This window comes from Melopsittacus undulatus, chromosome Z (assembly GCF_012275295.1).
Source record: "Melopsittacus undulatus isolate bMelUnd1 chromosome Z, bMelUnd1.mat.Z, whole genome shotgun sequence".
Classification (NCBI taxonomy): domain Eukaryota; kingdom Metazoa; phylum Chordata; class Aves; order Psittaciformes; family Psittaculidae; genus Melopsittacus; species Melopsittacus undulatus.
The window spans coordinates 61,217,224-61,361,402 of NC_047557.1; the positions used below are offsets into that span (position 1 = coordinate 61,217,224).

Below are 144,179 nucleotides of genomic sequence, written 5' to 3' on the forward strand. Positions count from 1 at the left end.
GTTTGACCAACCTTATAGCCTTCTATGAGGAAGTGACTAGGTGGAGGGATGATGGTAGAGTGGTAGATGTGGTTTTTCTTGATTTCAGTAAGGCATTTGATACTGTCTCCCACAGCATCCTCATAGATAAGCTAAGGAAGTGTGGGCTTGACAATCAGGTAGTGAGGTGGATCAAGAACTGGTTGAAAGGAAGAAGGCAGAGAGTTATGGTCAATGGGGCAGAATCTAGCTGGAGGTCTGTGACTAGTGGAGTCCCTCAGGGGTCGGTGCTGGGACCAGTGCTGTTTAATATTTTCATCAATGACCTGGATGAGGGAACTGAGTGTACCCTCAGCAAGTTCGCTGATGACACTAAACTGGGAGGAGTGGCTGACACACCAGAAGGCTGTGTTGCCATTCAGCGAGACCTGGACAGGCTGGAGAGTTGGGCAGGGAGAAACTTGATGAAATTCAACAAGGGCAAGTGTAGAGTCTTGCATCTGGGGAAGAACAACCCCATGTACCAGTACAGGTTGGGGGTTGACCTGCTGGAAAGGAATGAAGGGGAAAGGGACCTGGGGGTGCTGGTGGACAGGAGGAACCAGCAATGTGTCCTTGTGGCCAAGAAGGCCAATGGCATCCTAGGGTGCATTAGAAAGGGTGTGGTTAGTAGGGCAAGAGAGGTTCTCCTCCCCCTCTACTCTGCCTTGGTGAGGCCGCATCTGGAATATTGAGTCCAGTTCTGGGCCCCTCAGTTCAAGAAGGACAGGGAATTGCTTGAAAGAGTCCAGCACAGAGCCACAAAGATGATGAAGGGAGTGGAACATCTCCCTTATGAGGAGAGGCTGAGGGAGCTGGGTCTCTTTAGCTTGGAGGAGACTGAGGGGTGACCTCATCAGTGTTTACATATATGTAAAGGGTGGGTGTCAGGATGATGGAGCTAGGCTTTTTTCAGTGATATCCAGTGGTAGGACAAGGGGCAGTGGGTGTAAACTGGAGCATAGGAGGTTCCATGTTAACATCAGAAGAACTTCTTTACTGTAAGAGTGACAGAGCACTGGAACAGGTTGCCCAGGGGGGTTGTGGAGTCTCCTATGTTGGAGATATTCAAGGCCCACCTGGACAAGTTCCTGTGTGATGTACTCTAGGTTACCCTGCTCTTGCAGGGGGGATGGACTAGATGATCTTTCAAGGTCCCTTCCAACCCTTGGGATTCTGTGATTCTTACCTGACACATACATACAGTTAAACTGACAGTGTTTATTTTATAGGAAATGCTGACAAAATATCTCTATTACTTGAAGATAGTGAGAATCAAGTATCTGCCTGCAACATAAGCCAGCAAAAACTGTTGCAAAATGAAAACAGGAAGTCTACAGACTCTGTACTTTTTTGATGAATTCTTAAGCTTTTAATAGGCTGAAAAAGTCTGTCATTCTCTTTCGGTTCCTTTGCTTCTGCTGCATCAGAAACCCATATTAACATTCCTTGTAATTTTGAGCATTTATTCTTTGGAATTCCTGATAATATTCATTTCAAGTTTAACTTTATTGATTTTATGTTCCTTTCTATTGTCCTAACCTGCATTAAATTTTCTTTTCTGGAAGAGAAGTTTTTAGGTTCTAGGTGCATATGAGAAGTTGCCATATGCTGAGCCGCATGCTGTTTATATCCCTACAATGGGACATCAGTGTCTTCTGTGCATCAAATGCCTCGTTGTTTCAGCTTAAAAGTCATAAGCACAGCTTTAAGCATATAAAACCCTTAAAACATGTAAAAAATGCTCTTCACAAATCAGAGCCATAGTTACTGGTGGAAGAGACTGAAACATTTCAATCTCTCCCACTGAAGCTGCTCCACTTTGTGAAGACAGTGTGGGAACCTAAGCCCTGCCTCCTTTCCTAACCGTACCTTTCCTTGAAGAACCAAAGGTGTTAGCCCCATTGTCATTGAACCTGGGGACAGAGAGAGAGCTACTGGAGAATATGCCGTTGCCCAGTGGTCAGAGTATTCATCTGGGAAACGAGAGTTGTGCTCAAACCCACTGAAGAAAAGGGGGAGACGAAGGTTAATGAACAGAACATCTCCAACTGCATCACATCACACTTTTCTGTGAAGTTACAACTTTAGTAATGATGGTGTGATAACTCCTATCACAGACAAGAAGAACAGAAATGCATAGCTTATTCCAGGAGGGTTCAGGCGCAGCTGACACATCTGGATCTATCGTGTGTTTTAAGATACACATTGTTCCAATAATGTACCTGAAGAGCTTCAGAAATGAAAATGAAAAAGAGAGGACCAAGGTCCTGTAAACAGTCACTAAGCAAAGATCTCCAGAACATAAATTTGGCAGTTAAATAACCATGCCATCTTACTGTGGTCATTTCCAAATGACACCCAGCTGGTGGGCAACACAGAAACAGGAACACTCTAGGATCTGTCAGAACGACCTACATCTCCCTCCAGCATGTGTGTCCCTGCTTAAGGAACTCTCATAGTGTTTTCAGATTCACAGAACTGCAGTTTTCACCAGTCGCAGAAGACTAATGACCAGCCTGCAACAGCTGGACTTCAATCAGCAACTGGTGGACTTTGTTTTATTATTATTTAATTGCTATCTCCTTTTATGGCAAAAGCAAGCAGAATGATGTAAGTAACAATGACCAAGCCCTACACTCTAAGCTGTTTGAAAATTTCTTTTTGTTCTATTCAAGCTACCTTTTCAGACACATAGAAATGTGCCAATGGCATTTAAAAAAACTAATAAATAAAATAGACACAGAAACTGAAGTGTAGACCCTGTGACACCCTGAAAATTATGCATTAGCAGATGGTTGATAAAATCTTTAAGTGGGGAAATGTAAGCTGGGCCTGTAATCTTAGGTCTGTGTTAGTCTCCACCGCAGTTCACAGCAACTGGAGGTCTGTGCATTATTCTGCATGACACAGCCACTTATACTTTGTCCATGAGCACAGCCTTTACATTATTAACTCACCATCATGAGTAATTTTTCTTGGCATGTATATACAGCAAAGATTATCATTCAGGACAAGATTGTCACAGTATTTACTCAGCTGTGATTGCAAGCCCAGCTGCCAACAGAGACAAGAAGAGGTACTAATTCCCATCTCTTTGGTGTGGGTACAGGAGCCAGTAAGGGAGACAAAGCTGCAAAGAAAAAGTAGTGCCTGTCTCTCCAGAGCAACCCAAAGGGAGAATAAGGTGTTGCTAGCCCGATGTTGTCATCTGCTCACCTACTGATGCAGGTTCTGACAATCCTGACTGCACTATAGGTGTATCTTAAATGGGTGGAAAAGATGAGGTTGAAGTTAGACTGGAAGATTTTCATAGTGGTGAACCAAAGTGGTTTCTCTGGAAAGAAGAGCCAAAACTTCTTATTCCAGATCATCTTTTAGGACTGATTGGATTATAATCTGGTTTCTAGTTTTTGAAGTTACTTCCTTCGAGCTGTACCACCAAATGTCCCAATCTCCTGAGTACTCACACAACCTGATTTTGAAGGAGGCCTGAGTGTATATACAGTTGAGCAAAGAATGAGGAAACACAGTAGGATACAACCAGAGAGAAGACAACACCCCATGCTATGCGATCACTTGACAAAAAGGGAGCTCCCAAATCTAGAGGTGAAACCTCCCACACAGTTTTGTGATATATAGTATTTGACCTCAACAGCTTTCACACTAAAGACATTTTTTTATAAGAATATCAGCACATGTGGTGGTAGCTCCAGGCACTGAGAAAAAAAAAAATACCAAATTCAGCTCTCCCGTGCCAAATCACATCACTGTTACTGCCCTAAATTTAAAAGGTGTTTGTTACGGATTCCAGCTCCCCTGCTGTCAAATCCTTTGCTCCTCCTGCATCTGAATCCCACCAAGAGCTAAATCCACGAATGACTGCTGAATAAAACCATTTTGTGCAGACATACAATGACCATTTTGTTCAAGCCATGTAAGACATATTTTACAACAAATCTTTTCATTATCAGAAGCATTTTAAAAATCTTTCGCCTTTAGTCACAGTTTACAGATTCAGTGTGCACAGTATTAAGTTTGGTATTTGATGCACAACGCATTCTTTTTTCTTTTTTTTTTAATTCCTAATCATTTTAAAACCACTCCATGTTGCTAGAGAAGGCCAACCAGGGGTAAGTAAACTTTTTTGCCCATATCATTCTTTTCCATATTTAACCTTATTTCAGTATGCAAGTTTCTTTCTCAGAATAGAAAGCCAGGTGATAATATCTATATGGGTACAACTGCTTTATAACATTGGTTTCATTATGATGTTTCCGTGTGAGGTTTTTAAAGGTCAGTCATTGTGCTCTTATAAACAATTTTCATTAACACATATTCAACTAAAATAATCTTGTATTTTTGACATGGGCACAGACCTATAGCTGATCGTAGCACCAATCTTGTGAAAAATATTTCCTGCACAGTGTTTTATTTTTCACAGCCATACAGTGTTCCACTCATCCTGCAGAAGCAAGACTGGCTTGCTGGAATCAACTATCTCTTAGACTTCAAAACAAGTGTAATGTCAGTTTACATCTCTGCTGAGCTTTGTCTCTCTTGCTACTGCAAATCGCCATAAGAACAAACTGCAAACTCAGCTCCCAGTGGGTACCTCCTCTAGGCTGCAAAATTCCATGCTTCCCCCAGGAGTCTGCTTGGAACTAATGAAATGGACTGACCCCTACCAAAGCTAGGTCGTCTTTAGGAAGATCTAGTATCAAAGTGGCTCAATTCAACACTGCCTGCTGATGAAGATCCATGATAGGTTAGTAGAAGAACCACATTTCCTTGTCTGGGAAGGAAATGTGTGCTAAAAAGAGAAAGGACACACACACATGCACCCATCTGATTTTTCATGTTAAATCTGACTCACGAAATGCATCAGACCCAAAAATGCTGGGAACAAACAGAAGGTTATAATCATTCCTCATCTGCTTATGACTCTTACTGATGAAGTGAATTTATCTTCTCTTCACCTCTAAGAAGTGAATTTACCACCTTGTCACACTGGGGCGGGCTATATTTTTCTATTTCTCTTCAGTGGGAAGCTGAACATTACCTCTCTTCTACACACAACACAAAAAGCTAATGAGTTTCATTACACAGCATACTGTCTGCTTCATAGCGGGAGGCAACAGGGAGGCATCACATAGGTGTGTACATGCTCTCAGACCTGGTTTAAATGGTTTTTAGCTAATGTGGATACAGGAAATAATGTATTTGCAGCAGCATAACACTGAGTACTTAATGACTGAAAGTACTTTTACCCTGACTTCAATAACCAGGCCAGGTAGCTCAGAGGTAGTGCAAGTATGCCTGTGTCTGTCCTCCAATGCTGTGCAGAGATATCCTGAAATGTACAGTACTGCCATGAGGTTTTGCAAGCACAACTGCCCAGCAACCTCTGTACAGCATCCCAGATACAGATCCTTTTGCACAGGTGATACTGATCAGCCATGGACCTGGCCAACCTCAGTGAACAGCAACCTCAGTAGTACAGAGTAAAGGAGCGGCTGAGGTTGCCTGTTCCTCTTCCACATACAGTGAAGCTTCAGTTAGACACTATCATGGAGGAGAAAAGCTGCAAGCTGTCACTTGAGCTGTGTTTGCACCTTCCTCAGCTTTTGCCATGAGCAGGTGCCTAAAGGGTAAAGTACTTCCACTTGTGCTTGCCCATTAGTTTGTCATTTCAGTAAATACTGGGAGAACCCATGGTGTCTAACAGTTAACGGATGCTATAGAGTCTCCTTGTGAGGCCATTGTGTGCAAGGCTGATGTCATCAAATGAGGTCCCTGTAAAAAGCCAGTGGCCGTGGTTAGTCACCCCCTAATATTAGTAATTTATCAGAGAAGTCAAGAAAGGTTCCAAAATGTGGACAGACTGTGCTGTTTATCAACTGTTATTACAAATTATTTTGTAAGCAATATGACAATAACCTTTGGGGGAAATTTTTTGTTCTTTAAAGCGACTGAGTCATTTATTGTGGAAGATGGATGCAGCTTAGTCTCCACCATGAGCAGCAGTTGGGACTTCATACAGATGGTTGGACACAGGCCTTGGGAGAGAGAAAAATAAAGGAACCAGGAAAAAAGACAAGGAACTGGCTCTGAGCGAAAATGGAATGTGTAGACGGTGTGCCTGCAATAATGTGATCACAAGACTAACATGAAGTAAGCTTGTGGAAGGAACAAAGGATAATGTCATAATCTTGTGATTAATATTTTATATAGAAATAAGGGAATGGAAAATTGCTGTGCTGCTCTTTGTGGGGCTGGGGTTATAAAACTTGAGCTGCATCACAATAAAGGGTCTTCACGTCATGAGAGGAGTTCGTGTCATCTGTCGTCACAATTTATAGCCTCTATTTAGAAATTTTCAAATGAGGCTTCAACATCTTTCACTACAATGAAATCAAGGGAAAGTTAGCAAATGTGACAAGTTGGTATTACATCACTGTCTGTACATTTTGCAGCAGCAGTCACGGGGTATTTCACTGTGCTTCAGATTGTATGTGTCTGCAAGGAGCAAGTATTTGGTGGAGTTCTAATTAACAAGACCTATCTTTCCCTCCGTTCATTCAACTTGAATCTGTGGCCCAAGGATAAGAGAGTTTTGTTTAACTAGGTCAGTTCACAAAGATCCAGCTGAAATGAGATGAAATGAGCTGAAACCAGGAAACTGACCTTGTCAAGCCATGACTGGTGCATTGAAAGCCTGCTTTGAGGTCCCAGCAGTGCTTGAAGATTCATGCCTGTGAAGAGCTGAGAGTATCTTACCCACAAGAAATTTTGTGCACACGACTGCATAAAGAATCATCTCCTTGCAGGCATAGGTCATACTTGAACAAGTATTTAGGACATGGGTTGTTCAGCCACACTTGGGGCTCTATATTTATGCAAAATAGAGTTTAGTCATCCCCCAAAATCTGAGTACTGGAACTACAGTGAATGGAAAGGATCCAAGTCCGGGACAGAGATTTTCTGCTTCATTGCAAGATCTGGGAAAGAGGGAATGAGTTTATGAGGCTCTAACTCTTGCTCCCAAGTTGCTAACACTCTCACAACAACTATGTCTTCAAATTAGACAGCTTTAGCAGGTGTTACTGCATTCCCAACTTCACAAAGGGACAGGCATGGTAGAAATGAGCATTGCACACCGATATTTGAGAGGACACATTAAATGTGCTCACTGAAATCAGTCCTGTTCAGAAGTCAGTTGTTCGTGAACAAGGTTCTGTTATGCAAGCCGGGATTTATGTAAAAGGAGATCATCTGGATGCCTGCAATCCTGTTCCAGCAGTTGTTTTCTGTCTCAATAAAATAAGACACAGTATAAGGAGCTACATGAACAACACCCATCATACCTGCTGTATTGAAAAGGACCAGTGGTGCCACAGGAATAAAAGGTAACCATACCTGCCTTGTGAATGTCTTTGACTTCGCTGCCCTTTTTCTAGCATTTGCTAGTTTGTAAGTATAGTTCCCATTCTTCCCTTTTCATTCTGTTTTCCCTTCCACTACCTTAAATTTCCCATTCCTCACAGCAATTACCCTCATTTCCATGTGCTACTCCTTGTGTGGCCTCGTTCTGAAGTTTTCCTGAACTTTCTGTCAGCTGATCTAAAGCTGATACATGCCAGAAGCATCAGATCATACAAGATTCAAAAAACAAAGAGACACAAATTAAAACTGAAGGTTCCAGCAAGAGGGAAGGTTGAATTCTGTTTTTGCCAGGTCAGAGTGGTTTCTTTCTGCCTCTTAGGAGCTAGGCAGCTCTAACAGATATCAGGACTACTAAAATATGCAACGGCATTATCTCTTTTACTGGAATAGAAGAGCACAGCACTCTTAGCTTCTTTTCCAGGGGTATACAAAAGCTTTGCAAACACTAGGGGGACAGCACACCATTTGCTGGTATTTCCTACAGGAATTCAGTAATTGCAGATCCCCCTTAGGCATCAAACTTCAGGCCAACATTTCAGGTTGCTCTGTGTGTGTGTCTGTCTGCATCTCTAGATCCAAACGTCAGCGCTTCCTCTAGGTGGCACACATACCTCTCCTAAAATTCCCTCTGAGGCGGACACTAGCCTCCAACACCGCATTTGGCAGCTCTTCTATGGGCTATCGCAATGCAAATTTAAACACACACAGAGAAATACCGAAAGGACACTCCTGCAGGGAGCGGGGCTGCGGGTGGCAGGTGGGAGATGGGGCATTGTGTTTGCCATCCCCGATGAAAGCAATGAGGACAAAGAGTAAAGTTCATCATCAAGCAGAATGCTCTTGAAAAAATGCTGGTGGCTTTGAACCCTGTGGTACCGAATGGAAACTGTGGGAACTGTTAAATAAATGAAGTCAGACTTACAAAAGGGGGGCATTTTAGAGTATATAGCAACTGTGTGGAGAGTACAGAAAAGCCTAACTCTGCCCCAGAGCAGCCTACCATCTCCCATAGACATGGAGGGGTGTACCATCAATCCTGAAAGCAAGAGTCATGTCTGCTGGGCTGGAGTGTACCAAACACCTTCATGTATGCTGCCCCGGACTGGTCTATTTGATACAGCCTATGCAGTCAGGGATTACATCTGTCACAGGTATGACCTCAATCTATCTGCTACTCGTATTAAAAGTGACATCTCATTGCTTGCAGACATTACTCACAGATGAATGCCATATTCAGTACCCATCCCATTTCTCCACTACAGTGAGCTGCTGTCTTGCAGTAGTCTTGTTAACCTCTTCCTCTGTGTTTGGAGGTCCTAGTTCTTACTCCTGACACATGAATACAAGCTGTTAAAAATATTATTTTTGTGGGAAGGGAAAACAAATAAGAAAAAAAGCTTATTTGTTATTAAGGGCCTTATTCATACAGCAGTCACAGTAGTGGTGCTCTGCTTTGCTGTCACCTGTAAGCAGCACCACAGATTTAACTGATAACATATAAACCTAGGATGGCCACAGGTTGTGACCCAACATGCCATGCAGATACACACACAAGCAGAAAATGCAAAAGGACGAAGTTAAGATGATAAAGAGCAATTCTACAAGATTCTTCAGTTTCTAAGTGCTGATCATTAAGCAACCATTTTCTGACCTTCTAAAATTCGCTTTCAAAAACTGCATAAAATTTTGCTAGGCAGAAGCCCTCCCCATTCAACTGAATAGAGGGAGAAGCTACATCCAGCACATGTGGATGAAATCACATGCTGTAGACATGTGAAAATGTCACCAACCAACACTAACCTGCTCTTTGGAAGCCAGCACTCCCCCAGCTGCAACAGCTGACACATTACTGTACCTAGGTTTTTTTGTCTCTCTCTTTGGTATAACCACTGCTTTGGAGTCCAGCCAGGAGGGCTACTGCAAACCTGACAAAAGAAGACATGACAAGCAGGCATAGGTTGTGATATTAATGGGCTGCCTCTGCAAAACAGGCTGTGCTGCCTGACACTTCTCAGTGAGATACACTCACTGAGCCACAGTCACCCTGCCACACTCGGTCAGACAGGAACCTGCACCTCACATAACAAAATGTCACTGTGGGAATAACAGAACTGGGCCCCTGAGCTGTAAAATGTTAGACTTTAAAGGGGGCAGCCAGCATGTGAGGTATGATCAAGTGGATTGGCTGCATTAATATGTTAAGGATCATAAGTTATATGGTTTGGTTGATATGCTGGGAGAAGGGATGGGATTCAGAGGAACCTTGATACACTTGAGAGGTGGCCAATGCCAGCCTCGTGAATTTTAACCATGCCAAAAGAAAGGTTCTACACCTGGGTCAGAGCAATCCCAGGCACAGCTACAGGTTGGGCAGGGAAGAGATGCAGTGCAGCCCTCAAGAGAAGGACATGGGGGTGTTGGTTGATGAGAAAATGAACATGAGCCAGCTTCAGTGTGGGCTCACAGCCCAGAAAGCCAACCGTATTCTGGGCTGCATCAAAAGGAGCATGATCCTGCCCCTCTACTCTGCTCTTGTGAGACCTCACTTGGACTATTGTGTGCAGTTCTGGTGTCCTCAACATAAAAAGGACATGGAACTGTTGGAACAAGTCCAGAGGAGGGCCACGAGGATGATCAGGGGACTGGAGCACCTTCTGTATGAAGACAGGCTGAGAAAGTCGGTGCTGTTCAGCCTGGAGAAGAGAAGGCTGCGTGGAAACCCCATAGCAGCCTTCCAGTATCTGAAGGGAGGCTTATAACGGTGCTGGAGAAGGAACTCTTCATTAGGAACTGTAGTGAGAGGACAAAGGGTAATGGGTTTAAACTTAAACGGAAAGCTCAGGTTAGATATAAGGAAGAAGTTCTTTACTGTGGAGGTGGTGAGGCACTAGTATGGGTTTACAAAAGAAGTGGTAAATGCTCCATTCCTGGCAACATTCAAGGCCAGGCCTGGTGGAGTCTTGGATAGCATAGTCTAGTGTGAGATGTGCCTGCCCATGGCAGGGGGGGTGGAACTGGATGATCTTAAGGTTCTTTCCAACCCTAACTATTCTATGATTCTACAACTGATTGCAAGATTGCACGCAGTCTGAGAGATGTATTGGGCACAGCAGCAATCAACAACTGAAGTTAAAAAAAAATTAAAAAAAAAGAAAAAAGAAAGGAACAAAGCAATTCAGCTTTCTCTTATTGTAAATAAAGTTTTGGGTTGGTTTGTTTTTTTTTTCAGTAGAAGCAAGTATTTCCAATCACTTTCCACTCCTAAATAAAACCTGGATATCAATACATAGAGCTTTATAGAGGACTGCATAGTGGTTACAGGTACCTGAGACTACAGGAATGTTACGTAATGCGCATATGTGCTATGACAGGTGGGCACAGTGCCATTCCAGAGGCAACAGAAAGCAGGACACCTGTGTTTCCTAGAAAATCGCCTCATTTGTGAATATATAACTTGAAAACAAACACAAGTCCAGATGTGCTTGATAGCCATAAAAAAGAAAAAACAAACTGAAACAGAACAGTGTGTGACAAAGTGCTGCAGCACAGGCAGCAGAGTGCACTGCAGCATCAGCAGGCACAAAAAAAGCAGCCCTTCGCTGTATCCTCCCACCATGACCAGCAGCTGCTTCTGTGGACTACTCAACCCCTGCAAGAAAACAATGATGGAACCAGAATCTACCCCTGCCCTGAAACAAGAATCACAGAATCGCAGAATGGTTTGGGTTGGAAAGAACCTTAAGATCATCTAGATCCAACCCCCCTGCCATGGGCAGGGACACCTCACACTAAACCATGTCACCCAAGGCTCTATCCTTGAACACAACCAGGGATGGAGTATTCACAACCTCCCAGGGAAACCCATTCCAGTACCTCACCACCCTAACAGTAAAGAATTTCTTCCTTACATCCAAGTTAAACCTCCCCTGTTTAAGTTTCAACCCGTTACCCCTTGTCCTGTCACTACAGTCCCTAATGAATAGTCCCTCTTCAGCATCCCTATAGCCCCCCTTCAGATACTGGAAGGCTGCTATGAGGTCTCCACGCAGCCTTCTCTTCTCCAGGCTGAACAGCTCCAACTTTCTCAGCCTGTCTTCATACAGGAGGTGCTCCAGTCCCCTGATCATCCTTGTGGCCCTCCTCTGGACTTGTTCCAACAGTTCCATGTCCTTTTTATGTTGAGGACACCAGAACTGAACACAATACTCCAAGTGAGGTCTCATGAGAGCAGAGTAGAGGGGCAGGATCACCTCATTTGACCTGCTGGTCATGCTTCTTTTGATGCAGCCCAGGATACAGTTGGCTTTCTGGGCTGTGAGTGCACACTGAAGCCGGCTCATGTTCATTTTCTCATCAACCAACACCCCCAAGTCCTCTGCAGGACTACCATGAATTTCCTTTTTGCCCAACCTGTAGCTGTGCCTGGGATTGCTCCGATCCAAGTGTAGGACCTTGCACCTAGCATGGTTAAACTTCCTGAGGTTGGCATCAGCCCACCTCACAAGTGTGTCAAGGTCCCTCTGGATGGCATTCCTTCCCTCCAGCATATCAACAGAACCACACAGCTTGGTGTCATCGGCAAACTTGCTGAGGGCACACTCAATCCCACTGTCCATGTCAGCGACAAAGATGTTGAACAAGACCGGTCCCAACACCGATCCCTGAGGGACACCACTCGTTACTGGTCTCCAGACGGACACTGAGCCATTGACCACATCTCTTTTCGTGCAACCATCCAACCAGTTCTTTATCCACCGAATGGTCCACCTATCAAATTGATGTCTCTCCAATTTAGAGACAAGGATGTCATGTGGGACAGTGTCAAATGCTTTGCACAAGTCCAGGTAGATGACATCGACTGCTCCATCCCTGTCCATCACTTTTGTAGCCCCGTCATAGAAGGCCACCAAATTGGTCAGGCAGGATTTCCCCCTACTAAAGCCATGCTGGCTGTCACCAAGCACCTTGTTGTTTTTCATGTGCCCTAGCATGCCCTCCAGGAGAATCTGCTCCAAGATTTTGCCAGGCACAGAGGTGAGACTGACTGGTCTGTAATTCCCCAGGTCATCCATTTTCCCTTTCTTGAAAATGGGGGTTACATTTCCCTTTTTCCAGTCATCAGGAACTTCACCTGTCTGCCATGATTTTTCAAATACGATGGCCAGTGGCTTTGCAACTTCATTCACCAGCTCCTTCAGGACCCGCGGATGGATTTCATCAGGTCCCATGGACTTGTGTATGTTCCAGTTCTTAAGATGGCCTCAAAACCAGATCCTCTCTTACAGTGGGCCCAAGGTCTTCATTCTCACAGTCCCTGCATCTGCCTTCCAAGACTTGGGTGGTGTGGTCAGAGCCTTTGCCAGTGAAGACCGTGGCAAAGAAGGCATTCAGAACCTCAGCCTTCTCCAAGTCCTGTGTAGCCAGTTCTCCTGTTTCCTTCCAGAGGGGGCCTACATTGTCCTTAGTCTGTTTTTTAGCCACTACATACCTATAAAATCCTCTTCCTCTTATCTTCAACAACCCTAGCCAAGTTTAATTCTAACTGGCCCTTAGCTTTCCTAACCTGGTCCCTAGATTCCCTGACAACATCCCTGTATTAATGCCAGGCCACCTGTCCTTCCTTCCACATTTTATAAGCCTCTTTTTTCCTTTAAATTTTTCTCAGCAGCTCCTTATCCATCCAAGGAGGTCTCCTGGCCCTCCTGCTGCACTTCCTTCTAGTTGGGATGCAACACTCCTGAGCTTGTAGCAGGTGATCCTAGAATCTTAACCAAGAGTCTTGGGCCCCCTTACCCTCTAGGGCTATATCCCATGGAACCTTGCTAAGCAGCTCCCTGAAGAGGCCAAAGTCTGCTCTCTTGAAGTCCAGGGCAGTGAGCTTACTGCACGCTCTTCTCACTGTCCTGAGGACCTCGAATTCGACCATCTCGTGATCACTGCACCCAAGACTTCCCTGGAGAGTCACATTTCCAACGAGCCCTTCCCTGTTGGTGAGCACGAGGTCAAGCAGGGCACCTCTCCTCGTCGGCTCCATTATTGCTTGCAGAAGGAAGTTGTCTTCCACACAATCAAGAAACCTCCTGGATTGCTTGTGCCGGGCCGTACCGTTGCCCCAACAGATGTCAGGGTGGTTGAAGGCCCCCACGAGAACAAGGGCCTGTGAGCATGAGGCTTTTCCTATTTGTCTGTAGAGTTCTTCATCCACAGTTTCCTCTTGATCAGGTGGTCTGTAACATATCCCCACAGTAATGTGTCCCGTCACCGATTTCCCCTTAACCCTGACCCACAAACTTTCTGTTAACTGATCACCTGTCCCCAGACAGAGTTCCATACTCTCCAGCCTATCCCTAACATAAATAGCAACTCCCCCTCCCCTCCTACCGGGCCTGTCTTTTCTAAAAAGCCTGTAACCTTCCATTCCAACACTCCAGTCAAAGGAGCCATCCCACCATGTTTCTGTGATGCCTATTATATCATAGCCCTGTAGATGTGCCCACATCTCTAATTCCTCTTGTTTGTTCCCCATGCTACGGGCATTTGTATAGAGGCATCTGATCCGAGCTCCAAATGAAGCCAGCTCAGTGGCTGGAGCGGCTAGAATATTACTAGATTGCTCAGAGTATTTATTATAGGTGCTGGCAACTGACTGGTGTGTTGGGATGGAATGATGCTCCCCTCCCCCAATACAACTAGTTTAAAGCATCCTTGACAAGCCTGGCAAGCCTCCCAGCAAAGCCACTCTTCCCTTTCTTTATCAGAGCAGTTCCACCAGCCCCCAGTAGGCCTGGCCTACAAATGTGGGCCCCATCTTCAAGACACCCAAACCCTTGACTATGACACCACCCTTTTAACCATTTATTAACCTGTCCAATCCTCCTTGCCTTTGGAAGGTCCTCCCCTGTGTCTTGGAGAATTGTCGAAAAGACTATCTGAGCTCCAGAGCCCTTGACCACCTCTCCAAGGGCTCTGTAGTCCTTCTTTATACTCCCCAGGCTACTACTATCTATAAGCCACTAATCAGTTACTCAGCATCACAGATCATCCTGAGCTGCCTTTCTGCACCGAAAAAAAAATGCACACCTATGAGGAGCACCAAACCTATTGTCTTTTTTCCCACCTCTGTGGCTGGTTTTGCTTTGGCAGAATTAATTTTACACAAGGCAGCAGTCCTATAGGGTAATGTACCTAACCGAGCTAAATGGAAATATGAAGAAGCATATTGTAATACAGCAGCATAAGAAACAAGGCTAGTCAGACAACTCTTTTTAAGAGAGTATCTTAAGGTGGCAATCAGTGAGGAATCTGCTATTATCCTGAAAATAGTATTTCCAGTCTCAGTGCCTCTTCCACCATGACAAGACTATACTTGTTGGTAAAGATGTCTCAACCCATGTTTATAAACAGGATTGTTCTTTGACAAGTAGCCTTACCAAAGATTTTTTAGAAACACTGAATATGTAAGAATTTTAAAATGTTACGTGACACAAGTTTAACATACTTTACCACACCAGGCCTTGAGCAACTTAGCCTAGGGGAAGCTGTCCCTGCCCATGGCAGGGGGGTTGGAACTGAGTAATCTTAAGGACCATTTCAATCCAAACCATTCTTTGATTCTGAGAAAAGAAAAAAAAAAAAGGATAAATCAGATAGCAGAGATCTCTTCAGGTAGAAAGAGTTTCATTTAAAATCATACCATAACATGCTCTCTTTATTGCTTAAAAACACCTAATAGCATACATGTATTACAAAATATCCCATTCTATTTGATGAGGTTGTATACACATTTTTTTAAATCACAAGAATGCAAGCATTGCCAAATTATAAATTTTAAGTTATTTTAAAACATTTTGTGTCAAGACAGTGATTTTGCTGAGCTTACCTAAAAATATTTGATACTAAACCACATGCAGAGTTCCATCCACTCACATTTGACTGACGCTTTGATAAATTATAATGCAAATCTCTTTCATTATTCAATTTACAGAAAGTATCTGTGTTCGCACGCTAAATACAAACCTGCTACAACTTAAGACCAAGGTCATGGGCTTTTAGAAACTAACAGAGTATGAAGGCAGGCCTTTCCTGACCTCATGGTGTCTCCTTGATTATCAGTAATTATGACATCCAAGAACAATGAAAGTGGTTTAATAACTGGATTTTGGATTTAGAGATTCTTATGCAGAAAACTTTGTCACTGAGGATTAAAATATTTGTGCACATGCAACACCAGATTTGATTGCCTGATTAGTATAATTTTACTGTGGGAGATGTTAACTTTCACCATCAGCTGCAACTACACAGCTAACCATAACACAAGCATCCCCTGAAACTACTTAAATAGAAAAGACCAATAAACCAGGGCATTTAACTGTGTCCAAAACTGTAGAAAGGGTATACTTCTGGTCCCAAAACATGAGCCAGAAAAAACAGCAAATGCAAAGTGGAGCACAGAAAGCGACTAAATAACTTCTTACAGATGTAGGGAAGAATTAACAATACCTGATTAACCAAGCATAAGCATTTCAGCAGCAAGTATGAACTCTACAAAGCACATGTTGCATGGACATATGCTGCACAGGTAGTGAATGCTCAACATTTTACTGAAGCTTATAGTTGTGTAAACACTCTGTACACAAGTTAACTCAATAATGGGTCTTGCCAGATGTGTTACTGTATGTAAAAACTGCATGATAGTAAAGGAACCCAAACACCAAGCACCATCCCATCCCTGCACAAGAAGCATATACTTCTGCCTGCCTAAAGTGGGGTTTAACCAAAGCTTCAGATATCATCTGCATCATCTGCATCTCCATGTTTCTGCCATACAGACGTTGCAAAAGGGCTTTGAATGATAAATAGCAAAAGACAAAGCAAGTGGGCACACTTATTTCTGATGTTTAAAAGACACCAGGTAAAGTCAGAAACAAAGTTATTTTCCAATGAATTTTCAAAGCACACATCTACTTCATTTTGGAAAGCTGTATAAGTCTGCAGAATGGGTTAAATCATGATATGCAAAGAGGCAAGGAAATGAAAGTTCAACATCTAGAAAGAAAATGCATGAGCAACTGAAAATATTACTCTATTTTCAGCTAAATATTTCTAGCATCTCATGAATGCTCTGGAAAAAAATGCTGTAGCTAGAGTCAAACCACTGCTCCACCATGCTGATGGATTTTTAAGTTCTCTGGTGTGGCCAGCCTGCGGAGTAACATTATCCTGTTTCCTACTTTTTTAATAGTCCCCGTTCCTGGGCTTATGAGATTAGGTAAAATCTTAGCTTTTTGCAGTAGATTTGAAAATACAGCCCTAGGAACTGATATAATTAATAGATGAGCAAAAGATCACCAAAATATTTGGGGTTTATAGTGTGACAATTTTGTGGGTTACATGGTGTCCCATGGCTTGGGATTTGCAATAGCTGAACTAACAGTATACAGACTCCTTGTATGCTCAGCGGTCTGCCAGCCAGCTTGGGAAGGTATTGGTATTCCTAACAACTGATTTTGAAGATGATGTACAGAGAAAAGTGGGCTAGATGGAAAGAAAACTCTTAATGCTTTTCTTTTTCTTAAAACCTCATGGGCTTTACAAAAGTATGACAAAAAGCAATTAATACAATCATTTGGAGATCAGCTTTCTGAAACTGTCTTGACTTCCTCCCTGTGTTCTGTGCTCAAAGGTAGGACAGGCATAGCTGCCAAGTAAAAGACTCAGAAATAATCACTAAACTCTTTCTAGTGGAACAAAACTAAATCTCAAATAACAAAATCAGGGGTAGCTTCCAGAGGAGATAGTCTGCTAGCACCTGCTTGTGTTTTGGTATCTTGCAGCCAAAACAGCTTTCTGTTCTGGTAGCATTCTCTGACATAATAAAGTAATTGAATTTGTTAATTTTTTTTTTTTTTTTTTTTTTTTTTAGTTTGAGTGATTTCTCTGCCACTGATTCAGCTATTTTGGGAGAATGCTTTGTCAAAGAGCTCCGGTGAAGCAAACGTGATCTTCAGCACAATAACAAAACCTGGAACCAAGTTTCAAGGTCTCCCTCACTGAACCTGTAATGCTTGCACCTTCAATAAGAGTAACAGTGCACACAGAGATCTCATTGCAAACACAGCTTTGCAAATAGCCATAAAACTGCCAGATGCATGTCTGTGCAGTGTTTTGTAGTGCTTTGTCTACACTGTTTGAAAGAATACATGAAGAACAACCAAATAAAATAAGAGAAAATCTACTCTGAAAATAGTTTCAATACTGTTAAAAATAGAGACAACTAAATTGGAGTTAGTGCTTATATCTCCACTTGAAAGAAATCCAAAATCATCATATTTTTCTGTTCTGATTAATTTGCGTATTCATTTTGATCTGAACAAGGAAAGCTAAGTCAACACTGCTTTCTATCTTCCTCCCTCCCAAAGAAAAAGACCTAGCTGTGGAAATAACAGAACCTATTATTTCAGATGTAACTCCTTGATAGGTGTCAGATGGAAGAAAATGTACCTGTGACAAACCTGCCAATAGCATTTTTTTCTGCCCATTGATAACTAGACCAATTTCTTGACAGACTGAGCAGAAGAAATCAGGAAGAAACAGACTTTTCCACAAATCCAGATTCTCCACTGCTAAGGTTAAGTCTCCCTGATAAAGGCAATTAGTACTGGAATAGAACACCAAATGGCATTCTACTAGTTCTATGCAGACTGCCAAAGCCAGCATGTAACTATACCATGAGGTGCAGTCAGTAGGAATGGCCTGTGAACAGCTGGTGTTTCTGGACACTGGAAGCCTGCTGCTCTTGTAGTCATATTATCATCCCAGCTTGAGGATTTTAAAACCTTTCTGTCTGTTTTGTTTGTTGTGTATGATTTTGTTTTGTTTTCAAATTCTTACCACTGTATCTCCAAATATTGCTGTTATCCTATGATACCCCGTTCTCCTTGGCAGACATCGCTGGGGATTTCCTAAAGGAATCAATTACATCTATTCTCCCCAGTGAAAACAGTAACATAACTAATGATGGGGGTTTTTACTAACACCTGCACCTACCTTATCAGAGCATGGTACATTTAGATTATTCTCCAGAAAGAAATAAATATTGACAGGTTTTTCAAAATCCAAAGCTCGTTAGTGTACACTAAATTGCATTTCATTGTGATACTGAGTTATTTGTTCTAGTTGTAAAATAATGTTTTGGAAGAACTTCAGTTTCTCTAGAGTGAAATCAGTGAAAACTGATAAAATCTGCTGCAAGTAATGCTTTCCTTTGTGGTAAGCAGCTTTTGAGTAATACTGAGCCGATTACACATTATGCGTACTAACAGTTATCTTCCTGAATCTCTCAACATTTCTCTTTTTTCCTTTTGACTGTAGAAATCAGTATCATTGCAGTGTTTGCAAGGTCTACCTGTTTGCTGAGAGGGTTTATTAATCTGGCATTTTGTCAATGACCATATCCATATTTAATATGCCTGCAGCACACATTTTTTATACAATTACAAAAGACATGATGCTGCATTAAATGTCCATCACTGGATAGTGAAAATGTCCTTCCTCCAGCAACTGCACATGCAGGGTAAAAGGAAGACACTGCCTGAGATTCCAGCTCCAAAACAAGCAGTTTTCAACTAAAAACTTTCTTTTCTCCAATGGGTGCATTTTCAGTTCATGGACAGGAGAAAAAGCAACAAATCTGCAAAACCAGCCCTTTTGAGGACAGCCTTCTTTTTCCTTCTTTATCTCCTCACAGTGTGGGGTTTATGAACTGCAGGAAGGACTCCTTCCCTTGTCAGTCATGTTTGACAGTGTTACATCTTGAGGTCTGTAAGAAATGGCAGCCTCTTCTGAAAGCAATGTGAAGGAATATTTCGGCGTTTGGTTATCTTTTTTACCTCACAGCCCAGTAGTAATAAGAGAATTAAACAAGTTAGTAAAAAGTGTTTTCCTTTAGACATGATTTTCATGCTTTTTTGTGTGTTAAAATAACATGTCCTGCTTAAACTTTCACACAGTTAAAGTAGACATGAACTGTTTGTTGTTTTTTTTTACTTTATGGATGTATCATTAGCACCAAAGCCCTGTCAGAATTCTTTTTATACCACAGGCTGTCCTGTAGTTGAGAATAAGTCTCAATCTAGTATCTATACTGAACTGATTCTGCAATATCATTATTTACTCCAGCTGCTGTCAAAATTAGCTTGCAGTCCTTTTAAGGCTTAAGTATAGCATCCATTGCTTGGGTATTTCTGCTGTACAGTGCACATGCAGGGATATATGGATTTAACTCTTCCTTTTGTTTCTTGTAAATTTTTAATTATAGAGGTGTGAAGTATCTTTATTTTCTCGTTTTTATGGTACTCAGTGCTTGAATAACAAATTTATTAAAAAACAAAGAGAAAAAAAACAAATAAAATAAAAAATCCCAGAACTCTAGGAAATTAACTCACTGTATATAAATGCTCAATTATTTAACCATAATAATGGTTAAATCAAGAAGCTCTTTACCATGATTTAAAGTGCATTAATTAATTAATTAATTAATTACTTTCAATTTATCTGAGCATAGAAATAGTAGCAAGTGTGAGTGAAAAAGAATAATTTGACAGTAGGGTGGCTGATTCAATTACAGGAATATGCCATGTGTGGTAAATAAAACCACAAGCTTAACCTTTTCATAGACAATCTTTCCTGGCCAAGCCAGTTAGCATTCTTCTGTTCGCTGCTGGTGGAAATTGCCTGCACTGTTCAGCACTGAAAACAGAGAGCTTTCTTGGTAGTATGGCTGAGTCGTTCACAAGTGTTAGACCAAGAAAGTAATTTCATTGTTTTGATAACATGTGTTAATTGTTTCAGGTGAGATGTGGATAAACAAGTGAGCAGCACGATTGTCAAAGAATTTGAAAGTAGACAATGGTAATATGGCATGGAATTATGGTTACAGACTTCCCAAGAGACCGATCTTAGAGATCACGTGTATCTGACCAAGGAAGGTACCTGTGCTAAGATGAGGAAATAGGTCGCTTTCATGCTTCACTGTGAAAGACGCAAGGGCACTTATAAAACTCAACGAGAAACACTGTGAAACACACCTGAATGAAGTGAGGAGCTCTTACTTCCTCTGAGTCTTTGCACAAGACAGTGCACACTAACACCCGGGGAAGTTCTTGTGCCTCCCATCGCAGCACAAGCACTCTGCTTACTAATAGTGGGAGTCGCAAAGAAATGGGTGTTTTTTGGTCGGCCAGAGGCAGGCGGTGCGGCGCCGGAGCTGTCCGTGGTGCTGCCACCGCCCCTCTCACACCGCCTAGCCCCGCCCCGCCGCATCCTTCTCCTCTTCTCTCCATCCCGCCTCGCCGCCCGCCGCCGTATCCCGCTGCTTCTAGCCTCTTGCCCCGGGCTAGGTCCCTGCTGGGCGGCGTGCGCGGAATCGGATAAATACACTGCCGCACCGGAGAAGCGTTTGCCCGTCCCCTGCGGCGTTTGTTTGGAGGAAGAGTTCAAAGTCTCGACTTGTTACATATCATTGTAATAATGATAATAGTAATAATAATTATAATAATAATCATCATAACAAAATTTAAACAGATGGAGGATGGAGAAGTCGCAGTTGTGGCTTGTATCCCTTTGCAGACTCTTTGCGCTCCTGCCTATTTACTGGTATCTGTACCAACTAAGAATGCCCGGAAGAGCCCGTAGTTCACCCTCGGAGACGGGGAAAGGAGGGTCACGGCCACCCCCTGCGCTTCGGTACTGGCAGGTGTCAGGAGAGGGCAGGAGGGAGGATCAGCCCCAGGAGGAGCGCTCCCGCCGGCCGATCCCCGCCTTAAAACCCCACTCTCGTTAAGTAAAGCTTTTTGCTCCTTACTTCTTTTTCTCATACCCTTTCCCCAGGTCTCCTCCCCTCTCAGGGCAGCCTGGCACGGAATCAGACGCTGCTGCCCTCAAGAGAAGGACGGGGGAAATTAAAAATAAATTAAAAAAAAAAAGAAAGAACAAACAAACTGGAGAGGCCGCCGCGCCACCGGAGCCCGGCCCTCGGAGGGCAGCGCGGGGTGCTCCGCCCCACAGGGGCGAGGCCGGGGCCAGCGGCTGCCGTTGCGCTCCGCAGTGGTGACGGTGACATCGGCGCTCGTGTGAGGCGGGGCCGGTCCGGGGAGGAGCGGAGCCAGGCGGCACCAGCTGTGCGCAGAAAACAAGCGGCGGGCTGCTCCGCCGAGTCCTCGCAGGTGGAGGCCCTTCTGCCGACGGCACTGAGTAGACATCTCCGGGCAGAGGCCAGGCCGCGCTACCCGGGCTGCCGCTGGGCGCCGGAGGGGCGGAGAGGGGAGGTGAGTCCTGGCAATCCCATGGGCAGGGCGCCCTCCGCGGGCCAGGATCACCTTCGGGCAGCAGGGAGCGAACAGCGCTGAGCGGCGGGAAGATGGAGCGACGAAGGGACAGCACGATGGCGGACGAGTTGGCCAACGCCGCAGCCCGCGGCGATCTGCAGCGCATACGGGAGCTGCTGGACTGCGCGGCAGACCCCAACGCCGTCAACTCCTACGGCCGGACCCCCATTCAGGTAGGAAGGCCGGAGGACACGGCGGTTGCGGGAGGCGGGCAGGGGACAGAGGCCCCTACGTGCCCGTGGAGCGGCGGGCCTGAGTAGCCTCCCGGTTTGGCCGCCTCCCGACACCTATATTTGACTGCTGTTGAAGCGTCGCAGCTGTTCCCCTCGCCTTTGTGGAAAGGTGAAAGTCTGTGACGGCCGCAACAGAGAGGTTTTAATCTTAGCAATCCTCGACTTTATTTTAACCAATTGAGATAGGATGACTCAAAACCAAGAACTTCAATGCTCATCTCTCAATACACGTTGCAATAAAAAGTAACGAGCCAGCTTTCCAGAAAGAATTACCCTCTCGTCATACCTAGACTTCTGCTTTAAACACCTATTAGTATTCTATCTCATCTCTCGTGAGAAAAAAAAAAAAAAAGGTATATTAACCGACTCTCACTAGATATTCACTGACCCTTACAAGCAGAATTATCCGAGTGCGATAATCTCGCCCTGAAACACAGGTAAAGAGCCAGCACTCCCTCTCTGTGGGGGACAGCCCGCATTTTACAGCCGGGTCAACGTGTAGATAGGTGTAATGCTCGGAGAAGAAGTACACACTAGATTCATGAAGCTGAGTTGATTTCCTAACTAGCTCTACTACCCAGCTTCTTAAATTTTCAAAATACAACGAAACTGGTATAACCTGCGCAGCTATATTTAAGTTTTACGGCGAGTGCTTGCGAAACTCTCTGCTACAAAATGTCGGTGCAGCACATCACTCGAAACAGGTACCCGATGCCGTCCTCTGGCATTTTTTTTTCCTGCACCTAGGCGCAGTAGGGATTTAGCTCCTGCGCTGGATTCTATGCCAGGTGCACTGCAGGAGACTCAGTTTTAGAGAACGGCGAGCCCGGGGGGGAAGGGCTCCAGGACATTTTGGTGCAGCACTGGACAGGAGGCTCAGGCTAAGGGTGCGGTCTGGGGCTCTCTTGAGGGTGAGGGCAGCGTGGGTGCAGCCCCTCGGAGGGGAGAGGTTCCCCCCACAAGTGTGTCCCCTTGCCGAACACCTCCTGGAATGGCTTCCTGGGCAAGGGCGGGAAGGCGGCAACCCCCGGGAGCCGCTCCACCGGGATCGTTCTGCGGCTGCCTTTGCAGAGCAGCTCGGCACTAGCCCTCGGTTCCCGCGGGGGCCGCCGGCAGAAGGACGGTCCCTTTGCCCCGCGCTTGCCGCTCCCCCCGCAGGCGCTTGTCGCAGAGCAGCCCCGGTACAGGTCCGCACGCCCCGGCCTCAATGAGGCTCCCGCGTAACTGCCTCACCTATCCTCCTGCTAGGGAAAGGAGTGTTTCTGCCGACTGCGCAACGCTCCCTCCCGGTCCGTGCTCACCGCCGGAGATGATATGTAGGCCTCATCTGCGAATTTCCCGCTCCTGTCCGTGGGCGATCCCGGCTCCTGGGGGACTGAAGCAGAGAGCGTGAGCAGGGCTGAGCGGGACGCTAACTCTGTCTCTCCCCGCAGGTGATGATGCTGGGCAGCCCGAGGGTGGCGGAGCTGCTGCTGCAGCGCGGTGCCGACCCCAACCGCCCCGACCCTCGCACCGGCTGCCTCCCGGCGCACGACGCGGCCCGCGCCGGCTTCCTGGAGACGCTGACAGCTCTGCACAGCGCTGGGGCGCGCCTCGACCTGCCCGATGGCAGCGGCCGCCTTCCTCTAGACGTGGCGGCGGGGGGCCCGCACGGACCCGTGGCCAGGTTCCTCCGCCACCTGCCGCCGCGAGCCTAGCCGCCTCCTTTGCCGCCCCTTACCCTAATTTATGGCTCGTGTCCTCCTCGGGAGATAGAGTCTTGTAGCAGCCACTTGCTGTAAATAACGCCGACACTGCACTTCCCCACTCATGAAAGACCCGCGGGACATGTCGTGTTTCGTACACTACATTTTGCACTTTTCTGCAGTGTTATCCTGCACTTAAAACTCCACTGCCCTCCACGCCCCTCTTTTCTCACACTAGAGTCCCAACACTGTGAAGAGAACTAAATATGAAGGAACCCCACCTCACAGAGGTGTCACAATAAACTCTTCAACTCTTCCTGTTTTGACAGGACCGTGTCTGTTTTTTTCTGTTTACCCTCCTTGCTCGGGGTTCCCTGCTTTAACGACCCAGCCCTCTGTTTGAAGGGAACAGGAGAGGCTCCGGGAGCAAGCCGACAGCTCCCCTTTTGATTTCAGTCTTCAGTTATATCGGACTCAAGGGGCGCTGAAGCCAATCTCTGCCTCAGCCTAGCAAAACCGGCCGGGACAGTGGGGAATTAAGGCTTCCTGGCGCGATTGAGGCTTTGGCAAATACCTTCTTAAAATCACGTAAGATGCTCTGCGTGTCTGTACATGGGCCCGTGGTGCATCCATGGCTTTTCCCATTAAGGTTGTAAACATCTGACCTGGAAGGAGAAAATAGAATTGTGTCTCTGCAAGCTCGATGCCGCCCTCGCTCGAATAAATAGGTGTTTTACCAACTTGCAGGAGATTTTCCCCGAGATACTGTAAGTTTCACAGTATTTTGAAGAAATCACAACGGTTGCAAAACGAAAGCAGTGTGGAACGAAAAACTAAAACTCGTATGTCCGAGCTCGGCCTCAGGGTTTCCCAAGTTGCTCGAAGGTGGCACCTTAGGTAAAGAAACAAAAACCCCGTTGTAATAAGTGGTCCCGCTGGAGGAGGAAGGGGTGCGGCAATAAGAATTGACCTGTGTCTTTACGGACTGTCCCGGCACGGGGAATCTGGACTTGAGCACCTCACGGCACAGCAGCTGCGCAGCTCAGCCTCTGCCACACGGACACTCGCTTCGCTGAGGCGGGTCCCAACCCCACCGCTGTGCTGCAATAAAAACCCCGGCAGCAGTGGGCACGTCTGGGAGACCCTGCCAGCCTGACGCCGCTCTCCCGGAGCTGCGCTTACCCGTCCTGCATCTCAGGGACTGAGCTGCGGAGGAAGCAAAGCGGGGCAGCGGGACAGCTTCGGTCTCGTTCTCCAGTGCAAATCCCGGGCACTGTACAGATCTACCTGCAGAGAGCTGAATGATGTTAAAAGTAATATGTACACTTTTTATAATGTATTAGAACCTGTTATTTATTACAGCAATTTCACACTTGGTTTATGTTTAGTTTATATAGTGCTTTAGAATTGCTTTATAATTACTTCGTATAAGTTAACATACTATTTATACGTATGCCATTTATTTATGTAATTCGCCTATGTAATACCTAAATAAAAATACACATAATATGCATATATACAACACACTTTCTTATTACGTATCGAGCCTAAGTATTTGCCTATAATTTTTCCTTCTATGTAATACGTTTATGTTTAATTATATGCATATAAAATACCAGAAAAATCACATTATGTTTAGTCCCTATTAACTCTTTTTTATTATAAGTATGCTTAGGATATGTATTTCATACATATGTTTAAATAGAATATATATGAAATTACACTGTGAGACGATAACACCTTATTAAACTGTACTGTATTCTTAGTACATGGCATAGCTATAAGTGAGCCAAGGACAACACTAGGGATGCAGCAGTCAAGCGCCTGCATCCCATGTTGAGGGAAGCAGGATGGAGCTGAGACCAGATACGGAGATGGGGCAAAGCTAGAATCTGATCACCTTTTTTACAGAACAGGTAAGGGTCTAATGAACTGCGTTTTCATCTTCATTTAGACCAGTATTCCTGTTTTAAAGGTTCACTTTCTCGAAGAACCAGTATTTATTTGAAATTTTTACTATTTCCATTACAATTTATGAAACAACAATAGACATACTAAGAATGCATAATATTTTGAAGGGAAATAACAGACTTTCATAGGTTGACTGCACCAAATTAGCAGAATATGCCCTCAAAACCTAATGATTAATTGCTATAAATCTTGTTCACACCATCATATCAGAGGCCCTGCCAGGGCCAGGTCTTCACTGCGAGCTACTCACCCCATGGGAGGACGGAGGTCACTGACGCTGTCCTGCTTTTATAAGCACCTTTTCTGCTGGCAGCAGCATCGGCTTCAGGGCTTGGAGTCTTCCCTTAAAAATATAACAGTAATTGTTAGCAATTGTTAAATAGCAGCAACATACATTTCGGAAAAGCCCTAAAGGCGCTGCGTTTAAAGTGGCATATAACTGGCCGTTTTGATTTTTAATATCGCAGGTGTAATCGAGCACATATGCACGCAAACATGCAACACACACAACCCTCTGCAGTGGCGTGTCGACCTATGGTCGACGAGATGTTCCTCGGGCACCGCTCGGCCATGCATTCAGCGTTGGTGGGTATTCTGGTTTCTATTGCCAAATCTGTTAGTTTGTCTTCCCACGACCACTCCAGCACCTGCATCATGCAGCCAAGCAGGCATTAATTTATCTCCATTTGCCTCCCTCTGTCGGGGAATAGTCGCTACGGGAAGGGATAAGGGAAAAAAAACAAACCAAACCTCTCGTAGATCAGCTTTAATTTCGAAATGGCTGTTTACACTGACGCATCTCCCAAGCTGGAAATAGGACTCGGTCCAGGAGCAACTATTATAGGCTCTTCTTTTATTAGCATTGTTGTTAGGGTTACTGCGAGCCCAGGCCAGAAGAAAGAAACTTCTGCTGACATCTGTGCTGTTGCCGTTTGTCCAGCCGGGAGAAGGTGCTTGTTGGGGGGGGAAGGGGGAGGTGCCGCATACGCCTATACCCGCCAGCCCTCCCGGGGACCGCCGCGCTGCCTGCCCTCACCGCAGCCTTCCCCGCCAGTCCCCCGCAGTCCCTTCGCACCCCCGGCTTCGAGCCGAGCCGCGTCCAGCTGTGTCAGGCATGCCAGGCCGTGCCGGGCAGCGCCGGGCTCCTCCTCAACCGCGGAGAGCGAAGATGATCCCGCAAGACCGACATCCCCCCTCCCATCACCCTTACCCGCTCCTCGCGTGGAAGTATCCGCACTCTGGGAGGTGGATGCGCAGGCAGGCGGCTGCCCGGGAGGAGGGCGAGACGTGGGTAGCGAGCCTCGCTCAGCTTCTGGGCTGCGGCGAGGGTCAGCATCAGTTGCGGGGTGAGGGAGGGCTCAGTAACCCTTCTGCGGCAGCGCCTGAAGCGGGCCGGGAGGGGAGCACCGGCAGGTTGCTCGGGTCTTTGGAGCTCATCCTCTGCTTCCCCCTGCCCACTCTAAACTCTCACTCTTCAAACCGAAAACAAAGCGGTCCGGCAGAGCGGGGCAGAGCCGGGGAGAAGGTGAGGGGAAAGGAAACAGTTAATTACCCGTTTCGGTTACCGGCCGAGGGGCAGACGAGATCCGCTTTTTTTTGCTTTTTTTGCTTTCCTTTTCTTTTTTTTTTTTTCGCTCCTCTACGCAACGGCCCCGCGTCGCGTTCAAATGACCATGTGACAAGGAAATAGCTGCTCGCCCGGGCCAATACTGGCCTGCTCTTTTAAAGCGGCAGGGATCCGCTAGCCGCCCCTCCGGATCTCCAGCGCTTCCCCCCGGGGGGGGACGGGCGAGGGTTGGGGTGTGCGGGGCCGCCGCAGTGCCCGGCAGAGGAGTCCAAACCCAACCAAACAACAAGAAAAAAAACCAAAATATTCCCTCCCCCTCCCCCTCTCCCCCCCCTTCCCTCAGCGGAGCGGGAGGCGGCCTGTTTGGAGGGGACTGACGGGGGCGGAGAGCGAAGACATGTCGTCAAGGCTTTATTTGAAAGCGGGGGAGCGCCCTGCGATTGGCCTTCCCCCACGCCCGTTCGGTGCTGGTGCTCCTCGGGGAGGGAAGAGGAGCCAGCTGTCTCCCCCATCCCCTGCCGCGGGTCCTCCTTCGCCGGCTTTTGAGGCGGGAGCCATCATCATGGGAGGTGTTTAAGCTCATAGGAGGAGGAGGAGCTGGGGGGGAAGGGGGAGGTAAGGCGATGTTGCGAGTCGAAATTAGTCAAACAGAAAAGAGATGGGGGGGGAGGAGAAAAAAAAAAAAAGGAAAGAAAGAAAATCTTCTCCAATGAATCTCCGATTCACCGGCGGGGCCCCGCCGCCGAGGTATTTAGAGCACAGCCCGCCGGGGGGTTCCCCGCTGCCATGACCCGCCGGATAAGGTGCACTGTCCGCTTTCGGCTCGGCCGCAGCCCCTGCCGGGCCCAGGCTCTGTGCTGCCGCATCCTCCGCTGTGGCGGAGGGGCTGCGGCTCGGTGCTGGCTGGCCCGGAGGCTGGCCCGGTTGCTGGCCCGGCGGCTGTCCCGGTTGCTGGCCCAGTGGAGGCGGTGCCGCGGGAGCCTCAGACAAGGTAGGGCCCCGGCGAGCGGAGCTGAGCAGAGAGCGGGGGTGGGAGCGGGGGCCCCGATGGATGCGGGACGGCTCGAAGGGGCGGCGGGAGCGGGAGGCGGTAGAGGCCGCCCCGGGGTGAGCGATGCCCTGCCCGGAGTCCCCTGAGCCCCACATGCCCACGCTGCACAGAGAACAATTAAGACGCTGCATAGGCATGGGGGTTATTCTTTCTTTTCCTCCTTTATTTTCCTGTCACTCTCTTCTTTTTTTTTTTTTTTTTTTTTTTTAACGCAATAGAAACCGGAAGGTTCTTGAAAAGTTTCTGCAACTTATTTCTGCACCCCCTCTCCCCCCGAGAAGTTGGGGTTTTTTTCTTTTTGTTTTCTCTGTGGCTAACTTAGAAAAATAAACCCACCACCCCTTACCAACATTTGCAGACGGTTCATTCTGAACAAGGAACATAACTATTGCTTTGAAGACAGAAAATGGCCACTGTGTTCTGAGTATGTAACCCTATACACTGTTGTAAATAACAGTGAAATACAGTGGACTGCTTTACCGTCTCCTGCTGTTATATAAATATGCACAATAAGGTCAGAGTCAGAAAAAGCAATTAAAATATCCACGTATAAAGGGCAGTCATAGATACCCGGTTTTAAAATGCCTCCGAAAGTTTGAGAGACTTTTTTCCTGACTGCAGTAGGCAAAATGTGGTTGTTGAGGATGTGCACGGCGCAGTTTAGGCCTCATTAATTACATATAATTTGATGCATAATGAAAATATAAATATAATATTAATTTCTATGAGTATTTGAGGACTGTTCTGCAAAACCCTCTGAGGGGTCTTCAGAGGAGCCCTCTCCTAATCCAGAGCACAGTCTGGAGAGGAACAGACAGAGAAGAGAAGGAATACAGAAGTATTTGTCTAAAAATAACCACAAAAGTAGAATATATAATTTTATATCTGTAAAAATGAAGCCCTTCAAGCCATAGGACTTGGGGTCTGGAGATTAAGCAATTCACAGTTTGTCTGCTTCAGTTTCTGGTAAGATCACTTTCTGCACTTCTTGAATATCAAATGTGGGGAAATACACTTGCACACACACACGCCTCTGTGTGTGTATGTATATATAAAATCAGAAATAATATCAAGTTTTCCTTGTTGCCTTCAAATCCCTCGTTTCTTGCACTTTTTTTTAGTAGGCCTAATTTCTTCATAATACACTAAATGGGGGAAAAAGAAACCATAAACTCCGGCTGATCTGAAATGCTTGAATCTCGAATATGAAACATAAATATGAAGGTGCTGAGTATTTCCAAGTAAATTCGCTGTAGCAAGGAGAAAACCCTCTCATGGATCAGGCAATTGTGGCAGGTTTTTTCTGCTCTCTATTTCCACACTTGCCACGTGCTGTAAATACTGCTTTTTTTTTCCTTTCTTTTTCTTTTTCCACATTTTTGTTTCTTTTTTTTTCCCAAACTTTTCATCGGGTGCGCTGATTTCTTCTAAAATGACAGTTAGGTCTAAAATAGTCACTGAAATGTGCTGAAAATCTGATTCTGAAGAGGCTGGGGAGGGTAAGACAACAGTGTGTTTAATCGAAACAAAGATGAGATTTTTCCCTTTTGCTTAACTACTCCTTCCTATTAATAGGCTGTAACAGCATTAGGGTCACAGAAGTGGTTCATAAATGTTTTCACAGCTCGGAGACAGTGAACCCCGAATTTTCAATATTTCGGGCCACAGTTTACAGGAAGAGGGAGGCTTCATATTCGGATTAGATGTAAGTCTATTTCAGGGGGAAAAATACGTTTGAAATAAAGAGAAAACTGGTCCTTTTGTCCTTATTTTCTCTTTAGGGAGACTGGTCCTGTTCTCAAGCTTTGTTCGCAATTATATTGTTTAATTAAATAGATGGAAGAAATAACATTTTAACGCTCCTCTAGCTGTGTGACAGAGAAATCCTTTAAATCAGGGTCCACGAAGCTGCTTCTGAACCACGAGTGGGTCCGAGGCAGGCACCGACAGTCAAAAACTTGCTGATAGAGAGCACTGGCCACATCGTGACATTGTTTTCTTGCTCTTGCAACATCTAAAAATGTTTAGTTCTTAGGGTGATGTGAGAAAGCTTATTTGTTTTGCCTTTTGTGTGTTTGTTACTTGTCTTTGCTTTGCTATTTCGTTTAGGTTTGTTGTTTGTTCTGATGCTTTTCTTTTTCAAGAAGGGAATATTTTGCCTGTCCAATGCCTACCTTTTGTAAACTTTTATGTGATTATCTAGAGCTATTATGTCGTTTTACTTCCCGATAACTCCATAGTCCAAAACGAGGGACCAGAATAATACACATCTGAAATTTTCTATAGGGTTTGTACCAAAAATGGGAAAATATCGAGGGCTATATTCACAGATGTTTTTAGGGCAGCATATTACATTCAGGAAGGCACTCTGCTGAAGTTTGTATCACACGACTCGGGAAACATAAACCCGCGTTATTTTTCTTCATTGTTGTAGGTCGTTGTTTTTTGGTTTTTTTTTTGTTTTTTTTGGGGGAGGGGGGGCGGGTATTTTTTTCTTTTACTTTTTTTTTATTCTTTTTTTTTTTCCTTTTTCTCTCTCTCCCCTCTCTTCTCTCTGCATTTTAATGTTCAAAAGAAATGTTAATGGCACAATTTCCAAAGGTCTAAAATGAAGGTGCTAGATTTTTCTGTGATTACCCAACATGTATAAGCAGGATATTTTTGCAATAGAAACTGGCATTTTAAGCTGAAGAGTAGAAGGATACCGTTTAACTATTTCTACTAATCTTTTTTACTCCATTTTTAGAGTAACTCCTGTCAACTGTCCCTCTCCTTAACTGTAAATCAGGTTACTTGCATCGAACCTCTCTATCGCACCCCCCACCCATGCCGCTCGTGTGCCTTTTTTGTTTATTTACAGGCGAGAGAATGCCAATATTATGTTCTCTATAGTTTTTCTCTCCGTAGTACTTAATGAATCCCTAAACTTTTTTACCAAAATACTTGTTAGGTGATAAAATAACTCAGATAAATGTACTTTTAAAAACACCTTTTTTTCGTTGGTTTCTTTTTTTTGTCCCCACCCCCCCATTTAAAGGCTGGTATTTGCTAAAGCTTAAACAGAACATAAGATGGACGCTTCTGGTAGCTGAAAATTACCTTTTCCGTCCTGTATACTATTATCAAAATATCTCAGAACATTTGCAAGATTAGAATATATCTCTCAAAGTGACTTTAAAAGTAAGAGAAGAAATTTGGGATAGGGACTGCTTAACTAGGTTCGAGAATTTTTATTTTCTTCTTCTTTTTTTCTTTTTTCTTTTCTTTTTTTTTGGGGGGGGGGGGAGGGAGAGAAATATGTGTTGTGGAGAGAAGGTGATTTCACCTCCTTACCACTAAGATATAAGTGTAATACAAGGGTCATTTTCAAAATGCATTTGCACAAGCTGTGTTATTATTTACCTAACTTCAGATATGACCGTGTGTTGTTGTGTTTCGATTAATTTGAGGTCTTTTGTTGGTACCAGAATTGTGCAAAACAGGACTTGCTTTTTCTGGGGGGGGGGGGGGGGGGCGGGCACAGGTGGGGGAGGGAAATTAGTATGGCTTCAGTAATATAAATTAAAATTGCGTCTTTTTAATGGCTTAGGAACTTGACGAGTGATTTGGAGGGTCAGTAAACGTTAGCACATGACCGTATTTGGTTTTTAATGCCATTCTTCGATTTTGTAGCTTTTAATAGACTTTAACAGGGATGGAGATCTAGGCAGGTCTTCTGACACCTCATTAGTAACGTGTTCACTTACAAATATATTGACCTATGAGTGTATATTTTTTATACCAATATACTCACAGGAAAATATGAATGCATATCTTTGTGTACACACACACAGACGAATAAAATCCATTATCAATACCATTTAACAGAAAGCAGGATCAGCCAGCAATAACATGCAACCCTGCCGCACCACACCATCGGTCCGAAATTTTAAGACACCCGACAGACATAACCGAGAAGGCTTTCTCCTTGGTTTTATCTCCTATGGCTATCATTAATAGCAGAGGGTGCATGACAAACTGAAGGACATTTTGCCTCTTGGGTGGATCCTCTCAGTTTCTCAGACTTTACGGGCTTTTTCAAAATCCACTTTCAAACATTATTTATGGAATTTATATATATATGTAAAAATAGTATATACATATATATAGTGTGTATATATATTATAAATATATACAAATAGCCCACCAGCCCTGGGGTGAGCACTGCATCAAGTGCCGCAGCAGAACCACGACCCACTGGAGGCCACAGCAGGTCCCTGCAAAGGCCCCAGACCCTTTCAAGTGTCTCGCTCCGCTCTTGCAACACTACTCTGCCCAGAAACTTCGCGAGGGAGGCTCAGAAAACCCTAAAACGAGGAAGTTTCAGTGGAGCTCTGACTTGTCCACACGGGGATAAATTTCTGTTTATTTTTCCTCATGCCTCTGCCTCTTCAGCTCTGCTACATATAGATATAAATTCGACGGTTTTCCCCTTTTCTCCAGGAATGACTGCTCTTGTCCCCGAGGCTAACGCCGAAGGGAACAAAGTTGCGTTCGAACGGCAGGTACTGCATCTGTGGCAATGCCACCAGTTCCTGCAATGAAAAAGGGAGATTAGGGAAGTGGCACTGGCAAAAAAAAAAGGGGGGGGGGCGAGGGGGAGGAACAGGAAAAAAAAAATAATGAAGAAAGAGAGAAAACAAACCCCAAACCTGAAAAACTTCCTTCATGTATTTTCTGTATCTGCCCATCTCACTGCCCCGGGTCGGTGGGGAGGGAGGATGTCCCCGCTACCTTCGACGGGGTAGGGAGGCTGTGGCAGGGTGGAGGGGCGTCCCTGGGGCCCCTCAGGGTGGAGCCGCTTTGTCCAGCGGGTATGAGTTGAAAGTCGGAAAGCAGGGGGAGGATTAAGGTGCTTGTTTTTTGGGGACCTTTCCAGCGGCAAGGCGAGGCTCTGCTCAGGTTCTGGCTGCCGGGCTGGAGCTGTACCTTACCCCTGCCGGGTCTCGCAGCTGTTTTCTGCCCGCGAGAGGCTCCCGCATGGCCGGGACGAGGCGATCCTTTTCTGCCGGGTGCCGTTAGGTGGATCGCAGACTTCCTGCGGGCACGGCTCTCTTCCTTATCCGGGCCGCCGGCTCCCGGCCGGCGGTGGAACAGAGGGACAGACCCCAGGCCCACCTCTCGGAGGGGCTCGGGGCAGGGCAAGGGGAGGACGAAGCCATAACACAAATGTGGCTCTTTGCCCCAAAGAAAGCTCTGATCCCGTGTCCTCCCCTCTCGTCCGCCCTATGCAAGACAACCGCGAGATGAGTCCCCCCTGCCCGGGCCGGGGCAACTGCGGCCAGCCCCGAGAAGCCGTTTTGCCGGTGGGACTACGACCCCCACCCCTACCTTCACCGTACCCCCCAAAGAGGGAGAGGTTGGCGAGAAGCCCAGCCCCTGCCTCCTTCCCCACTGACGGCGCCTCCTGGGGCAGGCAGCCCCCGCGAGAGCCGCCCCAAGCTGTCGGGTGTGTGGGGGGGTGAGCCCGCAGTTCCCCGAAGGGGTCCCGAGCTCCTGTCGGCTTTCAGCTTACGGAGCAGGCTGACAGCACCCGTGGTCCTCCGCTGCAGCGCTGGCCGAGAGCCGCCTGCTCCGGGGGGGTCGAGGGGCCCCCTCTGGGGGCGGCTGCTGGGGAGGAGCATCTTGCCGGGAGGGCGAGGTCCGGGCCGGAGGAGACGGGAAGGCAGGAGCGGCCGTGCGGGTCGGGCCGACGGGCAGATGCAGGCGTCTCTCCGGGGCGACTGCTCCGGCGACAGGCTGTGCAGCGCCGCCGCCCGCGGGGACCGCGAGGAGGTGCGGAAGCTCCTGGAAGCGGGAGCGGATCCCAACGCGACCAACTCTTTTGGAAGGACCCCGCTCCAGGTACGGAGCACTCCTGAGTTGGTTCTCTGCCGCGTTGCGGGAGGGGAGGTGGTACTGGTGGTCTGTGTCAATTTCGGGTTTTTGATAAATTTTTATTGTTATTGTCGAATTGGACCCAGCAGCAGCTGCCTGAATAATGCGGGCACTTGCCTGAACCCTCGCCCTCCTGCAAGTACCGGATAGAGTTCAGAGTGGCTCCTCTGGCAGCAAACGAATTATGCTAGTGGGGACTCAAAAGGAGAAGTGGGGCTGCAAAATCTGCTTCCAGATGGGTTCGGGGATCTGACTGTGCTTCTATCGACTTTTGTTTGTTTGTTTGTTGTAAATATGGCCTTAGTAGAGCTTTCCCTCCCCCCTCCCCCCAAGAAAATCGAAGTGGTTCTCTTTACTAGTATATTCATGTGAAACAATGGCACAGAAGATGGCATAGAAATTGTCACTGAGTAGAATCTGTAATTTGAAAATAAAAAAAGGTATATATTGCTAGTCACTATTATTAGTAGTATTTTTGATATTTACTGTTCATCAATAGTGGTAGTATTCACTGACAGATAGTTATTCTAAGTACCAGTGTGTAGAGGAGTAGCTTTCCAGGCATTTTGAGAGTTAGAATTGTGTTGTATTAATCGACATGTTTAAGATTAAACTTTTCAAATGCTCATTGAACGATTAATGTACTTTAAACTGGAGTTGTGCATTTCATTAAAAGGCTTTCTCTAGTTGTCACTTGAAGCAATGTATTTAATGATTCACCAGCTAAACTAACAGCCATTTTGGTCATTGCACTTTATATGGGAAATAAAATGTTTTTCTAAAGTGAGGTACAGAGAAAGTTACTCGTTTTGTTTCTGTTGTTCCAGATGAAATGGAATTGTTGTTTCCAAACTGTTCTATTTGCAGATTTTTAATTTCCTCCCTTCATTTCAGAATGAGATTAAGTTCTGTTTCTCTTAGAAATACTTCACAAAATGGCTGCCACTATGACATGTGGGCTCTCTTTTCTGAAAAAAAAAAAAAAACTTCCACAGGAATTTATAAACTATGAAATTTATTGGCACTTTCGCTATTCTATTCTATTAAAAAAAGCCCAAACAAATATTTGTAGTCCATAGTCAAGTTCTCTCGACCAAAAAAAAAAAAAAGAGAGAAAACCTATTATCTCAAGATATTTTCTATACTATTAAGATTCATGTTATGGGGTATGTGGGTTAAAATTCCTTTTAAAAAGAGTGGGAGAATGCGGGAAGCAAAACCCCAACTGTCTTTTGTTGTTGTTGCTATTATTTGCTTGCTTACTCTTTTTGTCTGTTAATGTTCAATTGTGCATGATCAGACCTTGCTTTTGGTTCAGCTGCAGAGAGGCATCAGTGTTCAGTAGGGAAGTTTTGTGATTACCCATGGCCACTCAACAGCTTTTCTCCCTCCTCAGAGCCACAGCACAAGTTTAGCCAGAGCTGAGCAAAGGACAAAAGGCTCAAACCAGAACTCAGGAGAGAGCAAATCTACGCCGAGCACTGAAAAGAGCTAAGGGCCGGTAGAGCCAGTGCCTTGCCCGACAAGTCTTGCTGCCTAGTTCAGTGGTAAAATCAGACACATCCCAAGTAGCAGGAGGTTTAACACAAGGTGCCTCAGGGTTGCCACAGAATACATAGTGTGCATACATATGTACGTATAGTGTGTGTATAAATATATATACACATGTACCCACGCACTATTTATGGTATCATAAATGGTACTTTGTATAAATGGCGTATATATTGTGTATACATATATGTATAAACATAATATATGTATACACACAATATACCTATTGTATACTTATATGTACACAAATATCCCTATATGTGCGTACATACATGTATGTGTGTATATACACATACACGCCACAAACACCATGCCATAATAAACGTATAATAGCATATACCATGGCAAAATAAACGATCTAAATCGTGGCACAGAACATAGGCATATACAGTACCTAGTCTGGAAACCACAGCCATTGCTTTATTATCATAGAATAACACAGTATCTCGCGTTGAAAGGGGCCCACAGGTATCACCGACTACAGCCGTGTGAATTTATCCAGGTCGCAGATCCCCGTAGCATACACAGGAGATTCTCGGGCAGAAGACCCCTTCCAGCCCTCTCCCGCCGCCGCCCCGCTCTCTGCGGCTCTCCGCGGGGCTGAGCGGGACGCTAACTCTGTCTCTCCCCGCAGGTGATGATGCTGGGCAGCCCGAGGGTGGCGGAGCTGCTGCTGCAGCGCGGTGCCGACCCCAACCGCCCCGACCCTCGCACCGGCTGCCTCCCGGCGCACGACGCGGCCCGCGCCGGCTTCCTGGAGACGCTGGCGGTGCTACACCGTGCAGGGGCGCGCCTCGACCTGCCCGATGGCAGCGGCCGCCTCCCCCTCGACGTGGCGGCGGGGGGCCCGCACGGACCCGTGGCCAGGTTCCTCCGCCACCTGCCACCCCTTTCCCCCGCCGCCCAGGTAGCCGGGCTGGTCGCGGAAGGGGTTAAGCGCTGACTCGACCCCCGCGTCCCCGCCGCAGCGCCTGGCAGCCTTCCCTGCTTCGCTCCCCTCCATCGCCGAGACCCTCTCAGCTTCCCCGCCTTCGCGGCAGGTCCCCTCGTCCCACAGTCTTGGCCCGCAGCGAGCGCCCACGGCTGGCGGTGCTCCAGGGAGCCCGGCCGCTGGGGAAGGCGTTTCACTGTCCCTCTTCCCCAGAGCTCCCCCCCCTCACGCCCGGGCACTCCGCGTCCCGCTTCTGCGAGCGAAGCATGCTGATGCATTTTCTAGGAAAAAGCTTAAAGAACCAAAGCTCTTCTCCTGGGAGGTCGCGTTGTCTTCTCCGTCCCCTCCTGCTCTCTGGCGGGGGGAGGACAAGCAGAGAACTGTTCTCCTGTCCTCCAAGGATAAAAAAAAATGCTACACTGCCTCCCTCCTCCATTTAATGATTAAACTGATGCGATTTAGAGAAGTGAGAACGCTCAATTTTCCTCAGCGATGCGCTCAGCGCCCTATAAACCCCTGGTTAGATTTCCGTTAGATGCTTGTCTTGTTCATGTCGGTACTGACCTTATTCAGTGCCGCACAGTCCTTCCTCATGAGCATTCTTCCTCTTAGCGTTCCGAAAAAGTGAACACCGTACCATCCCGTTTTAAATTTAATTAAACTTCAAATCGTCTCCCCTCGTCATCACGCTTAACTTAGAAAGTCTTTAAACATCTAACAATGATCGAAATTACAATTTGGGAACTACTACAAATATTTGTTATAGATGTATGCAGGGAAGGCTACCCATGTAAAAAAAAAAAAACAATTGTTAATCGTTCAGTTATTGTGTAGTTCTAACATTTGGAGATACCCCATTGATTCAGAAGAGACGCGCAAAGACCTCGGTATTTTTAAGGAGGTTTTCCGGGTCTCTAAACCAGATATTTGGAAACAAACGGCCGAATTTAGTTATAAGTTTGACTCTCTTCACACGCATTGCTTCTGTTTTCCCTAAGCGATTTCCATCGTCTACTCCGTGTTTGTACCACTTCTTGCGTGATGAAATGCCTGTTACTATTCAACAGCAAAATATGAAAGGGCTTGCCTTAAAATCCCAAATCTTTGTATTTAACTATTAAACGGTTCTGTACGCAGCACTACTCAGTGTGGGGCGGTGTTACTTCTTTCGACTTTGTTTGCCTCCAACGTTTTCTGTGTCTGTGCATAAACACACACACAACAGCTTTGCGCAGGGCAAATACACAGGGCTTGTACACAGGTGTGTATTATTTGCACACATACACAATCAAGTTAAAACCATTCACGAAACTCGTCAATTTCCTTATTTAAAACAGCTCTTACAGATCAAAAGGAAAGCTCAACTGCACTTCGCGCCTTGCATGACTTTACCACCTCTTTTAAAAAGCGAAACGTATTTTTCCTGCTAATAAGAACGATGGCAAACCCAAGTTGTAGAATAAGGCACCACGGGAGCCTATTGCGCCTCCCCTGAGGGTATTTTTTTTCCCCCGATTCCTGCAGATACACTGGTATTTTTGTTGTCCGTGCTCAGAAGCCTGCGCTTTGCTAAGGGCACACATCAGGAGAACTTAAGGAGCGACGAGCCGTCGTTTCGCCTCTAGTTTACCAAGGATCGGCTTTCTGCCGCTCTTTTATTTAAAAGGAGGGGAGGGGGGGGGAAAGGAGGGAAGGAGGGAGGGAGAATCACTCTCTTTTCCCCCCCAAAAAATTGTTATTTCCTAGCTCTCTGGGGGCAAAGCCGACAGCGATCCCGCACCAGACAGCGGGAAATGGGTCAGCAAATCTGTTTGGGTAGGGGTGCAGAGGAATGGAAGGTAGTTTTCTTTTTCTTCCCCTCTCCTCACTCGGCCGAGGAGCCTCGCTCAGCCTGGCAATACTTGAGCCCGAGGGCAGGGATGGACGGTCCCATCTGCGCAAGCTGCCGGCATGTCTCCCTGCTCCTCCCGACCCCGCCGGCTGCCCGCCGAAGGAGCCCGTTCCCAAGGGAGTCCCTTCGTGGCACACGGGAGGTGGAGGCTAGGGGTGCCCGCGGGGTTTCCACGCAGCCTCCCCGCCTCTCACGGTGAAGCCCTGCCGGAAAATCGTGACCTTCCCTGGAGCTTTTGCCTCGGAGCTGCAGAAGCCCCAGACTTCCTTGAGAGGTCACCTGAAGAGAAGAGAGTGAAGAGGTTTTGGGACTCAGTTACGGATGGTGACTTTGGAGTTGGTGTAAGTGCAGTAAGAGCCTGAACGGACGAGGCACTCACGGGGCTGAGCAACTCGGCTTTAACCGCTGCTCCCGCGCACAGGGAAGGAAACGAAAAATTCACATTCCTTTAGGAAAGTACAGAAAAAGGTTTTCCCTCCAGGTGTCCAACCCAACCTCTGTGAAAAGATACCCGTGATTTTTTGTTTTGTCTCTACAAAGTAATTTAAAAGGTGGGTTCATCACATTGACGTAGCAGCTTTATGCGGCTTACTGTTCTGACATAAATGTTCGCTCTTCGGACAAGGAGCCAGAAGCACTATGTGTTACAAAGCACACTTGTGTGTGAACGCCAGCATCTAAATAATTTGGCTAGAAATTTTCCACCATGGTGTCCTCTGTCACGTTTTTATATTTAAGAAAAACACCTTCAGGTGTAATGACACTTTGTAAAAGAAAGTGTTTTCTACGACAGGAAAATAAAGTGTTTTCTACAACACATTCTGGAAGTTTACTCTTTGAGAACATGACTCTTAAGTTTTACACAGCCATCATCCCCTTTAAATTCGCCTAAGTTTATTGTGTTTAAGGGTCTACAGGCTTTACAGTGTTCACAGTCTTTGAAGGCTTCACAGAAGTGAAAAACAGAAAGCATTTTAAAAAAGAAAGTCATCACCGGATCTTGCCTCACCCAAAGGTGTAGAAATACATGAACCTCACTGCCTCACTACCACATAAAATAAACCTCAAGCAACTGTGAGCTTCAGGAGGAAAGTGGAAATGCTGGGAGCCCCCATAGAAGAAAGTGAGGAATTTGAAGATGGAACAGGTAAGCCAGAGGACCTGGTGCTGGACACAAGACCTCTGAAGGCATTCATACCTTACATGACATCTGGTGGGGCAATCACTCCCAGCAGCAGAAATGAGGGATCTTATACCTGGTGGCTCTAGGTTATTATCATTATTATTTTTTTTTTTAAATCAGGTCTCAATCAATCCCAATCTAACACTCACTGAAATGATTCACCATTTTTTAACCCCTCCTCCCCCCCTTTCTTTTTCTCATTCAAAAGCTGCTTCCGATAAAACACTAATTCATAAACCACAGATTCTAAGATCAAATGGAGAGATTTCCATGAGATCAAACGTCTTCCTTGTGTTGGAAGAACCCTACTGTAGGAAAACAACCAGCCGGACAGACTTCATGTGTCCTGTAAGACACATTTCACTTACAACAGGCATTATTCTTTATTCCATATGTTGCTAAATCTGGGGATCTAACATCGTACCCAAACACCTCCTTTTTTTTTTTCTTTTTTTCCCCCTCTCTTTTCAAGGTGTACACAGAAACCACTGTTCTAACCCATATTTTTCCCTGAAGCAATGCTCTTCAACACTGTGGACATCAGGATACTCTACAGATTTGTATCATCCATATATTTTCTACAGCTGTATAAAAACACACAAGCTATTACGATTTATGGATGCACTTAATTTGCATATGTGCTCCTTCTGGTGTTGTTTTCAGGGAATGTTTAAGCAGTTCTGTTCACTGGTAGTAAGCCAAACTGCTTCCCCACATGCCAAGATAAATAATTTAATGCTTAATAATATGCAGAAAAAAACCCCAAACCCTGATTCCAAGAAGAATGCCTGCCCTAAGGCAGGATATTTGAAAGTACCTAGTGGTGTATGCATCCAAAAAGAACATCCTGCAAGCAGACTATTTCAGCGAGCTGGTTCACAAATATCAGATGCAGAACTTTCATGTCACATTTTCACATTTCACTTTTCATGTCAGTCAATGACAGTTTCTAGAAAATTGCAGTCTACATAGCAATGGAAAAAAATAGATTATGTCAATTTGAAAAAAATAGATATTTCTGGATCCCACTCAGATTTATTCCACATGAATTTGAAACATTCTGTGTTCTGGTAAGGCATTTATCTTGCTCTCTCCTGCGTAGAAGACTGAGTCAGGAGGTTCACAGTGTCATTCACACCTGCCTAGGGTTTCTGGAAGCAGGTTATATATTCAGTGGTAGTAACAAAGCAATTATACTATTTCTTACTGCTTAGTTTAATGAAAATAGAATTGAAAGGCATAAGAAAATTCAGATACAGAGTTAAGTGTGGACCTTTTTATCTGCACAGAATCTTTTTACTCTCTTCCAATAAACCCACCAAATTAGTGTTATTTTCTCCCATACAGTTTAAAAAGATCAAGAGATACAGACAGCCAGTTGTATGCCAGGAATTAGGGTTGAAAAATTACTTAATTGTTTATTTACAGAATTAGCAGATGCAGGCAATCAAAAATTTGATTTCTTTTTCTTTTAGCATCAAGGTTTTCTGACAGGGTACATTCCATAATCAGATCAAGACCGAAGAAAACTAAATTGCTTTTCTTTTGCAGTGCAGTTCAGGGCAGATGGCAGACTGCTTTTCACAGAAATCCCTGCAATCTCCTAAATTCTGCAGCTGGGCCTCCTCTGTTAGGTTCTGGTATTCAAACAGAAAACACATTTCCAAGTATCCTTAGTGACGCATGGCTTTGCACCACAAATGCCTGAGGCAATTTAGTGCAAAAGGGGTGGAGAACTTGACAATTATGTAAGTAAACAATTGCAAATTTTCTCAAAAGAGGGATTAAATTCTAATTTCAATGCTCTTGCCCCCTTCAGTCAGTATTGCAATGACAGTGGGGAGAGGAAGTAGTCGTTAGAGCAGTTAAAACAGATTTTCGATTTTAGAGAGCTGATCCTGCCCAGTGCTGAGCACCTCTTCCTGAAATAATCTCTCCCGTTGCTGATACTCAGCTGGCTTAAATAAACAAAATACTCTTACTGGTTACAGTTCTGGGAACCCCAACTGCTCTTGGGTCTGTTTTGAGTGGTAAAGACTAAGTTCTGATGTCACATGCCACCTGTGCTGATGCTGAGAGATGCTTTAGATGTTGCTAGTATGTGTGAAGTGTTAACTAAGTGAAAATAAGATATGAGTGGTCAATTTCAGGTTAGCAAGATAGATGTGAACTTCCATGTCACAGTGTCAGGCTTCACAGAGTGATTTAGAGGAAACAGAAAAGGAAGAAAAAAGGTAAACCTAGTGGCTTGCCTCATGGTCTAACTTGTGCCGTATCTGAGCCTGCAATATTGCATTGGCATCAGTACATTATGCTGTTAACATGCACACGGGAGGATGCTCTGAGCAAAACAGAGATCTCCAATAGAAAATGACTTTAAAGCCTTGGATAGCTGGGGTAAGCAAAATACAGCACCCAAACAGTCAGTGAGAAGCAGGGTAGTACACTGCAATTCAAGTCAGGGAAATCACACACTCATCGTGTAAGCATGGGGTGCCAGCTTGGAATACAGACAAGGGCTGTTTGGGCCTGAACTGCTATCAGGTCCAGATCCAGAAGTCTCTATAGTCAGTGCGGGAGGAGATCTGTCGCCTGTGACTCATCCACCAAGATGAAGCAGAACTCCCAATGAATGCCACAGGAGGTACAGTTGAACAAAAGCTCCTGCAAGTGGGTGTATGCCTTCCTCTTGCATTCATTATTTGTGTATTGAATGTATCCTGCAGTGACACTTTCTCTTGTGGTCTGTGTGGATCTCTACATTTCATGTAGTTCCAAGCTCTGGCATTTTCTTTGGAGCCCAGTTGAAAATTTCACAAGGAATCAGTTGGCTACCAATTCTGTATCTCCCAGTCCTTGGCTAATACTGTCATGCCTCCTGCTTTGTGCACCTGTGCTATTTACGATCACTGGCTTCCATTCAATATCCCCTCTGTATACACAGTGAAGAAAATTAGGCTTTCAGCATTTATTTCCAAAAAACTCACTGTTTCCCAGCTATGTTTTTCTATTCACCCAAGGCAAATCCTGCATAGAAGCATGTCAGACTGACCTGTTTTTCAGCAGCTCCTGCTGGCTCTAAGGGTGATCTCTCTCCCTCAAACACCTTGAAAGCATTTAGGGTTAGGGTTTCTAAACTAACAATGAGTTAGTTTAGAACAATTCCATTGGAAAATGAAAATTAGGCTTGAAGAATGTAAGGTTAAATTTCATTAGTTAATACTATGCCAGGCTTCCCACACTTCTAATCCACCCTGCATGAGGCATGCACAATACAGAGAAGCTGCTTAATTTTCTCCAGAGGCCACTGTTTAGCTACTTGTATTGAAGTAGTGACTGTTTAAATGAGGATTTAAAACATAAAGGTTTGGGAAACACACATACAAACCAATCAGGTTGTGAAAGGTCCTACTGAAAGCTTTGTTAATTTTGGTAAGAGACAATATTTGGTATAAAAGGTATCAGTGTAAAACTCTAGCAGTAAGTGTGCAGCAGATTATGTTTAGCCCAGAAGACACAAACTTTCTGTAAGAGGAGCAGTGACATCAGTCAACTTCGAGAGGCATTCCCTTTGGAAACTAAGCAACAGTAACAATATAGCACCCTGTATGCCCTTAAACTGTATATTAGGCCAAGATGTGATTTTCCAAGAACCTCCAGCTAGTATTTGTTAGCATTGATTCTGATGTTAAAATATAGGAGCAGTGTCAATACTCTGCACTAGAAGGTGGCACTCCAAATCCACCAGAGAGAATGGGCTGAATAACGGTTGTAAAAATATAGAATTGTCATGGAGGGACAGTCAAACAAAAGAGAAGTAATTTCCGTCAGTGAAGTCCTCCGTGTGTTATTGTCTCACTCTTGTCAAATGAGACATTTTGAGTCCAAGAACAACCACTGTTCTCTGCTACAATGTTTACTTGGTTTTAGTGATGCAGTACTTCTGCACCTTGTTCTCTAGAATACCTGCAGCAGTTCCTGCAATATATTATTTTTTTAGGACTGTTTAGAAAGACAAGTAAAACCTGCTATTTGGCCTATCTTTATATAATTACATGTTACCTATGCTTTTCTTGCCAGTTACCAGCTTTATTGTATAGTATTGATAAGTATCTCCCAATACATTTCTAAGAGAATAAAATCTATGCTAAACTTTGAACAAACACTACCACTGTGTATTAATTCTGCATGAGACACCTTCAGATACCATGCCTATTTTGACAGAGCAAATAGGCATTACAGAAATATAAAATGGTTTAGATTGGAAGGGACCTTCAAAGATCCTCTAGCCCAATGCTCCCAGCATGGGAAGGGACATCTTTCCCTAGATCAAGATGATCAAAGTTCTGTCCAACCCAATTTTGAACACTTCCAATGATGAGGCATTCACAAGCTCTCTGGGCAACCTCATTCAGTGTTTCACTACCCTCATCATAAACAATTTCTTTCTTATATATAGTCCAGATGTATCCTTTTATAGTCTAAATCCATTTCCCCTCGTCCTTTTTGCAACAAGCCTTGCTAAAAACTGTATCTTTCCTATAAACCCCATTTGAAAGGCCACAATATGGTCTCCTGCAGCCTTCACTTCTGCAAGTTGACACCACCACCCCCCAGCTTCTCCCCATTGGAGGAGTGCTCCATCCCTCTGATCATCTCTGTGGCCTTCCTCTGGACCTGTTCCAACAGGTCCATGCCTTTCCTGTGCAGAGGACCCCAGAGCTGAATGCAGAACTGTAGGGGCAGCCTCACATGAGCAGAGGAGCTGGGGAGAAGCACTTCCCTTGACATTCAGGTCACCTGTCTTTTGCTGCAGCCCAGAATGCAACTGGTTTTCTGGGCTGTAAGAGCACATTTCTATCTCACATACAATTTTTCATGCACCTGTATCCACAAGCCCTTCTCAACAGGGCTGCTCTCTCAATTTCTTCATCCTCCAGCCTGTAATGATGCCATGGGTTGATCTGACTCAGGTGCAGCTTGTACTTGGCCTTGTTGAACTTAATGAGATTTCCATAGGCTCACTCCTTAAGTCTGTCAAGGTTTCTCTGGATGGCAGCCCTTCCCTCCAGCAAATCAACTAGCTTGATTCAGCTTGATGTCATGCACAAACTCAATCTCACAGTCTTACATCATTGATGAAGATACTATGTGGTGTTGGTCCCAGTGCAGACCTTTGAGGGCCACCACTTATTACTGGTTTCTACTTGGACACTGGGCTATTGACAGTAACTCTCAGAGGTGGCCATTTGCCTAATTCCTTATCCTTACCTAGTGGTCCATCTAGCCTTGTGTAGAAAGATGAAGAATTTATAACAGAAATGTGTAACAGAACTCACTACCTATGGATCTGCTCTGTGACATACTGTCCCGTGACACTGTAAGTACTCAGTGTATAAAGCAAGAAAACTAACACAAGTTATCTTCTTATGTCACTACAGAATGTAAAAACAAAACAAAGGGGATTGAAAATAGACACCCAGAAACAGCTTTCTTTTAGAACATCTAAACCCAAGTTCTATGGTTCCAATTCAATTCACTAAAATTGTCCAGGGGCAAAGATAACAACAATGAAAAATATTGTCTAAGGGCAGCTGTCTGATTTGGGCAGATATCTGTCCTGGGTTCAGCAGTAGCAGCCATTTTTCTCCTTCTTAGTAGCTGCTGCTCTCTCTCTTTAGTCTGAGAACAGCATGGTAACACACCAATGTTTTACTTCTTGCTAGTGACGCTTACTCCAATCAAGGACTTTTCAATCTCATACTCTGCCAGTGAGGAAGGGCACAGGAAATCAGGAGGAAGCAGAGACAGGATACCTGACCCAAAGGAGTATTCCATACCACAGCACATCATGCCTAGTATATAAACTGTGGGGAGTTACCTGGAAGGCCAGATTGCTGCTTGGGTTCGTCTAAGTATTGGTCAGTGGGTGGTGAGCAATTGTATTGTGGTTCACTTGGGTTTATTGTTTGCTTTTCCTTTTCCCCTTTTAGTTTTGTCTTCTTTCCCCTCGTTATTTACTTTATCATGATCATTGGTAGCAGCAGCGGTCTTGTGTTATACCTTAGTTACTGGACTGTTCTTATCTCAGTCCATAGGAGTTATATTCTTTCGATTCTCCTACCCATCCCTTTGGGAGCTGGGGGGCAGGAAAAAGGAGAGTGCGCTAGTAGCTGCCTGGTTCTGAGTTACCATCTGGGCTTAAACCACAACAGTAACAAAAGCAGAAAAAGGTATGTTAGATCTGTAGCCTTCTTCCTGTCGAGCTTCAAGGTGTGGCTCCTGCAATTTAAGTTTCTTTAAAAAAATATCAGGAAATATGGAAAGTTGGTTAAACTATTTTCCCAGTACCTGAAAAGCATCTGCACTGGTTTTGCTTGGGAGAGCGTGTCCAAATCTAAAGGCTTCACAGAAGGAGACTGGACTAGCAAGCTAAAAATCTTTATGTACCTACTTTTTTTTGTTTACCTTTGAATTTTTTTTTTTTTAACAATCCATACATTTCATGTTTCTGACCTTTCCCTTGCTTGGTTTGGACTGCATTCTCACCCACTTCTGTCTCAAGAATCTCTGCTATTTCAGGGTCTCAGAACAGCAGCACAGTATTTCCTGAAAGTGGTCTTTTTACAAGTGGTGTTCACAAGGTATGACCACTAACCTGTCCATAAATGGGAAAAGTTACTGTCAGACAAAATTCACTCACTAATCACTAGAAGTAATTAATATTAATTAAAAAAATTCCACAGAGCTTGGAGAAGCATAGGTTTCATTTGTTTTATTTACTAGGCAAGAAGCGCATTATTTTACTGAAGTCAAACTGTGTTAAAAAAATGCACACATTCAAAGCACATAAATCACTCAAAACAGAAACTAATCTCAGAGCTGTTTAGATCAATGAAGCAGCAAAAGGCCAACACAGTGTTTGGGACACTGGCAGCAGTACAGTTCTGCAAGTGATACAAGTACATTTTCAGGCACAAATCTGACTTAGGCATTACCTAACTTTTTAAAGCGATAACATTCATTTCACAACTGCTGCTGTGAAAGAACCACCACAATTATTAATCTGTGTCTTTTACAACACAAACAAAAACCATTGCTTTAAAAAAATTCACTGAAATAAAAAAAACATGGATAACGCACAAAAATAGTATAATTCAGTTTTGAAATGGATTGTTCAGTTTTTTTGGTGTGTTTCTGAACTGAAGTGTAAACATTTGCCTTGTTGAAGGAAAAGATGCAGGCAGAAATAGCAAAGCAAATAGCATACCTGTGAATCTGCTTTCTCAGTTCTTACTTTATGAAACTGTAAGAGCATTACCTAGCCTGTCTTTTCTTCCAGCAACTGAAAGGTGTCACTGAACAGAGCATGACAACATCTTACACATGATCAAGCATGACAAAAATTATAAAAGTTGTCTTATACATTATCATTGGTAAATGTTTACTATAGTCTTTTATGTTTGTAATAGTTTTTGAAGACACTATAACCTCTGGAGTTCAAGAGTGATCCACTCCTCCTTGTGAGCACCTGAACTCCAAGATCCATCCAGGCTGTTACTGTTTTGGCAGAATGACCGAACACTGCACTGTTGTCTGAAATACAAAGACAAAGTAGATGAGTACTTCCTCTGCCAATGCACAGCAGAATTACTTTTCAACATAGAAGCCAGACTACACAGCTCCTATGTGGATTACAAACAGGCATAACTCTTTCCAGGTGCATAGTATTTCCAACTTCCTCCGACACCACAAAAATTACAGGGACAGGATACCCTCCAACAGTTCAAGGACTTGACATTACAGCTTCATAAACCTATGTAACAGGCTTATTGGTACTGAGAACAACAATCATACTGAAGAAACACTAAATTAAAGATGTTAGGCTCACAGGCTACAAATGAAACACTGTGCAGCTTGCTTTTCATTTTTAAGGCTAACATACTGGCTACATCACATTCACAGAAAGCTCTTAACAAATATAATCAGAATGCTCTGAAAATTAAGTTCCTTAAAAAAAGGTGATTTCTACATGTTTCTTCTATTAATATTGAAGTACAGCTCTCAAGAACAGAAACCTTTCTTTAAAGGAGTATATGGGAAAAGACAGCAGCCAGGCAGACACAAACTTCAAAGAACTTCTGCCTAGTGAAGTTCCTCCAGTCATACCAACCAGATTACACAACTCAGAGGAAAAGCTGTGGCTATATAGAGATAGTTTCACAGGCTTTCCCAAACACTGGAAGTAGACACTGGCAAATGCCCATCTGAGATGCCCAGATGTATCCTGGATACAGGCTGGCATGGCTTTGCATCATCAATAATAGCAGAGTAGCAGCTGCAGTTTTGCTCAGCGACCTCCTTGTCTGCATTCCTTACCACATTACTGCAGGGCATGCAAGAGGCACTGCCTTCAAGCTTTAGGAAAAGATGCTTCCAAAAAAGACGAGTTCAAAAAACCCTCATCATCTGGCCTTTACAATTCCCAGAGTAAAACATGGAGAAGAACACATCTACAAAGAGAATATTTTTTTTAAACTCTTTATGGTTCAACTACACACTCATACAGAGGCACATATATATATCTCTTTGCTGTATTGCAAAACTGTCTCTCTCCTTATTCATTAACACAGAAGCCTAGGACCAATCCCTCATCTATACTAGCACCATTACTGCCTCAAACAAAGATTTTTAGCCTTTTCTGCCCTTACTAAGTAAAATCAGAGGAAGCCTCCAAAGCCTTGGACTTTTCTGTCACTTTTCCAGAGTACTTGTTTAAATTAAAACCAATCAACAACTCCTGGTCTTCTGACATAAGATCTCAATTCTTACTGCCCATACCTAGTTCCTGTTTTCAGTTCTTCTAATGCCTTCAGATCAACATTCTTGCTCAGTATATTATCACTCAAACCAAGTTACTATCAGCAAAGAGCCTATATACAAAAGAACTGCCAAGTCTAAGAAAAATGATCTCAATATTCATGACTGATCAGGCAGTAGCAGATGCCCAAGTGTGTAAGAAGCTACATGAGAATGGAGTGACCCTTCTTTTAATGCGTATTTTCTTTGCAGCAAATAGTTCAGGGGCTGAGCTAGACGAAGCACCTGAACTGGTGTTCTAAACAGCTGCAATGAACTGAAAGAAGGGCTAGCATTTATTAAAGAGGAACCTTGCAAACTCAGTGCCAGGTCCTTTCAGTCACCTGCTCTTTCACTCCTGATGAAGAATCTTTACAATCATACAAATGAAAGCAACAGAATGATGCCTACTGAGTACACTTGCCAAAATTGGAGACAGATTCCTCAGTACTTAGGCGGCATTATATACCTGGAGAATTTCCTTGCATGACAGCACAGCCGAAGTAGCTGAGGAATATCTAGCACCTCTTTTTAGATTATTTGTTCAAACTCTGAGAGCTTTTTTTTGTATACAAGACATATATATGCTTTGTAAACAAAACCGAAAAAAGTATAGCCCTCATCCTCTGAAAATATCTTCTGTGGAATAGAGGTGAGAAGGAATACCGATTTTGTTGTCTCCCTTACCCACCCATGACACAACTTCCTAAAGACTGCAAAGGGGAAAGGGAAAAGTTAGTTAACTCATAAGTGTACAGAAGGAACATTAAAATTTCAGGTAACTGGGTCATGAAGAGTCATAAACATAACCCAGGACCTTCTAATAAAAAGTAGGTTCTCAGAAAAAAGAAAGAACGAACCCAAGAGAGGAGTTACCAGAGAATGGTAACTCTCAAAAAAAGTTGTATAGACTTCCAAACTATTTTAACATTTTTCTTTCCATCTATGCTATAATATAATCACAAATGAATGTCAAACATGCCATCAGTGGAGGTGATCTAAAACATGTAAGTAAACTCTTGTCTAAGAAAAAAAATTGCCCCTAAATTTCCCATCAACTATTTTCAAATGTTTTTATCTCCTATTTTTTTTAATGCTTTGTGGATCTATAACCTGTGGGAGAACACAGTTCTGTTCTAACAATTTCAATCTGTTTATTATCTGTATATATAACACACTCCTCTCTTTCTACATATTAAAGACAGCACCATGTTTTTTTAATATGGTTCAGTTTTCCCTGCTTGGATTTTCATAGCTCTGAAGAGCTAAGCTAAAACTGAGTAGAGGTATGCACTTTTCATTTGGATACTCACATGGACTTGTATCTTACCTGTGCTATGAAGGATATCACTTCATCAATAATATACACATGTTCTTAATTTTTTTACTTTTTGTAACTCTTTTTTTAAAACCGGAGCTAGATCTTTGCAATAAAGCTTGTGAGAATCTTGTATGGATTTGTTTACTCATCTTAAATGGATCTGGCTTGTTGAAGCACCTACTCTAAGAAGCTGTAATTTAAGCAGAAACATCTCGGAACGTATACCAATATTACATGTATAAATGCATACACTGTTCCTACTACTCATCAGCATTGTGTATACTTACTTTCAGGGTGTGCAGGGTGTCAGTCCATTCCATGGAACCTATCTGAGGTATAGCGGTAAGGAGTATGCTAGTAGCCTTATTTGCATTCCCTTTCAGTGTTTTTAAAACTTTATCCACCGAAACCTAGAAATACAATGAAACTGAGTGGTGTCTCTTAATTTTGATGGCACACATTTTAAATATCCAAATAAATTAACTTATATATCTCTAAGTGAAAAGGTGAAGCCTTAAAATGTCACAATCTTTTTAGCCAGTAAAAACTTCTTTCCTCTGAGGGTGCATGTCTGATTGTATATTACACAAATAAGAGAACTAAAGCAGATACATCATTTTGCACTGAGCTGCAAAAGAAAAAGACAAGCAAACAACCCCCAAAACACTAGACAAATTATGGGAAGACATATCATACACAGAGCTCATGAGCTTATACAGATTCCCTGATTCAGGCAAGAGTATACAATTTTGCTAGTAGTGAGGTCAGTTTATGAAAATTAATGAGGTAGCAAAAACTGATTCTGTTCATACTTTCACAATCATTCACCCAGAATAACTCAAGAGATACTGATGTAAGAACAGATGTATTTCAGTATGTGATCTCTTACCAAAACCTACAGGTTCTCATCCAGATCCCTCAGGACAGGACCCAGAGGAAAAAAAGTTTTACTCACTGCTTCTTCATGTTCCTTCCAGCAGTCATAATCTGTTGCCATGGCAATACTAGCATAACTCATTCCAGCTTCTTTTGCAAGAATCACTTCAGGCACTGTGGTCATGTTGATAACATCAGCTCCCCAGCTGCGAAACATAAGGCTTTCTGCTCGAGAACTGAAACGTGGGCCTTCAATTGTGATCATTGTCCCCTTAGAATGACACTGGAGCCCCAGTTTCTTGGCGGTCTCAATGAGAACCTGCAAAACATGCCAATATCAGGAGAAGGAAATAAATAATCCCCCTTGATGCACTACTTTTGCAACCCACTGAAAAACTTGCATACAAATGAAATAAGCTTTATACAAAAAAGTCAAGCTTCATAGAGCTAAAGACGTCCAAAACCAAGGATCAGTTTCACTTCCCTCATGCAGTAAGAAATGCTAATAGTCCTACTATAGGGATGCTGGGGAGGAACTATTCATTAGGGACTGTAGTGATAGGACAAGGGGTAATGGGTTCAAACTTAAACGGGGAAGTTTAGATTGGATATAAGAAATTCTTTACTGTTAGAGTGGTGAGGCACTGGAATGGGTTGCCCAGGGAAGCTGTGAATGCTCCATCCCTGGAAATGTTCAAGGCCAGGCTGGCTGAAGCCTTGGGTGATATGGTTTAGTGTGAGGTGTCCCTGCCCATGGCAGGGGGGTTGGAACTAGATGATCTTAAGGTCCTTTCCAACCCCAACTATTCTATGATTCTATGAATTCCTCTGATTTTGTTAGTATCAGTTGGATTACTGTTTGCAAATGCAGACCAAGAAGATTGGAAAACAGAAAATTTTTGCATGATATTTAGGCTGTGTTTACACTGAGAACAGAATGTTTAAAATGCTCCACTGAGCACTACATTACCACATGGTGGAGTTGAGCTGGTGAGAACAGTAACAGGAAATTTACTTTTTCAAAAGTAAGACTTTGCATTACCATATAAGAAATTCCCCCAAACTAAGATAAGTTAGTGAGCTGAAACTATCCCGAGAACACTCAGGGATAGTTCCAGGAAAATTTTAAATCTCTTTTATTTGGTATTTTCAAATGAAGTGAAAGTATCCATTTTCAGCCTCACTGAGAGCTCAAAACCACATGTTCTCATGTTCTTTAAAGCATCTGTTAGGCCGATTAGAACACATAGGCTAATCAGATAATGATCACATGTGAGACCAGGAAGTACCTAAATGTTTTTTCTCTGTTTAAAAAGAAGCGTTTCCCTGTTATTTTTCAAAAAATGAACATCTTTTCTACTACTCAAGAATCAAATGAAAACTAGCCTTGTCATGTATTTCCTGCAACCTCAGGAAACAGTTTATGCATATCTACTTACCTTGTTAAAAAAGTGAGAAAGACACACAGTATGAAATACTGTCTATCACATGAGTAATAACACTGGTTTTAATAAGTTTCAGAAAGTGTACAGTTAGCTCTCAATAAATTTATTGTACCTTTGTGACATGACCCAAAGTTAGTAAGCAACTATATGTCAACTAATCTCTGGTAAGGGCATGTGGCTAGGCTCCTGTTCCGTGAAAATGCAAAGTGTTTTGTATAATTCGCTGTTCAATGGAGGAAAGGCAAAAGCATGTACATATATAATATGTAGTGGTGTGTTTCTTCATGAGATGTAAAATGTTTTTACGTCACCTTCATTCCAAGTGCAATGAAGCATTTCTCTAACAATGCTGTAGACCAATAGGTCTTCAAATCTAAGAATACTAAGCTGGCATATTTAACCACAGATGCACTCCTCCCAGAAGCTTCTAAGGGTATTGAAAAATAGAGCACAGTTTCAAACTGCTTAGTCTAAGTGTTTTTGAAGCCTGAAAATCTTGAAATGATGACATTAAGAGCAACAATTAAGAATAAAAGGCTACTGTAATTTGGCTTTTTTCTATGTTTAACATCCTTTAAACTAAACCTTGCCTCTCCACAGTTACCCATTGCTACAATGTAAAAAAGCACAAATGCAATATTGTAATTTCTGTGAATGCCAAAGTACTATTTATTTAATTCTTTGCATTAAGTATGTAGAGTGCATCTGCCACAGGTGAAGCTTGATTCAGAACAAAAATGAACTAATTCCTTATTTTAATTCATGCTTTGTCCACTCTGTTGCTTTCTTCTCTGGTTACATGAAATTAAGATCTTTTGTCCTGTTATTAAGATTCTGGAAAATATCGGTTGCCAACTGATGTCTTCTGCATATCTCCCTTAGGAAGACAGCTCCTATAGAAAAAAGATTTCTTATTTTCCATGCTTTCCAAATGTCACATTTTTCCTTTGCACCATGACATATCTGAGAAACAGGAATAAAGAGATGCAGGCTGCCTCTGTATTCTAAGAATGCATAATTAGGTTACTGTATCATAAGAAAGTGCCACAAAAATAACATTTCTAAATACTACTACAAAACTCACTAACCTCTCTGGTTTTGGTGCAGAATGGCTCTGCCATTGGAACATGACATACTCCTGAAAGACTGGAATGCTGCCCATCGTAGAAAGTACAATGTCTTTTAGTTGTCCTGGAAAAGCAGAAAACATGCTCAATAAAGAACAGGGAGAAAATAGAAGACAAAACAAGATATTTACACAAATGTGAAAACAGCATTCCTGGGATGGAACAGAAGTATCAGTATGATATTAATGACCCCCTGTACAAACCTTTCAGAACTGAGCTCAAGTATTAACTGTTACTCCAGTTGTGCACTGTCAATTAATTAGAGAAAATCTGTTAACTTACTGAAAAGCCAATTTATTTCTAAATTACACAAACTGTCATGATATGCTGCCATTCTACCCAGAAGAAATCAGCTGAATTTAATAGTCAAGCAAGTAATCTCTGAAAATAAGCACTATATGCTTCCAGGAAGGAAAAGAATCAAGTCCGAGTCAAGCTAGTCAAAATAGAGCTTGATCATATTATTTCACTCCTAAATTGAAGAGATGAGAATTTATAGGAACAGCTTCCTGAAAAACCAGAAAAACCCTGGAACAGACTGTCTTAATTCTCTCAGAAATATCACATACATGCATTGGTAGCCTGCAAGTAGAAGAATGTTCTTTCTTCCCTTTTTCAATAGAGAAAATGTTTCCTTGAGTAGAAATGGTCAAATGCTATAGAAACTGCCATTCAGCATGCCATTCTGACAACTACTAGGACTGTTGCCCACCATCTCTTTATCTTCAAGTGTACTGCCTCAAGCTAATTCAGGTAATCATGTAGCAAACCTCATCTGGAAAAAAATTAATTGAGATATTCTTTTCTCCCCCATGTGTGTCAAATACTGGACTCTACAGGAGAAAAGTAAGGCAACAGTCAAATTCAACCCACAGCTAAACCACAAAATTTCTGGTGTTACTATTGCTCTAAACAGTTCCACATCTAAGTAACCAGCAAATATTTAAAAAAAATACAAGTTATATGTCAGAGTAGATTTGGGAAAAAATAAACAATGGTGTAGTCTTAAGGATGAGATAATGAAATAGGAAAAGAGATCAGCAAATTAAAACATATTCAGTTGGAATTGGAGCAAATGGGAAAAGTCTTTTGTGCACTATAATACTTCAGATGCTGTTGGACAGGCCAACAATAGCTTAGAAAAGCTCTGAGGATATTCATCTCTGACTTTCAGATACCCCGTGTTTTTTGGAGAGAATGGCCACATTATGACATGGTCTAATAAAGAAATCCCACTATTTTAGCACTACATATACTAACTTGAGAAAAACTCTTACAGATGATACAGTCTTGTGAAACTCAAAAATGCAGACCCTCTCTCCAAAGAGCCAAAGTGTGACACCCACTGGCAAAGCTCCTCAGGTAAAAAGACTAATAAGAGAAATCAAACTGTCAAATGAAACAGACTATTAAAACTTGTCTTTAATTCAGTCTTCTGAATTAAGGGGCAGGCTAGTAATGATTTTTAAATTCCTGTTACATATTTCCACACTGAAACATTCTCAACTGCTTTTCTGAGTAGCTTCTTGGTTTCCTGAAACATGAAACAAGCCTCCAAAAGTTCCCGCTCTGCTACACTGAACGAAACATTGCTCATATATGGGCTATGAGTTACTACTGGCAACCATCTGAATAAACTCTAAATGAAGACTGCAGAGCTACAGAGTGAGAGAGGTTAGAAAAAAACCTCTGGAGTAATTTGGTCCAATCCCCTGCTCAGGACAGGCCACCTAGAACCGGTTGCACAGGATCATGTTCAGGTGATGTTTGAGTATCCCCAAAGATGGGGACCCCAGTACCTCTCTGGGCCCCCAATACAGGAGAGAACAAACATAGGTATACATCTTCAGTTGGAAACAAAGTATTACCAGCAGCCTCACAAAAGCATAAAGAAGTTGTAAAACCATTCCAAACACTTGAACTTGGGTGGAACACCCAGACTTCAGATACAGAACACCTGTAAGTACAAATAACAAATTTACCTCTTAAAAAGTGCAACTACATTTTTAAAGTATTTGATGTAGTTGGTTTTCACCCCATTTTTCTAAAGGTCAGATAATCAAAGAGGGGAGGACTGACTGAAGTACACAGACTTTGGAAAAAATTATTTCCTTTTGATTATTTGCAAATAAAAAATGCTAGCATCTATCCTGTTTTTAAAACAACTTCCTATCTTTATGTACTGTGTTGCATTTGATTTCTCTTCTGTAGAGCTTCATTATTACAGTACATATTTTCCTACCTGGCTCCTACTATGTTTTCTTGCACCTTTCCATCTCCTTTCAGATTCTTAAAATTTGTAACAGCCTATGCTCTTACTCATGTTTCTCTCCCACATCTGAGAGCAGAAGATATCCTCTCTTCAGAAGACTCTTCCAAAACAGTTTAACCCCACTTGCCCTATTTTTCTCCCCCAAAACTAAGAACACAATTAAGCCCAAATGTTACTCACCTGTCAATGAACTGGTCAATGATGACAAGATCACCAGGTTGTATTTCTTCTTGTAACGAACCACAGGCAGTAGTCACTAATACATGGGAACAATTTTCTTCTTTCAATGCCCAGATATTGGCACGATAATTGACATTTGATGGCATAACTGTATGATGCCTTCCATGTCTGCAAAGATACACATTGCAAGAGAGCAAGATAAATTAGACTGAAATGGTACTGGAATGGCTTGCCCAGGGAGGTTGTGAATGCTCCATCCCTGGCAGTGTTCAAGACCAGGTTGGATGAAGCCTTGGGTGATATGGTTTAGTGTGAGGTGTCCCTGCCCATGGCAGGGGGGTTGGAACGAGATGATCCTTTCCAACCCTAACTATTCTATGATTCTATGAAATTGCCTTCTTTCTCCCAGTTAAAGAGAATTCCAAAAAATGTAATTTCGCTAACAACACTGGAGGTGGAACATTGGAGGCAGAATCCTTTCAGCTACTTTCAGTGCAGCTTGTTTTCCTAAGTGTATTAAGGTTCTCTCAGTATTTGATTTAAGAAGTATTGGTATAGTCTTCTTTTTAAATGAAATATTTTTAAGTTCAAGACTGAAAAGAAACTTGAAAATATGACCCAAATACATTTTAGCAACTTCGAAAGTACAAAAAGCATTTTTCTCTGAATTTTTTCAGTTCCATAGGTTCTGAAAATCCAATGTAATAAATTTAATCTTCTACACACTACAATAAATTTGTAAGATTTATATACGCCTACAAATTTTCTGCTCAGAAGTGCGGTTTGTATTCTTTTACCCAGAAAAGAACAGCATATCACAGGAAATTAAAGAACACTGTAGAATAATCACATTTTTCTCTTTGCTCTTAAAATGATGTGACATCTTTCATAAATTAGAAGAATCACGTCACACTGTTGCAGTGTATTTTTTTACCAAGACAGGACTTAAGTCTTGTAAGCACAAGCTTTCATGTTATCTCTGTCACGCCTACAGAGATGTATCACTCACACACTGACCAAACACATTTGAAAGTTATTTTCAACTATACAAGAGGAAAGGAGGAACTTAATTTCCCAACTGATTTTTTTTTTTTTTCACAAAGACCAGAAGATCTTGAGAACTTAACCAATTGGGAACTGGATATTGCACACAAGATGACCAAGCACTGTCAAGAGAAGATTCCCATGTTGTCATTAGCATTTCTGGTAAGCTACTAGGCATGTAGATTTATTTTTTAATGTCATTTTTTTGTTGTCATAATCCTCTTCAAGAATACGTATGCCTTAAAAAAATAATCTGACATTCTCAATCAATTGTGTTGTTTTTCCCAAAACACAAAGTGAAGTTGCAAGTTTCTAAGCCCAGAAGTAAAATTACGAAGGTTGTATATGAATGGTTCTAAGTTCCAATGAGGATGTAAACCACAGCTTGTAAGTTCAGCCACCTGTAACCCAAGTTTTACTTTAATATAGTACAGCAATGAGATCTTGGCTTAGCATTTCATTTGAGAAAATCAGCAAAATGTTGTGCAGGTGTAATAAAATGCATGAGGAAAGTCCGCGCAAGATAAGAAAGATAAGTAGAAGCACAGACAAAATAGTAGGTCCAGAAACGCTTAACACTCAGTAGCTTAATGGCAAGATACTTTAATGAAAAGAATTGAGGCCCTGAGGGCACCACTGAGTCATAGTTGCCCTGGCCAGCCTCACCCTTCACCCAAACACCCATGAACCTTGATCATCCTGCCTCCAAGGTCAGGCCTCAGCCTCCATTTCCAGCCTCAGCTATGCCACAGGTGCTCCTGTCCCCAGCCCTGCCTCCAGGATGGCCTTTTAGACCTATGCTGTAGCTTGCCTTGAGACATGTTTTCTGGATAGACTTTGGACACATGCTGCAGACTTGTCTCCAGCCCTATCTTTGGCCCTGCTACTCCTGCATCTTCTGCCTGGACTTTTCTGGGTGGATCCTGGACTCGATTCACCACCTGTGAACTGCTGAGAAACACTATCAGCACTTAGCTCTGGCCATGCTGTGAGATGTTTTACTATTCTTATATTTAATTTAGCAGCACAGTAGTCCTAGACATCCATGTTTAGACTAGTGTGGTATTTCCATACACTCAAGTGCTAGACCCTGCTTCTAGAGTCTCTTTAAGAGATGTCTGAATAAAAATAACTCAGGGAAGGACAACTAGAGGGCATACAGCCTCCTAAGCAATAAATATAATGGCCAGAGGACTCAGTAATAAAAGGGAATGGTTTGGAAGAGTCTGTAGTGATACCAGAGATATAATTAATCTGGAAACAGTCAATTTCTAAGTTTCACAACAGAAAATTGCAAATACAGAAAGGAAATGGGTTACTGAGCTTATCAGGCACTACCTATCACAAGAGCAGGCAGCACCCCCACTGGATTTCCCTTTCCTAACCTAGATGGTACTTTTTATACTTCTAGTCCCTGCAGCAACAACTTTGTTCAGGAAAAAAAAAGCCCACAAAGAACAAGGTGAAGTCAGAGTAAAAATTCAGCTCACCTAATGTAAAAAAGAAACTTCTGAGAAAACTTTAGAACACATAATATGAACTCTCTCAAAATGCTCATTTACCTTGCCAACAGCACACAGTCCACATTTTTTATCTTTCCCAATATCAAAGCATCTGACGGCTGCAAAACAAGCAAATAACAATGAGTTACAGCCTCATAATCACATTAGAAACCTTAACTACTTACTTAAAAATAAGCAGGATAGTTATGAAAAGAAATACTGGTTACCACTGTAGACTCACATTTTCTCCCTCTCTGCTCTGTAATTTGATATGGTGGGTTAGTAACTGTATGGCGGCTTAGAACACGCAGATCTAAGAACACATGCAGATCTTAGAACACACCAGGATCTTAATGTGTTCCTGACAACATTAATATTGCAACTCTGTGCTTTAGGGTTTGAAACAGTATTTCAAACAATGCTACACAAACTTGAAAATAAACAGCATGTACATGTTGCTTAGTTGATGCAGAATATTTTAATTTTTTTTTTTTACAGTAACTAGTTCCTAGAATAGAATCATAGGATGGTTTGGGTTTGAAGGGACCTTAAAACTCATCTAGTTCCAATCCTTTGCCACAGGCAGGAGTACCTTGCACTAAACCAGGTTGCTCCAAGAGCCACCCAACCTGGCATTGAGCGCTGCCTCACCACCCTCATAGTAAAGAAAGTCTTCGTTATATCTAAAGATCTTTAGATCTTTATATCTAAATCTACCCTCTTTCAACTTAAAGCCATTCCTCCTTGTCCTATGCCTACATGCCCTTGTAAGAAGTTCCTCCCCAGCTTTCTTGTAGGACCACTTTAGGTACTGGAAGGCTGCTCTAAGGTCTCCCTGGAGCCTTCTTTTTTCCAGGCTGAACAAGCCCAACTCTCCCAGTCTGTCTGCATAGCAGAGGTGCTTCAGCCTTCTGAGCATCTTCATGGCTTCCTCTGGACTTGCTTGGGCAGATCCATGTTCCTCCTACATTGGGGGTCCCAAAGGTGAACACAGTACTGCAGGTGGAGTGTCATGAGAGTGGAGTAGAGGGGCAGGATCACTTCCTTCAACCTGCTGGTCACACTCCTGTTGATGTAGCTCAGGATACAGTTGGATTTCTGGGCGGTGAGCAGACAATACTGGCTCATGTTGAGCTTTTCATCAACCAGCACCTCCATCTTTCTCCTCTGGGCTGCTCTCAGTTCATTCTCTGCCCAGTCTGAGTTGATGCTGGGGACTGCCCCAGCTCAGGTGCAGGACCTTGCACTTGGTTTTATTAAACCTTATGAGATTATGAAAATTAAAAGATCAGTAAGTTGAAGACTGGACCCTTTTCTTTGCAAGTGACAGATACAAATTTTATTGCAAGTGATAGGTTCAAGTTTATATTAATTTCCAAATTGGAGTAGAAAGGTGTAGCTTAACTTCTATTTGATGTTCATCCCCACCACAGAACTCCACTGCATCCTGTCTTACACTGCTGATGCAGCAAAAAAGAAATACCTTTGAAATCCAACAGGTTTTAGAAACTAGCTTCAGCAGCCAGTGTTTTTATCCCTATCTACTGCCACCCTCGTAATTTCGAAAGGCTTCAGGATGGCTGTGTAACAGGCCTAGTTATCACCTTTAGTTATCATCTTTCACATTTCCACAGAACACTTTGAGTGCATCTTTCAGGTGACTGCCTGAATACCCTTCTTGCACATGACCATTAGAAACATGGCAGCAAAAAACAAATATTTTGAGCAAAGAATGTGCTCAAAAATGATGAACTGACAGTATAATTAAGTGAATAACTTGCAGATACTGTATCGTGGATCATTAAAAGAGAGGAAATAAGGATAAATCAGTGTGCATAGAAGTTATAAGGAAGAGAAAGATACAGAAACTTCAAAGTATGTGTTAACCATGTAAGAGTTAGTGCATGCTCCTGTTCTGTTCTCTTTTTCCCACAAGTTCTTTTGAATGCTGTACCAATCTACTATTATCTCAGTTGTAGTCAGAAGCTTTGAAGTGCTGATAAAATAACAAAACTTACAATGGAGCAATCAGAATTTAAAGCTCAGTATTTTTAAAACAAGATTTAATAAAAGGCCCAATAAAATGTTCTCAAACATTAATAATTCATATACGTATTTAACTACTTCCCCCTTCCAGAAAGTCCAAGTCAGATATATATTACTCAGTGCTGCAAAACAGAAAAGGAAGCAAAGAACCACAGGCAATTAACCCTAAATGACGACAGTAACAAACAACTGAAATAAATTTTCTTTGTCTGCAACATGAATATACATATTGTTCATAAGATGCTTACAGAATTCTTTTTTTCCTTGGTCTTACCTCAGAAGCAAGCCAGAACCGAAATAAAGAATGTACTAGCGAAATAAATAAGGAAAACTTGAGATGGAAAAGCATCTCACAGTTTCCTCAAGCCTTCATTTAATCTGTGATCTAGCTTAGGAACTAAGTAATGTACATTGTTTGGGAGAGGCAGATGAAAAGCTTAAAGTGTTATGTCACGTGGTCTGATTTTCATTCCTAAGGTGAACCCCCCCACCCCCGGTTTGTTTGCCAGGTACACATATGACTAAAGAGAGGGGGCACCTACAATAGTTTTCTAGAACAGGAAGGTACTTTGCTGACTTGGGGAAATATAATTCACAACCAAGTTCTGTTGTCCAGGAAGTAAAACAATCTAACTGAAAGTATATCTGCATCAAAATTTAATGATGAATATAAATGCTGTTGCAAGCAATCTTCTTATCCTAGAAAAGAACAGTATTTTCCATGTCTGGAAATGGAATGCTAAAAGGATTTAGGGTATTTTCCACAGAATACCATTTTGGATGCAATGAAAATGGTGGAAATGTACAAGGCAGAGAAGACAGCTGGAATATTAACAGCTGTAAGCTTATTTATTTAATAAAAAACAAATGTACCACATTTTCACTAGTATTACTAATGTAACTTGAAAGATCATGAGAGGACCAATGTCAATATAGAGAACTGCAAAAATTCTCATGCTAGTTTCCTTTAAACTTTTCCATATTTCACCTGAAAAAAAATCTCCACATTCCTTACTGATGTAAATTCTGTTATTAAATGATTCTTATAATTTCAGAAGGCCAAAGCAGAAGACAATTCAAGGACTCTCTATGATAAAAATGTAAGCTACTATCCTGCTTTTAAAAGTAAAAAAATATTTTTGTTTACGTCTATGCTAAATGTATAATGCATAAGCTCAGACACAGTCAGTCCATTGATCAAAGTTTCTCACAAACCACAACAGCCAACCAATATTTATTTTCCCCTATTCTGTTGCATTCTGTGAAGAACATGGGAGAAAGACAGTAGCTAAGCTGCTTCCTAAATAAAAAAGTCTTCCATACGAACCAAAAGTGATGGATTGTGGAAACTTTTTCCACTCCCTTGTGCAGAAGCCATCTTGCAGGTACTCCTACTTTTCTCAGTAATACTAAACCCTGCTGTAGGCCACCTACCACACTGCATAATTTGGGCTACCCAAATCCTGTTGTATAGCATTGCTGTGACTGAACAGCCCTTCCAGTGCTGTGTTGCCACTGTGCCCCTAACACTAATCTGAACAGACCCCCGTGAGAGATTTCACCCTTCCTGGATACGAAGACTTCAGTTAATATCTGCTACAAGCGTAGTGGCATTTTTAATTTGTGAGCAGTTTTCAGACACATCTATGCTGTGATCATTATGACTCTCAAAAAATAGGGAACGCACTGGCAACTTGTTTTGTTTAGCTAGTGGTGGATTCCACTTCAATGTTAGCTACCACCTGAAGAGCAGGATACAGAAAATGGAGGAGGCAAGATCCTTTCACCCTCTTGCAGTTTGTTTACAGGTTTTGAAGGTTGATAGAAAAGTCAAATGCCTTTTCCTGATCATGTTTCCTCCTCCCTTAATATTTTTCTCCTTCCCCTTCTTAAATGGTACACATACAAACTCTGCTTGCTCTTTACACTCTTATTTTCCCCTTAAACAATTTTGAATGGGGGCATGGATTCAGATTTTCAATCAAATACCATAGTACTGAACTTTCTGGCAAGCTTCTACCCATAAAATGCCTCTTGTTACCGCATACCAGATGTTTTATTAGATGTATAATAATTAGACTGGTATAAAAATTAGACGTATAAAAATTAGACTGGTAGATTTCATAGGATGTAATTCAGATTCAGATAAACCACCCAGATTCCCCATCTCTTATGACATTACAGAATAACTAAGATCCAGTTCTTCGAACTTCCTGTGTCAACTGGAAACTTTCCCCATTGGTTTCCTGCCTATGTAACTCTCAGTCTTTGTCTTGCCTCTTCCTACTACAAATGCTTTGGGGCAGCAATTGTTCTTCACACTCAGCATTGTGTATACAGCAACATGCCTAGCCTTCCCTCTTCTGCTGAGGAAATGGGCTGAAGCAATGTGAAGGAGAGCTGGTCAAGAACACCTGTCCCCCAAAACCAGTTTCATTTTCAAATCAGGTTCAAATTATGTGGTTATAAGCATGACAGTAAGGAGAGCATTGGTATTTAAAGCATAATTCAGTGTTAGAAGGAAAATGGTGGCCCACGAACCTCAAAGGACAGTTTTCTGCGATTCAGAAAGGTTCCTGAAGCAATCTGACTTATATTATATGTCACACAACAGCACAGATTTGAAAGTGAGGGTTTATCCCTCTTGACTGTGAATCCAGGACAGAGTCTGCAAATTCATCCAATCTGCAAATGAGAACATGTATAGTCTCCTCTTTACATTATCTCTGTAACATCTCGTTTTTACATGCCAAGATTCACACAATATACGGCAAATAAAGTCTTGTGCCAGTACTTGCTTTATGCATTCATTTAACAGTCTGAAAATTCTTAAAGCACACAAATATCTTTTAAAACAACAAAAAATCTCAGCAATAATAATAATAATTATAAGTTATACAGACCTTGCCATAAGGAGTGTCAACATATTTTTCTGTTCTGCCTTCTAAGATATCTGGATCATCCAGGCCAGTTCCACCAATAATTCCAATCTTACACAGAAAAGTACATATTAGTCTTCTTGAGATTACACTCAATTTAACAGCATGTCTGAAAAACTAACTAGGCAGCTACAAAATGTATTTGCTGCTTGAGATGGGGCTAGACTACTAATCAACAAAACATAGTATGTCCACCCAGCTTCCCACAAAGAAAATTTCAAACGACTGGCTTTAAAACTGTATTTAAGTTGTATTTAAAACTCTATTTAAACTTAAAAATTTAACTGTATTTAAAAAACTCCAACTGTATTTAAATTTAAATATTTTTAAACTGTACTTAAATTGTCAATTTCTTAAATTACAATTCTTTTCTTTAAAATTAAACAAACTAACAAACTACAGAAAATGCACAAAGATGTACCCATTAATTTATTCTCAATATAAAAATGGAAGATATTATTTGGGAATGCCTCTAATGAGTGATAAATACCTGTATAAAGCACATTATTATAAAAGGGGTTTTGTTTGCATGGGGAAAGAGCCCTACACACAATCACGTGTCATGGTCTAAGCCTGGCTGGTAACTCAGCACCATGCAGCCACTCACCTCCTCCTTCCCCATCTCTCCTGGCAGGATGGGGAGGAGAATCAAAAGAATGTAAAAACCTCAGGTTGAGATAAGAACAGTTTAGTAACTAAAGTACAATATAATACTAATAGCAGTAACAATAATGAAGTAACAAGGGAAGAGAATATAAAACTAAAAAGGAAACAGGGAAACAAGAACCCAGAAGAAACCAATGTGCTGCACAATACAATCGCTCACCACCCACTGACCAATGCCTAGCCTGACACAAGCAGCTGGGCCTTTCAGGTCACTACCCCTAGTTTATATACTGGGCATGATGTTCTGTGGTACGGAATACCCGTTTGGCTAGTTTGGACCAGATGTCCTGTCCCTGCTCTCTCCCAGCTTCTTGTGCCCCTCCTCACTGGCAGAGCATGAGAGACTGAAAAGCCCTTGATCAGGGTTAAGTGCTACTCAGCAACTACCAGAACATCAGTGTGTTATAACATTACTTCAGACTAAAGCCAAAACACAGCACTGTACTAGCTACTAGGAAGAAAATTAACTCTATCCCAGCTGAAACCAGGACACCTCCATACTGAACACCAGGCATTAATATATAGTATTATACATACAAAATAATAAAAACCTTTTATTTTAAAAATCAGGTTTTTGTGTCGTTTTGCCAACATCTAAGAACTTCCCTGCTTCTGCAAATAGTCCCTGTACAGCTTCTTAAAAAGGGGACAGCTCAATATCATCTTCACAAGTGAAACAAAAATAAGCTGCTAACAATTTCATCTGCTGTGAGCACTGCTGGGTTTCTCACACATTTGCAGTTAGGCTGTCTTGTACCTAAAATGGTGTAAATACTTATTCAAACTTTGCCTGCAGCTGGGTCACTAATTATCTCCTGTGTAAATAAAATACATAGGTGTCAAGTTTTATTCAACTCACAACCTTTCTCTAAGTAGAAACTTTAACAGACTCTTGCTCCTACTTGTTTTACCAAGTCTTTTCAAATACTTCTTCCCCAATTTTTTATGAAATTGACTAACAGTTTTAAACATAGTGAAAATGGAAGAGAGGGCAAAGCAGAAGGCCACATAAATAAAATACATGTTATTTCCTTAGGAAATAGGCTAAGTCCTGTTGTGTTTTACCACTTGTACTGAAGAAGCACAAAGTGACTCACAATTACCACTTATCTATCATGCTTTAGTAACCACTGATTTCTTGTTCTTGCTCACCTGTTATAGTTCTTTTGTACAAAAGGGAAAAGAAATAAAAAGTAATTTGAAACATACATTTTTATGGAGATTAAACTGACCTGTGATTTCATTCTCCACCTAAAGAAAAATTGATCTGAATTTTCCTGTTTCTACTTCACTATTGAAAAGTATCTTGTTTTTGTCTCTCTAGTGGGAATTCCATTTTCAATAAGACAAGTTTTCTCTTGACTTCAGAACACTTCCAACTCTTTGTACAGAATTGCTACTGTCGAGACCTTCACAAGCTAAAGCGTAAATGCCATTTAAAGAAATCATATTTAAAAATATGTGTGTCATTATCACACACAGAAAATGCGACTACATTTTCTTTGGCTCCAATGCAACCAGTTGTTGCAAAGTTTGTCTCACTTTTAAGATGAAGAACTAATATGACGGCTGAGCTGCTTATAATGAAAAAAAGAAACTGAAGCCATCATAGCATGACTTATTTCTACATAGTTCCACCATTTGCTATTATTTTTAAAGATAGAAAAACTCTCAAGTAAAACCTCCACACTTCAACACACAACACCCCCTTCCCACAGCACACACCCAACTGTCTTTTCCTCTAGCTTTTTCTTATCTTCCACATTCATAGAGACCTCATTTGTTCAACCACTATTAGCTTGCCTCATCAAACATTTCATTTCAACAAGCAAAGACTCTGTGTGTCTTCCTTACTCATCAAACACTTCTCTGAGAAAGCTTTCCACAACAGATGATGTAAACACTGAAATAGTTTTATCCAGATCTCTTATTTCCTTTTGCTACCCCCCCTGTGGAAAACCAGTAGTAGTGCAAATGAAAATACCATTAAAAATCCAAACTCCAACCCTGAATACACTCAAGCACCAGGGAAGACCGGCATCATTGTTTGCAGTAGTATCGATGGGTCTGTTCCCACATTACTCATGTTGCTTATTTATGTCCAGATTTTTAGATTGCTCATGAAAATCCTGAAAATTATATACATTTTAGGACAAATAATTTTTTCGCCTTAAAAATCATGTAATAAGTGTGCAACAGTAGTAATCATAAAACTTGCAATCAACAAACATTCAGAGATGCCAGGCAACAGGACAAGAAGCAACAGACATAAACTAAAGCACAGGAAGTTCCACCTGTACATGAATTTCACCTGTAAAAGAATTTCATTACTCTGAGGGTGACTGAGCATTGGAATAGCCTGCCCAAAGAGGCTGTGAAGTCTCCTTTCCTGGAGATATTAAAGAGCTGTCTGGACATCCTGACTAGATGACTGATGGTGGTCTGTTCCAACCTCCACTTTTCTGTAATTCTGTGAAAACACTACCTTTAATACTGTACACGCATGCATTTAGTAAACATGGAAGATTACTGTATCACTAGAAGCCAGAATGAAATGGTACCTTTTTTTTCCCCAGATCTAGAAGAAAAATGATTCCTTCAGTAACTTAATTTGGTGCAGTTTGGTATAATGTTTGTTTTATTAGTGTCCTGTGACTCAAGATTGATGGGAGCTGTAGCTAAGATTATCTGGAATTAAGTCTAAACTGAAAGGGCACTGAGGTGGAATGTTTTACTATGGTATAGTCCATCTCTAACATTGAGAAGAAGAGCAACAAAAGTGAAATCTAACAAAAAAAAAAAAGATCATACTAGTAACTAGAAAATAAAAAGCATTTCTCTGTGGGAGTCTGAGTAATGACCACACTTAAGAGTACGTCTTTCTTCACTTGCTGTTTGATGAAATTCCTCATATAGGTTAAAGAAAAGACAATGAAGTGCCAGAGCGGTAACAGTCTACACCTGTCCATCTGAGGATCTTTAACAGCTGATCAGCTACGAGTCTTTGTGACAATCACTCAATACATCTGTATTCCTCTCCTGTTTTGGGGATAATGAGAATTGTATTTAAAAGACTTAAACGGAGATAAACAGGAAGCTGCATGCAGTTAATAAATAAACCTTCTGTCTCTGTAAAATAAAGACTGTTTATAACCGATTTCTACACACCGGAACAACCGGAAGAGTTACTTCACCTCAGGACACTGATTCATCCTTTGTCAAAACAAAACCTAGAGTTTCAGCATAACTGGCCTGACGCACAGACCGTTACCTTTTGGAGCCATCTTTTAAAGAGTCTCCTGTCAAACTTCAGCTGGAGCTCCAGGATCCATGCGCACCCTGCGCTGGTTACAAACCCGGCCTGGCCCCTCTGACGGACCAACGCGACACCGCGGGGCCGGGCCTGCACCCAGAGAACCAGGGGAGAGTTAACTAGCGAAGCGCCATGGCGCAGCCTGGGGGGCGCGGAGCAGGCGCAGAGGCCCCTCCACCCGGAACACGCGACCCGCCATGGCGGCCATTGTCCCGCCCGGCGTCACTGGGGGCCAGAGTGCTCCCAAGCCCACTCCCTTTGGCGGGCGGGGCGGAGGGAGGAAGGAAGGGAGCGGGTAAGACCATAGTGATGAGAGGCAGTGCCTCCAGCCACAGGCTGGGCAGCGCCAAGAGCACAGTACCAAACGGTGTTGCCGATGCCTTCCCGCTCGCTCCCTTCCTCTCCCCCTCCTTTCCTCCTGCCTGCAGCCAGCCCGGGGGTGGTGAGGAGGGGAAGGTGACAGGCGGGGAGGGGTTAAAGGCTGCAGTGGGTGCCGCCTCCTTTCCCAACGCATTGCGACACAAGTCCGAACTTACCTTCACGGCGGCAGCGGCCATATTTGTGACAAACAGGATGGGAGTCAGGACAGGGCGGTGCTGTTGGCAGCCGGCCAGCCCGGTGAGGCGGTGCGCCGCGTGTGGGCCGGCCCCGGCTTAGACCGGGGCTCAGCGGGAGCGGATGCGCCGGTGCCGCCTCCTGTGCTCGCTAGGTGGCAGCGCCCGTCCGCGCTGAGGGCAGCCACGGGGGCCTTTCCAGACGTTCCAGGCACCAGGAGCCACAAGGCAGGACCGATAGCACCGCGGCCCGGGTGCGAGAGGAAGGGGGCGCCCGAGGAATCCGCTCCCCAGCCTGAGGGGCCGGGCTCCGAGAGTGCGCCCGGTACCGCTGGAATTCTTCGGGAAACAATTAGGAATGTAGGATGCAGAGCACTAGTTCGGGTAGCAGCACATGATATCAGTGCTTTTTTTTTTTTTTTTTTTTTTCTCCCTGTTTTTCTCCCAGCATTCTTCCTCTCCAGAAGTGGATATTGCCATCCCTATTTCTATAGTTACGCTGTTCCTACACCAGTGGCCTCATTAATGAGTATCTCCGGTGTGCTTGTGAAACATCGTTATCGTCTGGTCTGTAAGCCCTGAGATGTTCCTGCATCCTTGAAATGTATCCGCAGTGAAAAATTTTACACTTTTTTAAAAGCTTTCCTCTTGGAAGTTCTTCTATGAAGTCAGTGGGAATGCTGCCATGTTTAAATACCTCTTGAAATCTCAGCCACAGTACCCACCCTGCTTTCTGTTTAATACTACTGATCTGCATGTTTACATGCGACTCTCCGGGGGTCTTCACTGGCTGCATGTAAGTGAAGCAATGCTGCAGCTGGTGGTGTGTAAGTGCTTTTCTAACTTACACTTCAGTGATGTCATGGTATAATAAAAATGATTTATCAGCTATGTGTGAGCATGTACTACAATTTCTAAGCATCATTTTGGTCTCTCTGAAAGCTCAGTTTCAGATAGTCCCTCTCTCAGCTGTTCCACTTCCATACTCCTGGAGACACTGTGGTTTATTTGACTTTGCTCCCAAATTCCTCAATTTGTCAACAGAAGGTAGGACTAAACAGCACTACAAAATCTCTGAAGCACCCTATAAAACACTGACATGAAGTGAAAAGTACATATTAGACCTGGCTTGTCAGAAATGGCAAAATGAGGCCAAGATTCCAGCTCTAACCTATGTGAAAATTTCTAATTTATAGTATTTGTAACTAAGTGGAAGAGATTTATTTTCAATTAAATAAAAAAAAAAAAAGGAGGCTTAATGTGATTTTAATTAAGGGCAGTCTTTTCAGTGTCCAAAAGTGATTCTAAGAGCAAACAAGAGCCTGTTTTGGAAAAAAAAAATGAAAGCAGTTTTCTTTCTGAAGTACATATATACAGAAAGTATACATATGTAGCTTTCCAATCTAAATACAACTTCAAGTGATAGGAAAAGGTAAACTGTGTGTATATATATGCTAATAATTTTAGTATTCCTATTTGTGGTATTTTTCTTGTTGCCCAAAGTCCATGCATTTAAGCAGAACATTCGTTTTACTGTAACATGATCTTACATTTTGAGAGACATGAATAGTTTTTATATGTTTATGTATTCTGTTACTATGAATAGATAAAAGTATAAAATTTAGAGCTTTCAAAAATAGCCAATATCTTGTTAATTTTTAAAAGTATTTGTCATAAATTTTCTTTAAAGCAACTTCATCAGAGACCTCAGCCATCCAGACATGCCATTCAGTGCCCTCTGTTAAAAAATGTCACATATCTGCTAGCAAATGCAGATGCAGATTTATCACTGAACCTAAGTCCTATGTTTTATCACAGCTGAGAAATCTGCTGAGATCTGGGAGGCAGTTTGTTGTATTCCAGAAAAAGGATATTCCTAATAACTACTGAAGGCAGCAGCAGCTAGTGCTGAACTTGTGTTTCAGCTGGAATTTGCACTCTGTGCAGCTTTAAAAACTTCAGTCCTCTTAAGCATATGTTAAAGAGCTTCATACACAGACTGAAATTTACTTTATTGTTCTCATTCTAGGTTGGCTTTTCTAGTGAAGGTTCTACTTCCAGTGCAAAGAATCTTTTAGTGAATAATTATTGGCAATTCTGTTTGTTTAATTCTATTACTATTTTCCTCCATTGAATTGCTTATAAAAAGCTGTCAGTTGTGTTGCAGTATTCATGTTTTACTACAAATATGTGCTATCTCTTTGCTTTTCTGGTTCTATTTTTTGCTTCTTTCTGAATATGAGAGCTCATTTCAAATAGTGTGAAAATATTCACTGCATGAACTCTCAGGGACTCTAAGTTAAAAGGTTTATTTCTTACTCTAGTTTAAAACTTGTGCTAGCTGTTCTTGCACAGGTTGTTCCAATGGGAGTTTGATACTGTACCTGTCCAGAGAGGTACCAGCTTTCCAACTTCATGCTTATGGAATCTTTGTACTGTATTTTGTAGGACCGTTACTCTATATAAGGTTATATATGTCTTTATATAGATAAAGGGTAAATCTGAATACAGAAGAGCAAGCAGAAAAGCCTGCTCATGGTAAATTGTTGATGACATAGATACTTCAAGAGATGTTGAGCTGGAAGCTCAAAGAAGCTTCATTATATGAGGTGTCCAAAGATGTCTAGTCTGAGCCACTGTTTGGGCACATTCCAAACAGTAGGTGGACAGCTTATACTCAGAATCAGAGGAAGAATCTGTAAACTGTATTCTTCCAGACTAGGTACATTTTAAGATTTCATACAGTCCTAATTTAAACTTAGCAATTAACTAGTAGGTAAAATCTGTATCAGCATGAAATTTTGCACTTCTTCAAGTGAGCTCACCATACATCAACATCTAGTGAATCCCCATTACTTACAGGAGCATACACCTTAGGTCAAGCCATACATGCATTTAGGGCTTCAAAATGATGTAAATGTTCAGTGACAGGTAAGAAACAGTGTTTTGTGAAATAAGCATTTTTTAATACTTTCATTCTTGTAGACATTATGCTGTTGGTAAGTCAGTTTTGAATATCTTAAAATCCTTTTATGGGACTGAGAGGTGGAATCCAGTTCTGTGACTGTTCATCAGTTAACTGTGATCTAAAAGTTCTTAATAGAGCATTCATCATTGTGAGTGATCAGCTTTCTACAGCCACCATTTTCAGTTGGCAGTAGGGAAACAAACATCACCCCACCAAAGACACCGCCATAATATTCAAGAAAACATTGTGAACATGTATGTTCAGGATGAGCATACACTATTAAAAAGACACCAGTTACAGGATTACTAGAGAGGTTTCAAATTGTGTTCACAATTCTATGACATTACAGTGTCATAGTTTAAGCCCAAGCGGTAACTCAAAACTACGCAGAAAACCTAGAAATAAAATTATAGTTTTGTATTCTCCCAGAGGGTGCACTTTGTACTTCATGTTCTGAATGCTGGAATATAAATTCATGTATCTGAATAAAAATTAGTAGTTTAGTGGAGTTTCACTTTTTAAAAAAAATAAAATAAATGCACAATGACTTGGAGTCTCTCTGCTTTGATTTCTCAGTGTTTCAGTGGCTGTATCTCATGGGCAGCGTTTCTTTGGCTTAAACTAAAATAATGTGTAAGAGCTAAGTCTCATTTACAGCTTGCACCACTGAAAAGATACAAAAGAACCTTTAGATTAAATAAGTGATTTATATGTCTAATTAAAGGCCCTTCACACTTAAATATGAAATTTCGCCTGTTGTGCCTTGAGAGAATTATGGTGAAAGTCCCACCTCTAATACCTGAAGACTCTGTCCTGAGAAATATGGATGGGAAAGTGACAATTTTAGGTCACTGCAACTGTCTGGCAATTTTGGCCCTATGTCTAACAGGGTTGTGAAAGCTCAATGAACTGAAACACTTTTGTTTGCTTAAGAAGCACTTTAATTACCCAAATAGCATATTATTTAGTTAAATACAGAGGACAGTGTATGCGTAATAAGATTATTCTTCACAGTGCAAGCCAAGGTTGGGAGAAGAAGGTCTAATGCTGTGGTCTGATAATTGGAACATAGTGATCCTTGCTTTTTAATTCCTCTTCCAACATTAAATACTTTGTGCATTTAAGTAATTTAAACTCTGTCCCTCCTGTAAAGTCATAATAATGATGATGATAATCAACCTTAACTATGTTTAAAGGGGTGTTCAGATTAGCTAGAGTATATTTGTGAAAATGCTTTGAAGATCAAAAGCACTGTATCCAGGTAAAAGGTTTTATATTTTTGTTACAATAAAAGTTGCTGTAAAGAAGTAACGGTGCTGCGTACACATAGCTGAGCTTTGAATTGCTTTTACTAATGCTGCTTCAAAGAAACAACATTCACATTGAAGAGAGGGGAGAATAAAGACTCAGTCAAGTTTACCTTCTGCATTCATTCATGCAGACCTCAATGTGAAGAGTTCCCATTGTGCTGTACTGCTTGTAGACTTTGTTTTTTCTGTCCTGCAAAATCACAAAAATTATTTCAATAAATAGTGATGGAATATTGCACATGTTAAAAGAAGAACATCTTCTGTGTCCTTCTAATCAGCCAAGACTTGACTCAAGGAGGAAACCCAAATTTATGATATGCTCTTACTATGAAACTATCTTTCTCTTGTGTTCCACGGAAATTTCATGTTTTCTCCTGTATACTGCAAAAAATTCGTTGGACTTTGTCCCAGAAGTAATAGTTTCAGATTTCAACTGACTGCAAAGAAAAATTAAGTATTAGGACAAATAGTTTTTAAGCATAAAGAAACACGAAGGCTACTGTATGGAAGCCTCCAAACATCACATTCAGGAATATTTGAATACCTAAGTTTCCAGCTGATTATTACAATCCATAACCATAGGGTTTGTTGTTTCTACTGCTTTTGTGGAGCAGAAACATCTGAGAACTCTCTAAAGCAAAAGTCTAGCCAAGGAAGTTCAAGTGACCTTTATCAGTAGCTGAAGTGAAGATGGTTGTCTCTAGCTTGACTGTGCTGTGGGACTAGCACTTGGTCGATTCATTTTAAAAATGAACAGTTAGCTTTTTCCTAATTTACAATAAGTGGAAGTATGTGAAAGGGATTATTTTACCAATACAGAAGCACCAGAAAATCCCTTCCATAGCATGATTTTTTCCTGGAGAGGAACTATCAAGAAGCTGACCTCATCAGCTTCAAAGCTGTGAAGTGCTCCTTTGAGCGGTAAATAACCTTAATGAGGTGAAGACTGCATAGTCCACAGCAGACCACCTGTGCCAATTGCAGGTTAGAGGAGGAGAAACTTTCATCTTGCAGGTAGTTTACCGTTGTAGTATTTTGCATAGCTTCCATGAAAAGAAATGCACAGTGTATGAGGTCAGGTGTATAAAATCTGCTATGAGATAAAATAGGTCTAGAACCTTGACATTTGATGTTACTGACACAAATTACTTCAGAAAATAAAATCCATACTGCAATTAACCAGTCATACTCATCTTCCCGATTGTGGTGTACAGCCTCAAGGTCCCCATTATCTTCAACAACGCCAAAGAGAAAAGGGAACTCCAGATCATGTAGGAAATTATTACAGGAGATGAGCAGTATTTCAGTTAATAGCTGCACTGGTCTGCTAGAATTAGAGGCATGTGCTTCTCCCTAGCACTGCCTCATACCAGTTAGTTAAGGTTTTGTTTTTTTTTTAATATGAAATACATCTGTATCGCCTCTGTATGGAAGTGCTTATAAAATTAATCTCAGTAGGTATAGTATAAGCTGCCTCTGCATGTAGGTCTGCTGGAACTTGCTCATCAAAAAACATGCTTCTACTTCCAGCATGTTTTTTTAACACACACTTCAGCTTAGCTCTGCTTGCATCACACAGGTATTAAAAGGGGAAGCATGAAAATGTGTGGCATAAATTTTCTGTTGGTTTATGCTGAGGTGTAGTTATTCAAACCTTGGCTGGATTTTGTTACCCATAACTCCACTTTGACTGCATCTTGACTTCAGGTGCCTTCGTTGGCTCTGCTCAGGCATCGTTTCTGTGTGATTTTGATGACTAAATGTTAGGTCCCAGTGATTGTAAGCTGCACCCCAGGGCATTGGCCCAGGAGGCATGGTGACTCAGCCCTCTGACGCAGGCTGCCTCCATGCTTCCTCCTGGCCGCAGGCATGCAAGTATTCACTGCTGGTCTAATGCTTTCTTTGGTTATTACGTGCCCATCCCACACAGCCTTCCTGTGGATGGTGAGTGGCAGGAGGGGGGCTAGATCTTCACCTTGTTCATGCCTCTGCCTGCTCTCATTAAGTGGGGCTGTACCGTTTCTCTGCAATTAGACCCCCGGTCAGGCATGTCCTCTGTGGAGGTGAAGAGGTACGTAGGCATTTAGCACTTTGTTCTGAGGTTTGCTGGTTCTTCTAGCCAACACCTGGTTATGCTGTGCCAAATAAAACCCACATCACTTTTTCATGTTAATTCATTGTAGGTTCAACAATGCAACTTAACTCTAGCAGTGGAATAGCACCTTTTCCTTGTGTGAGCAGCTTCTTTCCTAATGTAGGCTGTGTGACAACCCTGGTTAAGCCTTGATATATATGTCATCTTCTAGCTCATCATCCAGCTTTAAATAGCAATTAAAAAATAATTCCATGCATGTTACTTGAAAAAGAGGAGTTTTTTATGTCTTCTTTATATGTTTTTTTTTATATTGCCATTTTCCAAAATAATAAAAGAAACTTAACTACAAGGTGACAGCTTAAAAAAGAGTTTAATTCAGTAACTATTTAAAAATATTTGGAGTGGACCTAAAGAGTTATTTAAATGTTTATAATACCCAAATTATAAATAAATACCTAATATTTCAGCATGTCTAATTATAGGGTGACTGACATAATGTAGTAAAAGTAGTAAAATATATCCTCTAAATAAAAGGATATATTACTTTCCAGCTTTGTAACATGACAATGGTTTGAACACTGTCTGCTGCTATCCATTATGTGTATGGCATTCATCTTATTATAGTTGAGAGTCATGCAATCTTGTAAAAGTATTTCTCCTGACAACATCCAAATGAGATGGGAAAGTACTGACAAATGATAAGATAAAGGCTTGATAAAAGCAGAGGTCAGGATCTTGAAATACTGAAAACTTCAGCTGGTGCTCAGGTTAATGGGGAGAGTTACACATCTTGTAATGACATCGAAGTATCCCAGATGCAGGGAGAGACATCACTGGGAGCATGCAGAGTAACTTCTGTCTTGTCCCTGGTACAGGTAGAGTCTTTTGGCAAACCTGAGCAGGAGGGTAGTGCTTTGCAACTGCACAGTGTGTACTGAGATGGTCTCTGCTTCAAAGAGCTTACAGTTTACACAGATCCAAATAGGCAGAGAGAACAGGAGACAGAAGCATAACCAACTGAAGTTAACTAAGCAATAAAGAAAATAAAGAAACAGAATCCAAGTCTCCTGACTCCCAGTCCCATACTTCCACTGAGCCAGACCAAGTTACAGCCACCAAACTTCCTCCATAAATTACAAGTTTTAGTGGTTTAAGTACTAGTTTTGAGCTCATTTACAGTAAGAATTCAACTTGATACTGTTGTGCACTCATTGTCCCTCCACCCTCCTAATAGCTCAATCATCTGCACCTCTCCCTGCTTAAGAAAAGGACTTTGCCAAGGCTTCCTTAACTTACCTCAGGACAATGCATAGTAACAGATTTCAGTTTTAATTACTTTAGAGAATTCTCAAACAGCTGTGGAAAGGAGGAGGAAAGAGAAAGACGTTTGATTGTTTCTAGAGTTAGTCATCTTGAATTAAATGAAGGGGGAATAGTTTTAGGAGCATAAAAAACATGTAGGAGAGAATGAACTGTTTTGCAGGTTTATGAACGCTTTGGAAAAACTTCTAAAAATGTATTTTCCCCTGTTTTCTAATTGAGTAAGAGTAGATTTATTTGACAAGATCATCTTTCTTTTTTTAGCAATTAATATAAATCTTCAGATGAAGAAAGGGAAGGGTCAGATGAAGAAAGGGAAGGGTTATGCGGTGGTAATTTGTCATGTTACTATAATGCATTATCAAAGTTATTTCAATTTAATAAATTTTAGCAAAGTGTTAAAAAGCTGTTAGCAGTGTAAAACCCTGCAGCTGTAAAGAAGCTTCATGTGTTGATAGTACTGCAAGGAAGAAGAACCAGAATGCTGGAGGAAATAAAGCATAGACATACTGTGCGTCCCTGTAAGGATGTTCATAGCAGGCTTGTGATTAGGATTTATACAAAATAAAGGACTTGTGGTGCATTGACCTTGACTGGACATTGGGTGGCCACCAAGCTGGTCTATCCACAGCAGGTCAAGGCGTGCTGGGGGGAGAAAATGAGGTGGAAAAATCTCATGGGTCAAGATAAAGACTGTTTAATAAACATAAAGTAAAGGCCACATGTGGAAGCAAAAGAAACCAAAATATTTATTCTCTGCTTCCCATAGGCAGGACATATCCAGCTACCTCCTGGGAAGCAGGACATCAATATGCATAGGAATTGCTCTAGAAGACAAACATAAAACGCCCACTTGCCCCTCCTTTCTCTTAGGTTTCATTACTGAGCAGACATGATATGGTCTGGAATATCCCTTTTGTCAATTTGGGTCAGCTGTGCTGACCTCCTAAGATTTTTCCCACCTCCCAGCCTACTAGTGAGGGGGAATGTTGGAGAGACAGCCTTGATGCTGTGCAAGCACTGCTCAGCAGTAGTCAAAACACTGGTGAGTTAGCAACACCCTTCTAGCTATAAATACAAAGCACAGTGCTATAAGAGCTGCTGTGAGAAAAACTATTTCCACCTCAGCCAAACCCCATACAGGACTGTACATTCTGAGAGACCACATGTTTGAAGAGCATGTCTTGGCATTTCTGAAACAGGATATACCACATCTTATGGATTTAGGTAGGAGCTAAAATACAAAAAGATTGCTGGAGAATGAATTATGGAGTGAGGTACTTCAGCTGTTAAATGAAGAGGCATCTAAAGAAGTAGTTCTCAATGCCATATTTAGAAAGTACTTAGAGTCACTGCCTTTGGTGGGGCTTTAAGGAAACCATTTTCAACAAGTATGTAGGAAAACTGCTTATGCTACAACAGATTGCATGATTCCATGACTCATTTGAGTTGTGGAAAAGAAGGTTGACTGGGAGAATAAAGAAAGATTGGCAGAATAGCAAAATAAATATATATTAATGTGCAAGCAGGCAGGACACAGTTCTCTCCTGTGTGGGTGTACGTACTGATGGTCTGAATGTGCTGCTTACTATTGTGAAAAAGGTGCTAGTTCAAAAAAAAATGGCAGGAAAGAAGAAGGGGATTTCAAAAGCTTTTGGCAAAGAGCTATTGACTCAGTGGGAACAGAATAACTTCAAATCCATCTGAAAGCCAGCAGAAAGTGCTCCTTTATCTTTGGAATTATTAGCAGCTATGTCATAGACTTGAGTGAAGTTAGCCTCATGATAACAGCTGTCTTTATGAGAAAATAAAGGCTAGGGAAGTTAAAAAACCCCAAACAACAAAATAGAACACACAACTAATATGTCTAGTTACTTTGGCCTGATTATCTATTTTTTTTTTTAGCTGATACTCTTCATAGGGGAAATTTCTATTTAGTTATCTCTCCAAGTTAATAAGGAAGTGAAAACAATGCAAACAAAGTATTCTTGAGCTGATGCTCTGCACTGTATGTGCTCAGACGTCCTTAACCACAATAAGGGATGACAGGGCTGATGAAAACTGGTTTCCTATGAAAGGATCTTTGCACCATGCATAGAGGGCAAAAAGAAAGAAAGAAAGAAGCTTGTGATCTTTATAGATAAATATAGCCCTTTTATAGCTTTTGGCCTTTACATTTCTCTACAAAGAAGAGCAAGGAGGAAGGTGAGGATAGAAAAAAATCATGTAGTGCTTCACATAGTTATTTTAGAGGATTTTTCTGGGGAGACTTTGACATACTCAACCATTTTGCCTCTGTGTGAAAGTGCACCCTCTTTTCTCACCTCCTTCCATTAACTTTTGACATTACTGTTCATGTCAATCCAATTCAGGCTGGAGAGGAGTCTCAGACATACTGGTTCCTTTAGGATAGGTGAAAACACGTTGGCTGGGAAGAAGAGGGAGAACCAGTAAATAATTTCCTCTTTTCCACTTCTTTTTCCAAAGGAAAAGGCTAAACCCTCATCCTTTTATTGTCAAATAGAAAATCCTTCTGAAATATACTGAAAAACAGCCTTCAGTGTTTCTGCTAGCTAGTTACATTCTGGCCAAAGAAGCAACTGGGTTCCAAGACATTTTAAAAATTTACCTATAATTTTGCAACTGAGTTGAACCACACTAAGCTGAAGTCAGCAGCAGTACATGTATGCTCATCATTGAGAATAGAGATAACAGCTTTGAGGGGATGGACCTATTGGGTCAGGTTCAGCTTTAAAGATGATTTTAGTCTGAATTCTCTTTGCCATGCTCAACAGTGGTAATCTTTTTTATCTCTGCAGGATGTAATGACTGGACAATATGAAAGGAGATGGAAAGTCTGGAAACCTCATTTCTTATTGATTTAAAACACAAGCTAAGAGACACTTGGAGAGAAATTGTATCATTGGGCACAAGGAATACATATTTAGCACATTTATTTATTTGTTTATTTATCTGCAGCATATTTTATTCCTTTTATTACTTCTTTTTTTCTCTTTCATCATAAAGCTTAGATCATATATTCCTATATTCTTCTCATTATTCTTTGTTTCTGGGCTTCTGTTTTGCCCATTTTATTCTCTCTTCTCAGTTTGCCTGTGTGATTGTAAGCTTTTTGGGGAAAAAAAAGAGAAGAAAAAGAAAAAAAAAGAGAGAGAAAAAAAAGAAAGTAAAGCCCAAGAAACTCAGAAAAACCCCAAGTCTCCTTGTAACTAAGTCACTTTGCCTTATTCTGCTTCTAGTACAGTGGCAAATACATATGTGCAGCAAGATTTTTCCAAGAAACTAAGTACTGGATTAAGTTTTAGTCTGAATTGTTCGCTGGAAGAATTTCCTGTGACTTCATCACTCAGTGTTAATGCTGTGCTGATATTTGGTCATACTGAGTCTAAACAGCCTGCTGCCTGACATTCTTTCAGGAGACTTCCCTGGCATCTTTTGACTGTCCCTTCCAACCTGGGAAATGCTTCTTGTTATTACAGAATGCCTTTTCTGACTAGGTTGAAGAAATGGAGTTGACATCCCACTTAAATATGCTGCTGTGTCCATTCAGCTGTACTTCAATATTCAAAATATTTTAACAGAATGAGTATCTGTCATTTGGCTGCTTAATTAGTATTTGCTGATAAAAGTTTGTAAAATGTAAGAAATTATTATTACACATGAATCTGATAACAGCATGTTACTTTGTGCATAGGCAGAAAAAATCTTCTGAAGGAAAAGTTTTGAAGGAAAACTGTTCCTTGAAAGGAAATTAACTCATATATTACATTTTGTTATTTCTGTGGGGTTTTTTCTTTCACCCAAGGCTTAAAAAAAATAGACAATTAAAGGGATAAGGTCTCGCTTAACACTTAAAAATGAGGCTTTCTCTAGTCAAGATACTTGTTGCAGGAGCAGGTATAAGAGTCAAATGCCTCTTTTACTATAATATGACCAATAAATTCAATCTATTTTTTTTACATTTATGTTATATTGCTATACTTAAGCAGCTCTTCTAAAGAAGGGCTCATATTAAACATGGAAGATAATAAAATTCCAGGCAAATCTGAAGGCAGTCTGCTGTACCATGGGTTGAGTGGTGAAGCCCCCAGTTCACACTGTGAGAGGGAATCCCACTGAGGTCCATGGGAGGTGAAACAATGGTCATTTCATTAAAACAGAAACAAAGACTGAGTGCAGACACTGATCTGGAGCTCCAAACCTTCTGAACTACGATTCAGAGCTAAATCACTAGTGTGATGAGGAAGGGCTGGGGGACCTGGCGGGTTCAGTCTGGAGAAGAGAAGGCTCAGGGGGGACCTTATAGCTCTCTACAATTGCCTGACAGGAGGATGGAGCCAGGAGGGGGCTGGTCTCTGCTTCCAAGGAACAAGGGATGGGACAAGAGGAAATGGCCTCAAGATGCACCAGGTGATGTTTAGACGGAGATGAGGAACAATTCCTTTCCCAGAGGGTGATCAGGCATTGGAACAGGCTGTCCAGGGCAGTACTGGAGTCACTGTTCCTGCAAGTGTTCACACACCGTGGAGACGAGGCCCTCAGTGCCATGGGTTAGTGGTGGCCTTGCCTGTGCTGGGGGATGGTTGGACCTAATGATCTTAAAGGTCTTTTCCAACCTCACTGATTCTATGATTCTATAAAATAGCTGGTTTAGCATTAACTGATATTAACCTAAGCGGTTAATTGGCTCACACCTTACTTTTTTTGCTGAATCAAAGATTTTTAAAGGTAAGTGGGTGCCTAACACTCATTTCTAGCTGGTGGATAGCTGTAGAGAAGTTAGACAAGCTTGGGGTTTTGCAAACTAGATCATAAAACCATTTAGTATTAGCAGACCTTAAATGAATTTCACAGTTAACTTAGATGCTGTGTAGTAATGCCAACGTGACCGTATTCCTTATGCTAGAATAATAGTTTATTGAACAGACACAAACCAATAAATATAAATAGTTTCTCATCTACTCAAACAAATACAACACTATAGCTGCCGTTTGTTTATGAAGCATGATTAGATTCCTAACATCTGCAACTTAGTTCACATGTGCGAAAAATGAAATAATGCATTAAGGGAAATAGATAATGTAAAGAAGTCAAAGCATGCTTCTGTCCATATGAATACTGAATAAATGCCGCAGTTAGGGACTTGTGGTGAAGAGGCTTCATGCTGTTTTTTTTTTTAGTACATTATTTGGTCTCATGCATGTATAATAGAAATAGAGAGATCATTCATAATAATAAACAAGCTTCGTGTGGGCAAAGAACAGCAATATTATGTGAAGCTTTTTGAACAAAATCTGCCAACTGCTGGTAGAAGGGAAAGTGTGTGTAAAGAGAAACCACATTTTTTTGCCTATGAACTGAAGTTACCTAACATTGAAGAAAAACTTATTATGAGAGGAGTGATTAGCAAAATCATCCAGGATCTGCATCTCCAAACAGTAATAATTTCTCTAATTTGGAAGTACTTTGTTCCAAAGAAATTGCCATGTTCAAAGTAGCAAGCAAAGACAGATTTGGCTACAGACACAGACACACCAAAAGACTCTACAGACACTACAGACACACCAAAAAAAGAAAAAAAATCCCAAATATTTCACCTTCCCAATCTTTCGGCGCTGGGCTCAGACCACCACATCTGCTAAGCATCTCTTAGTAGTAGGGATTTTGTAATGCCATAATACTGAAAGCAATCAGCATTATTTCTGAGTTCCTTTAATCTGATATCACAAGAACTGTATGAGAATGTTATTACTTCAAATTAGAAACTGCATAATTTCTTCACTGACCTCTTGTGCAGCTTAAATTACACACATATGCCTTACATTACTTTTCTTCAAGTAGAAGAAAAGTAAGGTACTCACTGTAAAAATAATTTGTTTCACAAAATTTATGAAATCACGAACACCTACAAAGATTCAAATTAGATGTGCTAGGGATTTTCTGAAATATTTGGCACCTGACAAGGATTTTGAAATAAGATTGGTAACAAACATGGGAATTAAATTATTTTTCACTTCCTTGTCCAGATGATTGTTTTATATGACTGAATGAGCACAAGTATTAAATCCATGTTGAATTAATCCTGTTAGCTTCATTAGTGGAAGTCTGTGCCGTATAGAACAGCCCCCATTCAAGCAGTATATATTAATGCAAAATTGAAGAAAACCCCCTATATAATCATTCTTCCCCCCCAACAGTATAAACTTCTTGAACTTAGAAGAAGCCCTGATGTCTTTGATGAGTATCATTCACAGCTACTTGAGAACCAAGCAGCCCTTGTATTTGTATTGTAGATTAAGTATTTGGTGTCCACACTGACATGTGGTAGTCAGAAGAGAAAATGAATGGGGAAAGAAGGCACCACGGGTGGCCACCAAAGGCCAAACTTTAACTATGTCTGCCCCTCCATAGAAAATGGCAAGGTTCATACTTCCGTTCATTAATCTGCTTTGCCATGAAATCAGTTTCTTTTTATATTGGGCTGCAGAAGTGGGACAAGGATGAAAGCATTTGAAAAATCCTCTCTCACTTCACAAAAGTAATGGTGTTCTTTACTAAAATACAGTACTGAGGAGACTGGCAGAGAGACCTTTTTCACCTATTTATGTTGGTATTTTGAGCCTCACTGGGTTAGTGGAAAATACAGTGTTACACATGTGAAATGATTTGTTTCATTACCAAGCAGACAGGGACCCCATTACAAAGTCACCTCACCTTTGTCAACTGCTACTTCTAGTAATGAGACCAATAATTTCTCATCCCAGTATAAGCTTTTCTGAAACAGTGTGTTGACGTACTGCGATAGTAGTAGGCTGCTGACTCTGTTAGGCTAGGCACGTGTATTAAGGCTTTGAAAGTCTTAGGCTCATTGATACGCTGCCGTTCACAGGGAAAAAGAAAATAAAACCTTTTATATGAGTCAGTTATAACTGTTCTTGCTTTGAAATGCTGAAATTAACATCTTACATAGCTTAAAAACACTGTGCTGAAGAGGGAGTGGTGGAGTTTGGTAGTTATTGGTTATTAAATGATTTTTTTTTGTTACTCTGAGCATTTAATTGCTAAAGCACATTGGAAAGCACCAACTGCTCACGTATAACAGTATGGGCTAGTTTTATCTCCTTTCAGGCTGATAAAAAAAATACTGTTGTTTGCATAGGTTCTTTCTTTGGATTTTACTGGGAAACTCTGGATGAAATGGGTTTTGTTGATATAAGGAGGAAGTTATACAAGTATGGAACATGTAGCTAGTACCTTTACTGGTGGGGAATTGGTAACTGTAAGTGTGCTTTACAATTGAAAAATATATCTTCGAGGATCTAGTATAGTGCCAGTGGTATTGTATGGCCTCATTTGCTACACTACCCTGACTTTTCCTTAAAGTTGTGTGACACACACCTTTTTGATTTTTTACAGAATATGCTTACAGTCTTTTAACAGCCCTGAAAAACTGGTATTGAATTGTACAATAGCAAAAAAAAGCAGCAGTATGTTACACAGGATCACCTATGGAAATCCTGTTTACACGGAAGAAGAACATAATTGTTTTACAGGCATAAAGAGCATGTCTATGAATTATTACTTGTGGATAAACTGTCCATCATGAGAAAGTGCCATTATTTAATACTTCACATGAGTTAATTTATGATCCTGTATATCTGAAAAATATTACTTAAACTATTCACCTAATAATTACCAATTGGTACTTTGATTGCTTTTGTGTTCAGATCTGGAAGGGCTTTTCCAGGCAGTAAATATTTCATTGCATCATTGGAACTTCAGATCTGTGAAGGAAAAATAAGGATACCATCATAATTAAATTGCAAAACTAATGCAAGCAAACTGCAGTGTAGAAATGTTACCTCTGTATTAATGCACAACACCCAAGAAAATGAGGAGGAATTGAAAGTCATCATACAGGACACAGCTATAACGCTGTTACTACTGAGATTTGTTAGCAGGACTTACATCGTTGAAGTGTTAAAATTATTGATGGAGACCTATTTACAAATACGTGAAAGGGTGACAGTGGTGGCATATTATTGATTTTATCCAATTTATTGATAGCTTGGAAGTCAGGTTATTGAGTCTGGCAAATGACTGGATAAAGCACTGATAGAAAACCTTTAATAAAACCCCCAGTCAATTGAGATTTAAGAACTGGTGCAATAATGGCACAGAGCACAAGTCTTATAAGGAGTGGCTGAGGGAACTAGGGTTGATTAGCCTGGAGAAAAAAAAGCCCAGAGGAGATCTTATCACTCTCTACAACTCTCTACAACCTGAAAGAAGGTTGTAGCAAGGTGAGTGATGGTCTCTTCTCCCAATAACAAGCACAAGGACAAGAGAAAACAGCCTCAAGTTGCTTCAGGGTTGGCTTAATTAGATATTAGGGAAAACTTTTTCATTGAAAGGGTTGTCAAGCACTGGAACAGGCTGCTGAGGGAAGTTGTTGAGTCACATGTCTGGAGGTATTTAAGGGATGTGTAGACTTCATTTAGGGACATGGTTTAGTGGTTGACATGGCAGTGCCAGGTTAAAGGTTGGACTTGATGATTGTAAAGGTTAATTCTATGATTTCTATTAAAATGCTTATATCTTCTCTGAGGCACCAAAAGGAAAAGGTAGAAGTGTAGAAGTGTAGTTATGAAGATGCACACTAGGGAATTTGAGCTGCCACTACCACTAATATGGCTTTGGATTCTTTTCCATATTTCCCAGTTCTATTTCCTCTACCACCAAAGTAATGCAAAAATGTGACCAATGCTGTGACAGTTCATTCTAACAATGTTGCCATAAATTAAATAATTAAATTAGCAGTAAATGCCTGTAAACAATTGATGATCTGCTAAAGTCTTGTGTGCAAATTGGACACATGCTTATCTGTTAATTTATGTATTTAACACTATATGGAATTGCCAGTGTTCCCAATAAGCTAATTATTATTGTGGGAAATATTTCTACAAAAGTGTAAATAAAACATAGTTATGTTACAATACTCTATAATGAAAAATTAAAAAAAAAAAAATACCCAAACCTGAAGTTCCTTATGTTTGGGAAAAAAAAGGTCTATTCCATAAAATGCACTTTATTAAACCAACAAATATTAGAAGCACATGTGCAATTAAAAATCTAATCAAGTAAAAATTTCAGCATAAGCTTATTTTTTTGCTCTCTTGTACGAATTACCTTCTGATGGAGTACCTTTTTCTACAATTTTATTTTTTATTTGATGATTCTTTTTAACCAATATCTTTTAAAATTAACTTTCCAGGGATGGGAGACTGGGAAATAATTGTGATAAGGGATAAGAGAGAAAACCTTACTCAAAAACCTTCTAGGCTACAGAGGGAGGCAGTCACACAAGTTATGGTGCCCCCTGGGATCAGGGCTCAGAGGTGATGTAAGATACAGGGCAGATAAATTACAGCTTCTCCATGGACCAGTTTCTAGTTTCTGGAGAAACAGGGGAAGGCAGGAAAAGCACTTAATGTAGCAGCACACTTACAGTTCTTTGTCTTAAAGTTTCATTAGAAATACTAATGAAAAACAAACCACATCCAAACATCTTTACACACATACATCTAGGAAAGTATGTATTAGATATATGCCATGTATTTTAGTATGTACCAGATATGCAGGTAATCTCCTAGAAATTGTATTTAGCTTCACACAGAGATCATTAATAACTGCTTGGAAAGGTATTAATTTCCAGAGCTTGAGAAGAACAAGAAAAATAATATGGAAATGGGGGTTGGACTAGATGGTCTTTCAAGGTCCCTTACAACCCTTGGGATTCTGTGATTCTGTGAAATGTTGGAAGTTTGTGTTGATGATAAGTGTTCAAGGCCAAGTTGGATGTGGCTTTGAGCAACCTTCTCTAGTGGAAGATGTTCCTGCCTGTGGCAGGGTAGCTGGAACTGGTGATCTTTAAAGTTGCTTTCAACCCAAACCGTTCTTTGTACAGTAAGCTAGTTGCTTAAATGTCGTCTCTGAGTAACACCATATGGGAGGCATTTCTATTCAGATTAGGGTTTTGTGGTTGTTAGAGAGCATCATAGAGAACATAGAAAACACCATGTCAAAGTAGGTGAAATCAGGCTTGAAGTCACATGAGCCTTGCTGGGTTCAGGTAGGCTGAGGGGGAAGATGAACACCAGTGAATTCAATCAACTGTGTCCTGAGGGGATGACAGGGGTGGGTGTCTTGCATCTTGAGGCCTCCTTCCCACAACCTTCAATAATAGCCATATCCTGTCACAACAAAACCAAGCTGATGAGTTGTGACTCTTATAGACATTTTGCCCTCCTTAGCCACAACTCAGCAAATCCCAACTGATGGAGTTTTATAGCAAATATGCTTTTAGCCAGCGTAAAAATGACAGGAACAAATGAGTGGCTTGGATATATGCCCAGCTTTGTACAGTGCATGCATTAGGGGAGAGGCAGCCTACTTAGTCTTGTGCTCATTTCCAACCTTGGGTGGTGAATTTGTACATGCAAATGGCTGATTTGAAAACCTCTCAAAGCTTTGTTCTGAGTGTCATACAAATCAGATCACTGGGATAACACTCTGTAACAAAATTCATTCAAAGTACAATTTTCTGAAAAGCCACAAGACAAACCCTCTTCTTCCTTCATACCTCAACAATAATTATCAGCAGTTGATGGCAGATTCGGTGGGACAAAATTACATTGTGATGAAGGAACTAGTATGGACTACAAAATTCTGTGGCTACCACTTAAGGAGGATCAGATGTCTGTCTGATCATTATCATACTCAGGAAAGAAGAAACTCAGCCCACTTTTAATGGTCCATGCAATGTCACTTAGCACATAAGGTGACAGATACTTTGTAAATTGCAAATGGTACAGATGAAGAACCAAAGCAAAGGAACAATCCTTGCATAAATTTGCAAGAGGAAATGCAATGGTTGCAGGGGCCTTAGTCCAAAGCATGGGAAAGGGGAGCACTGGGCCACGATAAAACCTTAATATAACTTTGCTTGTATTACACCATAAACATAACAAAAAGGTCTAGCATTGTCTGTGGTGAAAGCCCAGCCTAACCATAAAGCCTGAGTGTATTTGTAAGTCCACAATGAAATTGCTGACATGCATTGTCATACAGAGATTTAGTGTTCTGCTCATTTGTAGAACTTAGAACACAAAGTGTAATAGTGGCAGGGTTAGGATGCCTAGAGCAATGTTGAAAGCAGTGGTTGCCTCTGAGATGGTTTCAGGGAATAGGCTCTACTGTGGAAGAGCTGCAGGATGAAGACATTGTAATAGGAGGATGCTGTGACCGGTCTATTTGGGCTGGCTCAGCAAGTGACTCAGTGATGATGAATCCACCCACAAAATGGAGGAAATGAAGCCCAGAGGGACATAGGTCATGGTGTCCTAAGCAGCTAAACAGACAACTCAAGAATGACAAGGGTGAGGTCTGTAGAAGAGGGCTGGCATTGATGACACCAGTCCATGAGCACCAGCTGCTATGCTGGCTGTCCTGTTTTTCAGATCACCCTCACTACATGTGACACCCTGAGGCTCCATGCCATCAATGTGCATGCTCAAGGACAAAAGCAGGCTCTTGCAGAAATTGTAGCACCTGAAAAATCAAGGGATTTGGGAGCAGGCATCCTAACCATAGCAGTGTACTGTTAACTCTTCCATGACTGCATGATGCTAAGCTTGTTGTAGCTATCCACTGCCGTCATCACAGTTACCTTACCGTTGAATACTGCTAAACCACAAACTGTAACCACTATTGTCATGCTTACATTAATAATTTACATATTTACATATTACAGTTGTATAAACTATGACACTATGTATGCTATTAGACATAATTATATATATCTGACATAGTCACAGACTCTTTTCTTGCTGGATAAAAACTTCTGCATGTTCCTGCTTTACAGCCACCAGAGTTCCACTTGCTACTACTACAACATAGTGAATTTCCAGGACAAGATGTTTAAAAATTTCTGCTTGTTCCTCTTCTACCCACCCCTAGAGGCACCTGTAAATTGTATCAGATTATATCCCCTTTACTGTGTCAGTGACATTTCAACATGCCAGAGTGGCCTGATGGGTTGTAAACAAGGTTTGACTTTCCAGAATGTCCCAGGTGGTCTAAAAAGAGAGATGTAAACTCATCAAACTGAAAAGAAAAGAAACAAACCAAAGCAAAAGACTAATGGAAGGTGTGGTGTGAATACCAGGGGTGGGCCTAACATTTTATTTCATGGCATATAAAATTTACCAATTTATTCTAAGTAACTAGAGACCTGTTTTGATGGAGGAGTTGCAAATACTGATAGGAACACCAGGCACAGCTACAGGTTGGGCACAGAAGAGATTCAGAGAAGCCCTGTGGAGAAGGACTTGGGGGTATTGGTCAATGAGAAACTTAACATGAGCTGGCTCCAGTGTGAGCTTGCAGCCCAGAAAGCCAAATGTATCCTGTGATGCATCAGAAGGAGTGTGACCAGCAGGTCAAATGAGGTGATCCTGCCCCTCTACTCTGCTCTCGTGAGACCTCACTTGGAGTATTGTGTGCAGTTCTGGTGTCCTCAACATAAAAGGACATGGTACTGTTAGAACAAGTCCAGAGGAGGCCACGAGGATGATCAGGGGACTGGAGCACCTCCCATATGAAGACAGGCTGAGAAAGTTGGGGCTGTTCAGCCTGGAGAAGAGAAGGCTGCGTGGAGACCTCATAGCAGCCTTCCAGGGTCTGAAAGGGGCCTGTAAGGATGCTGAGGAGAGACTCTTCATTAAGGACTGTAGTGATAGGACAAGGGGTAATGGGTTGAAACTTAAGCAGGGGAAGTTTAGATTGGATATAAGGAGGAAGTTCTTTACTGTAAGGGTGCCTCACCACTGGAATGGCACTGGAATGGGTTGCCTAGGGAAGTTTTGAATGCTCCATCGCTGGCAGTGTTCAAGGCCAGGTTGGACAGAGCCTTGGGTGACATGGGTTAGTGTGAGGTGTCCCTGCCCACAGCAGGGGAAGTTAGAACTTGATGATCTTAAGGTCCTTTCCAACCTTAACTATTCTATGATTCTATGGACACAACACTCAAATGCCTCTTTTCTGGACAGGTGTGTTACTTGCTCTGGTCTATGAAGAGAGCTCTCGCATAAAGATAACTTGAAAATGTGCAATAAATGCAAAATTTACTCTACAGCAGGTAGAAATTTCAACAGTGGCTTCGTCAAATGACTCTTAATCCAGCTATTTTCTGGGATACTTATTTGGGGGCTAATATACTGGCCTTGTAGTGTAGCTCACTGAATAGCAGGCTGAGACCATCTTACACCAATGGCAAGCAACAAAATTGTCTTTGCTGAGTTTTCCACTTGCCTGTGAGACATTAAAACCCAACTACAGCTGGATGAAATAATTTCTATTCCAGTATTGCACAGATCAGAAGGGAAGGGATAAGGAAAACTATCCACAAACTGCTTCACAGAATAATGCCAACATTTGAATTGTTCCACAACCAAATCTCTGATGAAAATGGAGCCATGAAATTGTCTCAATTTTCAACACAAAAATGGAGTAGCAAGGTACTGAGTAACCCCTCATTCTCTGCCTTTCACAGAGAAGAGAAATTTGACATTTGGGGATGCTCTCCTCTCCTCTTCAATGATATAGGAAGGGATCAACATTTCCAGTTGCTTATGGAAAAGTCTGTCTCATTACAGGTGTGGAAAACTGTTTACTTAGCAAGTGTAAATTTGTCCTTCTCCTGGATACGTAAGACGTCCTATTAACAATTAAGTAGTCTTTGCACTTCTTCAGAGAACGCTGGAGGACTCAGTCAAGCTTCATTTAGGATTCCCTGCATTCTACTCTTGTAAACAAAACAAAAATTAAGACAAAATAATCATGTACCAGATTCTGCAATTTCAGAAATTACTGCCTGAAGAAATCTCACTCAGAGATACGGGAAGCCAAAAATTAACACAAACAATTCTAGAGAGTATGAAACAGAACATCACTCTGGCTACAGAAGTAAAAGAAAAGAATAAACAGGGAGTTAGAGGGGAGATAGAAGGATTTTGAGCCATCTTGTGCTGGATATTGTGTTTATTCCTGCCAGACAGATTAAAAAAGTGAATCAAACCACAAACATTTTAGGTATAATTACTTCCTGCAATAATTTAATCTTGCAAATATGTATGCATGCTCAGAACTCATTTAGTCTTCCTCATGACCTGCAGAAACCTTAAGAAAAGGCCTGACTCCTCACCCATGTCCAAGCTGTGTCAGCTACAGTGAGGGAAAGAAGGCTGGACATTTCAACCATCAGCTGAAAAACAGAGGGAGGCTTGATTCCTTTGTGTCTGTCTTTCCAAGGGACAGCCTAGTCACCCAGCCAAGCAATACCATGGCCATATCTGCTTCTTTCCAGCAAACCATCAACTCTGGGGGTGTTTCACACTGCCAGAGTAGCAGAAATGTCTAGGGCATGCTTTAAAGAGAAACTAAGTCAAAGCATTTAAAAGCAGCAGTTAAGGACCTTTTGGTTTGTAATAAGGTTATTTTCGAACTGAAAGGGATGAAGGTCATAAATTGAAAGCATCAGTAATTGAGTTTATCAGCTGGACTAAAGTTAGTAACTGGAACTGACTTAAATTCTATATCCTGCTTATCCTGGAGATACACATATTTCCAGTTCAGAGGAAATACAGTGTTACTTTGGAGTAAATGATACTGATAGCGTGATGACTATAGATAAGCAGAATGGGTGACAGGAGCAGAGCCCAAAATACACACCTTCACTTATTTAGGAAGTTTGCTCCATAGTCCTCCTAAGGGTACCTAGTTGTCATATGTATGCACATGTATGTCTGTGTTAGTGCGTGCAGACCAAAACAATCATCTGTATATGGGGTGTTATCTTTCTATGCATGGGTTCAAAAATCATGTTGTGATCAGTTGGTTTGCAATATCATACATGGCACATCCATAGCTATTTCTCCCTCTAAACCACCCATTCCCCAGTAACTGTGTCTCTCAGCCACTGGCATAGCCTAAGGCATGAGACAGGAATTGTGTCTTTCTTTCCTTTTCTTGTCCTTCAGTACTGCACCTTCCTACATTAGCTTAACAGAGAGAAGGGGCTAGAAGCAATTCTGTGAGTTGTATGCTCCACAGTGGTGCAGCTCATGGTTTGCTGTCTACTGAAATCTCCAAAGCCACCAATGTCCTCCAGCTTCTTAAAGCCTGTGGCATATTTCATCCCCACCTTGCTGCCAGCCAGTACTTACTAGCTTTCTTGGAAGAAAGTCCTCCAGGGAGAAGTAGGATGAGTATTAGGTTTTCTGTTCTGAAGAATAATTACAGCACTTCACCTTCATAACAAATTCATGCCCGTGCTCAGGTTGCTTCTGCCTCTGTTTACTTACCTGGCTCTCTCATCATGAGGCGTATATCCACAGTGTATAATGCTCTTGTGTGTCTGCTGGGAAACAGGTACAACATGCAGCTCTGGGGATGTGCATGGCTTTGAGGAGAGAGACTGGAGGTAGCCCTGACCTCTTAAATCTGTGTGAATTTGATAAATAATGTTTAAAATGATAATATAAAAAAAGTATTTGTTTTTCCATGGGTTTATGTGTAGGGAAGGGTGCTGAATTCTCCAAATGGAGAGACGAGGTGAGCAGGAACCACCCTCTCCTGCACTGAGTGGCAGACAGCATGGAAGTTGGCTCAGCCCTCGGAGGCAGTCTCTCCTGTGTCGCTTATGTCAGCAATCTAGCTACACTGGATCTTTCAAAGCCACAAGCATCTGTGATGTCAGCACAGCTGCTGTGTACAGCAAAAATGGGAAGCACTAATGGGCTGAAAAGTTCTTCCTTTCTAGCCTGTGTTTATAAGCCATCTGGATATGTGTCTGGCTGTAAAACGTATTTTGAACACAAATTTGTTTGTACATTGTGATTTCAGCATCATGCTGATGGCGGATAAGGGAAGCTGATGACAGCAATTAGATCTGGGACAGAGATGTGTATCTGTTTAAAGAGGGAATACTTGGCAGTACACGAAAGGTGGAGAGGGTGAAAGGTGGGAAGACTTACGACTGTAAGAAAACTGTTTCTCTTCTTCCAGAAGCCATTGGATAGCATACTTTATGGACTATTTAGTTCTCCTGATGGCTAACTAAATACTCCATACAAGGCCACTGCACCATTTGTATTAATCTTGAAATAGATTCCAAGCCCCCTGCAGATCATCACTCTTGCTATAAAACTGCTGCTTTGGAGTAGTTGCCTGAGAGCAGCACAGTTAATCAAGACATGGTGTAGGGTGCTATGTCCCCTTTGCCCCTTCTTCTCACAACTCATCCTCTCCCAGGAGAGGAGATTGCTGGTTCTGATGGGAGCCCTGGCTCCCTCCTTGGGCAGAGGGCTGTGCATGGCCAAGAGGTCCTAGTGCATTGTTTGCATAGCTGCAAGTGATGGCTGGCATCTGCAATCCAGTCTTGCTTCCAAGAACATTCAGATTAGTCTTTCCCTCGTTAAAACACTGCTGAGCACCTTCCACTTGTCATCACTGGGTTCCTGTGTTTTTTTAATTTACACATATGTCCTCAAATGAGTGCCAGGTTGCTATGTCTGATTAGAAGCATCTGAACAGATAGTAGTGTGCAGAATTTGTTTCTTTTTTTTTTAATGTTATAAGAAATATTCCCATTTGAACCCCAAGGTTGCACAAAGACAAGGCAATATGAAGGAGACAAGGCAACCACAGACTACTCCAGGTCAGTTTCATTCTCAAATTCTTGTCCTGTCTCTCTCACAACTCCTAGATGACAGGCTGTTGGCTCAAGTTCAACAGGATTTGGAGCCATCCCTCTGTTCTGGGAGGCTTTCCTCACTTTCTTTTCTTTAAGCTTACTTGCCATACAGACTCTCAGTCTGTAATATTAAACTGACAATCTCACTGTCTGCTCTTATATATTTTGTCCACTTTTGCTATTTAATTTCTCTTTCTCAAGGATACAACTGTTCCAGATGACACATTTCATTTCTTCTATACTCCAAATCCCACAGCTTCATCACAACATCACCCCTGACTTTGGCAAGCAGTGGCTTAGGTCAATGCTTTCCATTCCTTTTGCTGCTGCAAAAGATCACTTTCTTAGGTATAGCAGCTTAGACAACTTCAGTCTTTGTACTATGACATTTCTTCCCTCTTCTTTTTTCTCACCAAATGCAGGTGACCTCTTGTCACTGTCAAGATTCTTCATATTCCAGTCTTTACCTCTCTCTTTTTTTTTGTATTGATAAGGTGATTGATACTGCAGAGTAGTTCATAGTGCCAGAGTCTGCTCCTTTTAATTTCGGGTGAACATCTTCAGGCTTTCTCTCTCTGTTACCTTTTACACTCAGAGGATATCAACAGAGTAATCACATCAGTAACATGCACTATCGCCTGTCTCACACTTGCAACATGGTAGCAGCTTCTGCTTAACTGCTGTACTGTGCTTTATCAGCTCTAAAAAAGGCTGTTACTGCATTTCATGTTTGCACAGGATACAGCAGAACTAAGCTCTCTTAGGCTCTCTGACAATACAAATATAACTTAGAAGAGTAGGAACTCAGATCTCCTGAAGATTTTACTCATTGGTGCTCACAACCACTGGTGCTTCTGTATTTATAGTGAAAGGAACAAAACTGAGCATTTTCATTTCTGGGCATGAATTACTATCTTATGAATTCAGGTCTGCACTGAGACACATTACTCACACCATTAACCTTTAAGTCCTAAGGCACTTTTCACAAGCTTCAAGCTAAGCGTGTTTTTAAAAGGTTTCAGGAATGTGCCTGTAATCTTTAAAATTGCCATTGTAGTTTAGTTTTTGTGAAACTTGTTCACGTGGAACAAATTCATATTTCCTAGACTTAATTCCAACAGTAGATGAGTTAATTTAAAATATCACTACAAAGATTTATGCAAAAGGGACCTTAGGACCAGTGCAAATTGAACCAAGAGAATATGTAAAAGGAAGCAAGTTACTTTTGCCATCAAGAGAAAAAAAATGAAAAAAGGCTTTTTTCTTCCAAGTTTTTGATTTGTTTTAATAAAAGCTTTTACATGTACATGTCTCTTCATTGTGAAAAAAAGGCATGAGGGTTCCATGTGATGTAAGGCAGGAATGAGCTGTGAGCAAAAAGACTGAATCTGTTGTGCATGAATTTGGGCAAGTAATTTTATTTCTCTAGGGCTCAACCCCTTCCACCAGAAATTTTCAATACTTGCAGGGCAGTATGATCTAAAGTGAATGAGTTGCTGCAGAAACACCAGTTAGTGTTACATTTAGTAAGTTTCTGACAAATCAGAACCTCTAAGAAGGTAGAGAAAAACCCATAACAAGGCTATGACCTTGTTGCACAGTCATGTGGGAGGAAAGAGAGACTATAATTGTAAAAAGGGTAAAGAACATAAGAAAGAAGATGGCATGTGACGTTTTTGACGTGCTGCTGTTGAAACGCTTAGAACAAACTCCAACTAACCTGTCAGATGCTTAAAAAACATTATGTCAGCCTTTCTGTGTCTCCATGTGCAATGCCTTGTGCTCGTAGATGGTCTCCGTCCTCCTCCATAATGCATCAGAAATATCCCATCACCGTTGTTACCATCTTCTGTCAGCTATGACATTAGATGAGCTCAGTTGGATGCAGACAGTGAGGTAAGCGTAAAGCAGTCAAAGGATGACAGAAGCAGCTTGCTATGCATAAAGGAGTTGGTTATTATATCATGTTTAAATTTATAGGTTTGGTTCACCTTTAGCTAAATATCTAGTTATTTAACAGCTGTAATGAATCAGCCAAAGAGAGGATTAGTTGGAAAAAAAAAAAAAGTGGTGGTTAAAAATGCTTTAATCTTGAGCTACAATAGAAGTACAAGTCTGGTCAAGTCATGTCTAATAAAGGTGGTTCTCCAGTAGTACTTAGGAGTTTATCGCTGTTCATACAAAACAGGAGATGATTTGATATAGTTAATCCTGCCATCTTGATATTAACACTAGCAATTTCAGAGATAGTTGGGAGAGATTTTTCTCAGGGCATGGTACCATGCTTAAACATTTTCAGACAAGATAATTTTTCCAAATGGCTACTAAAGTCATTTGTCTTATGCACAGCCTTGTATACTCATCATTCCGTCTTGACTCAAGGTTCTTGGGATTTTCCATAATGGCAATACCTTAATGACTTCTTGTTATCATGTCTTCATGTCACCTCTCTTGTAAAAGTAATGGACACATCAAGCATGAAGTCAGTGTTCCAGTTTTTGTCCATGTTCTTAACCTCTAGATAAGAAGCATAAAGAGAATGCAAAGCTGAAAAGCTGTCAAAATGGCTATTGGAAGATGACCTAATTTTGTGGCTTTCCAGTCTAATGTCTCCACACAGTGCTCAATTCAGTTCAGCAGCCACAGGTTTAGGCATGGAAGAGAGGAATATCCAGGCACTGCTAACACATTACTCACAAGCTTCATGTGGTCACCAATGCCACTGAGACATGTTAGAGCAGCCAGGAAAAAGCAGCCACAGTTACAGTACAGAAACACAAATACAAAAATGCTAACTTTATTTCTATCCAGATTAGAGAAATAGAGTTTATAACCCTGGCCTGCCACAGTTTTGATGGGTGTGTGCTAAATGTGGGGCAGGGTGTGGAAATCAAAACAGCACCCAAAGAGCTGCAACGCTGAGGATCTATCAGCCTTGAGCCTCTTCAGCACATAGCAGTATTGCCTCTGAAGAACTATGAAAACTGGAAAATCTGCAGAACCCCATTCAAACAGAATTGAAAATCCACTGTTTGTAAAAGGTTAACTCACTGAAATACTCGTGGAAAATGTGGGCTCTTAATCATTTCAAGCTTTCACTGTAGACCCTGTTTGTTTGTTTGTTTAATTTATATTACATAATAACCCATAAAAAAAGCCAACATTTCTTCACAAGTATTTATAAAAATAAAGGCTGCTTAGCCAATGTTCAGGGACTGATTGAGATGCATACTACCAACTAGAAGCTAAATAAATACAACTGAATTGATAGCCACATTTCTGAAGAGGTATTAAACTCAAACTGTGGCTACCTAGGCAATTTCTGAAAAACCAGTGTACAAGGAATCAGTCATAAATCAGATAAAGGAACTACAAAGACAGAGCACTAAAGCAAAGATAAAATTTCTGGGAAAATACAGAAACTGCATAGTCTCTGTTCCACTTGTTATTAGTTTTCCATTTGCTGACTGGGAAACAGGATTGTAGGAACCAACAGACAGCAAACTGGTTTGTATTTGGACATGTAAAAAAATTCTGTAATAAAAATTGAACTTTAGTTCAAATATGAACCCCACTGACTTTTTTTTCTTTTCTGACATAAAATCTGTCACAATTATTTATTTTCTGTCATGGTTATAATCCTAGAAACCTGAAAAAAAAAATCAAAACAGTCAAACAGAAAAGCAGTGAATTAAACCTGGGAAACTTACACCGTTTAAGCAAGAATTACAATTCTGTACTTAAGTAAACTAGAAAGCTTGAGAGAAACCCCTTACAAACTGTTCTAAAAATAGGATTATGTGGGGTTTTCTTCCACAGGAATGTATGTATGTTTTCAGTTTATAGTTTTCCTTATTATTAAGAATTATGCACTGTACTCATAGCCTGGAACACTTTTGAAGAAGTTTTGGTATTGGTTCTTGTCATGTAGTCATCCCCCACATGGAAATCATGTGCATATATATAAGTGTATATAGATAGTATATATACAAGGTATGTTTATCATATCCATGTATAGCATTTATATATGCTATACACTATATGCTATAGCATATATATTCTATATATACTAGATAGTCTGTATAGTATATATAGATATATACATACCATATGCTATATGGTGTATATACACTATATATAGTATTTATAAACACTATATACATACTATATATAGTACATATGATATATATACTATACTATATATAGTGTGTATATATACACAGTATATATAATGTATATATATGTAGTCTGATACTATACTATATATACAGCAGATATACAAACTATATATAGCGTATATATACGTATATACTATATATAGTATAGTGTATATATAGAAAATATATATGCTATATATAGTATATACAGTTTATATACTATATTGTATATGTAGTACATATGCTATATGTACTATGCTATATATAGCATATATACACTATATGCAGTGTATATATAGTGTGTATATATAGTATATGTATGTAAAGTGTGTATATTTATATACGTACACACTGTAAGTATGTACACTATGTATACATATATACACACATATATGTACACACAGTCTATATCTATATATCTATATATATATATATGGAAATTCAGGAGAGTGCTGGAAGCTGATTTAAAAGTAAACATTTTCTGAAGACAAATTCTGTGTTTGTAACTGGAAAGATGTTTAATATATTCAACATTTTTTAACCCATCTAAGCTTTTGATGATGCATCTTCTCAGAGACAGTAACCACCTCCATTCACACTAGCACCCAATATGAAATCATACTGCATGCCAACATGGTTTCAGAAATTATCTACCTCAGGAAGGAACAAGTTAAATGTCTACACTGAATTTCTGCTGATTTTGGGTCACTAGTTTTGCACCTAGAAACAAGGAGGGAAGAAGACGAAAACAAAGAACAATATACTGTTGCAAAATTACATAAATACGTCCTTCAAGTAAAATATGTACTTCTGTCCTTTGATGAACAGGGACAGAAATAAAGGTGCACTTAAGCGCTTTGGCACACTTTGCCTAAAGATCAGTGTGCTCCTTAGAGATGCTTGCAAATGTACAACTTCAAGCACACCCAATTCCAATGTATTTCGAATTAAAAACCTTTCCCTGTTTGAATTAATTTCTTTTTAAGACTGTAAAGAGTAAGATGTTACCAACTCCTTAACTGAAAAGACACTTAAGAAAGTAATAAAAAGAAGGTACATCCTCAATTCTCATGGAAATTTCCATGATTTCTTAGAGAAGAGAACAACACTGAGCAATTACATGACTGAACCATTGATTCAGATCTCATGATTTAATTAGCAAATTACACCTTTGTAGAACTTTTCACAGAATGATAGAGAAAAAGAAAGTAGGTCTTTAATTAGTCATTCTAAACTATCTCGGTATCGGAATTGTTATTTAATGAACACCTCTGATTAAGTTTCTTTCATTAAATTATGAGATCTGAATCATACTATGAGACCTGTATAGACTTATGAATTTTAAAGGGGAAGGAAGTTAGTCCAATATGTGTCAGCTTGACACCTAAATTATTAATCTTTTTGCTAATGTGCTTCTTAGCTTTTGATTTTTAATTTTTTTTAATAATAACGATACAACTGTGTAGCTACACTCCTGTTGGCTTTGTGCTTAGCCTGGCTTTATGAAATAACAGTTAATACATAGGACCCTAATTTTTAATCCCTTGGGTTAACGACCCTTAAGGCTAAATGATTTTCACAAAAAAAGGGCTTGAAATACTTACTTTGTTTTGGATCACATGGTGTCTTTTTACTTTATTGCATCCTTTTTCATTAAAACTGCAAGTTATAGGAAAAAAAAACCAGTTACATGGCAAGAACTTTTACTGTAGTGACAATTATAATGAGATAAAGATGGGGTTTGCCTTTCATTAGCAGAGTAGCAGTGGTAATCTAAGCCACTTATTTCGGTGAAATTCTGGTCACAGTTATATTGCTTTATCTTTTCTGTTAAGTAGTTAGACATATTAAAAGTTCTTTAAAGATCAACATTAGGCAACTTATGACCCAGGAATTATATGAGAAATGTTGCTACACAGAAAATTCAGGATCTATTTCATAGAACTTTAAGGCTAAATGTTAGCTGAGGCATTCACAATAAATATGCATCTTGAAAAGCAATTAAAAATAAAGTCTTTAATTCATTCCTTTATTCACGCTGAGTAACTGTTTGTCAAACTGTTTTCGATACAGATACTTTCATAGTAATGCAATGTACAAGAAAAACAAGGGTAAGGAAAGGAGTTCTAACTAATGAGGTTATTTAAAGAAATAAATACTTTTTCTTTCTTGGAAGGATTTAAGATTTAGCTCCCATGTTGTTCTCTAATTGCAATAAACATTTCTAAAATTACAAGAATTTACACTATTGTGTCATTAGAGTTACCAGAATAACTAGGATTTACTAGAATTCCTAGAATATATAGAATTACCCCTAGAATATGAGAGGTCAAGAAACATCTTAATTTAAAAAATAAAATGCCTACAATATTCCTAGCTCATTTCAAGAAGTGCAAGCTTGAAAAAAAAAATCCATGAACATTAGAAAAAACTTCCTTTATAAAGAAAAATACTTTTTCTTCAATTTGAAAATATTTTTTCTATAAAAATATATTGCTAAACACAAGCAAATGAGTTGATTCTCCATTCATAGCAACATACTGAATGGGTTTGTTCATAAAATGAGTTTATCGTCAGTGTCGTCACTGTCAGCTACTGCCAGAACAATATCCCAGATTTTCCGTCAAGTTTGGTCCTGTATGAGCAATTAGAGTTGTGTTCTTCTAAATGCCTTTTGAGTCACTCGCATGCAGCATTTAATAAGGTCAGCTTTAGGGGTAGACAAAGGAGTTGCAGCGACAAAGAAGCTATTTCTTAAACCCATGTTACTCAAGAAAACTTAAATAGTTTCTGTTAAAACTATTAGCTTAATTCATCTTGTATTTTTGTAGAGAAATTTCTCTGTGTGGAGAGGTGAAATGTCTTCTATACTGCTTGAAAACAGGGTGGTTCTGGCCTAAATTATATTTATGTTTCCTAATGTATTGCCTATTATTTGGATTTTTTGTTTCACCATTCACAGTGGTTGCACATATTCACCTCTTCCTGAGCATTTTTGTTTAAAAGAAAAAAAGGAGCTTATGTCTACTTCTACACAGAATTTATAATGAAATCAATAGGAAATGATGCAAGTTTAATATCCCTTCTATTCAAGATTAACCCATAAGAAGCTTACAATTTCATAACAGAAAAACTGAAACTAAACATTTCTTCAGGAAATGTACCACACGTACGGTTTGTTAGCATTCACTGTATTCCCCTGACACACAAATTCTGTACTTTGCAGCAGCACACTGCTACAGCTAACGCTGCATTGAATTTATCCCTCGATTAAGGCACAATGGAAATAGACTTAGCTGCAGCACCTTGGTAGCAAACTCCTCATTTCCAGGCATAGCCCCATATGCTGGAGAGGGCCTCTACAGATCAGGCCCACACAACACACTGCAAGTTGGAGCAGCAAAAAAATCATTTTCATTGTCCTGGTTTACATAAAAGAAACCAAAGACCCAGGAAAATAACAAGAGGGGTCTTTGGCAGAGAGAGGATCTGAGCTGGGATCACTCAAATTTGGCTAGCTTTGGTACACTGTCCTCACCTCCCTTTAATTACTGAAAATAAGCAACTGTCTTTTTATGACAGTGAATAGCTATAATCTGTACTGAACCGTAGGGCAGCACCAGACCCAAACACAAGCTGCCACAATCCAACATGCAGTCAAAGTTTTTCTTCTGCTAATGGAAATTTGAAACTTCTGGGTACTGCCACCCAGACTACTCAGCACAGGGTTACAGTGGAAATTTCCCCCCTGTTTTCAGTATGGAGTTAATACTGTAGCTCCACAACATGGAGCTAAATGACTCAAAAGCGTGTTAGCGCTGCCCTAAGACACGTTAAAGTCATACAATAGCATTTTCCCTCAGTGGGTGTATTTAGCTCATTTAATAAAGATTGTGAGTGATTGCACCCCTTTTTTGGCTATGACGAAACTCAAGGATAGAGAAGTTTAATAGTGTATTAGTCATTTGCCCAGGGGTGAAGTATTTCATAATGAACTGAAAAGCCATAAAATTGTGTATATATGTTGTTTTAATATTACTCTGCTCCCACTAATGAGATTTATGCAAAACACCACAAAAACTGATGAGTATACATTCATAATGCGACTGAAAGATGTTGCAGGTTGTGTTAGGGTGAAATATTAAATTATTTATTATTTGTCAAGTTTGTTTTTTTCTTTTAATTGCTTTCCTGGAATTTTGAAATTATTCCTGCTGGTTAGTACGAAGCTGTTATCATGAAGGTCAAGAAAAGCATCACAAGATTTTCTTTCTGCTTTACTGTGTGCTTTGTCAAAATAAGAAGGCAAAGGCAGGGTTTTACAAGAAATACCCCAAAACATCTGTGAGCAGCTAACTTTGATATTTTTTCATCTTGCAAGAAAACATCATGCAAGCTAGGTGTTGTACAAGTGAGGGGAAAGCAGGGCAGGACACAGTGATTCAGAGGACTGGCAGAGGAATAAAGTATACATGGAAAATGAGTTTTACTCGCAGGCATAAGGATGAGTGATGGCATGGCTGAACTGCCTGCTCAATTTTTGAGCCCTGCTTGATATACCCAGGGCCCTGTGGTTTGCCCCACATACCTCTCAAGTGTTGGCCTTGGCTGTGGGTGATGTGGGGGCACCATGACCACTGCTGACCCTGCTGTCCACCTTGCCAATGGACCACTAAGGTGACATAGCCAGTAGCACCATGTCATGGTTTAACCCAGCTGGCAGCTAAGTACTATGCAGCCACCTGCTCACTGCCCCTCTGATGGGGTGGGGAGGAGAACTGGGAAAAAAACAAACAACTCTGGGATAAGAACAGTTTAATAATTGAAATATAGTGAAATATGCTACTAAATATACTACATACTACTAATATACTTCTTTAAAAATAATGAAAAGAGAAATAACAAAAAGAGAGAGATGAAACTAAAATACCCCTAACAAACAGCAGTGATGCACAACACAGCTGCTCCCCACCCACCGCCTGATACCAGCTCATCCCCAAGCAGCAACTGGTAGCTCCCGTTTAACTCTCCCCAGTTTATATACTGAGCATGATGCCATATGGTATGGAATATAATTTTGGGTAGTCCAGTTCAGGTGCTCTTTGCTCTCTCCTGGTTTCTTGTGCCCCTCCTCACTGCAGAGCATGAGACACTGAAAAGTCCTTGATCAAGGTAAGCACCACCAAGCAACAACTAAAACATTGATGTGTTATCAGCGTTGTTCTCAGACTGAAACCAAAACACAGCTCTGAACCAGCTACTAAGAAAAAAATTAACTCTATCCCAGCCAAAACCAGGATGCATCACAAAGCTGCTTTTCCCATCATCCCAAACTTAGCATAGCTATTACACTTCTGTGCTGCCAACCTGGTGCTGAGGAGAAATGGAAACAAGCCTTTTACACCCAGCTTAGACTTGAAATCAACTCAAGGTCTAGCAAGTCAAGAGGAGCCACCAGATCCACAGTCCTGGTTCCTTATCCTGAGAGGAATTTCTCCCAGCCTATCTAAGGATATGTGGTACCACTGCTCCTCAAAAACCTCCAGAAGAACTGGTCTTGAGAGACCATGTGCCTGGTGAGCCCCTTGTTCTTCCCATGAGAACAGCAGATCATTTTGGGTTTTGCTCAAGACCCAAGGGACAAGAGATGGCACTGTTCAGCTGGAATGTGTCCATCGCTGGAGGATTGCTCACAGTGCCTGGGTGCCAGGCAGGAGCTGGATAGCAGGGTGCTGCCTTGGAGGTTCAGTGCCCCTTCTGCAAGTACAGATCTGTGAAATACAGCCTGTTTCCTGCTGTGGTGAACAGCAATCCCCAAGTTGGGTTGCCAAGCATGCTGGACACCAAATGTGTCCACTGCTTCACTGGGCCTTTAGCTGAATACATAGGGCGCACAGCCAGGGACAGGCCAACAGATTTCTCTTGTGGCCATCAGTTCCCTGTAACCTGGGAGAGAGAAAAAAAGGGGAAAAGGAAAATGTCTTCTATTTTTGCCCGAAAGATTTTTAAAACTCATTGTGAGCGCCTAAGTTGTCATCTTTAGGTTTCACTTGTCTGGAATTTATTGAATAGTTTTTAGCAGGATTTTTTACCAGTAGATGCATTGTTGACTTAGAAGCTAGTGATAAGCACGCATTTCTAAACAGACAGTGATTACCGAGTCATGGCAAATTCTGTTTGAGCTGGTAGTGTTCAAACGATGGTATGGCTTAGCCTGGAATAACCTCTTGTCCATATTGGTGCACAGTGTTTTGTGGTAAGTAGCTGCAAATTGTTTTAAGGAAAGAACAGTAAAAGCTACAGATCTAAATGAATGTGCAAGTATGTACTGCATGCACCTCTCTGCATGCTAAGAGCAAGGATGTGCTTAAATGCATTAATGGTCTGAGATATGATGGTACAAATTATATCCTTAGTAGAGAATTTGAAATTCTTAAATCAGCTCAAGTTATATATTTGATGTTTTAAGCACAATATTATCATAATTTATTAAAATGTGTCATATACAAAGAAAAAATACCCTTGCCCTCAAATCACCTCCACAAGACACCTATCTATTCTTTATTTGTCCAGAATGCACCTTTTGTCAGAACCAGGCTTGGTAAATCCTGAAAACTCTTTTTAGTTAATTTTGTAATTTTTCAAAACCAGCTCCTTCCATCTTTGTATGCTTTTGAGTCATGCTGAACACTAATGATCTTGTCAGGCTGAGCACAAACCTTTTGCTTTTTTTCAGGTTTTGAGGTTTACGTAAAACCTCTTTCAAAGATGGTAATCTTGCTCCTGAGAAGTTTCATATGTGGAATTTCAGAGTACTTGAGGTTTTGCAGTCCCTAGTGAGGGCAAAGCAAATACACACATGAAGGAGAAGAGACAATTCTTTGGCATCTTGAAAGTCCCTTTCTTAATGAATGTCTGGGCAGAGGTATGCTATATACTGCTCTTTCCAGTGGAAAAATCTGTAACAGTGTAAGAAGAAATTACTTCCTTTTCATGTTATTGTGATATTTATAGAATTCTAACCCATCTGTTGCTGTTTTAGAACAAGTACATACAGTACATGTTACCTAATTGAAGGGAAGTTTGCTATTCTGATCTTTAGTTATTGTTATGTAAAAGCAATCTTGAAGACAAATCTGTGTGGCATCAAGGCACCGTGCTACAAAGGGTCTGATCCTGTTATCTATTGACTAGCATCAGAGGTAAATCTCACTGGCTACAAGCAGGACTGGTATTAGCCTGTGCTTCTCTAACTACCTCTTATTAATAAAGCATTGTTTGAAAGTTATATACTATATAAATACTACTTACGTAAGCTTATTTTGTGTTATTGATACTTTCACAAATCTCTCAGTTGAAGCCACTAGGGAAGGTGGCTGGCAAGATTCTAGTTGGAAGGTCAGAAATATAAGTACAAGCCTCTAAATGTTTTCCTTCAGAAATTAAAGAATTATTTTCCTTGCATTCCCTAAAACAAAATTGTGGTTCTTGGGGCTTACGCTTTGCATCTCAAAGCTCAGCTTTCTGTAATATTCATCCTGATTCACGATTTTAGGACTGATTGAAATAGGCCTTGTTTTGTTTGGTTCTTTTTCTTTTTTTTTTTCCAAGCAGACATGCAATATAAAGTTCACAATTTTTTCAGTTACCTTGTATTTTTTAATTTGTATTGTACTGTTTTTGTTCTGTCCCAAAATAGGTCATAATCACAAGGCAGTAAAAATGTCTTCATTCCTTTCTTTAAAAATCATTTCAGTGCCTAAGAAAAATGTAATAATGAAGAAAGTAGAACTCATCCGTTGGCATAGAAGTCTTCAAAAGGCACACAAGATAACAATCATACATGATAAAATACTTTATTTTTTAAAAGTTATATTTTTATTTCAAGTTTCCATAGAATTTCACTGGAAAATCAAGTATGTCACAAAGGGCTATGTAAACACCATTATATGTATAGGTCCCATTATATTCATGCACAAAGAGTAATGAGAAAGTGTGAACAAACTCTCCAAGAAAGGCTGAAGATTTTGCAGCAACTTTTGCATCTTACCCTACCAACAGTTTATAACAGGAGTAAAGAAGAAGGCTCAAGCCAGCTGTGTAACCCAGATGTCAGAAAGGCCCAGACATTACATACTATGACTTCTTTTCTAACTTCAGTTAATTCTGAAATCGCTGTTAATATTTCTTAAATTTTAGGTTAAATATAATGTCTTTTAAGCATTAGTAAGCTTTTTTTAGTCTTTTTTACCCATCCAAGCAACCTGCTTTTATTGTAAATGGGTGGTACGCTCCTGCACTGCAATTGTACTTTTTCTTTTTTTTAATAAAACTACTATCTTGTTTGTCAGGTACCTTCTGGTTGAGTGAGAGGGAATATGCCTTAAAATGTTATAAATTAGAGTGGGAATATGAAGTTCACTGTGCTGCCTGGCCTCATGGACAAATGGATCTGTCAAACTGAACAAAATCCAGTGACCATTTCACTCCTACACAGAAACACTCTCTTTCACTACAACAAAGGATGTGAAATAATAAATGCCATAATTCCTATAGTATCAGAAAACAGGAAAATTAGGGAGACCTAGTGTGCAAATGAAAAAAAAATACACCTAGTATGTCAAGAAAGGAAAGGATGCAATTATTTTTGCAAAAACCTTTGTCCTATGCTGTAAGTGCATTCACACATCAGCATTGCTGTGTGTAAGTCTGAATAATCCATACAGATGAAGAAAGCAATAAATAAGGGAAAAAATCCAACAATCCCTCATATAAATAAAGCTCTTACAGGATCCATTGTGCTGAATTCAGGATAAGAAGGAGGAACAACAGAATCATCTTCTCCAAATATATCAAATTTATAAGGACAATGGCAGACATGCAAGAAGCAAAAGAGGATCAGCTGTGGAACTTCAGAGAAAACACAGTCAAAAAATCCACACCACAACCTGTCATTGGTCAAACAACACAGGCCTCATCCTACAGCCCTTTGGAACACAAAATGTGGACCAGAATCACAAAATAGTCTGACAGCAGAACTAGGCTTCCAAAGACAGGCAGGAACTATTTAGTCTTGGATACTACCCTCCAAAACTGACAGTTTGTGGTGGCTCTGAGGCATACTGAGCTGTAACTTTACACACATGGCTGAAGGCAATGTGTTTAAGCTAGGAATGATCATTTCTGGACCAAACACTTCAAGAAGGCCCCAATGGAGTCTTAACCTGCTTGTGAAAAAAAGACTACAGCACTCTGCTTATGCTGTGGTTCCCTTCACCACTTCAAACTCTATCCATCTGTTTGAGGCTTTAAATGCTGCATTTTTCTTTGCAAAGTGCTTCTCAGCATCACGTAAGGCTAGAGAAGCAATAGGGGGAAAAAAAAGAAGTTAAAAGACTCTTTCAGAGCTTCAGACACTGCTACATGGGAGGACTCCAAAATGACAAGAAGTGGTTTTGAGGCCCACAAACTTTGTAAATCTGTCCCACTTCAAGGAAAAGACATGTTTGTTTTTCATAGTCATCAACATTTTATTGAGCTTTATAGGCCAGCCTTCACTTTTGCTACTTTATGTATGTTTATATATAAACATATATATTTGCATGCACATATTTCTGTTTTTGCTACATACACAGAAGCACAGACAAATATAGGCTCCCCCCTTTTTCCTTATTCACACAAATGCTGATATAATAACTTATAAAGAAACACCTTACCATAAATCTATTTTTCCTGCTTTTAGTTAAATTGGTATTTAGAAATAAGGTGGGCAGTCAGTACCATATATAATGCCTAAGAAACCTCTGCAGGAACCTCTTCCCTGAAATCAATTCAGTTCCCTCTAAATTCTTTAGAGGGAATATATATATGTGTGTGTTTATACTTATGTATATATACACTCATGTATGCATGTGTGCATGTGCTTATATACAAAGAAGAGAGATCATTCTCATCCTCATGATTCCCTGCTCAAGAGGAAATTCGACCTAGGAGCAATGGTCAGCACACCCACTCTACTTATTTCCAAAACATTAATATCCATTTTGATGACTTACGTGAGTCTTGGATAATCCCATATTTTTGCTACACTTCTGTTCACCAATAACCAGCAAGCCAAGTGAATTTCCTGTGAATTACTGTGACACTGCACATGTGCAAGACATTGTTTTCAGCACTGGCTACCCTGTTCTTTTGAAAGCAAATTGCCTTTGACAATGTTACATGCTCAAATTTAGCTCCTGCATTAAAAAAGAACATGAGAAGTGTAGCTATTTTCCCACACACTGAGCAATTAATACAATCAAATGGACTCTTTCAATTCATAAAAAAAAAAAAAAGATTCTATTGATCTTCAGCTCATTTCTTGCCTGCCAGTATTTAGGGAAAAGCTTTAATTTTCTACAACGTAGCTCATCAAAAACCAAATAAACACCCTGCTATAATTCAAAAGGTAAGCCATGAATAGAACAAATGTGCACATTTGCCTACTCTGGGGGAACTTATAAGCACTATAAATACAAATATTGCACTGTATACAACATTTGCACAGGCTAATATTTACAGTTTGATTTTTTCATATTTATCTTATTATACTTTCTTTGAATTATGAGAACAGCATCAAATTGGTAAGAGGAGAAAAGGAAGAAGAGTAAAGGCAACAAGAATCAGCAGTTAACTCATATCAAGCCTAAACAATTAAACTGTGATATTAGCACAGTAGTTGACTTCTGTCTACTTCATACTCTTTTTTGCTGTTAACAGTCAAATTATCCCTACTCTTTTGGAAGTACTGAGCTCTGCAGACTGAAGTTCTCTATCCAAATACATCCCTTGCAGGCAACAGAATAAGACCCTTCTCACCAGCATGCCAAGTGAATGGGTAACCTTGGAGTTGAAGGGGATCATTGTAACAGTAGTAAGACCATCTCTAGTCTCCCTGCTAAATTTGTTCCACAACTCAGTCAAGGGAGTCTCAGACTGACCTCTTCCTATTATAGAAGAGTTTTCATGGAGCAAACATAGCTTTGGGGGTGAGTAGGGAATGGTGTATGTTAACTGTTTCTGTACAAACTTTGTAAAAACACAGTCAATGTAAACTCAGGTGGTAAAAGATGTCCAGATATTTTCCAGGAATAAGTACAGTGAAGTGAAGGTAAAGGAAGACAATTTTTTCATCATTTTTGTTTTCTGTCCTACAGTGTACAGCAACTAACACTTCCCAGAAAGTGCACCTAAATGCTATTTCAGTAATTCATGTAATCGCCCCAAACCTTTTTTTTTTGATAGTATGTTTTTGGAATGCAAATTTTGCTTAGGAAGAGGACATCACCAGGCAGTCCAGAAGAGTAACTGAAGGAAATCATATGGGGATGAATCACTGTGGATGACAATCCAAAAATTAGCCAGAAGGTCAAAGCCGTAGACAGCAAACAAACCAACCAATCAATGAACCCACAAGCAAAACAAATAGAACCAAACAAAAATCCTCTCCAAATTGTTGTCAGTGGTGGAACTAATGACATGTGAAAATGCATTTATTATCTTCCAATCCAACTGCTGCAGCTAATCCCTCAAAAAAAAATACATGGAGTATACTCCCATGTTTTTCAAATCCCCCTCTTTGTACTCTATTTTCTCCCTTGCATGCCTGGGCAAGAGGAAGATAGATGTGAATTGCAGTGACAGAGTGGACTGGACATACTTGCTAACCCCCCAGCTACTCAAGTATCTCTAGAAGGGTGGATAGGCTCTCTGTTACCTGCCTAGCCATCGATTTTCACAAAATTGTAAAAACTATAGATCTTCATGCATTATTATGTTAAATTTGGTTGAAATAGACCAATATATTAAGTATTTGTCCAGGAAAAATGGCAAACATATAATGAGATAGGGCACAGCATAAGCTGCTTCAAAAGAATCAGGAAAAGGAAATTACCCTGTGATGTTATTCGGAGGAATAGTGTATAGGAGACTTGGCTAATTATTCTAATTTTCATTGCAGTTCAAATGCTGTGTCCTTTCTGGTATCTGACTTTTTAAGGCAGATTAATTGCAAAGCACTCAGAAAACAAGAATGCTAACAAACTGGGGAAACATGATCTATAGAGTAAAATGTAAGACAAGTGGATATGCTTAACTTGGATATAAAAAGACAGATATGGGATGTTTTGTAAAGATGTTAATGAAGTGATGGATTGTTCTCCATGTACAGAAAATGACTGGCTTAATTAGCAATTAAAAAGATCTCAATTAAATGTTAGGAAAAATAAAAATGCTGGTGGCAACAGTCAAACAGGCTTTCCAGCGCAGTGTGCAGTCACCTACCACAGAGGTTTTCAACAGAAGTTTGCACAAGTACAGTGACTTGTTGGGACTTTCAGCTTTACATTTCTGTCACTGCATCTTAAATCTTTTTCTTAGTAGAGATTCTGAGGATGCACTGAGGACCACTACAGCTACAGTAGTACAGCTTAGGTTCTATTTGCATAATTTGCTAGATTTCTAAAATGCAAATCTGTGCTCCAGTGATAAATCTGAGAAAATCCAGTCAAGAAAATGTGAGCCTTTCCATAGGTTTCAGATAATTTAGGTTGAGTACTTGAATACATGAAGACAAGTATAGTGTTTTCATGCATTCAGCATATGTATGTAAGCATACATATGCATCTAACAGGGATAAATGCATTTTCTTCATCCTCTTTGTTTTACCAAACCAGTGAGACAAAATAAATCCATACTAAGTAAAAAGGAAGTATTTCTAAAACTTTTCATTTCTCAGGATTCCAGTCTAAATGTTAAACAACAGAATTTAAGCTATGTATTGAAAGTAATGGAATAATTTCAAAATAAAGATTAATAATAAGCTTTGTTTTGTGGTTATTTCCATTTTCACCCTCTCCCAAAATCTTAAAAACCTAGTTAATGACTGTACAGCACCTTTTCATTTACAGAGAAGTGATTTTAGCCAGCCCTTCCATACAGGACAAACTCAAACCACTTCATTTTGTTTCAGTAAAGTCAAGTGGGGCTTTTTGCATGAGTAAAAATCCATGAACAAACATTTTCAAAGATCAGGACCTAGAACCTCATTATAAGAGTAGAAAGGCATAATATTTTTTGCTGTTATACTACAGAGGTATTCACTATACTACAAAGTACTGTATGATTAATTAAGAAAAGCAGAAGCTAGAATACAGCTGACATTATTTTTAAAAATTGAATTGCAATACAAGTTGTGTATAATTAGCTTATAGATTCTTTATTCAACTCATGCTGATTCATCCATTAATTTTGGTATATAAATCTATGTTTTTTTGTTGGTGGTGGTGGGTTTTTTTTAGGTTTTGGGAAAAGAGAAAGTACCAAAATTATGACCCCTCTTTAAATATACACTTCATATGTAAATAACACATCACTGCCTCGTCCTTAATATATTAGGACTGACAAAAAGTAATTTATGACTACAGTCCCACAAACCAAGCTACAAAATGAATATCATTCTGAACTTTGACTCAGAAGGAAATCATATGCAAGAGAAAAACACATGCATTTGCTGAAACAACAAAGGAATAGACAGGAGATCTCACATATTTGTACTCAATATAAATTTTATAGAATATGGCAGTTGAAAGGTGGATCTAAATATCAACCAGAAAGCATAATATCCCTATTGTCTAGTGAACAATATTGTCTGTCCACATTATTCTCTTACTACTCTTTCTAATATTTAGGGAAGAAATCTCTCTAAATTCAGTGCTTTGTAAATCCCAACTAGTGGTATATTGGTCATATTGCTTGGCATCTTTCAAATCCTTCTGATGGGTAATGTAATGTAGCTATCTTTGCATGAGGATTTCAGGTCTCAGGCACCCAAAGCCCTTACCACAATGCATTTCTCTAAGCATGTGAGTAGTCCAATGGGAGCAAATATAACACCCATGCAAAATGTGTGGCTGGATCTGAGGCCAAGAATTACATGTATGAAAGAGGAAAGATAGGAAATTCCACAATAATGACTGGAGCACAGTCAGAAGAAGTGTAGAGGTGCCAAGGCAGCAGCCGCTTCCTGAACCACAGCCCTGAGTTGCACCATTTAGTTATCATGTTTGGTCCGATGTCCATTACACAAAGGATCAAAGACTGAGAAAAATGCCTCCAAGAAGACATTGCCCAATCACAGCCTTAACTTCCTGTGATGGTGCAAATATCTGTCTCTCTTTCCCCCTCAGTTAATGCACAGCTTTCATGTTCAAAAGATTTGAAACTAGCAAATGTATCTCTTCGCTAAAAATTCCAGTGCCAGAAGCCATGCTACTGACGCAAAGCAAAAAGCATTTCAAGTGAATCATACATCCAGGCAAGCCCAGACAGGACACTGTTAAGTATCAGTTGCCTGTCATAATGGTTATCTCTCTTTAGGAACTTCAGTATCAACAAAACCCCTGGCAAACACAGACCAATCTCACATGCCAGGTCCAGACCTGCACTTTTTCTCATGGTAAAATTCATACAGGTAGCAGTGGGAAATTTACCTGAAGACCTGTGCAGTTCTGCCAGTCACATGAAGGTCAGAGCTGACCTTCCATGGAGAGCAAATAGGACATATGTCTTCATGCTGCTCCATGTTGTGTCCTCATTAGACAGCCTCCAGTGGACTATCTGGGGAACAGGGGGTGAAGGGAGAGCAAAATTGTGGTCTCCCTGCACTGACACAGTTTATACATCAGCTTATCAACCCTTCTTCCTAACCACCCCTCCACACCCCTGGCCAAGTCACACAACAGAAATCTTGTCCAATGCTCAAAATCTATTTTCTGCCATTCTTACATGCCAAGTAAGTAATTTACAAGCACACATTAATAAAAATGCATTGCTCAGCAATTAGAGTTGGAGGCAGTGGTATGGCCAACACGGTGAGGATGAGTTCTCTCACCTACAATAGACCAAAACTGTCAGACAGCTCCTATAGCTTAACATCAGCAATTCAGGCTTATTGCAATATATCAGATGGCTGCTGCTCTCCAGTCATTAGCAGCTCTCCAATGAGTCAGGCTTTTCCACTAAATTCAGCCGTACACTGAAAATGGAAGTCAGCTGATGGTTAGGTGGTTTCAGGAGCACTAGTAGAAAGACTTAATTGGTAACTGCAGTGTGGAAAACATCTAAAGCTAGATGAAGCTGAGGAGGAGGAATTTTATCTGTTTGCATGCATGTTTTTCTGTAGTTACCACTGCTGGATTTGTAATACCATATTCAATGGAGGAAGCTAGGTAGAAAGCTAGGTAGCCTCAACCTGCAGGATTGTCATACTGTTTTAACCAGAACTGAGATGTTTCTCTTCCAGCTTTAACTGCCCACTTGAAGGCACTTGTTCTCACTGAAGGCAGGTGTATATGGTGGGACAATGTTTTGTAAAGCTATGAGCTGTGTAGCATAATTTAGAAGACTTACCCATAAAAATGTCAAAAATCATCAGGTGGAACAGAAAGGCAAAATCTTGCTTACTCATAATTATTAAAAGCCTTTCACCTTTACTTCCAAAGAGGAAGCATCTCTGTGCTATTTCACTGGCCCAACTTTTATTGTCGAAGTAAAACCTTGTTTGGTACTCCTCCTAAAAACTACCACAAAATGGTTTTGGTATCAAAACCCTCTCATTTTCCAGCCCCCAGACAGTAGGAGAAAATTAATGTAGCAATGGCAAAATGTTGCCTTACTTCTGTGAAATTATTTGAGTAATGACATTGTTTTCCATTAAGTTCTCTGGGACAGGGACAGCCATTGCAGAAACTGCTGTCCAAAATCAACAGAAGGAATTTGGGCTGTTAATGAAGGTGGTCCAATGTAATTAGAACATAACCTCTATTTTAATATTTATTGACATTTCAATTCAGTCACAAAATAAAAATAGAAGGCATGTCTGGATTTTAAATAAAGAAATACTTGATAACTAACATAAAATATGTTCCAGGAGATTGTAGATACAGTAGAGTTTTAGCATGAAATAGCCATGGGACCACAAGCAAGAGCAAAGCCAAGACCAGTCACAGTGGCTCATTAAATTATTGGAAGAACTATCTCCCTGTGATCAAGTAATGCTGATGTTTCACTTTCAGCTTCAGCGATTAGGTAACATTATGGATTTTGTAGAGTTACTTCTGGCAGGAAGATGAGCTGCTAACATGAACAATTTTCAGTTTTTTGGATATTAATTTAAAAAAATTAGATCTATACAAAGTTTTTTCCCTGGAATCTAACAGAAATGAGCAATAGCAGTAAATTTCAGTAAACAGTGTGATCAGAGGGCTTTATGCCGAGAGGACCATGTCCATGACTGCTTCCTTTGCTGGGTTAGCTGATAAACAATTCCCTCCTCCCTGTGTTTTCACAGCTAGTAGCAGTTGAATCCCTGAAACTACACAATTTAGTCCTGCTGTAACTTTCTAGCCACCACTAGCAAGTCTGCTTTTAATTACTCCTTCCACTCAGCCTGGCAGAAAGGACACCAGACAATAGCACTTGGCCTAAACCAACTCTCTAGCTGTCTGTAGCTCACTTTCTGATGGCTGACAGGCACTGACACTCTCCAAAGTCACAATTCCATCCCTGCAACTGCCTTTTCTTCCACTGGCAAAACATTGCTAGGTCTAACACAAGAATTGTAGACATCCAAAACAGGTTCAGGCAGCTACATTTCATAGACTCTGATGAAAAGAAAAACAATCAGTAGGTATGACATAATTACAGGGTAACAAAACTATAAACATTGTTAAGACATTGAAGTTTAACTTTCTAATATGGGTGTACAAATCCACAGATGTCCAACTGTTTCCATTTTAGGTTGGAAAAAACATTTTTTTGACTGATGTCATTGACAGATTAATATTTTTTTCATCAGTGACACGGAATAAAGTATATCAGGAATATTACCAAGGGAAGCTCATCTCCCCAGTGAGTGAGGAAAAAGTACAAAATAAAATCTCCCATCATAATATAACTATTTAATTTGTCTGGGTCTGAAAAGCCTCAACTGTAGGAAAAATGTCTGTATGCAACTTTCTGATTACTTTCTAAATTTACAGCTTTTGTTGAAAACAAGTCTCCATAGACAAGAGAGAGAAGATCATTGTAGCTTTAATTTCCAGAGAGGCATGAAAGTCAGCTAATCACAGTGTGGCTAGTGAGAAGAGATTTGCTTTCATCCCTCCTGAAGAGATGACGCTTGCATGAAGGGATAGCATGACACGAAAGATTTGTAACTCATGGCAGGAAGGGTTGGGTGGGATGGAACAGAGCTGGGTGGGATGCAGGATTTGTTCCAGGGAAGGACTGAAGATGAGGGCAAGAGAGGGAGTGTAAAAAGCAAGGATAGTTACATAATTTGGAGAGTCATCAGGTGATCATTTGCCAGATGCAGAGCTGGATCAAACCTTACTGTCGATAGAAAACTCTCAGTGGTTTGCCAGTTGCCAGTTTGACTAAAGTGAGAGAGCATAACCTTCTGAGTATACCAGTTATTTTTATATCCAGAATGAGTCTGCAAAACTTGTTTTGATTTGCTTAATTTAAGCTTCCTCTCCAAAGGAGAAGCTCTTATACTCCTTGGAAACAGGACACAATATTGCCCTTCATTCACTTTTTTTCTGTACTTGAAAAAGTACAAGAAAGAAAAGCTTTGAATGAAGAAAGAAACACCAAGAGCATTTAAATGGCTGGTGTCAAAGAGAGCACTTATGTGTCTTTTCATTGTTACAACAAATGCAAAACTGCCACAAAGCACTCCACCCCTTATTTAAAGTGAGAGTTTCTGAATATGAAAATCACCACGCCAAAATCTGTTATGCCGCCTACAAAAGACAGACATGTTCCAAGTATGCTCCATATCACTCAACAATTTGCCTGCAATTAACTAATGATTCTCCTGAACTCTGAAAAGTCTGTTGCATTTTTCTTGGGGTTTTTTTTTTGGATGAGGAAGGAATACTCCCCAAAGAAAAAAACTTCCTGCAGAGTGACATTGAATGGCATCTATACACAGAATTGTAGGGGACTCTGCTCATGCCTATAACAAACAATTTTGAATCACTCCAACAGGGAAGGCAGAAGCCTCTGAGTGACGAATAGTAAGATAAAACCGAGTAAGATGAAAAAGACTAGCCCATAAAACATCTATGTTTATGGATTACCTGTGAGGTTTAGGGAGGTAATCCTATTTGGGATTCATGTGGGACAGAATGAATGTGTCTGACTGTGGAACTGTGTCCTCCAGAGGCTTCATGTTGTTTTTCTGCATAATTGCTGCTGTTGGAAAAGTTGAGAACAAAGCACCATATTTTTCAGATAATCAAATGCCCCTTTCCAGATTATCACTTTGAAAACTCATTATTTAAGAATGCATCTGACCAGAGGACACATCCTAAACCTCTTCGATGAAGGCAGTGATCTTCATACAAGCCATTTTACCCAAGATTTCCTTTGAAGGGGCACAGTGCTGGCATATTTTCTAACAACAGTAAAATGTCAGCTTTGGGCAATATTTGAAAAGAATATGAAAACTGAAAGAGTTGAAAAATTGCAATTTGTTAGGCAATACATAAAACATTATATCTTGCCCTAAGTGTTACTATGACCAGGATCACAGTGTCCTTTGCTAAATGAATTCTTTGAAAAAAGATGGTCGCAGTTACTTAAAAGACTCAGAACACTTTTGTACCATCCCACCTTAGCAAGAAAAAGTAAATTAATTTTAAAAAATTCTACAGAGAACTCAACAACATATTTTAAGAGAAATCTCTCTGCATATATATAAAATTATATATATATAAATAGGTACATAAAATTACATATAAAAAACCCACCTTACCTACAGTGAAAATCTTGCAGTCATATAAGAATGAAATGAGATGAAGCCCTTACTCATAATGAGAATCAGATCACAAGAGGAAAGAAGGTGAAATCTGGAAGCTAGTTCCTACTTGAAAAACCACGACTGTGAGAAAGGCGGTAAGTCTCTCTATGAATCAGCCAAACATCTGATCTCTGAGGATAATTAACTGCCTGAAAATAAATGCATCTGGAATCTGTTTGTGGACTAGGAGTTAGAAAAGAAATAGTTATCCAACAAAAGCTCAAGAACTTCTATTTTGTAAGTGCTGTAAATGATTCCACAATTCCTTGGTAAAAATCAGTGACTTTTGAACACAAAGTAAAAGTAAAAATTTTAGCAGCAGCCAGTACTTTTTGATCTACACAAATAAAAGAAAAAGAAATTGCAGAATTACTGATATAGGAGTATCACATTTTTTAAAACAGAAGTGCTGCAAATTAAATGTTTATGTGCTTTTTCAGTACAGACATAATGACCAGCTGGAGTGCAGGCTTCCTGCAATACACAGGTAACATGGATGTTTCTTCACAAGCTGACAAACAACAGGAAATACAAATTAAAGCTGAGTTCCTAACTTGTGCAATTCCCAACTTGCACTAATGCGGCAAAAATAGAAGTGCAGTCAAATTCTCCTGGTCAGATTCCACTAGGCAAATTTGGTGATTTTGATCTCCATATGCTCTGTAAATGCAGCCTAAATGATGATGATTGTGACATTTTTACATAAAAGCAATAGGAAATATGATCTGAATGAGACATTTACTTATGCTACTATGTATACTGCAATATAAGTTTATGCTTTATAGGTTCTATAGATTATTTAAAATTGCTTTATTTAACTCAAAATATAAGAAATACTTAGAGATGTTTAGATATTTAAACATCTTTCTGATACATGTTGCAGGCAGAAGTTAAAGTACTCATAGAAGGAAACAGCCTTTTTATTGCAAGTTATTTAATTACTCCAAACTAAATACAAGGGCTACAGCTGCACTATTCTAATGATATGCTTTCCTCTAAAACCAAAAGCTTGAACAACTGGGCTGTTTCATTTGCCCCCTCATATACAACACAGATTTTGAATTTCAAAGCTACTCTTGATTTGATAAGACATTTACATCCTTTAGAAAAATCAGATTCCTAGCTTTGACTTTGGAATATTCGCTGCTGTCTTAAGGTACCAAAGCCAACTTATAGCTGCAATTGCCATATTATTTTTCCTTTATTCAGTGAGTCCCTTTAAAAAGTGCTAGGGAAATAAGAAAAAAATGGATTATGAGGTACTGAACTGTAAACTGTACTTCACACAATTGTATAAAAAGAAAATTTAAAGAAATTCTGACCTGCTGAAAATGTGAATGCTATGCACTGGGGTTTGCTCCTGCTGCTGATTTTAAGGGAAAGGCAATGCCAAACACTTCCCTAGGTGTGCAATTTCAAACCATTTTCAATTCCCAGTCACGGGTTATCGGCAGAAGAAACTCTGCAGATAGACATTTTGGTACAGCACCCCTGAGAGCTGGAAATCTTTCTGAAGTACACTAAGTGCAGAGTAGTTATGGGATGCCACAATGGGTTGCTACAGTGCAGGGCTACCTGCACCACCCCTAGGACAGAGTTCTGAAGTTACCATGTCCTGTGGGACAAGGAGGATTAGATTCTAGTACCTAGCACCTTCACAACAGCATGGAAGAAGGAAAAGGCATTACAAAGTTCTGCAGAGGAAAATATTAGTCCAACAGGAATAGAATGAAAGCTAGACCCAAGATTTTACTACACCAAAAAGTGTTGCAATTGAACTGCAGGACTTCAGTCTGAACATACAGAGATCCACACTCAACAGGATGCGAAGGAACTCAGTATAGCATTAACTTTTTGCATGCAGAATCCCCAGGTAGAGCCATCATTTGGAGAGGACAATCTTTAGGGGATAAGAGTGGGGAATAAAGCTTCCCTGCTACAAATTATTAAAATCAAGACTGTCTGTAAGAGCAAGGCTGCCAACGATAGGCTTTTCCATTCAAGTGTACAGAGCAGAAACATTTTCCTGTGTTTCAGTCCCTTAACAGCACACAACTGGAGAAACCCCCCCCCTTGGCTCTCCCTGCTGCATACCCATTCCTCAGGTCCCATGGTACTGCCAACTCGCACTGTCACAAGTCCTGTATCAGTAAGGGGTTTGTTCTAACCACATCCTTTTCCAGTTACAGTTAGGTTGTGGTTTTATTCATCATCAGAATGATTATATGCAGGTGGATTTTGAAAGGCCCTGGGTTTCTCTCTGCTTTGAACAAGCTCTACTGCTGTACCCAGGTGCTCTGCAGTGCTCCTGGAACTGACCATGAATCCAAAGCCAATGTGCAGTTATGAGGCCCTCTACAGATACCCCTGGCAGAAGAGCTGGTTTTTATTTGTGCTGTACCAGTAACTTATTGTACATCTCTCTCCTCCCTTTTTGACTGTTCATTTATTCTATGGGCTGGGATACCATTCTATAATGGCTGAATATACCCTGGCAAAACCAACTGGGGCTACCATGTTTCTACAAAAGATAGTAATATACATTTTTCTGATGGATCTTTTAAGGCTAACTTACCATATTTGTACTTACTGTCTCCTAATCTACAGACCATTATATCCATTTGCTATAACAGATGCAAATATCATTGGCAGCAAAAAGTCTGCATGTGGATCATAATTGTATCTAATTTATGAATTTTCTCTCTTATGGCCCCTTCATTCCTTAGTACTATGATGATTTCCTTTATTCCCCTTTAAATATTTTCATGAAAATACTAAAATACTGTCATTCCAGCAGCAGGGAAAACCAGGCATCTGTTCCATTGGGCTTCTTTTAATGTCCTTAAAATTGCATGATCTCTGCTGCCTCATATTACCTCTGCTTTTTTGTTTGTTTGTTTCTTTTTTTTTCCATAATGGTCAGCTATTGCTAAATTATGGCAGGGATCCAAGTCTAAATGTGTTTTATATCCATTTTATTCCCTTTATCTAATTAGCAGCTGTTCTGGGAAGAAAGCAAAGAAGAAATTTTGCACATGCTGGAATTTTCAGAAGTGTATTTACTGTATATAATGACTTTTGGATATTTCTGATTTAACTGAAGAAAAAATTATCTCCTTTCATCCAGGAACACTAGAAATATTTCCTCTCTGATCATCTGCTTTTTAAAAAGAACATGCTATTTATATATATGTATGTGTATGTATACGTATATATGTATATACACACTGCAGATGAAGTATATTCTATTTCAAGAGACTCGTGATTTAACCCAAAGAACACCACTGCATGTACCCTTCATTCCAGAAGTGCTACCATGAACCTGAAGCTACATCTCTTATAAAGAGACAAGCTAGTGCACAGAGCTGACATTAGGTATTTCATAGGGTTGTAGTCTCAGGGATTCCTTATGTCACCAAGGCTCTCCAACCTACTCTTTCTGAGCTATAAGCACCAAAATTAGCCCTTTTAGCTCTCCAGGAGCAGCACAAATTCTGATTTGGACTTGGTGAATATGCATGGGTTGTGTCCTTATGAGTGCTCCAAGGCTATGATCAGAGCCAGATCAGCTATGTATGCAGACTGTAAGCCTATCAGTGCATCCCCAAATCCAGACAAGAACTGCTTTCCATGAATCTATCTGATGACACATGTCATCTGACAGATGGTCTTGTGCTGTCTGGAGGCCATCAGGTTCACTTAGATAGACTGTCCATAAGTTGCCTTCAAACTGCTATGTGGAAAGGAAGATGTAGAGGACTTGTTTGTTCCCAGATCTCTCTCAATCACCTGACAGTATCATAATGGCAAAAACTTGACTTTGGCTGCTGAATCTCTCTTGTAGCCAGGATATTCTGGACAGTCCTTGTTCTCAGCAAGGACAGTCAGACAGCTTTATTGGTGAAAAACCTAGCAAGCCAGAAACTGGCCCCTGACATCCCTTAAACATCTCTATCAACATCCATTAGCAAACAACATTCAGTAGATGGTGGGACCTTCTATAAAATTATTCTTATATCTGTTATTCTAGGCTTTCTCTTTAATACTTTCAGGCTGTCACATAACTTCTTCATTATAAAATGTGACTGTTCTGGTTTTCTTACCCTATCCCGGTACAACTCCACTGATACCTAAATGCTAGCTAGAAACAGAAATGTTCTGGACGTGACTTACTCTTTAATGACATGGAATTAATAAACCCATTACCTTTCCATCACTGATAAGCAACTTATTATTATAACTGATAGTTATTGACTGTCAACATATAACACACCAACTGCTCCAGTACAATTGCCTGAGCTCTCTGACAATCTATGAAATTAAAAATTACATAAGAAGAAACAACCCCCTCTCAATTGTGATTACTAGGAATAGTTAAATGAGCTTGTCCAAGATGAGAAAAACAGAATGATTACTGGTCTGAATTCTAAATCTAAAGAAATGGGTGTTCTTTAAGCTTTATCTCTGTCCCAGACCACATACTTATTGTTTACAAGTCACAGACACAGTAACTGCAAAGTTTCCTGGTTTAAGTAATATCCATAAAAAGACCTGGTACACAGAATCTAACAAGTAAATCCTCAAATGCATTTGGTCACAGTGTCGCCAAGGGGGAAAGGTGAGAGTCCTCCAGAAGGGTGTGTAAGGCACAAGAAGGCCATGGGTAGCAGCATGCAAACTTTGGCAAAAAAAGTGAGATTTTTCTTGGTTCCTTCTACAGTACATAAGAAAAGCTGTGACTTTTCTCAATTTTGTTAGCTATACCAGCTGTGCAAGGAAAAGCAGTCTGGTGGGAAGGCAAAATCCTGTTGGATGTTAGGAAAACTTCGCAGAAGTCAGAGAGGCCTATAGAAATGGCCCAGATATGATAAGGTGTTATGGGATGAGATGATATCATGATATCTCCAGGGGAGAGGTGTCATATGGATGCAATAGCTGAATGGCTATTAACTGTAGGGAGGAGAATGTGGAGTTCCTGATGTGATTAAAGGATGACTTCAGAAGACAGGGTGACCAGGAAGGGACCTAGGTATTTTGCTGAGAAGTTTTCAAGATGTTTTTCTCTTTTTCATCAGAAGATAATTGTTCATTGAAAACAAATACTTTGAGGAAAAGAGCAAGTTTAAGGACTGTTGGTTCACACAATTTTCACCCAGCTTTCCGAAGTATTTGGTGTAAAATTAACTAAAAATATTTTATTTAATTTGGAGAAAATACTGTATTGTAAATAAAACTAAACTGAATTTCTTTAATTTCTTTAGATTTAAAAACCTCTTAAGTGGTGAAAACCTGTATGAACAGTTTCAATGCTATCAAAACATCTCAAATGATACAAACCATCAGTTTTCAATGTTTATTAGTAAAATAAGTCTATATGTCATTGCAAGTGACACTATCAGGTTGAAGATGATCTAAAAGAGAAACCAGGCCCAAGTAATTAAATTTCATCACTATGTGTTCATGGCACCTCACAGCCAACATGCCTCTATACTCCTGCCCAGCAAAAAAATACAAATAAATCCAAATGGGATTAAGTGGAGCCTGAAATGGCCCAATGCAGACATGTAGGGCTTGGTAAATAAATGAAACTATGGAGCACCATTTTTTTCAACGGGATGAGGGGTGGAAGAACAAGAAAAAGCCTAACTTTGAGAAGCATTATCTGAGTCATCATGCAATTAAAGTCTGTGGGCTGAGCTTGGGTCTGTTCCACCTGTTTTGCACCAGTTCCAGTGGTATTATGCAGTTCAAAACCTATCTCAGCTGCTCATCATATCATGCCTTTGGCATAAGGAAATCCCCAGGAGTCAACCTCCAAACATTTCCTCCTGGGCTTTTGTGTAAGGGGCAGGGCCAGTGAAAGGGAATGTGGTCTGGGATATCCACAGGGTCCAATTAATCTTTCATTTCTGGGGTAGTCCCTTGGGGCCACAGGCAGTGGGCATAAAATTCACTCTCATGGCTAATTTACACTGGTGACTGTTATCAGCTAGCACCAACATACAGCACGTAAATATTATGAGCCAGAGACCAATCACAGGGAGAAAGCAAGCTATATTTTGTGCCTGCAGGTAAGATAAGTTCACTGTTCATGAATGCAAAACTAATATACTGATTCTTTTAAAACAAGTCTCTTCCTTCGATTGTAAGGAGATACACAAAAGGAACCTCTTTTTGACTGAATCCGCTTAACTCGTGCTGAGTTACACAAGTGCAATACTCAGGGAAGGGATGTGAAAGATCAGAGGACACAGAAAACAAAAAGGACGAAGTTGATTCAAAAGAATCTTAAGAAGAAAGTGATGCTAGACAAAGGCTGGGATAGGCCTTGTTTCAGTAAAAAGTTTGCAGCAGCATTAGTGAGCAATAAAAGGAGAGGAAACAAAGAGGGCAGTTCTGACTGGCCACTTTGAGGATTTTCTTGCAAACCTTGGGAGACAGAAGATAGCACAATAACATATGGTATTTTGAAGGTACCACAGAAACCTAAGGTCTGTAGGACATCTTGGAAAGATTGCCAGTAAGCCAGAATGCTCATTTAAGCCTAAATTTCACCTAAAAAAGACCTTCCATTGGCCTCCCTCACCCCCCAACAGATACTGAACAAAACAGAGTGCAAAAATTCCCAAAGCCCCCCACTCCACTGTTCTACAATTAAAGTCATATTTCAGTTTACAGCTCTTGCTGGTAGTATAACACACAGGAGCCTGCAACTCAATGATCACTACTGCAATCAGTTAATTTTGCCCATTTCTCTCCAGATACCCAAGTAGCTGGCAATTCATCACTCAAAAATGTTAGTCACAACATAAACTGTTTGACAGGTATCAGTAATTATTCTGAAACTGCACGTTTTTTTCAACTGCTCAATCTACCCTGACAGTGAAGGGAATATCTGCACCACTTAACTTAGAAAAGGAAATACTAAAATTCTTAACATATTGGAAGGATAAATTTGTGTGCATGTACGTGTATATGTAATATTTTTATGTATATATTCTTACATGCACAGACACATACCTGAAAATACTTCACTGAAGTGTAGTGAGTTTTGAAGAGAACTTGGCACTACTGAAAGATTCATATAAATGAACCTGCAAACTGGTTGTCAAATAATGCAAAACAAGGCAAAGAACATCATATACTATATTAAATACTTTGAGCTTACTGAGTTACTTGCTTGGACTTGCAAGAAAAACCTGAAAACTGAGATAGTCAGTATGAAACAGCACTTAGGAGTATGTGCTTTGCCTCCTACTCCTGCATATTTTATCATTTATGTTAATTACTACTTTTAATGATAGGTAATATTCAAAGAGGTATAACATAATCTCTGGGAGAGATGTGGAATACAAGGAGTAGAGTGGGTACAGTCAAAAATCAAGGTGTGGAGTGAGGAAACAATCTTGGATCTGTGGGACAAACACTCAACATCATGAGGGGGCTAAACATGGCAGTGAGTCAGAGAAAAGGCAGATTTTCTCCTAAGGGAAAGGGAGGGGAAGATCAAGGAGTCTGGTTCAGGAAGGCAATCTGGAAAGAAGAATTTGTCTGACCCTGAGAAGAAGAAAGATTTAAAAGATCTATGGGTGACAGAGCAGGGATGTAAGGCTGCTGTTGAAATGACTGAAAATTCAGATTTTGTAACCTGCAAGTCTAAGTCACCCTCTGGAAGATTTTATTCCTCACTGTTGACTGCAGGTAGTGTCTTAGACAGCACCCACCTCAAAGCTTCAGTTTGGAGCCCAAAGACAACTTGAAACAAAATAAGTTTCCAGTATAAAACACATTCTGGAGAAACAGAGAAATCCTCCTGGATTTCAGTGGTTCCATGTCTCACGGACCTATTAATGTCTTTAAAGGAAGTAAGTGGAAAATACCATCATAAATTATTACACAAAGACAAAGCTCTTATACTCCCCATAGCTAGCGTAAGCACTGTCTTCTCCTAGTTTCTGAACAGATGAGAATGAACTGGAAAAGTAACCATGATCTTGTAATCAAAAGCAAATGCCATTGGCTTTTTACTTTCATCTATAGTTTGGTTAAAGAGCAGAACAACACTGGACCCTATTAAAGGACAGATTGCAACTGGCTGTATGCAAAAATGCAAAAGACTGCAAAGCAAACTCCTTGTCTGAACATGTTTCAGTCTTCTGAAATTATCACGGTGTGTGACGACTATGGCACAGCCCTGCTGCATCAGCTATTGAAGCAACAGGAGGACAGAGAAAGAAAGCAGAGCCTCTGCATCTCCTTTGCTGTTAGAAATGCTGCTTATAGCCTGATCCTGTGGGAGTTCTTGTCAGGTATCACCTCCTGCTTACTGTACGAATACTAAGGCAGATGGATGTGAACCAGAAACACCAGACAAATTCCCTTCTCACACTTCGAAACAACGATCTGAGATAATCCCATCTTGCTTTACAGACCCCAACTCAGAGCTGAATTTTATTGAATACTTATGTTTGAATATTCTTCTCATGTTAAAATGAGGTATATTACTGGTTTTAATTTATGTATTTAAGCACTGCTACATGACTCATCTGATGAATAATAGCATCAAATAATTCACTTGATGTTTAGTTCTTCCTGACTTTCACTGCTCTTGTCATTTTCCATCAATATCAGAAAAACTTCTATCATGTGGAAATGCTACCTTTAAATATTCAGGAAATCTGGGGTTCAGAGTGAGAGATACAATAAACCATTACTTTGCTTTCTGAAGAACATGCACAGAAAAAAGAAATCACACATTAACAGCCCTTGAAGTGCCTTTATACTCTCATTTATCTCCTGGAAATGTATTGATCCTATTATGACTAAAATAAAATGGCTGAAGAGGACTAGGGAATTGAAGTCACATGCATAAATCTATATTTTTCCTTGAGCAGATTAGATAGCATTTAGAAACAGGGATCTCTATTATGATGAGAAATACTACCAGTACATTTACTTGGCAAGAACATGCAGCAAAATAGCATTGAAAAACTTTGTGTACGGTCACAAAAATTTGATTTTGTACAAAAAAAGAAATAATTCTGCTGAAAAAAAAGAATAATTGAGAAAGGGCTCAGTGAAGGCATCCGCTTCAACCTGTTTGAATCTAAGAAATCTGATAATTGTACATTCACTTCTGAGCTGTTGTGTTTTCTTGGCACACATATTCAAGAAAAGCAAATATTCAACTCCAGTGCTGAGATACTAACTATGAGTAACATACAAGCCTGAACAGGGTCCAGCATTTCATTTATGCAGTATTTGCACTTCCTCATATGCCTTCAACAAGTGGGGTAACATATTAAGCAGGCCTGCTCTGCACAAGGGCAGACTTCAAAGAAGATGTTGAATTCTGTAATCCATAGGAATATTGTTACCTCAGCATCCAACTGTTTCCCTCCTTTTGCAATTTGTACAATAACAGTTTATTGTGTAAATCTTTGAGTCAGCAAGGAGAAACAACATCACAGCAAGATGGTGTCCATTCTGCTTGCAGGCTGTTTGTATGGAAAAAAAATATATTTTTGCCTGTATTTTTGTAAAGAACATAAATGTTCTGCAAACCAAACCAGTAAATCCTCCATAAGAGATAATAGTCTGCATAGCAGCAGCAGTTTGCTATAGGTGTTATGCTGACTAGTTCCTATTTTTTAAGTCTTAGCATAACATAGCATGACTAGAAACTACTCTCAAGCAGTGGACACCTGTTGGTGCTAGGTGCCAAGTAACTGTTTTTATGAGATGAGAACAGTCACAATGTGGCTTTACTGTCTTCGAGTTATTAACACTATTAGGTAAAGATATGTGACACTAAACAACAAAATCACAAGTAACCCCAAACTTACATGTATTTTGGGAAAGCACACTGCACAACGCATAGATTAAAACTTTGTGTGTCAGTCTAACTTCAAGCATAAAGGCCATATTATTGAGGTTGGTTTACAGCATGAGCTTCAGTGAAATTTGCCATATGGCTAAAGTGAAGGGGAAACATCAATCTGTTGGGTTCTCTGTGACAACTCAGTAATCTTTGACCCTAGAGACTAATTCCTAGACAGTGTTTCCTTATGTTGGTGAGGCCCTGAATCCAGTGAAGCCAGCAACATTTTTGTTCTTAACTTTGTTAAGGTCATAGTTTCTTACAGGATCTCAAGATCTAAGGTATGAATGTAAAAACATATACTGACTTTCACTGTAAATGTATATTTGTATTTCACATAAATTGTTTTCAAAAATTCTACCAAGTTATCCTTTTTATATATATTTCACATGCATTTCAGTAGAAATTTCTGCCCTCCAGTCTGTTAAGAATTATTTTTTCTTACATTCTTGGTTTGTTTTATTATTTTATTTTGAGGCAGAACACATCCCCTTCCCCCCCTTCCCCCCAGCAGCCAGCTCCTTTTTCTGTGATCCTTGGACTAGGACAATTTGTTAAGACTTTATATAAAACTGACAGCTAATATACACAAATTTCACAATGCCTAAGACAAGTAAAAATTTGTTCGCAGTTTAAAGCAGACTCTGATTTAAAAGCAAATATTCTTTCAGAGCATTTGCATTCAACTATTGCCACAAATACATAAAAAACACAATGAAATCAACAGTCTAGAAGCTGTATATAAAAATTTAGACTTGGTGTCTAGGTAGTTAATATCCAAGCTGAAAGAAGCAGAAAATAAAGAATTAACTGAGAACAGTTTTATTATTTTTAATAGTTGGAAAGGAATATTTCCAACAAAAGGGGGCAAGGAGGGGTGAGAAAGTCCAAATCTAGGAACAGAAATATTCATAAAAGAGGATTAATAAAAAAAGAAAGAGAAATCACTTAGATAGGTCTAAGGCTGCTACAGCATATTTGTGTATTCAGGGATGAGGAAGAGATTTCTGTATTCACACTAAGAAATGACATTTTATTTCTACTTTGAATGGAAAAGTGAACATGTGTAAGGTGTAAGAAGAAATATAGACTGCCATCTAGAAAAGAGTACAGCCTGCTCCAAAAAAGTTCCTGTCTGTGGTGTGGCTTATTTAACCTAACCATAGCATAGCTATTTTCCATAAACAACATTATAAACATTAGTAGGTTGAGAGCTGAAAGAACTGAAGATAATTCTAAAATTAGGCCTAATTTTAAAATCTGATGCAGCAAAGCACTTAAATGTGTGCATAACTCTAGGGGCAGTGGAAGTCTTATTTGCCAAAGCAGCAACATAGAGTTATGGACATGCTTAAGGGCTTTGCTGGACAGATTTCAGTCACACACCGAAAAACTGTCATCCACAAAGAAAATCAGTATGCCATTTATTTATTTCTATAATTCTCCTATGCAGAAAGATACCTTTTGCCAAGAAAAAAAAAAAAGAAACAATTACAAATAGAAACTAAATTAACCCCTATTTGAAAAGTCACTAGGGATCCTTTTTAAACTCTGAAGCATTGTGGTTCAGAAGGTAACAGGATACTACTACCTTTTTGCTTTCTCCCTACATTTTCTGCACATTTTGGAGGTGGTCAGTCCTCAGTGAGGTTCTGCTGTTGCACTGCCAAGGCTGCTGGCAGCAGGACCTGCTTCAAATGAATACTTGCCAGGAAACCCTAAAGTCTCAGATTGCTATAGCAGTCCCATTTGGGGCCTAATATGGCTCTTCATTTGGGCTGGAACATCTGAGAAGAATAAATTGGATTTCTTTTAGAACAGGATTAGCTACAAGATGCTTCTATAATTACTTCCAGCTTAGGTCACATGTCAACCAGTGGTCTAGCATAGACGCTCTTCAAGCCCAGTGAATGTTTCCAGGCCTTCCTCACCAGACTCTTCCCAACATATTAAGTTAGATCACAAATACTGATCAAAGTACAGCGGTGGGATTTTGCTTTCAAAAAAAATCACAAAGTGGAGATGTTGTTTCTTTTGGTCTCAGTGAAGAAATGTAAGGAAAATATAAAGTACACTGTGTGGGTAACACTAGTGATGTCTTCAGGGCTCAGTACTGGGGTCAGTGTTGTTTAATATCATCACTGATGAACTGCGTAAGAGGAACAAGTGCACTTTCAGTAAATTTGCAGGCAACACGAACTTGGGTGGGAGTGTTCATCTGCTGGAGGATAGGAAGGCTCTGCAGAGGGATCTGGAGAGGCTGGATTCATGGGTGTGGCCAATTGTAGGAGGTTCAACAAGGCAAAGTGCCAGGTCCTGTGTTTCGGCCACAACAACCCCATAGAACTCTACAGGCTTGAGGTAGAGTGGGTGGAAAGCTGCTCAGTGGAAAAAGACCCAGGCGTGCTGATCGATGAGCTGAACATGAGCCAGCTTGTGTCCAGGCAGCCAAGAAGGCCAACAGCATCCTGGCCTGTATCAGCAATAGCGTGGCCAGCAGGGTCAGGGCAGTGATCATCCCCCTGTACTCAGCACGGGTGAGGCTGCACCTCAAATCCTGTGTTCAGTTCTGGGCCCCCCATTACAAGAGAGACATTGAGGTGCTGGAGTGGGTCCAGAGAAGGGCAGCAAAGCTGATGAAGGGTCTGGAGCACAAGTCTGATGAGGAATGGCTGAGGGAACTGGGAATGTTTAGTCTGGAGAAGAGAAGGGTCAGGGGGCATCTTATCACTGTCTGAAACTGCCTGAAAGGAAGTTGTAGTGAGATGGGTATTGGTCTTGTCTCCCAAGTAACAAGTGATAGGACAAGAGGTAATGGCCTCAATTTGCCCCAGGGGAGGCTTAGATTGGATATTTTGGAAAAATGTCATTGCAGAGAGGTTGATCAGGCATTGGAACAGGCTGCCCAAGGAAGTGGTGGAGTCATCCCCTGGAAGTTTTATAAAACCAAGCAGATGAGGCCCTCAGTGACTTGGTTTAGTGGTGGACTTGGCAGTCCTGGGGTAAAGGTTGGACTTGATGATCTGGAAGCTCTTTTCCAACCTAGCTGATGAAACTTGGTTTAGAGCACACACACATAATGATTTTGGCACTAAATGTAATGTATAAAATTAAGACAAATATTTACCATTTAAATATGAATCTAATTTATGCTATTTTGTTTCTTTTGAATGTCATCTTCAACAACAAAATTATATCAGTCACGTAAATTTTCATAATTTTAGTGTTAATAGATATATAGTTTTTACTTGCCAACACTGAATAGTAGTTCTTGCATTTCAATGGTATTGAAAACATAGATTAATGTTATAGTCATAAACGAAAACCTACATGGCCATTTCACACATTCCTTTTCTTTCTCTCTTTCCCAACAGTGCTCCCCAGTTCTGCTAAATATAATCCAATGTGAAATTTTAGTTAAAAAAAAAAAACAATGCCAAAGAGATCCATCAATAAATAAAGTTTATGTTTAAAAGCACAACTACAACTCAAATGAATACAACCAATTAGAAAAAGCAACAACTCTATGAAACTTTGGTGTGTAACACTTTCACGTTGTACATTTCAAAGGTTTGAGCTTCAGTAAATGATTTATACTGTATATAAAATTAAAATAAACCATAAGGACACAGAGCAAACTGTAAGTATAATGAAGGCTAATTTTAATGTTTTACTGCCTTGATTTTGCAAACCTTAATTTACCAAAGCAGTTCGGCATGTTTTTTCAACTCTTCACACATACAGATGTTTCACAAAAGCTAATGAAATTGCTGCCAGGAGGGCCACTCAAGGTAATCACAGGATGAAGAACTTGCTTATATCTGTTAGGGTTTACAAAACTACATAACACTCCACCACATATGCATGATCTTGTAAATACTGTATTACGCTTCTGTTATTATCTTCATTATAGTTTTGTAACTAACACAACCTGTTACTACATCTCTAAACTTTGCATTTTTAGGACATGTAGAATTTCTGTTTTGTAGAGAAGCAAAGAATAAAAAGAGGAATGGAGTTTTTTTAATAGGTATCTTGATCTCCTCTATCATGATGGCCAGTTGCCAGCATCTAACAGATCACGAAGACAAAGAGAAGTTAATTACTATGTGTAAACCTAAGGGGGTTTATGACTCATTTGTTCTCAATGAGGTCTTCCTTATGCCAACTGTTAAAACAGTACAGTCATTGCATTTTTTACAATTAATACAAATTCTGAAGCTCTGCTGCCATCAGAAATTACAACACCCATTCAATGTTAAAACTTGAATACTTTTTCCAGTTGTCAGAAGATACAGTTCTATTACCTTTGGTACCTGATCCTGCAGTCTCTATTCATATGAGGGTTATATGAGTCAATATTCATATTCTATTAATCTGATTAATGATTTTGACACAGATGCCCTTGAGTCAAAACTGTTGCAATGCAAATGCTTTCTTCAGGGTGACAGGGAAGAAGGATTCCCAAGCATGGCCTGCACAACTTTTGCAAGCAGGTTGGAAAGGTACTTTATAAATCTTCTCCATCCCAAGTCACGCGGCTGATACATATTGCTGCCTACTCCTTAGCGTGATGTCCCATTCCCTATCTGGCCCTCCCTGAGCACAGTTTTGAAACTTCTGCTTTAGGCTTGTCCTTGTAATGTGAGGAAGATACTCTGAACATTGTCATATGAAAGCTACATGGTGAAACGAGTCAACACATGAAGGACAGAAATGATCAACTGTATTCTCATCATAACCAGTGGTAACTCCCCACGTCCCCCCCTAAAAAAGCCCCTCAAACCAAGCCCAACAGCACTTACAGAAAATCCATATACTCTATGGTAGTAGATACTATACTCTTTTTAGTATACTCTTTTTTAGTAGATAGTATACTCTTTTTATAAAGAAACAGATCTGCGGTTTTCCAGCAGGGAGAGTTCCTGGTTTTATTTTGTTTTGGCACTATTCATTATAGGTCTCTCACAGGTGATGTCACACAGGTATCATTTGCAGAGACTTGTACTTTGATGGGGGAGACGTGGCATCCATGTCAAATTTGTTTGTTTTCTTTTTGTAACATAAACATTCTGCTTAGTTTTCATTTTTTCTGCCTTCATGACATTTGCACTGAAAATATTTCAGGGTAAAAGAATTTGAAGACATGGAGAAAGAATCACAGAAGCAGATGAAAATATTTTTTTCCCACAACTATTAATGTAGTATAAGATGACCAACTAGATCACTGAGAAAACCATGAGGAAGTTGAATATTGGAAGAGGGCCAAAGAGCTGAACAGGTCTGACTCCCCTGACAATCATTTGAATTGGTGGGCCAAGTGAAATGAAATGGGACGGAAGAACAGTGTCCTCAGAAATACTGTGTTCCCACAGTTTTCATAATAGGCAGTCAAGGGCAAAAAAATCTGTTTGTGCCTTTCAGGGCTGGAGCTTAATCCTTAAAAGACTCAGTCTTGATATATGAACCCACAGGAAAACAAGGTTCCTGATTTCTGCTGTTCACAAAGCTGTCCAGGTTTTCTGTGGCCACTATACAGTTTGGTAAGGAGTTCCCATAGATCTTTGTGCACTGAAAAGACATATCTACAGCTGAACATGTCAGATCCAGTTCTTCCCACATCATGAGCAGCAATGCTTATGTCAAGCTCTGAGGATCACTGTATTCAGGGTTGAGCACTCATCTCGCTGAGGATGGATTGTACCTCTGCTAGTCCTGATTCCTCAGTTCATGCCTTGTTGAAAATGATCTTTCAGGCTCATGATCTTGCCAGGACTGGAATATTGCTACAGAAACAACAATCCCTCAAGTGGTCTTATTGACAAGGCCAAAGGAAATATGATCCAAATGTAAAATCAGTGAGATAATACCTGTAACACCTACAGACTCTTTCAAAATGAGAAAATATCATAGAATGAAAGAAAGCAAAAATACCCCAACATAATATAGAAGCAGACTGAAAAGTATTAACATTTATTCAAAAGTTAGAAATGCAATTGGCCCACTAATCCATAGTGAACGGGCACAGACAGCCTCTTCCAGGGGGCAATTCAGATACATTACAAGGAATTTCTTACAAGGAGTCAATCTTCACTGTCTACATACAAATACTTTTCACGCAGCAGCCCATAAATTAAAAGTCATCTGCAAGTCATGGCCATGTAACACACTGTCTGAGAACAGAAGTGAAGAGGTTCACAGGTGGTTCAGAAAAACATCAAACCCAAAAGGCAAGCAGTTACTCCATGGGGGGAGACAGACCCCAACAGCATGTCAGCCCTCATATGAATAATGCAACTCTATTTCCACCCTAACTGCTGAGAGACATCCCCCCTCACTTAATAACTAATTCCTTAATTCCAATCCTACATTAACCCAAAGAGTCTCTAATCCCAGCAGGATCAGGTTTAAACTTTGTCTTCATCCTCTCCTTTCAGATCTAGCACTGGCGCAACTGGCACACACTTGCAAGGCGACACCTCCTTTGCTAAGGGCGATACCTCCTGAACACAGCTCACCTGCACCCACAGCAGGACATCTGACTAAGGGATGATTAACACCCTTAAAAAGCCATAGGCTTCCACTTGAGCGTAACAGGGGTTTAAGGGAAACGCTTAAGGGCAGTGACAATAACAGAGTAACGCCTGTATTAATGCATGTTAACTAGTATATTTCGCAACCCTAAATCACAGGAGATAAATAAGCCCAGGAATTAAATAAGGTGGAAAGGGATGGGAAATAAATTTCAATTAATTACCTCAAGGGGAGAAGACAATGTTCAGTATGCAAAGTGAATCCATGCCTTTTTTGCTTTGCACCGCTTCCTTTGACAGAATTTTTGCTCCTTTCATACACTTTGATATGGAGTAACTCTGATTCAGACTAATTCCAGTTCATCTTTGCTGGGGAACTCAGTGTGTTTCTATTTGTTTCATGTCTCAATCAGTTGCCAGGATCCAGTTTGAACCCCACAATCATCAAATAGGTAAAGGTATCAAGATCGTCAGAAACAGAGCCAGGCAAATTATCCCACACTAAAAAAGGCAAGTAAATTGAATAACTCTTTGATCCATGGTCATCTTTTTTGTTGGCTCCGAAGGCGCTCGTGCCATAGGCATTAAGACTGTAACTGAGGAAAGGATGTCTAATTTCTCTGTTATTTTAGTATTGTTGGATATTCTATTTAGAATTTTGACTTTTGTAGACTTTGACCAGTTTCTCATCTACTGTGAAACAGCTAAAATGTCATAATTTCACCATAAGTTACTATGCTTGAAGATATTTGCTTCTCAGGTGACTACATGTTTTCTATTTGACAATACAAAGAGCAAATCCATCCTTATGCATTTGCTTGCAAGGTTAGATGTATAGCTTTATTTGTAAAGGTGTAAATAATAAATATATGATAATAAAACAGCAAAAATATTTACAGACAGAAGTCTCATTGTGTACCTTACACACAATGGCAGTTTTATATTTTTGTATACAAAGATATTTAATAATATATTTATATTAATTTATAAAATCAGTTCAGAGAACAGCCCCCTCTTAGACAGGAAAAGTTATAGAGAGGCTGTCAGGACAGCTTAGAGATATGTTTTTGAGCATCTACAAAAAAAAAAGTTCAAAATGGAATGTCTCAGAATGCTGTCTTGTTCAGTCCTGGTGTCATATTTCCCTGCTTCCCTTCTCTTGCCTACAAGACCAAGGTTCAAGAACCTCTTCCTAGCCATGTTGTCAACTCCCTTCCTTCATTCACTCCATCCAGCTCCTGGGGACACTTTCCTCATATTACTCTGCATTTGGAATATGCAAAAAGTATGCAGTTGCAGATCTCAGATCTCAAAAAGCTGAAAAGTAGAAAAGTTTTTTTGTAAGCAGAAAATGCTCTTCAGCTTTAAGGACAGTAAGTCTACTTCTCCGAGACACTGCAACCCATTGAAAGTTACTTCTTAATAGAAACTAAATATTAAAAACTGGCTGCTTCTCCTTTCTCAGTTAGAATATTACCTTTAAAAACTACACCTTTTGTTAATTATTTCCAAAAATATTCCATTTATAGCTTACAAAATAAGAAACATTATAAAGGAATTATAAATACAGGAAATTACATAAAACCTTCACAGGATGCAAAAGAGCTTTTGTAGTCACTGTAGTAAGTCTGTAAAGTGTTAAAAGACTGTGGAGGTGAAGTCACTATAGGAACTGTGATAGTCTAGGCTTCTTGTAAGCTGAAGCTTGTCTCTTTGAAAGAAAAAAAACACCACCAACCAACCAAACAACAAAGCCATATGCAACAGTTTCATTTAAGACTGTGGTTTTGTAAAGAAATAAATTTGCCTTTAGGGTTTCTCCTACTACTTGAAAAACACTGTAGCCATATGCAGCAAAGTGCTGATCTATTATGAAGTCATTTTGCTGATTCAAATTAGTTCTGAAAATCTTGAAGCTCTCATTTTGTATGAAAGGCTGCAGTCAAGATCAAGTATGGTCAATCTGCACAATTCTTTTTTATATGTGGTCAAGTACCATCAATAATGCATAAAACTGACATATGCATTGCACTGAGTAGGAATCCCACAGAAATACAGTTGTGTTGCCAAGAATATTTGGATCAACTCTAAAATGGTAACAGGATAACATCCAGAGACCTTGGAACTGGGAGAAACATTCATGAGTACTTTCAAAAGCATCAGGCTTGTTTTTGTTTGTGTTTCAACTGGATTTAATGACACATTCACAGGAAAACATCTCTGCTTCCTTAGCTAGTGGGTTCAGAATTTGTCATAAGATTACATTTAGATGTAGGTTTAAAAAACATAACAGTGAGGTGTATCTGGCAAACCCAGGATATGAGTCATTTTAGGTGATATTTGCAATGTTTTCTGCCTACATAGTAATTAAATGAAAGACAGGGGAAAGAAAGAAACGGTGACAGAAAACAGTGGAAATACATTCCCTTAAGGCTGGGTTTTCACTTTGTCCATAAACACTCAGGCTAATTTCCCTCATCAATTAATTAGAAGAATCACAGAAAACATTAGCAAGAATGACACAGTAAGTCAATAATCAGTGAAAGGACAATTTGTTGACTAAGAATTACGTGTCTTCAAGGACCACAGCTCAAAAGTTCTCTCTGTGGGTGGCAGAACTCATTTTATTCAATTTCAAACCTACCTGAACAGAACTATCTGTGGTTCATATTTGTCTGGTCAGCCAAAATGCAAGCACGAAAGAGAAACAAGGCTGAGGAATACATGTAATGCATGTTCTAGGAACTACCAGCATTGATAACAGAACCACCTTGAAAGACACTCAGATGCCAGATGCTAAAAGGTAAGGGCAACATTTCAGTGATTTTTCATTTATTATTATTTTATTTTTTTTCAACTGGGGCAATGATAGGGATTCTGTGCAACTCTAAAATACTGATAATTGCTATAATGTATACTTGCATGTAGGAATTACTGTCGTCTTTATGTATGTGTGATGATGGAAAGATGCTGGACAGTGCTGGTTTTTATTTGAGCAAAATTTAATATACATCATGGTATCACTTCAAATTTGTATGACATGGGAAACACATACTCTGAACTAATTTCTAATTATCCATTCATTTATTCACCCTTCCATGCCTTTTGTGGTGTATTTTTCTAGAGCACAATACTATAGGCCAGTCTACTCTCACTTTTTGCCCTCTTGTAACATCCTAGTTTCCCAGCCAATGGGTCCTTATAAACATAGAACAGGTCAAGTAAATGGGAGAGATTTTTAAAAATCACAATAGGTTAATGTTAAAATTTATATAATTTGAGCAGACAACAAATACTCCTGGTCCTGAATATTTTTTAAAAGATGATATCAATTTCCCCTCCCCATCCATGCCAACTACAGGATGTAAGATCTGTCTCCTTTACCTCTCTTAAACCAGGTTTACATCCAGAGGTCAGGATGCTATCCAGAAAACATCAGATTTGTAAACTCATTCAGAATGATTAAATATAATTTTTTTCACCCTTTGTTTCAATTCTTCCTTGAAGTTTAGAATTCCCACTAGAAATATTCCCGTTTTTAAGGAGGATTTTATGTTTTGTGATATGGTCCAATTAAACAGTTAGCTTGTAATCTCACTTCTAACACAAGGCTCCCCAGATTTAGAAAACTTTCTTCAGGGATTTCTGTGGTTTGGATATAATGTGAATTTGGTTACAAACTAAGGCAGTTGCTTTTAAGACATGGTTTATTGCCGTTGGCCACCTAGGATAAATTCTACTGAATTTAACAATAAGAATGACTCACTTGCACAAATAAATGTCTGTGTGCATTGTGATGTGTACTTCATGCTTGCTCAGCTCCAGCTCCATTTGCCTTCATATCACTGATGGCAACTTTGTATATGCACCAGCAGGGACTTTTAAAATTTTACTGCTGCCTTTGGAAATTACGCTGGCATTTATCTTCGAAATAACACTAATTTGTATATTTAAACCCACAGTGGATCCTTCAAATCCTTTTTCTAAAAAGAATAAAGTGCTTTGTATTAAACATGAACATTGTTCATGTCAGTTGGAGTACTCACATGTAGGAATCTAACACTTACAGAAGTCCTTCCATGGTCAAAGCCTGCTTAATAAAAGGGTTGTTTTTGTTTTGTTTTTTGTTAAATGAAACCTCAAAGTAAGCCAGCATTAAAAGTCTAGGAGAAATTACCTGCAACAAACACCTGAAAAATTAAAAATCTACATAAAAAAAACCCAACCCTCAAAGCCACTCTTCTTTCTGTATTGAGCAATACATGCACAACAAAAATTTTCAATCCAGCAGTTGATTCCTTTTCTGAAGAAAAAATAACATGAAAAGAAAAACTGCGCAGCTGTTCATGTTGCATCTTTACGCATTTTTACCTTTAAGTTTGGAACAGACTCCTCAGTACACATAAATGAAATAAATTTTGCTGTATCCAGATGTTCTGAAAAGCACAACTTCACTCCAGTCTTTAGAAAACACTACTGACACTTTAAATATAGGAAAGTTTGCATTTTTCTCTACAAAAGTAACACAAAGTAATGAAAATATTTTTAGAAGTTGCAAAATTGTTTTAAAACTTCAGTAAGCAAAATAGCAAAATTTCTTTCTCTGCTAATGAAGTGCTTCTACTTGAGCTAAGTTACATCCTGATTTATCAGTTTAACAAATGGAATTTTTCAAAATACTCCAGGCAACATGAAAAATATTCAACAATTCAGATGTAAGTAACCTAGTTACAGTAAGTGGCACTACCAAGGACCTCTGTTTTACCTTTGAATTTCAGGACTCTATCACATTCCTTTATTAAGATCTAGGAGTATAATGCAGGCTTTTCTCTGCTTTTTGTACTGGATGCACAAATGAGCCACATGATCTTTTCTGTCAGGTTTTACCAGTAAAACAGCAGATAGGTTGGGTAACAGATGCTATGCTCCAAACAGTGATAATTGGGAAACCAGTAAAGATGGAAAAAAAGCTACATTTAGTGACTTCTCATGGTCTACCCAATCTTAAGGGGACTTTTTTATGACAGTCATGTACATAGTAATAGCAACTCAATGCAATATGTCCTCAGTTAGTTCAAATGGGGACACCTTGTTACTTTTCATGTCTTGCTTGGACCTTAATAAATTTAGTCTTACAGAACAGGCAGATATTGGAAGGATGTGACAGCCTACTGAACTGATTGCAATCAATTTTACAAAAAGTTTAGCAATTACAGCAGATATCTGCAATGGAAAGCCACTATTGAATGGAAAGCTATTCAAAGCAGGCTGAAAATTGGAACTGATTAACATATGTTACTTAGAGCATTTAAATTTTAAAAATAGATAAATAGGTCAATCTAGCTTGCGTTTTATCAGCAGAAGATTTTCTAGCACTTTTTTTTCCTAGTAGTCCAGGTGCTCAACCCTAGGGTAACTCACTGTGGTAAATCTTATTCCAACCTATGTGTCAATCATTCTGCAGCTGAAGCTAGGAGAAAGCCCCCCTTGTTTTCTACAGCCCCACCAAGAACGTGGTACTTTCCAAATTTCTGCCAAAGGCAGAATCTTAAAGTATTAATTGTAAGAAAAATCTACCTTGAGGACACCACTGCCTCTAAAGTGCTTTTCTCCAGTTGCAGGGTGAAAGGAGAAGCATCTGTACCATAAAGATTATTACCTATCTGGCACAGAGTGACTTATCAAAGAGAAATGAATAAAACAGAAAAGAAAGAAAAACAGGAGGAGTTGACATCTGCCTTACAGCAATAGAGTTAAAGCCAGGTGGGACTTTGATCAGAACTATCTTGAGAAAGTGTACTGGTAAATGCAGAGATTACAGACTACACCAGGAACTTTGCTTCCTCCACTGCTAAAGCAAGAAAAAGGTTAGATTACTTACAAACAATAGATAGCTTAATGCAGGGCTTGCTGCTAAGAATGAGAAGAAACAAAACAGAGCCTCACATAACAGTGCAAACAGATAAAAATTTTTTAAAAATATTGAAGTTGGTAACACATTCACACAAAAAGCACTACAAAGTGGAGTTTATTCATTGATTGCAACTCTTTTCCAAGGAAGCTCAGGCATTGCCTGTGATCAGACTGGAAGCATTGGGAAAAAGAGAAGGGCACTTCAGCACCCATTTAGGATGAGAAGTCTCACTGGTCAGCAGTGTCTTCACTGATGTGATTTAATAGAAGCTTATCACTCAGTGATCAGTCTCAACAGCTCCACAGATGTCCAAATGCTTTTTACCAGACTGTAGACATGAGAAGTAATGTTTCTAAAACATTTGGCCACTAAAGTCACTTTCTGAAATACATTTATGTGGTGATATATTAATTTTGTTCTCTTAGCCATTTAGAACAAAACAATAGTGTTTTGGGAGGGCAGAGGAATGACCTGCTAGTAATCCAGTATCCTGAATCATATGACTTTGTCTCTTAAATGTGCTTTCAGTCAGAGGTTCATAGTAGCAAGCCATTGGAATGCCTTTTCAGCACAGAAAAGTGTATTTCTGATGTCACATAAATACTTGCAAACTCAGGCAGAGTTCACCCATGATAGTTAGCTTTCCACACCTCTATTCCAAGTGGACAAGTCCCATTTAGGAGACTGATTTTGAGAAAATCACTGACTTTTTCCTCAAATAAGAAGTGAGCGTTTCTCAGAAGAAGCCTCTTCAGAAATGTGGGTGATCCAAATATTGGATCTAGGCTTTCCAAGGGAAAAATACTTAATTTTTGGTTAACTACATCTCCATGGTCAAAATGGTGAAAAACTCCCTGACTACAGATTAATCATTAATATCTGGAGGCAAATATTTGTCTATGGAAGACTATAAAAGCACTGCAGCCCTTTATTCCCTGTATTGTTTCCTCTGAAGCGTTAAGTCCTACTTTTGACCACACAGCTTTCTCAAAGATCTTAGAGTTCAGTTATCTATGACCCCACTTTCCTCAGCTTTTTTTAAGCAGAAAATTTCTTCATTCATATCATCCACGTTCTGAGCATCACTGTGAAGAAGTCTAACAAGTTGAGACACTTAAATGAAATTACAAGATTAATATTGCTATTAAAATATCAGATTTGATCAACCATTTATTTGACAGCAAAGAACAAAACTTGTCCAAAAGTCTTGGGAAAAGATCTTTGTACACAAGAACTCTCAGGTATAATCATGACGGCTTCTATAAATCCAATCCTGCTTTATGCATTATGCTAAGCAGTTAAAGGGAGTTTTCACAACATTCATGTGCTCTTACTGCAAGATCCTTTCCTGTGTTTGGAGAGGTAAAAGGAATTTCGTTGTAAACAGAATAAAAGCCACATCTAACTCAAACTAAGGACTAAATAAAACCCCTGATGGTAAACAATTAATCAAATTTAATACGATTTTCAGGGCAATCTAGGTAACATAGACACACTACTCTTAATTAAAAACACACTGAATTACTTCATTATTTCCAGAGTGCAAAAGTGTGTCTAGATATCTTTGAAGTCTCTCTGCATTGTATAATCTGAAAATCACTACTGAACCATTTTGTTAGGTGCTGCATAAAGGAATTTACTGCTGAGAATTATAATAGAGAGTATAAACTAAACCAAACAGCAAATGCAGCCTTACTATTGATCCATTAGCCTCCATTTCAAATTACTTGTATCATTTCTACAGGACACACAAATGATACTGCACTGTTTATAACTCAAAACATTTATTGACATGCAGGGTAAATTTTAGATACAAATAAAAGAAATTACCAACACAGAAACCACTGATCTCCATTCATACTGGCATAAAGTTGATTTGTCTTTTGTTAAATGGAGAGTAAAATTTGTCCAAGAGATACTATATATACAGGTGGCTTTGTCTAAGACATTTCTTTGGTTTTTAAACTCATTCAACCTGATGTTGTAAAACATCAAGCATCTATTTGCCCTAAGTTTTCCTTTGCCCTGCAAAAACTGTTAAGGATTGAAGCTGTTCAACATCCAGCCAGAAAGCAGCTATTATCTTTCAGTATTGGACAACATTGCATGGATTGTGTGCTAAAAGCACAAAATTTCCTATGTGTATGTAATTTGCTGTTAATAACTGAGGTACAGTGATGAGAACTGTATCTCTGTGGAGTATATTTTAATTTTAACTGGTGGTTAAACTTTATGCATTTCCTCAAAGACCCACAAATGCCAGCTCATAACAAAAATATTTGGAAATAACAGACCAACTTAATTAAATTGTGGGCCTGACCCTGATTTTGAGATCTGTTGGATTTCATTAAATTTTACAGCAAAGTAAGTGTAAATAAAGGCTGCTGTATCAAAGTGCTCCAAGTCAAAGCCTTTGGATAACGTGCAAAAGTAGCTGAATCAAGTGCTCCATAGCAAACCATCCAATCTGAACCAGGTCCTTCAAAGAAAGAAATGAATCTAGGGATTAAAATAGCATCAAGAATAAGTCCTTTCTTGTATAGTCTGTATTAGTAAGAATATGCATTATTGTTGCATGGATGAGAACAAAATAATCCACTCTCTTCAAGTAATTTTAATCCCTTAGAAGTGGTATCTACAACACTTACAATGTATAGATCATAATTCTGTAGTCTATAAGAATATTCCTTGTTATACATTGATAGCTCTAGAGACCCTACAAATGAGCAGCTACAACAGAAAGACATGCAGGAGTTTATCTGTTCCTCCAGTGTAGAAGTCTTTCAGACACTGCTGATAAAGTGTGACACTGACATCCTTATGAATATTTCCTATGGAATATAATATTAACAATAACCTTTAATCTCAGATAAACTTTCCTCTAAAGAAAGCAGGAAAGAAACAGAAAACCCTAAACTGAAAGTTTCTCTGATAACATGTTCTCAAATATGATGTTTATTATTTATGAAGGGCAAACACACAAAAAGATGTGCAGATAAAGCTTTTCCGGAAGATTCTATATGTAAACTTAGTACATTAAAATAATCATGTCTAAACAAGCTTTTCTCATACCCACTGTGAATGAAAGCATAATTATGCTCTTCAACAGTATTTAAACAACTTGTAACCATATTTGTTACCCTAAAAAAACATAAAATCTGGGTTACAAAGGAAAAATGGTAGCAAATTAGGGTAAGGGAAGAACTGCACCATGCTTTCTGTAATAAGAAAGCTTGTGCTGTAACAAATAGAAATACAAATAGAAAAAAATTACAAAACTGAGAATATAAACATATGTATCACTCTATATAATAAAGACTTAAATAAGTTAGAAGAGATAATCTGGTCTTCATGTGAATTGCAGTGTTTTACAGAAGAGGAAAACCTATTCCCCTGGAAGCGTAGAAAACCTTTTTACCTCTAATGGTGTCTGACAGGTCAGTATCACCAGAAGAGACAGTGAACTATTAGTTACTGTCAGAAAGGGCTAACTAGAAAGAGCAAAAAATTGTACATCAGACAACTCCATTCGTCCATACACAGGAGTGTGAGAGCAGACCCACAGTGTTAAGAGCTCGAACTGTGCACAATGTCACCAGCCAAAGTCACCTTAGAGAGCTTGGCTCCGTATGCTGCTTGGAAGTGCGAGTAACAGCTTGCCTACATGGGGAACCTCATACAAAATAAAGTAGGGTGTGCTCTGCATGTGTCGAATTGTTTCCCTATCAATTTACTCCAGAATTACGGTTTAGCTCAGTCCAACATTACAGTGGGCATACAATAGGAAATTGATGGGTGCCGCTGTGGGCAGCTAGTAGAGAAAAACTATTCTGCAGAAGGGTGAAACTAGACCCCTGACCCCATTTATTCTAATTTGCAATCTCCAAGGAAAGGTTTAAAGCAGCCAGCTGCCTTTCTGACATGCAATGGATCTGCTGCTCCTCTTTAACTCCAGACTGTCCCACTTCACTCCTTTCTTTCGCTTCTTGGCTTTGCACTCCAAAACTTGTGCAAACTTCTTTAGACACCTTTACAATTGCGTATGGAGAAAAGCTTTGAGGGGTTTTCTCTGTGGCTCTGAAGGAAATAGTTTCGGATCTTTGCCCATCAACACGCAGATTTGTAAGCAGACAACGGGAATGATGCAAAAAAGCTGTAGTAAGAGAAACTATAGGAATGTCCACTGTGGTCTTTCAGGATCACTCTTAATGAGGATGACTATAAACGAATGGACAAGACATTTGTTTCACTGCTTCTTCCCCTCAGTTCCAACACAGAGGGGACCCAGAGGAGCATTGCTTGGGACTGTAAATACCCAAAATGAAAAAAAATTAGAATCTAATTTTCTTGTCACATTGTGCTTTTCATGAGAAATTGCAAGCCTAGAAATATGTTAAGAAATAAATAATCAAAATTCAGTAGCAGACATCAGCAATTTATTGCAACCTCCTTTCTGTCACAAACACATCCAACAACTGCTTGTCACAGAGAATTGTTAATACATTACAGTAAATTGTGAATTAGTAAATTCTTTACATTTATTTTCTCTAATCTGCAACTCATTACATCTCAAGTGCTACTGAAAATACAGAACTGCTTATTTTTCATTTTGAGCTCCAACAACAGAAGACTATGGGATGCATTGAAGATAAAACTGAACTAATCAACACAAAGTTAGAATTTTCAGTGGGGCTTTAAAATAAGAAGCCAGGCAGAAGGAGGCATACCTGGGTATTTAGTCATTCTGATCAAAATGAGATGTCAGGGATCTTGGATAAGGAATAAAAGGTTATTTGTCATTAGTGATTGGTTAAAAATGAAAGAAAATGAGGTAAGACAGAAAACTCAGGTTTTATTTAGAAAGAAAGGATATCACACACACCATGAGAAAATACTAGGATAATGTTAAGTGCATGTTTGTATACTAATATTGGCTTTCATGCTTTTAGATAATATTTCTACATCCTATTCTTTGAAATAATTTCATCTACATTGGACAGGTTTTCTTATTAAAGGTATTGATGCGCTGTTTCACACAGGCTTTTCTCTATTTGTTAACACAAGTGAAAGCTTGAGTTTGATTTCTCATCAGAACTGTGTTTCAATTAAACAATGCTCATGATGGATCAGCATACCTCTAATTGTCCCTGAACACCTACTAAAAATAAGGCTACAATACCTCTCCAAATAAAAACCTTGCTATTTTAATTCTGCTTATCTAAGAGAAACCTGAGACTTGGCATGGACTCCTTTCATCTGTTTATTTCATCTGTTTATTAAAGAGGTCAGTGGCAACAAATAGATAGGATGCTGTCGGTCTCCAGTGTTTTCTAAAAGATTCACAGAAATTTACTTTAACTGGAATAAATTTAACCAAGGGTACTCTGACTTTTGGCTCCTAAATGAGGACATGCTGTGGAAGGACCAAGTTAAGTTTCTACAACATACTTGATTTGAGATACATCTTGACTACTATTAATTCATTGTATTCTTAGAATACCACTCACTTCTGTGTAACACCTGGGCCACTATTTGAAACAAGTCCTGAAAGTAAGCTGGCTGATGTTTATGCACCAGACCTTTGTCCAGCATTTACCTTTGTAAATGGACTCCACAGTAGACATGGTTTTGCTTTCTTTCTTTCTGCAGTTGTAAATCCAGAGTTTTATAATGAAAACACATAATCCTGACAAAAGGAAGTCCAAAACCAGTATTTCACAGTAAAGTGGAGCTGTATCAAGTAGCACTTATAAAGTGGCACTTATAAAGTGGCACTAAATAGGACTATTGATTTAGAAAAATGGATATGGTTACTTAAGCACCAGTGAAGCAAGGGCAATCATGCTATGACAATCAGTTCTGCCTTACCACTCTAGAGTACTTTAAAAACAGAACCAAAACCGTTCAAAGAGTAAGATGTGCATACATGGCACACTAGTAACTGCGTCTACCACCAAACCTGGGAGTGGTTATAATCCTATAGATGTAATCTCTCCATTCAGTGATAGAAGTTCTATGGATGTTTATTTTGGCACTCACTTGTCAAAGCCACGTTGATAATTGAAAAAAAAATAATCAAATTACTTGCTCCCACAATGGGTGTGGACATCATGAGATTAGTAGATGCCTGCTGAAGAGATTGCAAAATACTATTGTTTTTAGAGTCACATAGAAGAGTATGAGAAAGTGGTAGAAATTTTGATAAATTTCAAAGCAAAATTGAATTACGGTAGCTTTCATTATGAAATTCTGCTGGACAGATGTTACCACTATAGAAAAGTGGCCACTTT

General features: G+C 40.3%; 3 protein-coding genes and 1 long non-coding RNA gene across 4 annotated transcripts; 2 read left to right on the plus strand and 2 right to left on the minus strand.

Annotated features, from left to right (window-relative positions):
* Positions 1-21,652: 21,652 nt before the first annotated feature.
* Positions 21,653-24,097, plus strand: LOC101872220 (cyclin-dependent kinase 4 inhibitor B). The gene is made up of 2 exons (XM_005141482.3): positions 21,653-22,021; positions 23,515-24,097. Exons 1-2 carry the CDS (start codon positions 21,881-21,883, stop codon positions 23,776-23,778), a joined length of 405 nt encoding a protein of 134 aa, XP_005141539.1. The 5' UTR covers positions 21,653-21,880; the 3' UTR covers positions 23,779-24,097.
* A 9,962-nt stretch (positions 24,098-34,059) lies between these two features.
* Positions 34,060-37,880, plus strand: LOC101873880 (cyclin-dependent kinase 4 inhibitor B-like). The gene is made up of 2 exons (XM_034073025.1): positions 34,060-34,238; positions 36,457-37,880. Exons 1-2 carry the CDS (start codon positions 34,095-34,097, stop codon positions 36,763-36,765), a joined length of 453 nt encoding a protein of 150 aa, XP_033928916.1. The 5' UTR covers positions 34,060-34,094; the 3' UTR covers positions 36,766-37,880.
* Positions 37,881-46,587: 8,707 nt separating this feature from the next.
* MTAP (methylthioadenosine phosphorylase) lies at positions 46,588-68,045 on the minus strand. Its single transcript, XM_034072853.1, has 8 exons — positions 67,954-68,045; positions 63,403-63,489; positions 58,514-58,572; positions 55,908-56,075; positions 53,417-53,519; positions 50,963-51,202; positions 50,295-50,417; positions 46,588-47,423 (listed from the first exon to the last, which is right to left on the minus strand). Exons 1-8 carry the CDS (start codon positions 67,972-67,974, stop codon positions 47,385-47,387), a joined length of 840 nt encoding a protein of 279 aa, XP_033928744.1. The 5' UTR covers positions 67,975-68,045; the 3' UTR covers positions 46,588-47,384.
* A 12,602-nt stretch (positions 68,046-80,647) lies between these two features.
* On the minus strand, positions 80,648-115,654 carry LOC115945477 (uncharacterized). The gene is made up of 4 exons (XR_004550601.1): positions 115,518-115,654; positions 98,260-98,314; positions 94,219-95,015; positions 80,648-83,469 (listed from the first exon to the last, which is right to left on the minus strand). It is a non-coding gene; the product is annotated as an uncharacterized lncRNA (long non-coding RNA).
* Positions 115,655-144,179: the final 28,525 nt, after the last annotated feature.

Excerpts from the sequence above, each read along its gene's own strand:
- LOC101873880 (XM_034073025.1), top strand. The coding sequence starts at position 34,095 with ATGCAGGCGTCTCTCCGGGGCGACTGCTCCGGCGACAGGCTGTGCAGC. Across the intron at positions 34,239-36,456 it reads TTGGAAGGACCCCGCTCCAG|GTGATGATGCTGGGCAGCCC; the intron begins GTACGGAGCACT and ends CTCTCCCCGCAG.
- MTAP (XM_034072853.1), bottom strand. The coding sequence starts at position 67,974 with ATGGCCGCTGCCGCCGTGAAG. Across the intron at positions 63,490-67,953 it reads TGGCCGCTGCCGCCGTGAAG|ATTGGAATTATTGGTGGAAC; the intron begins GTAAGTTCGGAC and ends TTTCTGTGTAAG. Across the intron at positions 58,573-63,402 it reads TTGACACTCCTTATGGCAAG|CCGTCAGATGCTTTGATATT; the intron begins GTCTGTATAACT and ends CTTGTTTTGCAG.
- LOC101872220 (XM_005141482.3), top strand. The coding sequence starts at position 21,881 with ATGGAGCGACGAAGGGACAGCACGATGGCGGACGAGTTGGCCAACGCC. Across the intron at positions 22,022-23,514 it reads ACGGCCGGACCCCCATTCAG|GTGATGATGCTGGGCAGCCC; the intron begins GTAGGAAGGCCG and ends CTCTCCCCGCAG.